We start from the raw sequence: 144,179 nt of genomic DNA on the forward strand, positions 1-144,179 counted from the left end.
GGTTGGGTGTGGGCTGTAGGTAGACAGTGATAATGGGTCCATAGGCACAGAGGATAGCAATGAGGTGAGCACTGCAGGTGGAGAAGGCACGGCGGCGACCCTCAGTTGTATGAATACTCAAGATGGAGACCGTGATTCTAGTGTAGGATACAAGGATTAAGAGAAAGCAGATGAGAGACACTAGGCCAACGTTGGTGAAGCTTACCCTCTGTGCTAAGGAAGTATCAGCACAGGCCAAGGGCAAGAGTGCTGGGATATCACAGAAGAAGTGATCCACTTCATTGGGACCACAGTATGGCAAGGTGAAGGTGAGGGAAGTCAAGATGCTGGAATGAATGCACCCTAAAAGCCATGTGCCCACAGCCAGGACCACACAGATTCTGGAGCTCATGATTACTGTGTACTGAAGAGGATAACATATGGCAGCGAAACGGTCATAGGCCATCACAGTATACAAAAAACACTCAATGCTTCCAAGGAAGTGGAAGAAGAAGAGCTGGGAGACACAGTCTTGGTAGGAGATGACCCGGCTCAGTCCCATAAGGTAGAACAGCATTTTGGGGCAGGTCACAGAAGAGAAACCCATGTCAAACACAGACAAGTTCCCCAAGAAGAAGTACATGGGTGTGTGAAGGCGAGTGGAAGAGATGACAACCACCAGGATAGACATATTTCCCAGCAGGGTGCATACATAGAAGGGCAAGAAGAGGACAAAAAGTATAGTCTCCAGCCCTTCCGTGTGTGGGATTCCCAACAGGATGAATTCTGTCACCACAGAGCTGTTCTTCATATCCATGAGAGTCAGGCCTGGGAAGGAAGAAGAAACAGAGGACATGGAAGTATGACCTTGCTCACTCTCTAGGAGTGACCTTACTAGGGAAATGAAATTTAAATGAGTGTTCAGGTTGTAAGTTATGGAGAGACTGCTTGTGCCCCAAGATTCAGGGCATTATATATTAGACTGGAGCTGCCACAGCCAACTTAAGAGTTTCTGAAGCAAGTAGTTTTGTTGTACTGATTCACAATAGAGATGTCTTTTATTACAACAACTTTTTTTTTTAAATGTAAAAGCAAGTTGGGCACAGAAGTGGGTGCCCGTAATCCCAGCAACTTGGGAGGTTGAGGGGAGGTTGGGGATCACAAGTTAGAAGTCAGCCTCAGTAACTTCATGAGGCTGTAAGCAACTTAGCAAGATCCTGTCTCAAAATAAAAAAATAATATTTATAAAAGAAGTGCTGAGATGTGGCTCAGTGGTTAAGTGCTCCGGGTTTAATCCCCAGTGCCAAAAATAAATATATAAATAAACAAATAAACAAATAAATAAATAAATAAAAAGAAGGAAAGAAAACTCTAACAGCAAAAGTGTTTAAAGGGAACATCAGGATCCACACAATAAATGTTGCTTCTCCCTCATGGACGAGGGAAATTAATATATTTGTCAATCACTATTACTGACAGCATTATGTTTGTTCCTTTTTAAAGTGAGTCATAAAGAAAGATTGAACAATTACTACTTTATAGTTCAAAACACATGCATGATCTCTGTTTACTCATGGTGACCCTCTACTGTGGATCTGTAGAAAAGAAAACATTTGCACAAGAGAAAGGCTAAATAGTTCTCCTAAATTAAGGCAGTTAGTGAATGGAAAAACTAGAAACTAAATTCAAATGCTTTTTATTTTTATTTATTGAAAGAGATCAGTCTTTCCATTGCACTGCATCTGTGATATATTGTAGGCATTATTGACCTTGCTGAACTTTGCCTGGATATCATTCATCTGTCTCTCTTCTTTATTAAGCAATGAAAATGAACCTGTGTTTACAGCTAACACACACACACACACACACACACACACACACACGTCTAGGAGAGTAAATAATTTTTCATGTTTAAATTATGTCATCAGTGCAAACAACAGTGGTTGGCATAAAATAGGCGAGTAGGTCCTTCATAAACAGTGAATTAAAGAATGAAATAACTCACACAATGTCTGGCATGACTTGGATTTAACTCATTTGTGTTGTACAATAACTTGTGTCATACAATCAATTAATAATATTCCCCAGTCTCCCCAAACAACCATGTAAAACAGCTTGATCATCTATCTTTTCCCAATTTACTCCATTCCACTGAGTACTTAAAAGTTTTCTATCTACCTCCAGGTGACAAGATACAAATCACATACTACACAAAATCTGTACCATCTCCAAAAATGTTTTGGCCATTACACACCACAGAAAAAAAAGAGCTGAAGTTATCTGGGCATAGGATCATTAAGAATTTTCACTTTAAAAAATCATTTTTAATCCAGTACAAATTCTTGGTTATCAGGGGGAACAATCAGAATGGGGTTTGTGAACTGATGGATCAGATTCAAATGATTTTTTTTTAATGAAAACTCCTTCAAACCAAGAAAATCATAACATATTCTTATGCCCACTAGTTATATATTCTTCTTCATCAAAAAATCTGAGAATATTTGTAAACCAAAGTTTCCAATGTCTCCTCTTTTCTGAGTATATGAGGCATGAAAGAGGGGTCAACAAAAGAGAAAAGAAAAGTGATAAAGATGGCTCTTAGGGGACTTACAAGAAGGAAGTTTAGTCCTTTTACCATCTGCCCATCTAGGATCTAAAGTCCAAAATTTCTTTTGATATTACAATATAAACCAAGGTCAGGCATTTCCTCCCATAATCTGTAAAGCTCTTTCTTTTTAGGCAGATGAATCCAGATAAATGACAAAGTTGGCCTTGTGTTTCTCTTCTGGAAAGATGTTTTCTAAGACACTAATAGCTACATTCTTTCCACATAGGTGGAAACTTAAATGTCTTTGGAGCCTTGGGATTCCATGCCTGAATGAATACTATTCAAGCAGGTTGTGTAGCAAAGGGACTAATTAATTAAAAATGGTAAATAGGCCAAAATACAATATGATAATACTTCCCCTTGAGGTGTTATTGTGATATAAACAGGATGGAGCCATATCTACGCTTTTTATTTTCTTTTTTGGTACTGAAGTGAAACTCAGGACTTTATCACCAAGCTATATCCCCAGTCTTTTTCTGCAATTTTTTTTTTTTGTTGTTGTTTTGAGACAGGGTCTTGCTAAGTTTCCAAGGGTGGCTGAAACTTGTATAACTCCTGCCTCAACCTCCTGAGTCACTCAGATCACAGGCATGTGCCACTGTGCCTGGCTTATATCAACACTTGCTGGCTTAGAGAAAAGGTGAGGGATATGGTTCAATTTTAGGACCTATGTAGAAACCATTCCACCAATTGGAAAATATATTATTATTAGAAGAAATAACACCTATCTCTCTCAGGCTTTTAAAAACTCACATAATTTCAAACACTTCAATCTCAGTTTCTCAACTGTTCTTACTATGGACTGAACTGTGCTCACCTTGCCCACAATTTCATATGTCAAAACCATAACCTCCTCTGCATTTGAATATATTGGAGCTAGGGCCTCAAAACAGTCCTACTGTATTTATTAGACTGTATGAATCTATGACAACCTTAGCAGAGTAGAATAGTTCTACTTTTCAGACTATGTTTTCTATTATTTTTATTTGTATATGTAGTTTCTATTGCCAGATTTCTCAACAAACAGGGTTGTCATTTGGTAAATTGACTACCATAAACTGGGAATTTTTCTTCATATGAGTTTCATATATATATATATTAAGATATTATTCAAAATTATTAATTAAGGATCTATACAACCATGAGCAAGAAAAGTTGCCTAGTCTGGAGTTTCTCTTCTGTGGAGGTTCTCCTTGATTTTGCAGATGTTAGTAATCTAAGATTTGTTCATCTTCCATATAACAAGGTTCATCATTATCAAAGAACTATGTGTATTTGAGAAACCAGCCTCTACCTCAGAGCAAAGCCTGTCCAAGGAAAAGGGCGTGACCCTTGTCCTTTGAAAGACTCACAGAGCACTCCTAGGCACATACCCACCCTTCTGAGTTGTTTATCTACAAATAACAGGAGAGATCTGCTGCGCCAGGTGTCCCTGACTCAGTCAGGCTAGGTGAGGACCCATAGCAACCCCCTAGCAACCACCAATCAGCATGAGACACTGCCCATGTGAGACACGGGAGGGAGGATGAAATCTAAATTGTCATTAGACATATTAGAAGATGTTCAACTTTAGTTGTTATCAGGGATTGAATTTTAAAATGGAATGGAAAATTCTAACACTAACAATTTGAAAAATATTAAGAAAGGTGTCAATATAAAGTGCTTACAGGAATGTTTTAGGATTTTCATCATTCAGGGTACAAATGCATTTTTTTTAAAGAGAGAGAGAATTATTTTTTAATATTTATTTTTTTTTAGTTTTCAGTGGACACAACATCTTTATTTTATGCTGAGAGCCATAGCCAAGTAGGAATGACGCATGGCAATTTCTTTGTCAGCCTACCCAATGTTGCTTAGAGGGAGGACTCTCCATTGTGGAAATGGGCTTGCCTTGGACCCAGGTCATTTGCAGTGACATTGCATGAATGTTTGAGAAAGGTGACCCTGCTCAAGGACCAGGGTGGATCCGGGTTTAGGGTGGATCCTGCTGGGAATAGGGCAGTTCCAGGTTTAAGGTGGATCCTGCTGGGAATAGGGCATATCCTGCTGCCTCAGGCGCCCGCTCCTTGAGTTCCTGTTGAGTTCTCCCGGGGTTCTGAGAGTATTTGGTATGCGGAGCCTGGTGGAGTGTGTGGATTTTCCCAGAACGTGCGTGTAGAGTGCCGGTGACAGTTCGAGAATAAAGAGTTGCTGTTTGAATCTACAAGGTGTGTGGTGGCTCGGTTATTTGGTGCCCAGCCAGACTGCGCCAATTTTATTTGTATGTGGTGCTGAGGATCAAACCCAGAGCCCTGCGCATGCCAGGCAAGCGTGCTACCGCTTGAGCCACATCCCCAGACCACAAATGCATTTTTAATAATCACTTCATTCTCAAAAACTGTTTGTCTTTCCACTCCTAAAAGTATCTTTTGGAGGAACTCTTGAACTTGAGCCCAGAGATATGCAGAAGAATGTTCATAACAATAAGAAGAAATCACCCATATGTCTGACAGGAAGTATGAATAAACAAATACAAAAACATGTTGTAAAATTACAGGTATATGTTTTAATATTAATAAATCTTAAAAACAAATTTAAAGGGAACAAAAACAATCATGGCTCTGTTCATTTAAACAAATTTCAAAACTAGAAAAATATCTCAATATTATTTTTCATCGTGTTCAAGTTCTTCGTGTTCTTCGTGTGCAAGTTGTAAAATTGTCTGAGGATCATCAAGTTTTTATAAAACTAAATGATAATATCTCTTACAGGTGTTTATTTGAATTTCAAATGAGATACTGTGTGCTTTTCTGAAACATAAATCTCTGCAAATATGAAGAACTGATACTTATTTTTATAAGCACTATAAATAGGTTGATATAATGTCATGAAGAGACATTATTGGTAATTTAATAACAATTTTATTAAGATATAATTCACATACTGTAAATTCATCTTTTTAAAGCATAGAGTTGAATGATTTTTATTGAATTTGCAGAGTTTTGGAATAATATTGTAACACAATTTTAGAATGTTTTTATCACTTCAAAAGAATTTCTGCCAGTATGGTGGGGCACACCTGTAATCCCAGAGGCTCAGAGGCTGAGACAGGAGGATCGTGAGTTCAAAGCCAGCTTCAGCAATAGTGAGATACTAAACAACTCAGTGAGATCTTGTCTCTAAATAAAACGTAGGAAAAAAAGGACTGGGGATGTGGGTCAGTGTTTGAGTATCCTTGAATTTAATCTCCAGTACCAAAAATTAAATAAGAATCCCTCATTCCCATAGCCTTTGCAATGCACTTTTATGCACTATGTATGGATTTGTATTTTTATGATAGTTTATATAAACAGATAAAATGTGGCTTTTTGTGTCTGGTTTCTTTCTATTTGCTTAATGTTCTCAAGATTCATCCACTTTGTAGTATCTCTCAATTCTTTGTTCCTTTTTATGATTGAGTGATATTCCATGAATAGATATACTACATTTTGTTTATCACTTATTAGGTTATGAATGTATAGGTTATTCCATTTTTGGCTATTAATAATGTCATTATAAAAATTTGTGTACATGTCTTTGTATGTGTGTACATGTGTCTTCAGTTTTCTTGGGTATATACCCAGAGGTAAAATGCTAGATTTAAACTATTGACATTTCAAATTGAAATGTAGATTTTCTTAAATGTTATCTCAAGCACAAAGTTTGATATAAACCCTTGCTTTTAACCTTTCTACAATAATAAAAAAATGAACTAATAAAAAGCAAGTATAGAACCAATAAAACTCTAGTATTTACCATTAATTTGATCTACTTATATTTGCTTTTTAGAACCAACTAATTGATACTGAATTTAATAAAAAGAAATTTCCATTTGTTACTAGTGAGCTTGATTTTATAGTTCAGGGTACCATCACTGAAGCCATTCTTATCTTTGTTGTAATCTCACTTTTAAAAGCATGACTTTTGAAACTAATTGTATCATTTTACTAGCTGAATAATTAAATTTAAAAGGAAATACATTAAATTTTGAAGGGAAACCATGAACACATATGAGGTTTTGATGAGGGGATTCTCCGAGGGAAAATGGTATTAAGGAAATTGGTTCTCCTGCAGATGTGGAGATGGAATTGGGTGACCTTTTGCCATCACAAAATATACAGTGTACTGTGAGTCTCCAAGAGGTACAGCAGTGACATTAGTTTTACCATCATATACACCAGGGTGTGAATGGAGGATCTGATAGTGGGATTCTAGATGTAGGGCTATGTGCGGAAGATAATAAACCTCATTACATTTAATAGAACTTGAAATTTATTTGAGCAGTGTGTTATTTAATAGTATCTATCCCACTGACCTTTAAATTAAAATTTACACTTTGTCTCACAGGGCTCCATGTATTAGCTTTGGACTGTTGTTGACTCATAAGTCCTCTATAGAAAGGTCTCCGTAAAAAACAAATGCAGAGATAAAGGGAGCTAAAAGAGAGATAATCTAACAATTAATTTTAAGCCTGCTGCTTTTTTTCTTTAGTTTCTGACAATAGAACCAAAGTTTTTAGCATGGACTATACTAAGTGCGTATAAATCTATTCCTTAATACCCTATTGTAGATAATGTAAATGCTATAAAATACTATCCTATAAAAATAGTCTGAAATCAAAATAATGCACAGTCATGCATCACTTAACCATGTCGAGATGTCATAAGAAATGCATCACTAAACAGTTTTATTATTGTGCTAGGATCCTGGAGTGCATTTAGACGAATCTAGATTGTGTAAGTCAATAACCAAATGTGGCTGCTTAATGTAGTCAAAAATACACGTGAACATGGGATGAATCAGGCAACAACCTAACATGGCATTCAGCTTTACACTAAACATTTTTTTAATAAGCAAAAGAAGTATTATCTAAAATAAGGATAAAACACACAATGTAGTAAATGCATAAACCAGTAGCATAGTTGGTCCTTTTAGTTACCAAATATTATGTACAGCATGTTATTATATGTGCTGTAATTTTACAGGGCTGGTATTACACTAGGTTTCTTTCTGCCAGCACCAAAACAAACACTTGAATAACATGTTGTATTTGATGTTAAGATAGCTACAAAGTCACCAGGCTATAGGAATTTTTCAGCTCCACTAAAATCTTATGAGTGTCCTGTGATTGAAACATTATGTTGTGCATGACCATATATGGTATAATATTTAATCACAAAATGTTTAACCATATGTAATACAATAGTATTTTACATCACTGATTTTTTTACACTGAAGAAAAGAAAAAAATATCACTTTTTCTCATTTCCTTGCCATTTCTAGTCCTAACCTCTGAATTTTTCAATGTACAATTTTTTCCTACTTCTAAATTTTTCCAAATTTCAAATTCTATCAGCCAATAAAATCCAATTTATATGTTACTTCTTTCTTCAGACCTACGCAGATATTTCCAGATCAAACTAACTTTTTTATACCAGTATTTTAACTGCACCCTTCCTTTTTTTAAAGAAGAATGAACCCAGAGCCTTGCATATTCTAGGCAATCAGTCTGTCAGTCAGGGCTAGACTTCCAGGCTTAACTGTATTTTTCTGCTGATTGGTAATATACACATTTCTAATAGTCAGTTTCATAAAGATTTATGTCTGTTTTATCTTTTATTCTCCATGGCTCCTTGCTAAGTGGCCTAGTAAATCCTCAATGAATGTTTCTAAATTAGTTCTCAGTTAATTAAAATGGTCCAGGTTCCTTGATGGAATGCAGAGCTCTCAATTTGGTGCACTCATTCCTCCACACTCATTTCACAATGTAGGACTTTTTCCTCATTTATAAAAAAAATTGTCCTTACACTGATAATCTCTAAGTTTCCTTCTAGTTCAAAGTTTCTCTTTAATAATCAAGAATTAAAAATAAGACATAGTTATGGGGCCTACTCTAGAGGTTTCTCTTCAATTCTGCTCACCATTGACTTCCAAGTGGTTAGGTTTTGCTTTGTACATAATGAAACTGGAGAGGACCAAGGGCCATCTACATGGGGATGTCATTTACAAGGACATATTCAACTCAACAGCACTAGTAGTTAGAATCTCAGTTATGCTCCAGCTCTTGTGCTGACCACTGTAGGTGAAATGCAGATGGAATTAGAAGCAAAAAGATATACATGGAGACACAGAGTGCCTATTCTTGGAGAAATTTCAATTTGTGCAGAAGACAGGTATAAAGGCAATTACAAAATTTATTTGAAAACAGACAAGATTAATTGGAGATTTAAATACTAAATTAGATTTTAGTACCTAACTTTGTTGACATTTGTTCTGTTATTTTCTTTATGTTGTTTGACCTCTCTGTCCTGTTGTTTCATTGTATACAAAATAATTGCTTTACATGACATTTAAGGTTCCATCAATTTGTACCCACTTACATCTAAGGAGATATAAGCATTTATTGATCTTTTTTGACATGGATAATTATTGTGGATCCTGAAGGATTTTAATGATATTTTATTTAAAACAATAGATTCTATTCCATTTTTTATAAACTTTATTTGTTGCAAATTATTGTTACTCCTATTAATTATACTGTGTGTGCATAAAAGTGCATATGTGCATGCTTTTTTATGTATTTAAAATAAATATTCCCTAGTGCCATGAAAATAACTATGAATGTAAAATACATCTATCTTTGGGGTTTCTGAATGTGGGGAAGGGCTGATATGAGGTATGATATATCTTATCATGTACTGATGAGAAGAATCAGCAACTATCTGGTTAAATGAAACCATGAAGTCAGGTGAGGTGTTGCATGTCTGTGATCCCAGCAACTCAGGAGGCTGAGTCAGGAGGATCAAAAGTACCAGGGTAGCTTCTGCAACTTAGCAAGACCTTCAGAAATTTAGTGAGATCGTGTCTCAAAAATATAAAAAAAATCAACAGGATTTTGGGTATTGCTCAGTATTAAAGGAAAGTGGTTTCAATCCCTAGTAACAAAAAAATAAAAATAAGAAAAGACACACACACACACACACACACATGCACACACGCACACACACACACACACATGAAAATAAAATCATGAGAACTGTCACAAGCCCTTGTATTCCTTCATGAAATTCATTCTTCTTTTCACCACATGCTGGGTGAACCTAAATCTGACCACTGAAATATGACTGACAAATTCTACACTTGCTTCTTGGAGGTGAGAGAAGGGTGTACTCAAAATAAGTATTCATTTGGAGCCTACGCATGAATAACTCCATATTTCCATTGTTAAAATTCTAGTCAAAGATTTAATTACAGTGTGAGTGGCAAGTGTCACTTTTATCATTAACTTCCTTTAGAGGGGCAATGTTAAAAGAATGTGCTTAATGCAGTGGGTTAGGAAACACAGCCTCATCATGGGCACACTGAAGAAACTGAGGTGGATGACACTGTCCATGAGTATGTGTGTGGTGGGGAGGAAGCTGTGTATACACATGTGTGTGTCTCATTCATGACTGGCTTTTCCTGAGAACAAGAATTACCGAGAGAATCCAAGACATAAACCTTTTAACAAGCTCCCTTCCCCTGCCTAAATATATCCCAGTCCTATTAATCCACTTTTCCTCATGACATAGCTCACAGATGGGGACCAAAAGCTACGGGGAAAGAATAAAAGTCTTAATGAGCATGAGAAGCATCTCATAGGAATGATTCCTTTGAGGTTAATTAATTTTAAAAGTTCTCTTTTTGATGATTTCCTTTGAGAGATCGTACAGCTTGATGTGAGAGTAAGAGAATATTTTGAAAATATGTTTCTTATTGGTAGTTTTCCATTATTTAATTTAAGGAATAAGGACTATTTTCTGAGTTTCAACAAATGATGTTAATGGGAATGACCAGGGAAAGCACATGCTGGTAGCAATGGTTCACATCATGGATTGTACATGAGAGTCATGAGGGCAGAAGCATGTGTAAGAGTGAGACAAACTCAGAGCTGAATGCTTTGATATACTTTGAGCAAGTTGCCCAAGTTGTCAGTCTCATTTTCCTAAATGAGAGATAATAGAGATAATCAGTACTTACCTCATGGAAAAACCATGAGAATTAAATGAGACAAGAATGTAAAAGACCAGGCAGAGTACTCACATTAAACGTTCTCCAAATCCTGGCTAATCTATTAAATGCCTTATAAATCTTGGCTAATCACAACCATTTCCTGGTAATAGCTTTATTTTGTTCTTTTCCACCTATAGTTATATTTTTAATAAGTTTCTCAGCTTGCTCATGTAATCCAAATACTATTCAATCTAATATAACTTTTCATCTCATGTTTTTGCTTCGGTTAAATTACTTTGAGAAAATCCTAATTCATAGTGGTTACAAACAGGTGCACTGACATTTATAATGTTTCCTGAGAGTTTGGAGCAATTTGGGCAAAGGGTCTTCTTCTCTACTTTATTCCCCTTACCAAGTCTTTGTTATATCAGCATATAAATTGTTAGTTGCTGCTAACAGATTAAAATAAACAATACAGATTGAAATGACATACACTGTGTAATTCCAATATTACTTTCAATGTCTACTATTTTTGTAATCGTAAACAGTAGGGCAATATAATAAAGGATTCAGCATTTAAGTAACCTTAAATAAAGAAAAACTGTGTGAATTAAAATGGGAAACAGCCCATTTTTTTTTTGCTTTAATTCAACATATTGTTAAGTATAAATTAATTTTGTAAAGTATTTTATAAAAAACTAAGTTAAAATACTTTATTATACACAAAATACTTTATTATACACAATAATAGATGTAATAGTTAACATTAAGAATCAGCTTGATTGAACCACAGTTTCCAGACACTTGGCCAGATATTTTTCTGAGTGCATCTGTGAAAATGTTTTCAATGAGACTAGCATTTCAATCAATAGACTAAATAAAAGGCATTGCCTCCTTAATGTGGGTGGTCCTTATTCAATTAATTTGAAGTCTTCAATAGAATGAGGATGGTAAGAAAATAGAAATTTGGAGGCCCTATTGATTGAGCACTTGGTTCTTCTCCTGCCCTTCTCCCGAAATTTACACCACTGTCTCTCCTGGTTCTCAAGTCTTCAGAGTTACATTGAGTTATACCACAGGCTCTCCTGGGTATCCAGTTGCCTACTGCAGACTTGGGATTTCTCAGCCTTTATAGTTGGAGCCAATTCCTTAAAACACACACACACACACAAATACACACATACACAAACACAATCCTTGATTTTTGATTTGACTTATGGTTGTTTTAGTTTATAATTGTGCAAAAACAATACATAGTCGTAAAAACTGTACTTTCAATCTTGAGTTTTGATCTTTTCCTGGACTATCAATATGTGATACAATAGTCTCTCACGATGCTGTGTGGTGACAGTATCTTCAGCTCCCAATCAGCCATGGGATCACAGGGGTGAACTGCCAACATTCTACAGTGTGCTGTGTTTCTAAGCTGATGTTCAGGAGTCTAGGTATGTTAAATGCACATTAAGTTGACAATATTTCAATTTATAATAGGTTTATTAGGATATGACCCTATTATAAGTTCAGGGTTATGACCCTTCTTCCTATAGGCTGTGGTTTTCTGGAATACCAGACTAGTATGACTCATACATACAGCTATCATTTGTTAATTTCTTACTATACACTAAGCCTCAGCTGAGATCCTGTTGTGGATAACATCACTTAATTTTCACATCAATCCTGTGAGTAAGGTGCTTTCATCCTGATAATAAATTTGATTAGACTGTACTCAGAACTTATCGAATGGTACACCAATGGGAAGTGGCTGATTGGGAATTTAAACGCATGTCTGTCTGACTTTAAAGCCCAGCACATACTGTTTATAAACACTGTTCTTTGTCACCAATATGTCTGAAGAGTTGTTTCCAAAGAAAATTTTTGTCACTTGAACACTGCTTTTGTCTTCCTTTTTAAAATTTTTTCTTTACTTAAAGAATATTTTTGAAAAATAGAAAAGAGGGAAGATAATGAATTTATCAAATCCTTTTTACCTTCAAAATGTAATTTTAGGAAAATTAAAGAACTAGGTCAGTCTTTACAGTTCAACAAAGTACATTCATATATTTCTATTTTATCAAAATGTAACAATTTAAGTCAGCTGGGTGACTTGTTAACAGTTGTAATATTCGTACATGTTCAGATCAAAATTAATCATGACCATCTGATTCTGTCACCACTGTCAACATAGACCATCACTGTCCTTCTCAAATCAGAGCCCTGGTCCGTTACCGCCAGACACTTAATAACATGTGGCAAATGCATAAACTGAGGTCTTGACCATCAATGTAATGTTACCCAAAAGTCATGCTTCCGTTTATTCCACCAATAATAAAGGAAAAGAGAGTTGTGAACTGTGACAACTCATCTGTCCTTTTTCTTCACCTTCCTACACCTAGTTAATTCTTACTCTTTTTTTTTTTGGGGGGGGGGGTTGTACCAGAAATTGAACTCAGGGACAATTGATAACTGAGCCATATCCCCAGCCCTATTTTTTTATTTCATTTAGAGACAGGGTCTCACTGAATTGCTTAGTGCCTTGCTTTTGTTGAGGCTGGCTTTGAACTTATGATTCTCCTACCTCAGCCCCTCAAGCTGCTGGGATTACAGGTGTGCGCCACCATACTGCATGCTGAGGGATCCCATGTCCTCTGCCTGAGGGCAGTCTCTGGCCAAGGAAGATTTTTTTTTAGTCTGTGTATATGGAGCGGGCAAGAAGGGCTTGATCATTAATGTTCCAAAGAACATCCACTAACAAATTTGGGGCAATGGTTGATACAAAAATACCCCAGCTTCCTTTGGAATAATGGAGGAGGTTTCCTACTGTCTTTCAGAGGATTCCTAATGGGAATGAGCTCTAGTTCTCCATAGCTGTGAGCTATAAACACATACTTAATTGGCTGTCCTTTCTTATATCACTTACTCCCTTACTGTGCTTCTTGGGAGCATATTTCAAAATAAATTGCTTATATCCAACCTGTGTACTAGTGTATGTTGTTGAGCAAATCCAAACTAAATAGTTTTTCCTGTTTTCTCTTTTCCCTTATGGAAAGAAATCTTGAAGAGAGTTTGGTGATGGTATCTTTGTGTCATTTGTATACATGAGAGACATAAGAACTCAATAAAATATTATGGCTATGCAAAAGGAAGAGTTTCATGTTTATTTAATTAGTAATAAATATAAATGTTAATATATTCACGTAACGTGATACTACACAATGGCAAAGTAGATGTATTTATTTAATGGGCTGCTACACTCTGTAAATAGTGAATTAATTAATTTCAGGCATACAAATACATAAATATTAAAAGTTAATATTTCAACTTAAAAAAAGCAAATTTCAATAGAATTTTATTAATATAAGGTTCAAAACCTTGCAATATTGTGTTCAGGGACACAAACATATGAGACAAAACTCAAAGAAAACACCACATTCAGGAGAATGATGTTATCCAGGAGGAGGAAAGAGTATGGGATCAGGCCAGAACCTCTGGGGATTTCCACTAGCATCATTCTTTTCTTTAAAGTAGGTAGAGGAATATGTGCACTGATTGTATCATAGTTTTTTACACTTAGCCTATTTTCCATTAATATGATTTTCTAATTCTTTAATATTGGATAAAACATTTTTAAAAAATATCAATAGGACAATAACAGATAACTTTGTGATATTGTCATTATAGGATATCACTGAGATAAGAATTAAAATAATTGTCTGTATGCTGAAACATAAAACAAAGGAATGATAGAGAATAGGCTAGATCCTCACCAATCTAGCTTTCCAATAATGACAGGTACTGTTGCTCTTCAACCGCAGTCAACCAGTATACCACATAGCAATGCTTTTTTTTTTTTATCTTGAATGATTATTTTGCTAAAGGAAAAATTAGCATTTTTTTCACCAAGAACATTATGCAGATCAATTGACTGAAAACATTAATTTCTGATTTTTTAACTCATTAATTTCAGTCATTTTCATTGGGAACCAATCATCAGGGAGAGCAGGCAATGAACAGCTGCAGACCCCTGTGGATACTCCCTTGGAAGCCTCTCTCCACAGCCTCTCTCTGCCTTGTCAGTACCATGATCTGGACATCACTTTTCGTGTCTATGTCATAGCTTTCCATGGAGGCTCATAACACACATTTGTTCTCTAGGGGCTACAGAAAAGAAAAATTACACAAGTCAAAGTCAGAACAAGCTTTGCTTTTTTAAAGAATTTAGCAAGGAACAAAAAGTAAACATGAGTGGAGAGTGCTGTAGTATGTTGCAGAAATTGTTTGGGTAAATGGAGAATCCTTTAAAGAATCTAGAATATGGGGAGGGTGCTGGGTGTTGATTGGCCCCTGGGCCATGCTTAAAGCCAGTACCTCAGGAAATGCTTTCCTGCACCCCACCCTGCTCAAAACTATTCTCTGAATCTCTGCTCCAATACTCCTGTTCTTCTCCAGTCTCCCTGCCCTTAAACTTTGATCCTCTGTCTTTATCTGCCCCATAGATAAAATAGTCTGCAGGGTGCGCTACCTAATTTGAGGTTTCCTCCACTGATACTTTTTCTCAAATTCTTCTTATGGTGCCTCTTAAATGATAGAACCCATAAAAGTTTTATCCTACCATAAAAGTCAACCTAGTTCTCCATATACCAGGCTAGGCCTGATATTCTGGGCTTCTATTGAGATGGAGAGAATTTAGGCTGTACCTGGAACCACAAGACCTATAAGCATGTCTCAGAACTGCTATGACAAGCAGACAGGTTAGTTTGCTTTAGGCAATATGGATGGAGTTCTTTTCTCCAGGCCTCTCCTCCAAATCCAAGAACAACATATTGAGCTGGGGAAGAACCCTGAAATCAGAAGCTATACTGAATTTGAGCTTACTGCAAAGACATTCCTTCATAATGGCACGTTTAAGAGATATCAGCCTAAGTAATTCTCTCTCACCCTCCTCCCCAGATCCCTAAAAGAAAGATTGAGAAGTAGGCTGTTTCTTCCTGGATAATACTCCTCAGCTCTCCTTCCTCTGGATAAAGTAAGGTATCACACACATCTTGATCTTCAATACTTCTGTGAGGTCCTTCTCTATCCCAGAAAATGTACTCCTTTCTTCCTGCTTCGTATTCTACCCTGGTCTTAGTATGAACCCTGAGATGTTCTACTGAGTTGTACATCTGCTTCATGGATGTCAGAATAGACCCTGAGAATAATAAGTGTTTGCAATACAGGAAAAATAATTTGAGATATATTTCCAGCTTCCCCTTTAGACTCTTGCTTACTGAAAAACAAGAGAAAAACAGTACTGATAGAAGGTTTTTAGGCATCCAAGAGTAGTTACAGCCAGAAGTTTGCTTACCTTCTGGTTCTGTCAGCTCACCTTGGTGGCAGCAAAGACCCTTCACTGCTCATTGGGTGTGGCAGGTACTTCTGCTATGCTCTGATTCTGAGAAGGACAGACAAAAGAAATACACTTGCCTCTTCCTCTTCCTCCTCCTCTTCCATCATCTTCTTTCCAGTGTCCTGGTGTCTTTTCCTCTGTATATCATTATTTTTTAAAATAATTTCAATTTTATTTACAGATGTAACTACATATTAATTGTACAAACAGTTGGTTTTATTGTGACATATTCATATAGGCATACAGCATAATTTGCAAATTTAGACTCCAACAAATTTCACAACAAAAATAGTCCCCAAACATAAGACTTAACAAATTTGGACATGAAAATGATAGCTGTCCTGATTGAAATGGCACATTTTTTATTTGCAGGATATTTGAACCAGAAAACAAAATCAAGAAACACAGGAAATTAAACCAAAGTCAAACCTTTTCAGTAAACAAAAAAGCTTTCTACTCACATGCTGCATTTGCACACTCAAGGCCTGTTTTCAGGTCCAATCCCTAAAGTCAGGATTTGTAAGTGATACAGAATATTGGTGCCTCTGCTTCACCTCAGAGACCTGTCTCAAGTCCTAGCCAGAAGTCTTTCTCTTCATACAATTTCTTCAAGGCTCTTAAGTAACAGGATGTTATTTGAAACCATAGAGATGCTTCTCTCTCACTTCAACAACAACCTTTAGACTAATACAATGATAGCTTTTCCAATATAGATTTTTGAGAAGACAATCACTTTAGCCAAGATAAAACAGCATCAGAATGAGAAGAAAACAAGGTATAGAAATGAAAAAGCATGAAGACAATTAATATTGAGAAGCACAAGTTCCATTTTTTTTTTCAGCCTACTGGGAAAACTTCTCTTCCTCTTTATGAGCCCTCTGATGTCCACAAGAAAACATGGATCCCAGTGTCTGAAGACCAACCTGGAGTCTTCATTCTGCTACTTGTTCCTTACACATCCTGAGACAAGTCAATTTAACTCTCAGCATCTCAGTCCCCCATGCTATAAAATAGAGATAATAATAATACCTTATGCAAACCAAATAAAAGTATTTCATCAGCTCTGATGTGTGGCTGAAGTGTTAGCTACTGATCTCTCTTTACAATTATTCAGGAAGGAAGCCAAACAGGTGGAGGGCCTTCCTCAGGGATGATTTCACCTCCTTGTTTCTCAGACTATAGATCAAAGGGTTTAGCATGGGAGTGACCAAGTTATTCAGGACTTGTACAGTTGCATCCAGCCAGGGGCTTGGGGTTGGCCTTAGATAGATGAGGACCACTGGCATGTAGAAAAGCAGGATGGCCGTGAGGTGGGCACTGCAGGTGGAGAAGGCACGGCGGCGGCCCTCTGCAGAGCGGATCTGCAAGATGGAGCAGACAATGCAGCTGTAGGAGGTGAGGATGAGGAGGAAGCAGCTGAGGGGCATGAGACCAACACTGATGAACCCCACCATCTCCAGGGCTGAGGTGTCCGCACAAGCCAGCTTCAGCATCACTGGGATGTCACAGAAGTAGTAGTCCACCTCATTGGGACCACAGTAGGGAAGCTGGAAGGTGAGAGTAGTCAGAAAGGTGGCCTGAATGCAGCCAAAAAATGAGGTCCCTGCAGCCAAGATGGCGCACACTCTGTGGCTCATGATTATGGTGTAGCGTAGAGGGAAACATATGGCAACAAAGCGGTCATAGGCCATCACTGTGTACAGAAAACACTCAGTGCAGCCCAGAAAATGGTAGAAGAAGAGCTGGGACACGCAGCCCACATAGGAGATGGCTCTGCTGTTCCCTGAAAGGTAGAACAGCATCTTGGGAGAACTCACAGAAGGGAAAAATATGTCAAAAATAGATAGCTTGCACAGGAAGAAGTACATGGGGGTATGAAGCCGAGTAGAGGAAATAATTGCGAGCAAGATTAGCAGGTTCCCCATGAGGGTGAAAATGTAAAAGGACAAAAACAGGACAAAGAGCATGGTCTCCAGGCCCTCTGTGTTTGGGATGCCCAGCAGGACAAACTCAGTCACCACTGAGCGATTCCTCATAGTTGTAAGAAAGTCTGACCCTGAGTAGGGGTATGAAGCACCAAAATTTGAGCAACAGAGTCACATTATGAAGCTTTGACTATGTTTTTAAACAGAAGCAATCTGCCGTCATACGAAAGGCAAGAAAAAAATCTATGCAACAATTTCAGGTAATAAGAGATGGATATTTCAGAGTCAGTCCATCCAATTTTGGAAGGGATATTTTGTAAAGGCTGATAATTGCCCACCATGACAAGAGCAGAAATTTAGAGTTATACTCAAAACATCTTCAAGTGAGAAAACTTTTTTCCATGGATTTATTCTCTTTGAGCACATTTATATTTTGAAGGCTTGTGATATCTTTAAGGAACAAACTCCAACTATTTATTACACTCTGCAAATAACAGAAAATGATTGTATTAAGATGCAGGTCACTCTATATGAATCCTGGCTTAGCCTTTTATTAGCTGAAATAATAAAAATAACTGGCACAGTGTCTTCCATAGGCCTGGTTTCATCATCTGCTACATGGAAGCCAAAATTTTTACAACAATGTCTGCACAAAACATCCTGGTATCACAGTAAAGTTTATGAAATGTCAATGAAAATATCTGGCAAATCTCTATATCCTAAGTAAAAATTTCCCTTTGTTTTATGCATCTTAAAGATAATTATTTAAGTATTTTCTACTAATGCTGGTATTATGTAATTATTTTCCAATAAATGTTTTACTAAATAACACTGTTGAGTAGACTTAGATAACATTCTCTTCAGAATACATTCCTCTGGATTTTAGAGTGCTAAGTTCCACAGTTTTATCACATGACACTGCTCTTGTTCTGCCAGTACTTTAATTATTTTTTCTACATGGACTATGGCTACTTAGAAATATTAACCAAAACAAACAGTAGCAGCAAGAAAGCATCAAGTTCATGTTACTGTGACAAAGTGGAAAGTACAGTGTCTCATGTTGAACTAAAAGAAACAGAAGCACTAATTAGGAAGGTTATACAAGTGAAGAGTAGGATCTACTGACTGGAAGATACAGGTTCTCCTTCTCATTATTCACTTAACAATGATAATAATAATTGCACATATTATACACATACACACATACCACTTAATTAGTACTTACTATGTTCCAAGGACTGGATCCATGCTGTGAAACTGTGACTTATCTTTTAAATGTACCTATAAGAAGAATTTACTATTACTATTACTATTTGCAGATAAGAGATAGAAGCTCAGAAATATTAAGTAAGTTGCCCAAGAATGCAAAGCTAGTATATGGCAGAGCTGTTTTATTTCATTGTCTGCACCCTTAATCATTAGTCAAATCTGCCATCTCTTTGTCTCTGCTTTCTGAGACAGTCTGCTCCACTTATGGGCAATTATACCCTTCCAGATGTGTCCTCACAATTGCTTTACATGAAGGTGAGAAAAATCTTTGCATCTAAATTATTCCTGGTAGTTTGCAGTCTGCATTTTAGACCACACTTGGTTAAATTTTCTTTAGCTTTTAGAGATCATAAAATTGGGTTTTCCCATGCCTTTGATGCTACAGCATAGTACCAGCTGTAGTATAGTAGTATAGTGTCTAATACAGGAGCTTTCTCATTATAGAGCCACATTCAAGATAGAAATTCCAATCATATGCTGTGAAAAGTGCCTCTGAAAAACATTTCTGAAAATAAAGACCATGCCAGAATAAGTCAGCTATATCACTCTAGAATTGGGCAAAAATATAAACACTAAGATAAAAACACCAACATTTTAGAGGGTGGGAGTTAGATTCTACCACTTGTTACTAATTCTAGCCACACCTGAATAGTCTCTCTGAACAACTCAAATTCCTGTGAGCTCTTCACTCCCTCCCCTTGGTTATCTAAGGCTCACAGAAGTCCCTATTCCTTGCCTATAATCAGACACCATGATAATCCCTGATTATATGATGCTATTTGATTTTTAAGTCCATTTCAGGAAAAAAAGAAGCCCGAAGGACCAGAAAGGTCCCCATGTGTGATCTCGTTAATAAGTAGGAGGCAGAGATTGATGGTGAGACCCTGACAGAAGTTTAACCTTGCATTTACCGTTGCTGAGCAGAGCACAGTGTGCTCCAGCCATAGGAGCCGCCATTCCTTACTTAAAAAAAAAATAGAATCTCATGGGGTTTGTGCAATTGAGACCAGCATACACTCTTTCTCCCTGGGTTGCTTTCTTAGAAGTGCTTTTTACATCCTTTTAAGCCCTGATTGGAACTCAGTGATAGCTCTGAGGAAGCAATTAGTTTGTCAACCTCATTCATCATCTAATCATGAGATAATGGTAATGATATCATCATAAAGAGGTGCTCTGAGATTGATGGCATGGGAAGATAGGCTGCCTACTAAATATTAGATCACCTGCTATGCTATGCCCACATTTGGTAACCCTTCACACCTTCAAGCCTTTGCTTGTGATACTATTTGTCTCATCACTTTTAAAAATATCTGTGTATCAATGTAACTATGTATTTGTTTCTAGTAAATATCACTGTTTAAGACAGGACTATAATTAGATAGTAACTCTTATGCATCTACTAACAGTATGTATCCTCAGGTACGTATTTCAAAAGAGAAATATGGGGGAGCCATTCATAACAGAATGACCAAAATAAATATATAAACCGTCTCAAAAACAAATTATCAAAACAGTTATTATTTAGTTAATAATTAATTCTAAGCACTTACAACATAATAAAAGCTGTGATAAAAATTTTCATTTATTATTACATTTAATCTCTAAAAGAAATTTCATAAAGTAGGTGGTATTGTTTGACATAATTTTTTACAAAACAAAGAGTAAGTAACTTAAATATTAAATAATTAGGAGGAAACTAAGCTGAGACTCTAATTTCAAAGTACTGATAATGAATTCCAGAGATTTGAGTTTTGTACTCAAAGAATAAAAAGAGAGAAAAATGTGGTCTTCAGATGTTTGCAGAACTTGTGGATAGTCGTGATATGAGTTGTTTGATAAACTGACTCATGAATCATGCACAGACATAATAGGAAGATTTATTTTAAAAGTAAGAAGTAATTATTATAATATATACATTAATAAAATAAGCAACCTTATAATACCACCTTTTCTCTATCACTGTAAGTATTTAAGAAGATATAAGGAGAACAGTCTTAAGTGTACTATTGAGGATATTCTCATTGTGAATGAATAACTGAAGATAGTGCATGTTCTTTCTGATTTTAAAATTATTTTATTTATTTTATTATTGTACCTCCATCCAAATTCATGCTGTAGACCTGAGTCACTAACTCAGTTGCTGAATTAGGAGATACTAAGAAAGCTGCTGAAATGTGAAGCTATTGTTATGGTTGGCAGCTCTGGTACTAACATACAGTTTATACTAGCAAATACAGATACCCATTGTCCTGCTTTTTGCCACATATGACTTGGTTTCAACATCCAATTCTCAAGTGCATCTGACTGACAGAACCTCAATCACATCAAAACCTCAAATGCAAGAAGGTCTGGGAAACAATGTTTTATATTTTCTAAACTCTGCCCACTAGGAGTTAATGTGCTGATCTACCTACCACAGTGTCTATTCTTCTTTCTCTTTCATTTCAGTGACAATAATTTCTTCTTCTTTTTTTAATTTTAAAAAAACATATTGTTGGGGTATAATCAACATATGAAAACATTTATGTATTTAATGTGTGCAAATGAGTTCAAAGATAAGTATATACCATGAAGCCATCATCACAAACCTGTGCATACAATGAACCTACACACTGCCTCCAAAAATTTCTTTCACCTTTAAACAAATGTTTAGGTATGAAATGCAGTTTATCATCTATAAGCCCTATGCAGTACAGTAAATCTCTAAGACTTCTTCGTCAGTATAACTGAAAATTTGTGCCCTTTGACTAATATCTCCCTGTCTTCCTCTTCTTCAACACCCTGGCCACCACCATTCCATTCTCTGCTTCTGTGAGTTTATGGCATTGTTGTGACTGTAAGTTTTTTGTGATTATTTTAAATTTTGTTATGCAACTGGTATAATGTAGGAAGATTTTCCTTTTTTCCAAGGCTAATTTACTCCTTTTTAAAATATTGAGTACGAAAAATATCTTAAAACAGATATTAGCTGGAGTCAAGATTAAACCAATTAAATAAGTCCATAGAAGCAGTATCATGTATCTGATAAGTGACTTGCATCTTATCTTTAAGAGTTCTTAACAGTAAGAACATAATCTCCTACATGAACAATTAGGATGTTAAGAACTTCCCTATTTTGGTACAATACTGAAACTAAATCAATCACTTGATATTGTATTTTTTAAAAGTATTTAAAGTATCTTCTATGGAAACAAAATTAGCAGAGTATGATCTTAGTTCTTGAGTTTGGAAAACAGCTAGTCAAAATATCTCTAGTTTTGAAACTGAGGATCTTAAAAAGGTGAAATCAGGATGGTATTTCCAATATGATTGATTTTTCTGCTTTGAACATTGAATGCCATTGTCATATCACTGGGTATTGTAGTTACACCTCTTGAGTGATCCACACATAGCCGCAGACATGAAGGTTGTCCATATAGTGTTGTTGTGAAATTTCTGATGTGTAATAAAGTCATAAATATGCAGCTTGTAGGACTTGGGGAGAGAGCAGTTTTGTTTTTAGTGAAAGTAGAATTCAGATCTTGGCTACAAGTATATAAAGAAAACACAAAACACTTAATAGAATTTGATAAAAGGTATGATATGGTATACTCACACAAACCTAGATGTATGCCTACTACACACCAGGATATATATTGTAGCCTATTTCTCCTAGACTCCAAACCTGTAAAATGTTACTGTACTAAATACTATAGGCAATTATAACAACAGTAAGTATCTGTGTACTTAAACATACCTAAACAAAGAAATTTACAGTATAAAGGAAAATAATACAGGTCAGAAATTCAGATCCACATTAAGAAAGGAAGAGTAAAGAGAAGGAATAAATCAAGATAAAATAAATCTATACTTTTTATTCATAATTGATCTATAAGCTAATTTTTAAGGTAATAGTAATAATTCTTTGAGGAGGTAGGTGAATAAGTGAAACGCATGCATAGGAGCAATTCCATAATGGATGGGAAAAAAGAATTTAGGAACACTGTTACAATGCATAAAATGGTACAATGTTACTTGAATGTGGTCCTAGATTAATTTTAAATGTATATTACAAATTATAAGGCAACAGCTAAAACATTTTTTAAAAAATATAACTAATATGTTTAGGGTAGAGACAAAATAAAATCACATAAAAGTGATTAATTAAAATTAGAACAGGCAAAAACAAGATGGAAAGATCAAAGAACAAATGAAACATAGAAAATAGTAACAAAAAAACAAATAATCCAATCAACAAATGGGCCAAAGATCTAAAACAGACACATTACAGAGGAGGATATACAATCAATAAACAAGTACACAAAAAAAATGCTCACCATCTCTAGCAATCAGAGAAATGCAAAGTAAAACCACTCTAAGATACCATCTCACTCCAGTAAGAAAGGCAGCCATTATGAAGTCAAAAAATAACAAGTGCTGGCGAGGATGTGGGGGACAAGGTACACTTGTACATTGCTGGTGGGACTGCAAACTGGTGCAGTCAATTTGGAGGGCAGTATGGAGATTCCTTGGAAAGCTGGGAATGGAACCACCATTTGACCCAGCTATTCCCCTTCTTGGACTATACCCAAAAGACCTAAAAAGAGCATACTACAGGGACACAGCTACATCAATGTTCATAGCAGCACAATTCACAATAGCTAGACTGTGGAACCAACACAGATGCCCTTCAACAGATGAATGGATTTTAAAAATGTGGCATTTATATACAATGGAATATTACTCAGCATTAAAAAATAACAAAATCATGGCATTTGCAGGGAAATGGATGGGACTAGAGCAAATTATGCTAACCAAAGTTAGCCAATCCCTAAAAAACAAATGCCAAATGTCTTCTCTGATATAAGGGAGGTGACTCAAAACAGTGTAGGAAGGAAGAGCATGAGAAGAAGATTACCACGAAACAAGGAAAAGAGGAGGGAGGGAAAGGGAGGGAGAAGGGGAATTGCAAAGAAGACAGAAGGAGACCCTCATGGATTCACAAAATACATATACGATGGTGTGAGGGGGAAGGGAATAAAAAAGAGAGAGAGAAAGAGATAATTGTCACAGTAGAATGGCTAGAGAATAGTGATGGGAGGGGAGGGAAGGGGAGGGGGGATCGGGAGGGCAGCAGAATACAACCGACACTAGGATTGCTGTATATATACACATGGATGTATAACCAATGTGATCCTGCAATCTGTACACGTGTAAAAATGAGAATTCATACCCTATTTGAATCAAATGCATGATATGTCAAGATCATTGTATTGTCTTGAGCAACTAATAAAAAAAGAATAGTAACAAAAACAGTAGATATCATCCAAATAATATCAATAATTACTTTAAATATAAATGATCTAAATACACTGTTTAAAACACAGAGATTGCCAGAGTAGATTATTTAAACAAGCAAAAAAATAAATAACACCATGTTTTCTGTAAGAAACTTTCTTTAAATTAAAACAATTTTATAGGTTGAAGTTATGGAGAAAAATGTATTAGGCTAACACTAATCACTAGAAATCTGGAGTAGAAATGCTAATTTTAGATAAAGCCAAATTCAGAAAAAGAAAAATCATCAGCAATAAAGGTATGCGTTACCTAATGATAGAAGAGTCAATTCTCCAAGAAGGTTATAATAATCCTAAATGGTGACACACTTAACAAAAGAACTTCAAAATATATAAGGCAAAACTTCAGAACTGAGAGGAGAAACAGAATCCATGTGATGGTTCATTGCATGGGGGTTTTCATCTGAAAGAAGATGGACTGATTTTAAAGAAACAAGGACTGAACTGGGAGAGGAATATCAGATAATCAATCCCCAGGATGACTGTGCTGGATTGGGGTGAATCGGCAGGGCATTTCAGTAAGTCTCCTCACTCTATTGGAGCTCCTCTGTTTGAGTAAGAACATCTTGGGGCAAGGTTATCCATCATCTATCTGTGGCCAAGTTCTTGGCAGGCAGGAAACAAGTGCAGAGTGCAGGAAACCACAAGGATATGAGAACAGCATTTCTCTTGGGTTCCTAAGCACAGGCGGCCTCAAATCCTAGTCTGGTCTGAAAGCTGAAAAGTGAGAAAAGGAGGCTGAACGTTAAGTGTAGTGACCAGTTCTATGCATAAAACACATCAGTGACATATTTTTATGTGCAGAGGGTAGTTCCAGAAGTTTCATGGTCCTAGGAAAACTTTCTTTTACAATAATACGCATGTGATAGATAAAGATGATCTAGATTGCAGAGTGGGATTCAGCCACCTGACAATACTGGGCCCCCAGGTCTCAAACTCCAATGTGCATACAAGTTAACCAAGGAACTTTGCTAAAATGCTGACTTCAGTAAAGTAATCTTTGGTGTTGTCCCAAAATTCTGCATTTCTAACAAGCATCCAGGTGATCCTGCAGTCCTGTTCCACTGATCACAGCCATAGCAAACTCAGAGGAACATTCAGATTGGAATCCATACTGCAGTCACACGAGTTTTCCTAAAGTCAGTTTTCACATAGATGATCCAATAACAGAGAAAACTACTGAGGTCCTGCTCCAAATTCTAGAAAATTCAACATGAAAGTATTAATAGACTGTAGGTTAGCGCCTCAGTTCTGCAAATGGAAAAATTACCCCTGAGGGGGTAAGCCATTTGCCTTAGTCTTCACGTACCTAGCTACATATGTGTTCAAGATTTTAGTGATGGTTTTCTGAAAACTGCCCTTTGCTTGCTTCATGCAAGACAGTAAATCAGTCTACAGGAGAAGATGTGGGGACAGAATTCATTGTGAACAGTGGAAATGTCAGCAAATTTGACACAGAAAATAAAGGTAATAAAACCAATGAAGATTCAATGAGTGAATCTATGAAAGACCAGAAAACAAAGTATGTATACAAATAGGCATTCTAATACTGACAATACAGCAAATAGGACCACTTCATTCTGATAAGGTATGAGAGACATAAGAGTCAGAAGCCATCATCTGGACTTCCACTGTTCTTTATGTGGTGAGCAACCCAGGTTCAGGTCTACCATCAATCCTATTCTTTCTCTATTGCACTAGATCAGAACCTAATATGCAGTCCTCATGGGATCAGGCTAGCGCTAAGGTTATAATCCTATTACAAGGTGTTCAGGATTTAAGAGAACATCTGTCTCCAACAATTAGACCAACCCATGTCATTTAGGCATAGATTGAAAGCAAAAGCATGTGGTATAGGCTCACAAACGCAAGAAGAATTCACTGAGAAGGATTCCAACAGGGCTAGTGCTCACAGTGTACCCTTCATGTACTTCTCTTTGTAATCTTGAGGTCACATCAACACTGATGTTGGCTTTTAATTGCCCTCCAACTCTTCCTTCAAAGATAGAAGACTTCTTGTATAGTTCTGGTAAATATATAAGAGCAAAAATGGGTGACAAAAATTGTACAGAGAATTCTATAATTTAGGCAATCTCTGGCATCGAATATTGAAATTGTTAGTCTGGTGCCCATGTCACCTGTTTTTCTTGTTATCACTCTGGAAAGCCTGGAAGGAATATTAAGTATTGCATATGGATGCTTTGAACTTCTCTGGGAAAGGTATAGGTTCTGGGACCACCATTACTTGTCTGAGGGTCATGCTGGGGAAAGAAGATTACATTCAAAGGGATGTGCTTAGAGAGGCAAGGTGGTGTGAACATCCTTTACTTTTATTTCAAGAGAGATATAGGTGAGATTTAAAACACAAAACATTACAGTAGAAGAAATGGTGAAGGTGTGCTGATAGCCAAGGAGAAACCTCTCCCCCCACCCCACCTTTTTCTTTTTTCTGGAAGACATCCTTAGGGAGCAAAGACAGCAAGGTCTACAGATGACTTCAGGAGAGTATTTGCAGCCTTCACAAGCATGGGCACAGTGGAGCCTGTGAAGAAGGTTAAGAATCATCAGGGATGGGGGACAGCAGATGAGATAGCTGTTCTCCCAGTGACCCCCCAAACCCTGAGTTCTGCTTTATCTTTCCTCAATACTCTTTATTTTTCTTTACTTCATGCCTACATTCTCCTTTACTTTTCTCTGGATCTCAGAATCACTCAGCAGCTGTGAGATAATAAACCTCCAAGGAGGAGGTTTTCCAAGTCCAGCTGGGTACTTATTCAGCTCAGTACTGAGAGAGAGAGAGGAGAGTAAGCATACTTTATGTCCTTGTAGAAATTCACACTCCCCATCCATGTTCCCTTACATCTTTACTCAACTCTCCCCCTCCTACCTCAAATCAAAGATTTTACCCTCCTCCTGCCAAGGAAAGGACTCTTGAGAGACCAGAAATAGTCTGGACCAAGACAGTGAGGTAAGTGACTATGAAGACTCTTGGGGTCACCCTCTGCCAGGGCTGGAGGTGCACAGCTGGGAACTGTCTTCCTGGGAGGGAAGGAAAGGCCCTGGGAGTGGGTTCTTACCTGCTTGGGTGTGAATGCAGGCCACAGCTTTCCTTTCTAGAAGCTCCCACTCCATCTTCTGGTCTTTACCATGGGTGTGCAGCCAGACCACAGCCAGGACAGTGGCCCAGACTGAGAGGTCCACATCCTGTATAATAGACAGAGACTTCTCTGAAGACTCTAGGCTGGGGCAGGAAGCCCCTTAAGGACATGCAAAGAGTGCCATGCCCTCCTTACTGGCAAGTCCCAAATTGCTGCTAGATGGTATTATTTGGTCTCCCTCTAACTCTGTAACTTGCAAGGCACAATGATAGGCCATGTACCCCAAGGCAACAGTCTACTGAGTCTTAGAGTAGAAAGGTCATAAGCTTTAAATCCAGAGCTGTGTAGAGACCCCTAACACCCATGCAAGGATTACCCAGTTGTGTAAGAGAAACACATGCTTGGCAATCTTATAAAGTGTCTTCATGTTTTTTTTGTCATTCCCACATTTTTATTGGTGTATTATAGTTGTACATAATGGTGGGATTTCTTGTTACATATTTGTACATGCACATAATATAACGATATAAGTTGGCCAACATCATTCCCCATGTTTTAAAATTTTAATCCTCATTCTTAACTCTCCACTAAACAAAGGCATGAGGAATTATCAATAACCAAATTTTTTTGGGGGGGGTACCAGGGATTGAACTCAGGGGCACTCAGCCACTGAACCACATCCCTAACCCTATTTTGTATTTTATTAGAGACAGGGTCTCACTAAGTTGCTTAGCGCCTAGCTAAATTGCTGAGGCTGGCTTTGAACTCACAATCCTCCAGCCTCTGCCTCCAGAGCCGCTGGGATTACAGGCATGCACCACCATACCCAGTCCCACATTTTTAAAGACAAAAAAATGCTTCATACAGAAGTGAAATGAAGTGCCCAAAGTTAGTATTCCAGCAAATAATTGAGGTGTGACTGATTCTGAATAGTCTAATTGTAATCATACTCCTTAAAAGATAATCTCATCCATAGATCAGAAGACTGCCACCCATGAGTTTCACCAACTGTTCATGAAAACTTCAGGTTATAGAGTCAGTGGATAAAGGGAAATTTCCCATATATATCATGAGCTTTAAAATTTGTAAAAAGCTACCATGTCCTCTTCGAATAGTCTCAATTCTATCAAAATTTTAGTTCCTTCAATTCTTCCTGAAAAGGAAGGTCATGTAAAAGCAGCAGGAACTCCCATGCTGTTTTCATGGTTTAAAAACAAAGGTCACAATTATTTTTGAAAAACAACTGGAGGAGAACATTCTTATGAATTCTCTGACCTCAGTTCAACAGTACTGTGGCAGTTCAGGAAATCTTCTTGCCTCCCCTCTTCCTGTTTCCAATATGCTGATGTTGTTTGTAACCAAACCAAACCTCTGATTTTCATATGCAATGACTTTTGAGGCAGATTGCTCCCCCTTTCAACTGTGGCATTGAGAATTTAAAACCAAAAGCTATTCTTTAGTTGTATTATTACTATATTTTCTGTTTGCAGTAGTGGTGGTCGCATTGTTTCATGAAAAAATTGCAATTCCTTGTTTAGCAGACTTTAGGAATCCCAAAACTCTTGACTAACACTTTAGTTCTCTTTTCTGTCATCCTAAGACTTTAGTTCTCTTTTCTGTCATCCATGAATAGGAAAATCTGATCTATATCCTCATCAAAATCTTCACAGAAGATATATAAAAATTCAGTTTCATGGTTTAAAAATATATTCCATTTTAAAATCAATTCATAATTAACTGTTCTGAATGTTCAACTCCTTCACTCTTGGTCCAGATATTCATCATTACAAAACATTCAAATTCCCTCCTGAAATAAATATCTACCAGGTCTCTGACTCACTTGATTTGTTGGCTTTGTTGCCATGTCAAAAAGGAAACGTCAACCTGACATGTCTTGTGCTCCTTGAACTTCATCATCCCTGCTCCAACTTCTGAGTATTTAAAAATCATTCTTGTATTTTAGAAATAAAGTCCAGACACAGAATGAATTTTAAATTGTCCAGTAGCTATACCTTAAAAAGTAAAATGCAAATAGGCAGAATTTTATTATTATTTTACTTTATTTTGTTTTTGGTGCCAGGGATTGAATCCAGGACCTCAATATGCTAAGCATGTGTTCTACTGGTGAGCTCTGAATTCAGCTAGTATCTATGTAAGCCAATACACTATAAAAATGATTATTTTAACTTGAAATCAATATAAAATAATTTTGATAGTACATTGTACATTGTTTATTTTTTACCTGAAGTCAGTATATATTTCAGAACATAGAACACCTCCATTCAATTAAAATTTTTATTTTAACCTTAGCCACAATTCCAAGGCTCGATAGCCACAGGTGACTCATGGATGTTGCATGTTCAGATCATAGAATATCTGAAGGTTAGTTCATTGTTTTATTAAGTTTGAAAGTTTGAAATGGGATTTGTCTTTTATGTTTTTGACAGCCATCATATTTTATCAATTTCTCTAGGAGTAGAAGTTTTAGCAAGTTACCTTAACTGAATGTACATTCTGAATTTATTTTATCTATGTCAGTATATTTCAATAATTAAAATAACTAGGTGGCTCCAATTTGTACTCACTTATCCTGACTTTGATGAACATTTTTATGTATGAACCACATTCTTTACTATTAATAGTGGGGTTATCATTAGTGGTTCTGAGGACAGATAGTCCTATCATTAAATGCAGCTTTGCCACTCACTGGCTCAGACACATATTTATACTTCTGTAAGCTTCAGCTTCTTTATCTACAAACAACAACATGAATAGGACCCACCTTATTTAATTGAAGTGAGGAGTAAATGTGGTCATGAATGTTAAGTTAGCACAATTCCTGGTACAGAAGACAAACTGAGTTTTAACTTTACATTTAAGATGTCTGGAAGGGAATATTATTTTAAATCCAAAGGATTGTTACTTTCTCCTTGTATTCCATCAACCTTCACATGAACTCCTACTAGCTGGCCCATAAATTCCTTGTTATTTCTATTCAAAATAACCAGAAAAACTTTCAACCTTGACTTATTAGAAGTTAACTATGTCTGTGGATCCCTCTGTGTTCTGCTTTCTCAGGTGGATCCTGATCTACCCTTTTATGGTTTGGATCTGTAATGTACCCCAAAGATGTCAAAACTTGTTCTTCAATGCAACAATGCACTGATGGAGCTTTTAGGACATGATTAGATAATGAGGGCTCTGACCTCATCAGTATATTAATTCATTTGGTAGATTAATGATTTGAGTGGATTATTAGGAGAAGGCAGGGCATTTTTGGAAGAAGTGGGACATTAAGGACATGCTCTGAATGCTATATCTTGTCCCTTGCCACCCCACTTCCTCTGCTCTTTCTCTGTTTCCATGCTGCCATGAACTGAGCAACTTTACTCCACCAAGCACTTCCTCCATGCTATTCTGCCTCACCTCACACCTAAAGCAATGGAGCCAGCTGACCATGGACTAAAAACTCTGAGCCAAATCTTTCCTCCTTTAAGTTGCTTTTGTCAGGTATTTTGGTTATAGTGATGAAACAATGACCAATACACACCCCCACTCCTCATTACAAACTTTACTTCCTTAAAAGTATACCTACTCCATTGTTTTCTTTGAATCTTACCTGGGCAGGGTGTGCAGCAAGAAGGTCTTCCAAACTCACACCTAGGATCTTAGTCAGATCTTCATTCAGATCCCAGGAACCATTTGCTTTTTGGAGGTCAATCAGCTGCATAAGTTTAGTGCCTCCAATCACTTTGAGGGAAAAATAGAAAAAAGGAACGAGAGGAAACCACTGAGCCCCTGAACTCTGAGCACACCTGAGATAAGCTGCAGGATTCAGAGACAGGCTGCCACAAGTCTGCTCCAGAGAGAATGGTCAGACAGTACCCAGGTCTATCTTCAAACCCAAATTGTAAAAGGATGACTAGGGAAATGGGGGCCCAAACAGGGTGAAAGCAGAGTTCTGCTGTTTCCACACAGAACTCTGTTGCCTGCAGACAACATATGCAGGTAGAGAGGGGGGGGAAAGGCTGTGTTTATTTAGAAATCATCCCATTAGTCGACATTATAGACTAGAAAGTCTACATGGTAGATTAGAGAAGTGAAATAAGGCCACCTCACCTTTATGATAACTTTTTGACTTGGTCCTACTGTTGTTGGAAGAACATGGGTTTCCCATCATAGAGACAGAACCGCTGAGATATGAGCATGTATTCCCCAAGCTCTGAGTATATAATACAGGTGCGCTTGATCCTATGTGTAACAAAGAGTGGTGAGAAAATGTCCCTGGAAAGATGCTCACTTACACTGTGGACCACGGTGATTTATAGGCCTATGGGGATGTTAACCATTCTCCTGATATGTCATGGTAGCAACGAAAGCTGAATCCCATGTAACCACAGATAAAAACAATCATTATAGCCTGAGTTCTGTTGAAAATCTGAAAAATACCGATGTACACAATGAGTTGCCCTTGCTGTCGGCAGCAGGCCAAAATAATATAAAGTCTAAGGATTATTTGAGACACACACTTTCCCATCCATATCAGTCAGCTTCAGTTTCTACCCTAACTGTGCTTCTCCCATGAGCTCACCACTGAACACAACACACCCTTACACTCTCAGATCTCTATTTTCTATTATTCCCTCTCTAACCCCTGACACAGGCTAAACAATCTTACCTACCTCTTTACTTTCTTTTCAAGAGGCTCCTTCCAACTAAGTCTTAAATGAAGACTCATGAATCCTCGCAAAACATTCTTTTCCCTCCATCTCTCTCACTTGGCTGTTGTTCAATGTACTGCAGTCCAACCATCCAGGTTTGGCAACCTATCCAGTCCAGATCAATATTCCTCCACCCTCACACGGTACCTCCCAAATGTCCTTATTACTATCAGCTCCCAAAATCTTGGTCATCTCCCATCATACCCTAAGGAAACTGAAAACCAGACCATAGACTTCACTCTATTCCTAGGTCGGCCATCCTCTTGAGAGATTTCAGCTCCCATGGAGACAGCCAGGTTTTTAGCCTTCTCAACTTAATTACTTGGGTTCTATTCTTCTTCAGTCTCACTCTCCAAAGTCATGATGGTTTTGTTATCACAAAGAATTGTTTCACTTATAAAAAATAAATTGAAAAAAAATCTTACTTTTAAATATACTATCCAAGTTTTCCTGTTTTATCTGAATTTTCACTCCCTCTAGATCACTTAAGTCTTTAATCTTTAATCACTTAAGTCTTTAATATATCTTTTGGTATATTGCTTTCCTATATATCAACCTCCTTCCATCTTCATTGTGTACTCAATCTACATCTCAATTTTAATTTTTGCCAACTGCTTATCAACATCTACAAATCCACATTGGTAATTTCCTTTCATTACACCCAATCTAGCAAAACCCCAAAACTGAAATGAGCCCAACTGTTCAGCTGCTTCATTTTTATACCAAAGTTGCTGAAAAGATAAACATAAGCTAAGGTTTTTTTTTGGCGGTGTGGTCCCACAAAATAAGTCAAGGTGCCAAACTTAACTGGACCCTCAACCCTCCTTCACAGATGTTTCTATTTCTCTCTGGACAATCCATTTTCCAACTATTCCCAGTGACTCCTTTAAATATTTGCCTTTTCTTTGAGTCCTGACTTCCACCACTTCCAGTCCCACATCATCCCAAATGTCAGCCATTTGGATAATCATTAGCTACCTCATTATCAAGAACATAAATCAGCTTCATATTTAAACTATTTGTTAAATGATTATGTGCACCTTGTACATGTTACTATCCTTTTCATATTAAATCTCTCTGCCAATAGGTCATATTCTACTTCACTAAGACAAAAAAGTTTAACACTAGGCAGAAATCCTAGAGGTGGAGGGCAGGCTGGGTTTGTGGCTCAGTGGTAGATTGCTTGCCTGGCATGTGTGAGACACTGGGTTCAGTCCCCAGCACCACATAAGAACAAACAAATAAAATAAAGTTATTGTGTCTATCTACTACTAAATGTGTATATAATTTTTTTGAAAAAAAAGAAAACAATGTTTTTAAAAATATTTCACAGCAATTTCCTTAAAATAGTGTGTGCAGCTATTCATGAGACTTATGCATGGAATAGAACTCACCACATAAAATCCTTGAGTTCACAAAGGCTTTGTATAGAACTGGCCTTGGAATCTGCCTGTAAGCCTGGGGCCCCTGAACTGGCTGCTTGAGTTCCTTGTTTATGGCAATGAATGCTGTGAAGGAGCTGATGACTCCAGATTCAATGCTGATCTTCAACACGTCTTTTTTGTCCATTGCTGGGGTCTGTGTGAGGCCAAGGTCTTTGGTTTGGATGAAGGATTTGGCAGCAAGACGGTGAATAGTGAGGCTGAAAGAAAAAAAAAGAAATTTCCAGAGAGGTGGGGAAAAACACCCACATTCTAGCTAATAGGTGCTCTTAAAATTTAGAGATAGCAGAGGAAAGAAAAATTAGAGAAGGAAAGAATAGAAACAGAGTGGCACACAAAGGAAGAATGAATACAAGGACACATTTTAAGCCACAGTCCAAAGAAGGAATCTAAGCAGTAAGAAAGGAGAAAAAAGAAGAAGGAAAAAGAAGAATGAAAGGAACAAGATGAAAAGGCAAGGAAGTGAAGTGGAGCAAAGGGTCAGAAAAACAAGAAAGAGAAGGGAAAACAATTCTCACTCAGCATCTGGCTTGGGTTGGAGAGAAAATGTCAGTTTATCCTCAAATCTTTTGCCCTGGAGCGTGTACTTGAGGCCTACTTCTCCTGTAGCCTCTGCTGCCTACAAATTGGAGAAGAACAAAAGTGATTAAAAGAAAAGGTCACAGAGAAAGTGATCAGAACTGGGGCAACTCCCCAGCTCAGCACATTATCATTTCTTAGTAGTGATTAGGTATCCCAGGAAACCAGAGACCTGAAATGATGGGGGAGATAGAGAGCTGATTCTACCTGGCATTTACAACCTCTTACTAAAATCCTAATACACCAACCAGCTTCAATGAAACTGTCAGGGCAGTAGCTACTCTGAACAGAGAAACAAATAAGAACTGGGACTCACCGGCATTTTTCCAGTGAGTCGGGCATAGAGGATCAACCTCTGACCCCTAAAGATGACCGTTGGCTCTGGAGAAAGCAAGTTAGCAGACACACCAGGAGGCAAATTCCAGCTCAAGGAGATGTCTTCTACTGCAGGCTGAAGAGAGTGCTTCAGAGACCTAAGAACCTGATGGATGAAAGGAAATACAATAAGCATAAATAAAAAAGGATGAAGATAATTATAATTAACTCAATATTTATCATGTATCAGTTGCTATATGGTACAATACAAGTTATGTCTGATCCTTAACCCTATCTTGGGGATATGGGTATTATTTATCTTGCTTTACATACAGGAAGCTAAGGTTGAGAGATTTAATAGCATAAATGTGAATTAAGGATATGCTAGGGCAAGTTGATCCATGGAGAATGGAACTAGAGAAGGCATGGCAGTAACTGGGAAAGAGGAACTTAGAAACAGAACCAGAGATATCTTTTCCTTGTGCACACTGATAATGGAATATCAATTTGCCACTAAAAGAGGTCCTGAAGCACAGGCCTGGAGTCTCAAACACGATAGCCAAAGCTCTTAGTTTCTGTTTGGGCACTTAAATACAAGACCTAAAGTTCTTTCATGGAGGTTTTTTTTTTTTTTTTCCTTTTCTTTTTGGTGGTGTTGGGATCAAACCCAGGGCTTCATGCATGCCAGGCAAACATTCTACCACTGAGCAATATCCCCAGCCCAAGCTCTTTCAGAATCTTATCTCTGGACTTCCAGCTATTAGGGTCAGATGCCATTCTCCAAAGTAAAAACATTTGCTGTAAGACCCAATCAGCCCCTCTGAAAATATAATTTATACCTTGGGTATTTGGAAAAATGCATGTTAGAGGCAAGCTAGGCTCTTGCCCTTGCAGCAGTGTCCCCCACCCTGCTGCATACTTGGTCTGGATTGACCACCTCTGGACACATGGCTTGCCCCTCACCTTGGGCTGCATCCTGTCCTTGCCTGTGATAAACTCAGAAGTTCCCCCTGACACCCGGGCAATGCTTTTTATTAAGCTGGTGGAGGCACCTTCTCCAATGCCAAATGAGAAACATCTGTAATTGTAAATGAATGGAGGTTAGACACAGGAACTTATAAAATTTATACATAATGGTGAAAACTACATGATGAGATAGTCTACTTCATTGAGAAAAGTTGTAATAGCCGTTTATTGAGAATATTGTATATTTTGGAACCTTAATAAATTCCTGAAATTAATAGTATGATTGAATCATCCTGAGTTTCCTAAGAGGCAAGGTTGTGTTTCATTTCATACATAAAGAACAAGGACCCTAAGAATTTAAGAAATCTGTGCAAGATCACATCTTTTTTAAATGGTAGACATGACACTAGAACACTGCTATGACTAACTACAAGAGTCCCCTAGAAAACCAAGGAAAAGCTAGAAACTGTCATCAGTTCCTGACTGATACTGCTGCATCATGATGTTGCTCCTGCAAGGTTTAGGGCATGGAAATGTGTCTCCTACTCTTAAGGTAAAAGTTCTCATCCTGTTGTGGCCCATGTGCACTGATGGAGATTTTTAACCTCAATTTGGATTCCAAAATAAAATTGTACATAAACAGACAATGCCTTAGTAATACTATGATAAGCCTTAAAATGGCAGAAATGAAAGTTTTCATCATAAATTCATACACTAGAATGCAGGCTTATGTGTCTATTTTGACATGTGTTTGTGTGACTCATCACCCTCAAGTGACATCAGTATTAGGATTAATGCTCTTAACTTGTGAGGATAAGGACCAGATATGTAATTGCAGTGATTTAACTGGGTTCATTCTCCCAAAAGATCACATCCTGCTAGTCTCTTTATGATCTCATCTTTAAATTTCCATTATGATTTTTAAACTCTAGTCCATATTATACAATGCATATATGTATAATTTTAAATGTTTTTTATTTATAAAAACTAAACTGAAAAATGCCTAGAACTCACTAACATGATTCATGTCAATGATAATAAAAATAATAACGGCAATAAAAACAAAAATGTATATAGTACATATTTTGTGTCAAGGACAATTCCTAGATGTTTTACATAGTTTTATTCTTTTAAGCCTCACAATAAACCTACAAGGTAAGTTCTACTATAAGTATCACCATTTCAGGTAAAGAAACCATTGCTTAGAGATTAATTGATTTTTCCAAACATCTAGCAAGAAGAAAAACTAGAACTTAAACATATGACTTCTTTTTATGACTTCATAGCAATTGAATGTGTGAATCAAAACTTCCCCTGTCCTGATCTCAGCAATGCTGGACTAAGTTGTTTCTGGCGAGGGAGAAGCTGTGCACAATATTTTTAATAATTTATTTGAAAGCAGTAAAGACAATAAGACAATTGAATCAATTGTATACAAAGTCTTTAAGAAGCTAAGTGCCAAATCCTGAAAGAGGAAGGAAGCCAAGAGCTTCGAGCCTGGTACCAGATGTCCATTTACCCTTTGAGGAAAGTGTCAAGTACAAAACGAATGGCCAAAGTGAGAAGAAAAAGCAGCAACTGAGATCTCCAACAGGCTAGTGTCTCTGAAAACCTCTCAGCTGTTTGGACAGAACCCTAGGGTACTACACTCAAGACATAGAGGAGAATTAGAAATAGGCCATCACCATGGCTGAAGTTAATTAGATCCTAATCATATCAAGATTGTCTGATTCTAGTGTACACATCCATCAGAGCAGAGTAAGACCTGCAGGAGGCAGGATATAATTTAGAGGCCTAAAGAATTTCTATGAACATTCATATAAAATATCTGATATCTAAACGAATATAGAAAATCTGAGAAAATTAAGCAATGTGCTTGTGAATAACACAGCTTAAAAAGAAAATCATCATATTAATTAGGAAATATGCTCAAAAACTTGCAAATGAAAAATGACAAGTCCAAATTCAGAATTTAACTACAGATATACTTACATTTATAGTTTTAAAAACTTGACTTAGAAACAAACAAGAAACCTCATAATTAAGTATCTAAACATCTATCTCAAGATACTAGAAAAGGAACAACTATTAAACCAAATATTTTAAATGAAAGAAAATGATGGAAACAGGAACAAATGAAAATAAAACAAAAATTTGTACAAATAGAGAGGATGAACAAAACAAAAAATAGTGGTCTTTGGAAGATCATGAAAATTGAGAAACTTCTATGTGAAGAAAATAGAAGGTACAAGTGACTAATATCAGAATTGAAAAGGTAGTAGTATCACTACAGACATCATGACATTAAGTGACACTTTAAGGTGATATCTGTAGAATGTTACTGCAAAGAAATTTTTTTTAAAAATATTCAATTTTTTATAAAAATAACAACATACAAAAACATAAATTGTTTAAAAAATAATTTCCCATACTTTTCCAGTTCCAGAGAGTCCACTATAACTTCTAGCAAATACTTAAGAAGAAATCTTCCACAGAATAGGGAAAAAGGCAATTTTTGCACTACAAATCTACAGTACACCATTTGAATTAATATCTCAATGAGGCACAGTCATTATACAAAAGTTAATGTAAGAAAAATTAATTTCTTTAGTGAAATTAAATATCTATTCAATAAAAATATGAAAAAATACTACTTAAAACAATATCAAACACCTAAAGAAAATGAACTAATGAAAAATACATGAAGGTCTCTATTCAGAGAATTATAAAATATTACAGAGAGATTTTGAATGTGTTGTTAGATTAAGGAAATAAATAAATTCACTGATTTTGTGGAAAATTAAGTTTCTCACCTGAATGAAAGAAGATATCAACATAGAATTTGAGATAAAGAGAAAGAATGCTATGTTATTGCATTGGAAATTTGGACATCAGTAAAATTTAAGATTTTTTAAAAAATATTTGCTAGTTCTGTCCCCTGAAATACCTAGAATCAGTATCGGCCAATAGTCAGAAGCATAGGTAGCACTCAATGCCAGTTTCTACCTATGATTCCAACTAAATGGAACAGGGCTTCTTGGGAAATGCTTGAGTGCAGGCCGGGGAAGGGCACATTCTGGGTTGAAAACAAGAAAATATTCAAACACCCAAGAGACACATGGAAAAGATATGGGGACACATAAAAGGGGCTCCCATTGATCAGATCTGGAAATATTGAGAATCTAAAGAGATGATGATAGTTATGCCACCTAATACATTAAAAAATAGAGGAAGAATTAAAGAATACATATTGATAGAACAAAAGAAGGAAGGGAAGAGAGGAAAGAGAGAAAAGGCTCTTCTTTACAGAAGGATGGCCGCTAGTGAATGTGGAAAACTTGATACTTTAAAAGTCACCATTGTGGGCTGAGGATGTAGCTGTGTGGCAGAGCAAGTGCTTTGCACGTGTAGGGCTCTGGATTCAATCTAATCACTGCTTTGAAAAAAAAAAAATCAAACCAAAAAAAGAATAGCATTGCACTACCAGGGATAGTAATAACATAATTTTTAAAGTAACAAATTTGAGTAATGTTGTGGAAAGCAACATGTTTACCAAATTTAAAATTTATCTGTCACAAAGCACCCTGTATGTAACTAAGTTGTCAAAGGTAATATCACCAGGCCCAATGTTACACTTTTGCAATATTTCTACCCCAAATGCTTAGTATTAATTTAAACATGAATTAAAACAGTCAAACAAATACAAACCGAGATTCTACTAAATATCTGTCTAGTTCTCTTTGAACTATCAATCCTATAAAAGTAATGAAAAACTGAATTATTCCAGTAAAAAAGACAAAACAGTCAAAAAAACTAAATAAAATATTTCTTCTTGGATTTGTTTCTACAACAGGAACAAAACTAAAAATCAAATTATTAGAAAACTGACAAATATGGCCTATATGGAATATGATATTATCTCAATACTACATGTTCTAAATTAAATAGTTCGATAGTGACCATTTAGCAGAATGTCCTTTTTGGGGGGAAGGTAAGTGCATAAACATACAGTTTTCCTCCTGTGTCTATAGATTTTCTGTCTACAGATTTAATCAATAGAAGATTAAAAATAAATTTTAATTTTGTCTATACTGAACAGGTATAGACCACTTTTTCTGTTATTTCCTAAATAGTAAAGTATAGCAACAATTTACCTAGCATTTGCATTGTAGTAGGTATTATGAGTAATCTAGAGATGGTTAAAAGTATATGGGAGACTGTAAGTATGTTATATACAACTACTATGCCAAGTATGTCAGAGGTGAACATCTTCTGATTTTGGTAGTTTAGGGTTGTTATGGAACCAATGCTGCACAGAGACTGAGGGACAAATGTACCTTGTAAATAGATGGAAAACTCAGCATAGTAAATACTAAATCCTCCAAAAATTGATTTTAGGGGGCAGGCAAGAGGTGGAATGAGATGGACATGATTACCCTAGGTACATGTATGAGTGCACATATTATGTGATGTTGAATTGTGTACAACCAGAAAAATGTACAGTTGTGCTGCAATTATGTACAATGGATCAAAATGCATTATGATGTCATATGTGCCTAATTAAAATAAACTAATTAATTAAAAACTTGATTTTAAAAAGTCAGTATAATTCTAATCAATATCCTACTAGACATTTTTTGGTTAAAAACTGACAAGGTAATACTACAGTTACAATATAAATACAGGGTCCTAAATATAACTAAATGAAATAAACAGACCAATCGAGGGGTGCAGGAAATCTAGAATCAAGCCACACAGGTACAGGCACATACTTGTGAAAACAGGGCATGCCCATCAGTGAGGGAAATGCAAAATTTTCCATAAATGAGAAAAAAATTGATGTTTACATGATAAAAATAAAACATGATCTGCTACTACACATGTTACACAAACATAATTTACAAATATGTTCTATATCTAAATAGAAAAGACAAAATGACAAAATATAAAAACAACAAAAGAAAATACCTTCATTATGTTGGATAAGAAAGTACTTCAAATAAAACATACACACACACACACACACACACACAAATACATCTAAAAAACACTAATCATAAAGAAAAAGAACAAAAATTGAATTATAATAAGAATAACCATTACTCAAAAGATAAAATTTTGAGGGTAAAAAGGCAAGCTATATAGTGAGAAAACATATTTTTGGAACATACAGTCAGCAATGTGCTTGCATTCAGATTATAAAGTGAACTATAGATAAATGATATAATATAAAATTTTAAAAAAATAGGAAAGCAAATTGAATCTCTGTCACAAAAGGAGACAACTGAATGGCCAATACAGATGAAATTATGTATGATGTTGAGCCACTGAGAAACTATAAGTTAAAACTATAATGAGATATCACTTTAGATATACAATAAATTTTGGATAGAAAATGAAGCAACTAAAAACCTTCTGTAAAGACATTGTGAATTAAATGACTATAGCCACTTGAAAAACTGTCTGGCATTTCCCTCAAATTCTGCAACTCTGTCTACTGAAAGAAATATATATGTATATAAATGTCAATACCCACTCCTCCCTCCACATCCATGGGGGATTGGTTCCAAAATCCCATGTGGAAACAACTTCCAGATCTGATACTCAAGTCCCTTGTGTAAAGTGGTATAATATTTTCATATGACCTACACATATCTTCCTGTATAATTTAAATCATCTTTAGATTACTTATAATACCTAATACAATATAAATATTACATAAAAATTTGAATCCACAGATATGGAACTTGTAGATGTGGAGGGTTAACTATAAAGATGTGGGTGAACAAAAGGTAAATACAAGGATGAAAGAATGTTCATAGCAGCATTATTTTTAACAACAAACCAAAGTCCATCAGCATTTGAATCAAGAGAAACTACATTATGGTTATTCCATGGAATAATATTCACTAATCAAAATTTACCATGGCTACATGCAACATATGTTTGCATCTCAACACACTGTAGAAAACAAGAAGAAAAACTATATATATATATATATATATATATATATATATATATATNTCACTTATTTTAAACTGAAAACAAGGACAGACAACCCATTGAGTTATAAGTCAGGAGAACAAGTGGATTGGGAGTGAGAACAGGATATGAGTGAAGGGTAAAGAGGAAGAAGTTTGATAACATTCTAGCTCTAGACCTGTGTGGGGTCACTCTGTGCTCATTGTGATAGTTCATCAAGCTAAATCACAGTAATTCATGTAGTTTCCTGTTTAACTTTGTCAAAGACGTTTGTAATAAAGAAAAACACACTAATCAAACCTCTCTTCTATTGTGGCTTAGAAAAATAAAGGACAGAGTTTTCTGTGTTGTTGGTGTTATTTGGAAAACTACCATTTGTTTCTGTAAAGAAAAATACATTTTCAACTGGTAAGAATAAAATTTTAGAATGGGTCATTCTTCTGCAAGCATTGTCAACAGTGGTATCATGAGGCTGTAGGTTTTATGTGGCCCTACTGCAGTATGGTCACCCCAGCAGAAATCACTTTCAGTTCGTACCTGTGTTTATTGCTGTTAGACTGAACTTCTTTAATTACACTAAATGTGTCAGTAACTTCTCCATCTGTGAAGACAAAAAGCTGTACAAAGAAAGAAAATACACATCAATCCTCAATCTCATTGCAAGGTATCAGGATTTGCCCTTGAAAACCCCAATTGTTTCATTCCAGAGACTCCAAGGGCTCTTCAAACAGGCGTGCACTCTTCCATGTTCCACTGTCACTGGGATCCTGTCCTCGCAGGATTGCTGGAAACACTGGGGATTTGGGGCTCCTCCACACACTGACTTTGCCAGAGGCTTTGGGGCATTCCACAGAGGCAGTTCCACTGTCCATCCAATTGAGTGAATGGATAAGAAAAATACCACTTCTCTTTATTATAAAATAGAGTCTTCAAAATACACACCATATTTTAAAATTCCTGCAGTAAAGCTCAAGGACATTAATTCTTTCATTTTCTCTGTGTCCTTCTGTTAAGTCTGTTCCATTTCCTACCTGTAGGGGGTGACCAGGGATGGAGGGCTTCCTGTAAATGTTCTGAAGTGGTGCCAAGATTTCAGTGCCCCCTAGATCTGCTCTCATGAGCTTAACTCTGTTCACTGCCTCTTCCATTGTTTGCTGAGTGTACTTCACACTCTCCCTGAGAGAAACAAAAGCATCCAGTTGCATGGTGGCAGCTTCATATTGCCTGCTGCTGAGAAACCCCATCAAACAGCAATCCTTCCCAGCCTCTCAGGAGGCTGAGACAGGATTGTGAGTTCAAAGCCAGCCTCAGCAAAAAGTGAGGCACTGAACAACTCAGTGAGACCCCGTCTCTAAATAAAATACAAAAAATAGGGCTGGGGATGTGACTCAGTGGTCTAGTGCCCCTGCTGAGTTCAATCCCTGGTAACCCCCCTACCAAAAAAAAAAAGAGCAATCCCACCCCAAATCCCCCAAACTCAGGTCGACCCTTCAGTAATCCTACAGTGGTACACCTCATGCTTTGAATATAGACTTTGCTGCTCTGCCACTGAAGCTTATTTTAAAATGGACATGTTTTCTTTTCCTCTCCTCCCTCTCCCATTCCCTAACCTAGGGGTGGGGGATGGGCTATCTTTTTCCAGTCTTAGGCTGATAGTTATCACACCTGCTTTAGGAACCAAGTAACTCAGACTTCAGGAGGGGCTCCAGAGATCTAAGAAATGGCTATCTCCCAAATTAACAAGTGAATCACAACCTCCCACAGGCAACACCAAAACTGTTCTTACAAAACACCTAGAACTGTTCTTACAAAACCTTCAGTTCTCCCTGATGGGCAGAATCACACCTTGTGGAACAGGAGTCCCTTAGCTTCCCCTTTGCCAGAAAAGGAATAAGCTTTTTCCTTTTCTCAAAACAATGTCCTCATTATCAAATTGGCATCAGACACAAGAAATGAGCTTTTGGTAACAGTAATCCCTTTACAATAGAGTTCCTCCCTTTAAAGTATTTATTTTCTGGCCTTTTCAGAGACTTACAGAAAAAATTCCTTATAGGAGGATCCAAATTGATAGATGTTGAAATAACAGCCTATAGGCAAACTCTTCAGCAGCAGAATCAGTGTTTCCTGAAGGGGAGAGAGGATGAGGAGAGAGTGAGAGGATCTTCTCTAGACCTTGTGGAGCCAACTCTTGGGGCTGTAGCCTGTCACCTTGGTTCCATGCCACTTTACCTTCCAAGGCCTCCGAGTGGTCATACCAGCTGCTGCTCAGGTGGAGAACAGACCTACACTTCCAAATGCACCCCACTTTAACGCCTCAGATTCACCCTCACTTGTCTACCTGACTCAGAAGAAGAAACTGGATTTACCTGGGCTGCCTCTATGCGTGACTGAGACTGGTTCTGGTTATTCATGGGACACTGCATACTTCCTGAGCAGTCCATAAGGAAGACAAATTCTCCACAGGTCACAGATGCCTCATCTTCAGGAATGTCTGGATAGAAACTCACCATGACAGAAGGATCTCCCATTAAACTATCTATAAAAAAATAAGATAAAGATCCTGGGGGCTAGGGGAAACAAGAGCCCAAGAATCTTAAAATTCCCAGGAAGTAATTGTAGTGTACACAATAGGGGACAGGAAAAACTGAAATATAAACAACACTGTGCTTGATCCTTATTCACAATCTTCTTACAAAGGGCTTGAGGTGAGTTATAAACATATAAAACATATAGAAATAGATCACATATCAAAGAGAAGAGAGAGGGTAGAGGTTAGTAGGCACAAACAATAATTATAATAGTGTATTAGTGTGAAGTACTCATTCATGCTCCCCACAAGAAAAGGAAGCTCTGGGATTAGAAAAATCTTTGGTAAACTAAAATAGCTTCATACAAATAATGGTGTGAGGAGACAAGGGGAGACCACCCTTTATGGATAAAATGTCAAAGCCATTGCTGAGATTTCATTTTGAGATGTGAATGAAAATTGATACTGGAGTTGAAACATCAGTTACCGAGATGGAAATGAAATGAGAATGGCTGGGTTATATTGACTCCATTTTTAAAGTTCAGAGAGTATAAGAGGCTATGGAATTATATACCATTATCCTATTTTTGTAAACTGATTCCAGAATGGTAGAATTAAAATCTTAGTAGCCCTGAGATTCAGTATGACCATGAGACCTATTTCAGTTTAATCTTTTATCCATGGGATAGTCTACTAATCAAACAGGCTACTTAATATAGTAGATGTCACCCAAAAAACTTTTGATAGAAGAGGAGTTGAAAAAATGATGTTTACATAACCTGGACATCTGGATATATAATGCAGCACTGTTTTGATAGGTGAAGGTAGATTCCTTTCTGAAATGAGAGACACCTGGGTCTTATGGGGTTGTCACTGCCCTGAGAAGTCAGAAAGGTTGAATGAGAATGTTGGGAGTTAGTACATATGAACTGTTCAGAACACCACCAAATACATGGTGAGCACTGCGTGTGTATATTGTCTACTATAATTCTTTCAGCCTCCTACAAATTATCTTTAGCTTCACCAATGCTACTTACTTGATTTCAAACAAGGTATTTCAAACCTTAGTTCTATCACTTGTTATCTCCAATTTCCTCATCTGAAAATCATGGTAATAAGACCTATTTTATGATTGTTTTATTGGTTAAGTGATACAATACTTTTAAGGAACTTTCTTGATGGCCACATTAACCTCTTAGTAATATTTATATAAAATTAGTTTTAAATATTTCAGTCATTTGTTAAATATAAATTTTAATTTTAAAATTGCATTCTTAATATAGTTAACAAACCCATTCTAAATTTAAAAAAAAACAAACAAACAATAATGTAGTGTGTTTTCCTCTCATACTGATATGCTTCATGTGGCATAAGTTCTAAAAGTTTTTACTGAGCCAGGCTGCCATTCAAGGTTTTCCTTTTCATTATTGTGTATATATAACATCCAATCAACTAAACCAATATATGATCAAGAAGCAGCACCTGCTGCAAGGAATTCATAAGACTGATAAAAACTGCCCCTCATATTATTCTATGACCTGCAGAGTTAGTCATGAGGAGCAGCTGAGAAAATCTGCATGGGAACAACAACCTTGAGGGGAAAGAGACAGAAATCTCAATCCTTATCTTTAAGATAAGGTTTAAATAATACTCAGTAAAGGCCAGGTTCATGCTAGGATATTTCAAGAAGGAGCTCACCAATAGGAAAAGAAACACCAGGTAACTAACTGATAGAATGTGCAGCTTCGTGGGAGGGAAACTAGTTATAGCAAATATTTTTGAGGTTAGGAGGCCCTGAGTGACTTCAGCATGAAAAGCTAGAAGAAAAGTTGGACAAGTGAGGTCCCACCAAGAGTGCCAATTTGTAAGCTCAAACATGAAGCAACCATGGCCACACATCAGCACTGAAAGCCTGGGAAAGCTTATGGAAGCAATTCCAGGGAACAGTCCTCATAGAAGTTGTAGTTACAGAGACAAAGGCCTAGCCCCAACCATGTCATTGTGAATGTGACTGTCCCCAAGAATGCCTCCATTCCATCCATGTGGAAAAGGTTGCTGAGTGGCAGTATCTCTTCTGTCATGAAAATGGAAGCAGCATAGAAGGCCAAAGAAAGAGACTGACTCAGGTTATTTCACTTTTAGTTATGAAAAAAAAAAAGGACATATATATTTAGGAAGACTTAGAAAAAAAGGAGCAAAAAAAAAACCTCAGTAAGAAACTCTGCTTACTAATTTACAAACCTGAGTCTTAAAAATTAAGAAACCAAGGCATATTAAAAGTAATTTGAAGAGGAACAGTGTTGATTATTGTAAAAGGTAAATAAATTAAAGCCATAGATCTATCCACTTAAAATGGCTAAAATGTTAAAATTTTATTTATATTTATCAAAATTAAAAAATAAATAATTGCAGTGATAATATATGTAGCTGTGATCAATTAACCAATAAAGTATTTGTTTAATTTAAAAAGAAATTTAAAAATTCAATTTTGTGTTAATCTAATCACAAACACCACTTGTATATTTCTTGATTTTTAAAATGTTTTTTCCTAATACGTATGGTATAATATACTGGCAATCTATTGGTAGGGCTTACTTTCATTATACTTCCAATTCCTTAGAAGTTTTTTTTCAAAATTATTTCAATGTGTCAACATACATTATTTTAGTAGCTGCATAATAACTTATCAAGTTGTTGAAAGTTTGGTATATTTAGTCCAAGTGAGTCATTGTGATTTTTTTACTGATATTTGATATTATTAACATTATTAATAATATTAACACATACCTAGTGCATATTTTTACTTATATTTATATTTGCTTCCTTAGGTAATATTCCCCAAACAGGAATTACCACAAAGATCATATATTTTCACCTGTGATGTGGTTTGGATGTGATATGTTCCCCCAAAGCAAGGACGTTTAAAGGAGAAAGGACTAGGTCATGGGAGCCTTAACCCAAATAGTGAATTGGGTGTGCATTGGGGGTTGTGCTTTTGGAGTATAAATTTTATATTTGTCAAGTGGAGTCACTCTCTGCTTTCTGATCATCATGTGAGCTGCTTTTCTCTGCCACACTCTTCTGTCATGATGTTCAGCCTTACCTTGAACCCAGAGAAGTTTGTGGACTGAGACCTCTGAAACCACCAGCCCCCAAATGAACTTTTCCTTTTCTAAAATTGTTCTTGTCAGGTCTTTTAATCACAACAGCAAACAAGCTGACTATACTAAACCTATATGCCAAATTTATCTCAAAGAGATTAAAAACCAATTATTTTTCAACAATCTATATCACTCCTTTTGAAAAAATAGGCATGACTGGATTTGGAAATCTTTTAGGTTTGAATGGGGAAAATGTCACATATTTGTATTTGCATCTCTTAAAATTGATGATTGTCACAGGTATATAACTGGCTGTTTTCTGTTGTGAATTTATCTGTTTATGCCCTTTCCCCAATTCTCTACTAATCTACTTAAACTTGCCTACAAGACAATACCACAGGATACTCCCAAACCTGACCACTGTGCATGCTGTAGACTCTTTCAGTATTTCAAATTGACGTGTTCACCTGCTACTGGGAAGAGGAAATGGAAGTGAGAATATTTGACAGTGATTCCAAGATAGACAAACACCTCCTAGGAGGTGAGGACAAATGAAGAAAGAATATACCTGGCTTCTTCTCAAGCATCCCTCTCTCCACAGATACTCGGGGGCTGTGTACCTCCCTGTAGTAAATCAGGAGTTCCACGTCCCTGTCAAACTTGTGTCCTTCAGCCAAGGAAACCTGAGTTAGGGACCAGCAAGGGAGTCAGGTTAGAACATCACTCTTTGCTGCCTGGAGCTGAGGTCAGAGTTGAGGACCACACAGGCTTTCTCCACCAGTGAGCATGAGCAGGGGCAAAGGGGAGAATCAGAAGAAGACTCAGTACATTAAACCTGGGAGAGGAGGGAGTACAATGCATCCCCCTCTGGGTTAATAGGGAAAAGTAAGGACCACCTGGGAAGGGCTAGACAAAGTCAGGACCCAAGGAACAGCATCCTGGCAACAACAGTCCTCTCTTACTGATTACCTGAGCAGAAGTCTTATCATCTGCAAGGAACTCAACAGCACTCAAGGGGCAGTTGGAGTGGACTCTCTGGATGCCATGCTGGGAGCTGATGGTGGCAACCATGCTGAGTGTGTATGGCAGTTCCTCCAAGGGGACTAGAGGAGCTTTTATATCAAGGCAACTGTCCTCAAGCCGTCCTATAAAAAGTGAACTTCATTCTGTTTCCCTTAATTTTTAGCACCCCCATAAATATAAAGGGAATTCTCCTATTATGCCACCACTATTACTCAAAGGGGAGAGGTACTTACCTGAAAGATGGTATCTAGGATTTAGGATGGCTGGGAGCACATAGCGCAGGGCCCCATCAGCGTCCAAGGGCAGCTCCTGCACATACCTCAGGGTAAGCTCCACCTTTGACCCAGGCTGGAGGTTCCCCACATTGCAACAGAAGACATCTCTGGAGTCTGAGTCCTCCTCCAATAAGTAGGCCTCCTGACCCTGGGATAAGGCATCCTCATATTTGTGTTGGGCCTAAGGAAAATAGAAGGGATGGGAAAGAAAGGTAACAACAAATGAAAAGACAGGACTGAAGAAAATGAAGACTGTTAGAGAAATTAATGGGTCTTGTCAATTTCATAGCTGTAGATTGAATGCCTCTAATTGATTTATCCCTAAATGATCTCAGGAAATCAGAATTTAGAAGTGCATAGATAGAAAAGCATCCAACTCCAGCATTTTTTGTGAAGGTGCATTTGAATGAGATCTTAAAGAGTGCACATTAATCATTAAGGTAAAAGGAAGGGAGAAGACAAAGGACTCATCTCTTGTACCTCCATCTTGTCCTGTAATTCTGCCACAATTTTCTTCCCATCTACCAAGGCCTCGAAGCTATAGACAGCAGAGTCTTCATCCATGGGGAACACAAAGGAGGCCTCCAAAGGGACTTTCTCCTCATTTTCATAGTTTAAGGTTGCAGACACACAAGCCACAAACTCATGGATGGACAAGGTCACAGAGATGCTTTTCAGTGCCACTGGGAATAGATCAGGATTCAAGGGTTCAACACACTACAATAAAAGGCCTCCTGTAAGCCAAGAATTGAGCTAGGTATCAAAGACACACTGGTACACAAGAGTTAGAAATCAGGCTTACCTGGCTTCTTTTGGAGAGTGATTAGGCCACAGGAGCCCTCCATGCTGACACCGTGTCCTGAGGAAAAGATACATCATGAGCAGAATGACATGTTGGGAGATATGCATCCAAACATTAATACATTATGAGCCTCCTTCTTGCATAAGAATACATTCAGGAGGTCACATTTTGTGCTAGGAAGAAACATGGAGGAGATAAGGGGACAAAAAATCCTATAGCTAGGCTCCTTTTAAATGCCATCCCCAGGTGGGGAGACTGTAAGATGCAATAAGTGCCATCTAAGAAGAAATTCCTAAAAAAGCTAGAGGGTGCTTCAAATACCAATACTAAGTATTCAAAAGTGGGTTTAATACTCCTTTCTTAAACATACTGAATAGGTGTTGTAACCTTAATCCTCCTTGGTATTCTCTTTCTAAAATGAGAACAATTGTACCTTCAAATCACATATGAATTTTCTACACTAGGATTGGCTCATAGATGGCTTTTTATTTTATTCACATTGCCATATACTATTTTCATTGGTACTTTATAATTATACATATTGTGGGATTCATTATGTATATTTGTATATAAATATAATTTGATAACTCTCATTTCCTATTATTACCTTTCCTTCTTTCCCCTCCTCCCTCCTCCTGATCCATTTTCTCTACTAATTTGTTATAATAATATTATTTTGTGTATTATATATATGCACACATATATTTGATTCATGGTAGTATGTTGATATGTGGCCATAATATAATTTGATAGATTTCATACCTCAGGACTTCCCCATGCGTCCCCTCCTCCCTCCCTCTTGACCCCCTTCCTCAACTTTATTAGTCTTTCTAGTATTGTTGTATGGCTTGTTATTTTTTAGTTCATTTTTCCTTCTCTCTAGCTTCCACATTTTTAAATTTACTTTATTTGTTCTTTGAGTTATACATGAAGCAGAGTTTATTGTGATGTATTTATACAAACATGGATTACATCTTATTCTAGTTAGGTTCCCAGTCTTGTATATGTGCACGGTGTGGAGATTTGCTGCAGTATGTTCATGTACGTACATAGGAAAGTCATGTTAGATTCATTCTTATGTCTTTCCTATTCCTATTTCCTCTCCCTTCCCTTCATTCTCCTTTGTCCAATGTACTGAAATTTTCTTCTACCCCTCTCCTCCACCTTGTTGTGTGATAGCATGCACATATCAGAGAGAACATTCAACCTTTAGTATTTGGGGATTGGCTTATTTCACTTAACATAATAGTTTCCTAATCCATCCATTTACCAGAAAATGTCATAAAGCCATTCTTTTTTATGGCTGAGGAATACTCCATTGTGTATATATACCACATTTTCTTTATCTATTCATCTGTTGAAGGTCACCTATGTTGGTTCCATAGCTTAGCTATTGTGAATTTTGCTGCAATAAACATTGATGTGGCTGGGTCACTGTAGCATGCTGATTTTAAGTCCTTTGAAAAAGTATACCTAGTAGTGGTGTAACCAGATCAAATAGTATTTCCCTTCCTAGTTTTTTGATGAATCTCCATACTGCTTTCCAGAGTGGTTGCAATTTGTAGTCCCACCAGCAATGTATGAGTATACCATTTTTCCCCACATCCTCACCAACATTTGTTGTTGCTTGTATTCTTTATAGTTGCCATTCTGACTCGAATGAGATGAAATCAGTGCAGTTTTAATGTGCATTCCTCTAATTGCTAGAGATGTTGAACATTTGCTGGGGTCGGGAGGTGGGGTGGGTACCATGGATTAAACTCAGGGGGCACTCGACCACTGAGCCACATCCCCAGCCCTATTTTGTATTTTATTTAGAGACAGGATCTCACTGAGTTACTTACTGCCTTGCTTTTGCTGAGGCTGGCTTTGAACTCATGATTCTCCTGCCTCAGCTTCCCAAGCCGCTGGGATTATAGGCATGTGCCATTGCACCTGGCATTTTTCATATATTTGTTGGCCATTTATATTTCTTCTTCTTTTTAGTTCTTTTGCCAATTTATTAATTGGATTATTTGAGTGGTTTTTTTGAAGGGTGTTAATTTTAAGTTCATACATATACTGGAGATTAATGCTCTGAGGTACAGGTGTCAAAGATTTTCTCTTACTCTGTAGGCTCTCTCTTTATACTCTTAATTATTTCCTTTACTATGAAGAAGCCTATTAATTTGGTACCAACCCATTTATTGATTCTTGATTTTATTTATTACACTTCAGGAGTCTTATTGAGGAAGCTGGTTCATAAGCCAACATGATGGAGTGTTGGCCCTACATTTTATTCTAGTATATGCAGGGTTTCTAGTCTAATTCCTGGGTATTTGATCCACATTTAGTTAAGTTTTATGCAAGGTGAGTAGCTTCCACATTGAAAGAGAACATTCAACTCTTGACTTTCTGAGTCAGGCTTATTTCACTTAACATGATGCTCTCCCATTCCATCAATTTACCAGCAATGATATAATGATATAATTTTGTTCTTCTCCTTTATAGCTGAATGAAACTCCATTGTGTATGTATACCCCATCTTCTTTAACTTTCATTTGTTGATGGCAGTTTCCATAATTTTGCTTTGTGAGTTGCACTGTTAAAATATTGGTATTCATATATCACTATAAAAAGCTGATTTTAGTCTTTTTGGCTAAATACCAAGGATCGAGATAGCAGGGTCATATGGTGGTTCTATTCCAAGTGTTTTGAGGAATGTCTAAACTGCTTTCCAAAATGAATGTACCAATTTGCAGTCCCAATGAACATGTATACCTTTTTATCCACATCTAACCAGTAAAGATTATTATTTGTATTCTAATTATAGTGAGATGAAATATCAGGGTAGTTTTAATTTGCATTCCTTGACAGCTAAGGATGTTGAACACTTTTTTTCATATATTTGTTGAGAATGTATTTTTCTTCTTTTGAGAAATATCTGTTTAGATCTGTTTTCCATTTATTGATTAGGATATTTGGTTTGGTTTTGTTGTTAAGCTTTTTTGAATCCTTCACATATTCTGGACATTAGTTCTCTGTTAGAAGAGCATGTGGTAAAGATTTTGTCCCGCTCTGAAGGCTCTCTTTCATACTATTATATGATACTGTACTTGAAAGACTTCCAAAATTCCACCAGATAACTTTTAGCTGATAAATTCAGCAAAGTAGCAGGACAGAGAGTAACATACAAAAACCAATAATTTTCCTATAATCTAGTAATTAATATGCTGAGAAAGAAATCAGGAATAATTCCATTTATGACAGTCTCAAAAAAAAGATAAACTACTTAATAAACTAGGTAAATCTAATCAAATAGGTAAAAATATCTCCACAGTTAAAATTATAGAATAGTGAAGAAAGGAATTTATTCCTGTAAAAACAGAATTGATATTATTAAAATGGCCATATTAACAAAAGTGACCTACAGTTGGACTAAAATCCCCATCAAAATAAAAATTTCACAAACCTAGAAAAAAAAAACAGTCCAAAAATCATGTGGAAGAATAAAAACAGAATAGCCAAAGCAATGCATAGGAGCAAGACTGCAGGCATCACAATATCCAATCTCAAATTATACTACAGACATATAGTAACAAAAAAACATCATAGTATTGGCATAAAAAACAGACATGAAGGCCAACAGAATAGAAATCCACATAGATCATACAGTCATCTGATTCTTGACAAAGTTGTCAAAAACACACAATGAAGAAAAGACAAACTTTTAAGTAAAAAGTACTGGGAAAACGGCGTATCTATATGTAGAAGAATGAAACTATGAACCTATTTCTGACCCTGTATAAAAGTCAATTCAAAGTAGATCAAAGACCCAGGAATGAAAACAGAAACACTACAACTGCTAAAAGAGACCATAGGGTCTATACTCTGATATATTGGTGCAAGCTCTGATGCCTTTATTAAGACTGCTAAAGCTCAAAAAATAAAACCAAGAATAAGTCGGTGGCATAGATAACTTTTAAGCAATGGAGACAGATACCAGCATTGTTCTTGTTGTCATCATTTCTATTGTTCAATGTCTCTGCTATTTTAAATTTTAGTTTTATTGTTATACATAGTAGTTGGGTTCATCCTGGCAAACTCATACACTTTGGATCATGCTATTCAGAGTCCTGCACCTTTTTATACCATGTGCCTTCTGATTTTCCTCATGAGGCTCAGAATTGAACCAAACTACTGTTTGTTATCTATGTTCAAATTATTATGCATACATATATTAATAATTTCATATATATGCATATATACACATTTTTCTCTATTTTTTAAATTAGGCTGTCTGATACATATTTTTCAAACTAATAATATATAATCAAATATTAAATGTGATATTATAATAAACAGAGATTTTATGTATGCAGGTTATGATTTATTTTTTAAAGTAATTTTATTTATTATGTGATCCTAAGGATTGAACCCAGTGCCCCATATGTGCTAGACAATTGCTCTACCACTGAGCCATATTCCCAGCCCAACATGATGATTCTTTCATCCAGGGAATCCAGAGGTGGGTTTGATCCTAGTTCTGGACCCTTGGGCCACTGGAAATCTCTTGGTTCATTATGCATTGGATCATGAACTTTCTCTGTTCTGAAACAGGGTGCCCTGGGCTAAAATTTCTAAGACCAGGAATGGTTTTCCCCAAAAATAGGCTTTAAGGAGTTAAAATGGCACTACCTGGAGCACAGACCATGCTGAAAAACAAAGATACACAAGTGCTCATCCAGAACCTCAGAAGCAGATGAGTGCACAGAACCCCAACCTTCCCTGGGGGACCTGAAATCCAGAAAACAAATGTTCTCGAGAAGGACAGATTCCCTTCTGGAACAATCCTACACTAATAATTCTGAAACATTTGGAAATACTATTTATAGGCCCATGATGTCCATCCAAATCACCATTTAAAACACACCTTAAGGATATCTCTCAGCAGAAGAGCTCTTATCTAACTTGTGCAAGACCCTGGGTAAGATCCAAAGCACAATAAATCAATCAGAGAGAGAGAGAGAGAGAGAGAGAGAGAGAGAGAGAATATGAATCTCCAAAACCAATGCAACAACCATGCTGATCATCCATGTTATATCTCTTGTGTTTCCTATGCACCTACCTCCCACACCCCCACATACAAATGCATAGCAATAAGCCAGGCTCATCATTCCATATCTGTTATTTTACACAATTGGATAAAAACTATACATTGCAAAACAGCTCACATTTTGACAGCAACACAGAGGACAGTTTAGGTGAGAACACAGGAGAACACACTGAGGAAAAGGGCTTCTAGGATGACCCCCAGAGTGGGACACACAGAAGAGGCTGGGTTGGGACAGGAAAGAACATCTAACAACACCTTCAGAAAGCTTAAGGCAGTAGATTCACACAGGAGCAATAAGCTCAAAGACTGTGTGAGAAAACCCAAGCTCTCAGATGCCCAGTTTTCACCCCAGTGAATGGGAGAAGTTAGGTGGACTGGGGTTCCCTACAAAGAAACAGCCTTCACTGAGGCAAAGGTGCTATGCTCATACTCTCCCCACCCTTCCCAATACAATCAAATTTAGTTTGGTTCAGAATTTTGTTCTAACTCTCAGGATGGCACTTCAGAAAAGTGCCTAGCAATTCCTAGGGCAAAGATTTGATCACAGCAAATGACCAAGGTCAAAGTCTTGGATCTGAAGCAGCTGGGAGGAGAGGGAGCTTCTCTCTCAGCCTGGGACCTCTGTCTGGAGAGGACATCAGAGATGCAAGAGTCTGACAGAAGCAGTCACAGGCAGGCAGGGAGGGGAGGAACAGGAGAGTCCAGTGAACCACACCCTAACAGCCTGTTATGAGAAGTGGAAACCCTGGGCCAGCCAGGAATTGATTTGGGCTGCAGAGTGGGGCTTTCCCAGAAACAGAGAGTGGTTCAATCTTTAAATTTTTAGTCCTAGATTCTCATTGCCCAGGTATTTACAAAAAGGAACAACAGCAATCTCAGTTTCGACATAAATGGGCTTAGCAACTGCAATGATTGAGTTGGGTGGAGAATTTAAAGCCACATTTTGACAGCAAAAATTAAACAAAACTGAGAAAACATCTCCTTTTTCCCAGAGAAAAAAACAGGAGGAAGGAGAAGTAGAGGTATGGAGAGAGAGAAAAGTAAATGATAGTAGAAAGGGAAATGTGGAGATTATCAGATAATGGCTAAATTCCCCCTCCAGGGCCTTTCCCCAAGATTCCTGTAAACAGCCAAACTTGCATAAATCCTTCCGGGCACACATGGGTACTAAATTCCACACCCTGGGAGCTTGTGGCTAGAACAGGCACCAACAGATGTAAAGACAGGGGAAAGGGAGGCGGAATGGGAGGCTCTCAGGCTTCAGGTGCAGGGGTGGGATTCTGTCCCAGTGCAGGCAGCAGGGTTGCCTACCTCCTCCTGAAGTCCCCAGAGCTCTGAGCTGCTGCAAAGTGAAAGCAACTGCAGTTAAATTACCCTAGAAGTCCCGCCCCCCTTCTAGGGACCAGTTATAAAGTAGCAACTATATCACTAAGGGACCTACTGATAATTCTTAAACAAATATTTGCACTTCTGCTTTTCTCGAGATCATGTAAAAGTCTCTAACGTGAGAACATTTGCTTTTTTCATCTGCCTGGTGTCTACAAAGGAACTGTTAGAGGGATACACAGGGAAGGGGTTTGTTTTTCAGGTGAAAGTGCTGCAACAGTAACATTAGCAATGATATAAAATACACTAAATTTTATGATCTGAGCATAATCAATATAGATTATTGATTATAAATTGTAGGTTATAGGTTATGAAATATTAATAAGTAGGATAATAGGATTATGTGATAAGTGTTATAGAATAGATAATGTTAAGCTGCTGTAGTTATAAGTTAGAATAAGTAATATCATAGGACAACATAATCATCTAACTGTGAGACATAAGATTTAAGTTGTTAGAAATAAGATATAGAACAGTGTAAGTTGATAAATATAAGCCCATAGGTTAACATAGTTACAGATAAGTATAGGTCAATGGAACAATAGTTAAGTACAATGTATAGCAATAGGTAAGTATAAGTACCCATCATGACTTCATTTTTATGACTCCCATATGAAACTGTTATAAAAGCTGTCTCTAAGATGTTAAAAAATTATTTTTCTGTACTTCATATGCAGACAAATTGCTCAAACCCAGGATGTAGTTGTTTGTTTGTGCTCTGCTAACTGCTTTCTCAGCCCTTGTATTCTGCTTGCTTGACAGTACCTACATTTTCGAGTATGTGGTTTTTCATCTTATAAATCCCATAGAACTCAAACCTGACACTGTTCCTGGCAGAGACAATTTGGTTCCTGCAGGGACCAGTCTCCAGCTGACTGAATAAAAAACTCTCATTTGGACAAAATTCAGACTGAGAGTGTTTTCTGAGTGATCAGCCCACTACAGTAAATATCTCTTTAACAGACCTTACCAAGGGCTTCCTGCTTCTGACCCTGCTAATAGGAACATTGTGGGTATATGTCATTTATTCCCCATCTCTAATTTGAATTCTCTGTCTCTACATTTTACCCAGAGCAATGGGGAGAAACACACTTTTTCTTTCTTGGGAGCCATCCATTTTCTAAGAACTGCCTCTTCCGGGCCTGGTGACTCATGGGTGTTTCATCAGGATGGTGTAGCAATGCAAATAGCTGAGAGAATCTGTACTCATTTTCCTGGCTAAAGTACACAAGAAGGGATAAATTTCCTTGTATCCTCTGTATTGAAAAATGCCTACTTAATCTGGGACATAAAGAAAGTCATGTCAATGTAGGAATCTGTGTTTAGTATATATCATGAGTATGGATGGCTTGCTTTGATTTTGGTCTCTCTGATGCACTTGTTGTGGAACTTTTATTTCTGCCTAAGTATTCATTCTTGCATCTGTACGATGAAGATAGTGACATAGCTAACTCCCTGGGTTGTTTTTAGATCTAATGGATCTTAATGGATGTGAAAGTAAATACACATACGTATCCCTGCACAAAGGTAAAAAGCACTATATAAGAACAAATTATATTTTATCAGTACTAAATTTTAGTACTAATTCTTATTAGTACTACATATGCCAAGCTAACTGTGAGAAAGGATGATCCATTTACCTGGGAAAGATATATATATATATATATATATATATATATGTGTGTGTGTGTGTGTGTGTGTGTGTGTGTGTGTGATTTTTTTCTCTCAGCTGTAATTTCACTCTATTGGCAGAAGATTCTGGAAAGCAACAGAGAGAAGCTGGAACTGAATCAAGAAACACATTATGTTGATGGTCATCAAAAAGATAAATATATGAAAAGCCCCTAAACCTAGCACAATAAACAAGTAAACAAGCCTTTATATTTATTGAAGTATGGGTATGTTATATTTTGTGTTTATTTATATTTTTGTTTAATCATATTTTTCTAAACACAGTGGATAATTCCACTTTTTTCACATAAATTGTTTTTTTTAAAAAGAGAGAGAGAGAGAGAGAGAATTTTAATATTTATTTTTTTAGTTTTCGGCGGACACAACATCTTTGTTTGTATGTGGTGCTGAGGATTGAACCCAGGCCGCACGCATGCCAGGCGAGTGCGCTACCGCTTGAGCTACATCCCCAGCCCCAAATAAATTGAGTCCAGTGATCAACCTTTGGAAAGAGAAATGCATAATTCATTTTTAAGTCAACACATATTTACTGGGGTTTATTGTATAGTAAATACATAGCCAGTACTTATTCATCTATAATCACTCTCAAGTACTGCATAGCATCCATAATTGTATGTGCTGTACAGGTATATTGATGGCAGTGCAGTAGGCTTGTTTCAAACAGAATCACCCCCGAAATATGATTTACTGTGCTATGAAGTTATGATGGTTGGGACATTCATTTCATTAGGAAATGGGAATATTATTAGCTCTATGATACTTTAATGGACAACATCGTAGATGTGGTTTGGCCACTTTTGGAGGTAAACATCATCATGCAATAACATGAGTGTAGTACAACACAGAACAAACACAGGCTACTTCACTGAGGTATCTCCTCACAAGTCTGTGCTTGTACTTTGGGTATACCCCAATATTGGTCATCATGTTCTTTTATATTAGTAAGTAAGCCAAGTGGAGCCAAGTCCATGGCTATTCAAATTCATTTCCCAGAATCCCTTAAAACTGGTGTCACCTTGCAATTAAGTTTGGTCCCATGGAACACAAGAAACCACAAGAGACAGAAAATAGGGAGAAATCAGAAAAATGATAGAATAGGCAGCCAGATTCCCAAGGTCTATAGAGAACAAAGATTTGATGAGATATCTGCCAACAACAGAGAAATGGGTGGTCAGGTGGGATTTACAAGTTCTTTTAATTCCCAATTCCTTGAAGATTATCTTTATTACCATGTACTAATTTGTAACTATAAACCTATTTCAACATTCAGCATTTAATTGCTTCCTATGCTCACAGGGCTCCTTATTCCTCAGTTTTGGGGCATGCCACAGAGGGGAAGTCATTTAACATCCCAGAGATGTAGGAGATAATTTTGCTTCTGGTAGCTTGCAGGGAATTGCCCTGTCACCTAGCATGTAGAGAATCCACTTTGTTGATTTTGAATGAAGAAGATAATTTGAAGAAGATCATCTGTAGCTAGAGAAGAAAGTCAATTCCATGGCATCTAGGGAAGAGAGACATTTGGGATGAAGCTATCCATAACCCTGAAGAAGAAAAGGAAGATAAAAAGAAGGAAAAATTGTTTTCCTTCTGTCTTGAGACAGCATGATATTCTTGACAATGTAAGTACTCAAAAGTTCCCACCATCTTTCTCAATTTGGCTTTTTAACCTCATTCTAAAGACTTGAGATGCAGAATTCCTCATTTCAGGCATAGTTTTTCTCTGATGTGATGGCCAAGGTCCATTCCACATTCCTTCTTTTGCACACATAGCATGAAGAAATGCATTATTTTATTTACGTATTTTTTTTGTTTTTTACTAACTAATGCAACATCTATCATGTTTCAAGTATCACAAAAATTATGAGGACTAAAAATTATTTGGATATGCTCTCTGGCATAGAGAAAATAAAAAATTCATGAGAGAAAGAATTTGAAAAAATATTCTCCTGATCCACTTCTTAATTCTCTGAGGAATGAACATATTTCTTATTAAATGCTTCCTTTTTCATCTCCTTTTCCTAAAATATAATGTTTCCCAAGGTTTGGCCTCCAGTCATAGTTTGCACTGGTCTTATCCTGTCTCCTTTAGTGATGTCACTGGGCTTTAAGACATCAACACTCCTCTCAATTCAGGCACCTTCCCAAATCCATCAATATGGGACTTCCATAATAAATGTAATGATTTCAACCATTTTATGTCATATGTTATGTTATCAAAATATATTAAAAACATGATGATATTCAATCTTTATGGTGAGGTAAATATTATACTAGTTTTGGAAAAATGAACATTTAATGAGTGCCCACTGTGTACAAAGTATGGTTGTAAGAACATCCCACATGCTCACACAACACTGTTATCGTGGTGGATGTCAAAGTACTGACTTGTGAGGCACACACAAGGATCCAATAAAAAAAGTACATAAAGTGGTTTGACCTGAACTTCCCTGTTTTACCCTTATCATTCTGTTTAAGTTATTAATTCATTTTACTCTGAAAAGTGTCCTGGTTGGAATGATTAATTTTAACTGAGTAGTTAAGGGTGAGGCTACCTGTGCCAGGAAAGTTCTGCTTCTTTACAGGGAAAAGTTGAATTGGGAGTTGACAAACTACTAGCCCAAAAGTCATACCATAAAAAAAAAAAAGATTTTGAATGTGGACTTTTAAACATCTAATTTCTCTCTCTCTCTCTCTCTCTCTCTCTCTCTCTCTCTCTCTCATTTATTTCTAGATAAATGTTACAGTTTGAGTTCAACCTATTATGGAAGCTGCCTCCATTTTTATTATGGATGGTCCATAAATTACTATTTAAATTATCATATTCAGTTCCATGTGTCTTTGATGTCTATGAAATTATCTGATTGTGAGTCTAGAAATAGTGAGATTGATTATTTAGTGATTTAATTATAATATCTGAAGTTATAAAGACAAACATTTTTAATTGTGGTCATTGAAATTTAAGTTTGCAATAGTCTAATTTTCATCAGAAATTTCTTGTAGGCTTTCTTTATTTTGAGTCTATATCTAAAGGAAATCATGGATTTTTCTTTAGACTCAACAATATTACTCATCTCTCCTTTTGTACATCATCATATGTTCCAGCATAATTCATATTTCACTGTTTTGAATGAATTGGAGACAGATTCGCATGTGGGCTGTGAGGGAGGTAGTAGACTCTTAATAAATGGTTCCCAGTCTTCTCCATCACATATGTATATATTTTGGGGAGAGGAGGGTGGGTACTGGGGATTGAACTCACATGCACTTGGACACTGAGCCACATCCCCAGCCCTATTTTATATTTTTTATTTAGAAACAGGGTCTCATTGAGTTGCTTAATGCCTCATTCTTGCTGAGGCTGGCTTTGACACAATCCTCCTGCCTCAACCTCCTGAGCCACTGGGATTATAGGCGTGTGCCACTGCGCCTGGCTACATATAAATATTTTTTAACCCCAGAAAAATTCAGCAATCTCCATGAGGGACTAAAGAGTATTTTTATATTTTATTGGTACATTTTGGTTGTACATAATGGTAGGATCCATTTTGATATAATTACACTAACATGGAATATCTTTTTCTATTTAGGACCCCAGTCTTTTGGATGTACACAATGAGATTCACTGTGATGTATCCATATATTTACATATGAGAGTTATGTTGGATTTATTCCACTGTCCTTCCTTTCCCTATCCATACTCCCTTTCCTTCATTCCCAATTGTCTAATCCACTTAAATCATATCCTTCCTCCAGTTTTGGGTTAGCTTTCACATATCAAAGAAAATATTTGACCTTTGTATATTTGGGATTAACTTATTTCACTTAGCACGAATGGTCTCCAGATCCAACCATTTACCAGTAAATGTCATAAAGCCATTCTTCTTTATGGCAGTTGTATATATACTACAATTTCTTTATCTGTTCATATGTTGAAGCACATCTAGATTGGTTCCATAGCTTAGCTATTGTGAATTGTGTTGCTATAAACATTAATGTGGCTGTGTCACTGTAGTATGCTGACTTAAAGTCCTTTAGATATATACTGAGGAGTGGGATAACTGGGTCAAAATGCGGTTCCATTCTTAGTTTTTTGAGGAAGCTCCATATTGCTTTCCAGAGTGATTGTATTTCATTCCCACCAATAATGTATAAGTGTACCTAAAGGGTATTTTTTAAAACTTCCCCAAACTCTGCTATGCTTATGTTCATATTAAACCAAAACAGCACAAATGTGTCTTTCCCTTGCATAGAATGAAAGAGCAAAGAATGAAAGAGCAAATAACAATTTTGGGACACCAGCAAAACATTAAACATTTTATTAGAAGCCTCATAGGAACTTACCTTGTTTAATCTACTGAACAACATTTAAAATGTAATATAACCCCTATTTTAGATATAAAAAAACTGAAGACAAATAAAAGTCACAAAATTAATAAGCAAGATTCAGCGTAAATTTACAATCAAATCTGCCCACCTTAAAATCTCATCTTTTCTAATCACCATTCAACCTTATCTCCTATCCTCCAGACAGCAGTAAAGTTCACTATACTTTCCAAGGTGTATCATGAATATCATCATAATTTAAACTTTATTACAATTCTTGGCAGGAAAGTTATCTGAGTTAATCAATAACACGTATTTATTGAGCACCCACTATGTGATAAGCACCATTAAAGGGACATCCCAAATTTTCAATGGCATTTTTCCATTTACTGTATGGTGATTCCCAGCACCTGCCTACATTTCTACTTATCCCCTGCATTTTCACAGTTTAAGCATCACATATTATTAAAAATTTTCTCTACCTTGTTGTTAAACATCTTTTCATAGAAATGTGTTAGAACACCTACATGGCAGTTAATTGGTTCCCCCTCTCTATTAATTGAGCCTGAATGAAATTGTTCAGAGACTTCCAATTATGTCTGTGTAGAGATGGCTACCCAAGAGAATAGGAGCCACCTAGTGGCCACACTCTCTCTTCAATTCTGCACAAATACAAACTTGCTTCAAGTCCAGATGGTGCTCAACAGGAAATAGTCTAGGAAAAAAAAATGTAAAGAATGCCAGCGTTCTCCCCCCATCAAAAAAAAATAAATAAATAAACCAAGACTCAAAGAACCCCATAAAGTAAAATTACCTCCATAAACTTGATGCCATGACAGCAGTAAAGTAAATCCATTGCGTTAACATATTGTGATAACATTCTTTAATTTATTATCACATGAACTAAGATGCATGATCAAATGCATCTTAAACAGCCTTAGGCTGTGCAAGTAACTTTGTTCTATTTGGGGTACTTTTATATTAATTACTTTTCACATCCTCTCCTTCATGTCACAAAACTTTACTCATGACTCTGGTGTTCCCTCTACTTGGGGAAGTTCATTATCTTCCCTTGACTCCCCATCTACCTATCACATTTTTTGACTCCTTCAATAGAGCAGTTGCCAGTAATTATGAGGATGTTCAATTCTCATCCTATGAATCCTAGATGAGGAATTCTATAACACTGAATTTTAGTGAATTGCTTTCATTAGTCATGGAATCTGGACCACAAAGCAGATTCATCCTAATGATTGATTTTGGAGATTATTAGAAAAGGCTTAAATTTATCTTAGGACAAAAACAATCACTTTACAACATTTGAAAATTTGACTCCAATAATAAACAATAGTAGATATGGTGTGCTACAGATACTGTGATGAACAAGTTCTACTATATTTAACAATACTATACAGTGTATTTTCAAATCTGTAAAGAAGGTTAATTATGTTTAATATTCTTACCATGACTATTCTTTTTAAATGCAAAGTTACACAAAAAATGGTAGTGCTGAAAGCTTTTCTTTTTGACTCTAAGTTTTCAAAAATGCACTCTTAACAATGTTCAAATATCTCATATTTGAATCTAATCTCCAAGTTATTTGAGTCCCCATAAAATATTTTAACTTTCTACTACTTGTTTATCTTCAAGTAAATGACCATTTTCAATAAGAAAATGTTCATACTAGGAACATATTTAATCAGAATGTTATTCATACAACCCAAATCCTAGTGCTCCTTGCCCTGTATGGCAATCCGTTGTTCTAGTCAGACATGTGGGTACCCATGAATACTTAGGCTATCAGGGGACATCTTTTAATAATGTAAGATCAACCTTTTAGGTCAGGTAATTATAGGACATTCATATTATATAATGTACTAAGGATATTAATTAAATTGTGTTCCTGTTTGGTATTAAAATTTTTGGTCTCTTAATCCACCCTTTATTTCACCTTGTTAGTGTTTCATTTTTGCTTTGTATTCATAGGTGTGAAGGAGAATGCCTTCAGTTGTGAAGTGGTAGGTAGACTTTGCTAGCACCTAAATCTCTTTGGACTAAAACTCCAAATTCTCATTTTCATCATTAACTTTATGTTTACACAAAATTTGTTGACAATATGTGCAGTAGTATTGTGTCTGTCATAATCAGCCTGCACATTCATGTCTTCATGTTCTTTGTGAAAACCCAGAACAGCCTTCCAGCAAGATGGGAAATCACAGCTTGCTGAATGAGTTCATCCTCCTGGGAATCCCTCAGTCGGAGGGACTGGAGACTGTGCTCTTGGTCATCTTCTCTTCCATCTACCTCTTCACCCTGCTTGGGAATTTACTCATCTTTACAGCAATCATTTCATCCTCCACTCTTCACACCCCCATGTATTTCTTCTTGGGACTTCTGTCTGTTTTTGACATGTTGTTCCCTTCTGTAACCTGTCCCAAGATACTCTTTTATCTCTCTGGTCTGAGCCGAGCCATCTCTTACAAGGGCTGTGCTGCACAGCTCTTCTTCTATCACTTGCTGGGCTCTATGGAAGGATGCCTCTATTCTGTGATGGCTTATGATCGCTATGTTGCCATCTGTCACCCACTAAGGTACATGGTCATCATGAAACCTGCAGTCTGTGTCAGCTTGGTCACGGTAGCCTTGTTGGTGGGGTGTCTCCAGGCCACCACACTGACCTCCTTTACCTTTCAGTTAACCTACTGTGGCCCCAATCAGGTGGACCACTTCTTCTGTGACATCCCTGCAGTTTTACCCTTGGCTTGTACTGACAGCTCTCTGGCCCAGAGAGTGGGCTCCATTAATGTTGGCCTCCTGGCTTTAACACTCTTATTCAGTGTTTGTGTCTCCTACACTCACATTGGGATTGCCATTCTGAGAATTCGTTCAGCAGAGGGCAGGCAGAAGGCTATCTCCACCTGCAGTGCCCACCTCACTGCCATCCTCTGTGCCTACGGACCTGTCATCATCATCTACCTGCAGCGCACACCCAACCCTCTGCTTGGGGCCGTGGTGCAGATACTAAACAACATTGTCTCCCCCATGCTGAACTCCTTGATCTACTCCTTAAGGAACAAAGAAGTGAAAAGGTCCCTGAAAATAGTGTTCCAAATTGCAATATTTTGTGTTCAAGAATGAATTACAGAGTTTATAATGGATTTTTAAAGTTAAGTGTTTCTGAGAAACAACTTCCTATGGTCTTCTAAAAAATAAGCACATAATTAGAGCTATTTCTCTGTAAACCATGTATTTTATTGACCTAAGAAATTTTTTTTATCCTGCTGTGTTCTTTTAGTTGGTAGGATCTCATAATTAACTCTAATATTATTCTTCATGCCTCAATATTGTGTAAGGAGTCTGAGAGGCAAAGCAGAGAGGTACAGACATATTTCTTATCCCTATAATGGGCACTCAATTTTGCCTCATTGAATATTCAAGTAGGGATAGTCTCAGAAATATTCTCTCATAGCCTTTCTTTGTGCTAATTGAACCATACTATTTTACTCTTGCTATACTTACAATGTAATTTGTCTCCTTTTTCAATCAGCAAACATTTCATTATCTCTATTTTGCAAAGAAAAATATTACGTAACATTGACAGAATCTGACCTGTGTCCTAGGCACTGTGATAAAATTTTCCTATCACTTTATTTAGTTTTCACATCACCAACATAAAGCAGACTATATTTTCTTGAAAAGACTTGAAGATTCAAGATAAACATACCCAATATAGGGCATTAATCAGAAAATCAGACCTCACACTCATACCCAGTTGACACCCAAGCCTCTGTATGGCTGTCCTGAATGAGCTGTTTACCAGTTTAAACTCCTCATTACCTGTTGAAAGTGCTCACATTAAAAATAAGTTACTCAGTGATTGATTGGTAAAGTAAGCACTGACATAGGTCACCTTTATATACTGGATAAGGTCTTTACTCCTTTTATTCTGTCCAACCCATTGTCAGAGAGCAGTAAGTGTCTTGCCTTCTCTGACACATGCAATTATGGGAAATCCAGGCCTCAGCCCAAGCCCTCGATGGTGTCATGGTTTACTTCTGTACCACGCTTCCAATATTTTGCATTACTTTTGCAGTGAAAAGCCATGGGAAGGCCTTCCCAGCCAGTGTGAGGCCTAAGTAAGTATTTGTTCAGGTGAAGTGCTCATTTGTTCTCCCACAAAGTTACATTTTCTAACCTGGTTTCAAATAAGGCTGAATTTGAAAATTAAATCTCAATTTTATCAGAATTCAAGGATAAAGAGAGGAAACTATTTTCTGAGGATTATACTGATATTCCAGCTCTTCATTATTCATGACATTTTAGACATTTTTATTTTTTATATTCCATTTACTCTCTAAGTTCCCATCCTAATTTAAACCATTAAACCAAAAAAAGTTAATAAATTGAAAATCTCAAATAAAACCTACAGCTTCTCTTGTCAAAAATATGAATGAGGCAAAGAGGATAAAATACAGTGCACTCAAGCATTAGCATTATTTATTTATAAACAAATAATGTGAAAAGCAGTAAGAGGATTCCAGAACCCCTCCTGACTTGATTGGCAAAAATCCATGATCACAGTGAGGCTTTTCCCCACACTTTGGGGATGTCTGTTCTAGGGGAAGTGCTGGATCCAAACTATTCCAGTATGAGTTTGCTGTTCTAATGGTGAATATTGGTGGAAGAATCCACCTGCCTTGACACGTGGCAAAGTCTGGATAGTGTTGATGGACAGGTTCAGACCACAAGCATGTTTGCTTCTTTAAGAGATTTCTTTTCTAGACAATGAATATGTCCATAAGAATGTTTCGGGGGTTTTTTTTCAGTGTTGTATCCAAAGTACATAGTCCAATGATGACCTAATAAGTTTCCAATGTAGGTTTATTGAAAAAAATGTGTGGATGGATAACACTTAAACATTCAAATGATAATAGGAAAGAATACTTATATTCAATGAAATAGAAATATCAGTTAAATTATTAGGATACAGAATACCAGCATTGGCCAATCCTATCATCTATCCACCTTTACATAAGATTGAGGAAAAATGAAAGTCAAACTGAAGGGCCACTCTTTTCGTCCCTCCTGAATCAATGCTGCATTGACATTCATTGAGAAAAGCAATTTGTTTAGAACACCTTAAATTTTTCCTATATTTAAAAGTGTTAGGTAGTAGCTAGCAATGAGCAGTGAAATGAATGGCAAGGTCACAAGCATTCTTTAAATTATTTTAGTCTTCTTTAAACTACATTCAAAGTAGATGAGAGAGAAAAAGGTGGCAGTTAATTTGTAGAAAAGAAACCGAATCTAAGGAGTTAATTGGAAAATACGTCAAAAAGTGATTAATGGGACTAACTCTTGACAGAGTCCGCTAAGGTTGGTGTAAAGCTAGGAATTATAGCTATAGATCTCTCCACTTGTCTGGAAGGAAGTGTGAAGGTGCACTGAGGTAACTTCTAACTTCAGTGCCCGGTTTAACATGGGATTGACTTGTAGATGAAGCCCTCCCATCCCCAATATGATGGCCACCATGACAGTTCTGGAGAGGATCAACAAAGGTTGAAAATTCCACCACCCAACATGAAGGAGAAATTAAACACCTGATGATGAAGATTGCTGAAGGAGAACCCCAGTTCTGGTAAACACCAAACAGTAATAAATTTGGAGACAGCATTGTCTCCCTTGCCCTTCTCTGCTGTGAGAAGGCCCACTCTCTCTCTTTCTTGAGAATGCTTTCTGATTAATCCTCTGCTTAATCTTTCTGCTGTGTTTTTTTTTTTTTTAACTTTTGTCTCACTTTCACTTATGATGAAGTTCTCTTACATGGCTTTTGGTCTGACCTAAAATGTTCTTCCATAGGAACACAGAATTCAGATTTGGAGTTTCAACTCCCTGCTTTCCTGTGACAAAAAAAAAAAATTAACACAAGGTTGTATTAAAACACTCAGTCAAGGGAGATCATTAGAGTAGAAGCAGGGGACAAAGAGAAAGGGAGGAGAAAAAGAGGAAGAATTGGGAAATGAAGTTGACCAAATTATGTCATGTATATGCATGTATGAATATATCACAATATATTAGAATTCTATACATAACTATAATGCACCAATTTTAAAAATAAATAGAAGAAAGACAAATAGAGTAGAGGACTGGGAGTAGAAGGGGAAGAGGGAGCATAGGGGGTTGTAATAAAGTAAAATGTGTTATATGCATTTATGAATATGTCAAAATGAATCCCACTATATGTGTAACTATAATGCACTAATAAATATTAAAAATTAAAAAAAAATCACTCAGACACATATGCACATACCATTACTTAACATTCTCCCCAACACTAATACCAATGACAAAAACATTTTATAGAAAAATAAACAAAGGCCAACATATTTATAGCAGACAGAAGCTGTAAAAGTATTTTGAATACTTACAATCATTTTTATGTCCATATAAATTGCCCATGTACAAATGGATGATGGAGACAATGTCTACCTAAATATTAAAATATATAATCTTATTTGTGGTGATTTTCATAACTTTTTTCTGTGTTACTTTGATTATCTGGCAATGAGTTTGTGATTTTTTCTTTTGAAAGTTATTTTTTAAAAAATATTTATTTTTTAGTTATAGGTGGACACAAAGTCTTTATTTTACTTTATGTGGTGCTGAGGATCAAACCCAGTGCATCACTCATGCTAGGCGAGCATTCTTCCTCTAGAGCCACAACCCCAGCCCGAAAGCTATTTTTAAAAGACAAGAATGGATACTTTGGGCTGGGATTAAATGAGGCTGATTAACTGAGCTAAAAAGTTGAAGTGGAAAAAAATTCCAGAGTAATTACTCAGTGGAAAGAAACAGAGAGGGACTGATAACCTTCATGGTGTAGTAGTTGTTTTGTTGTTTCTACATTTTATTGAAACTCCTTTGCAATAAAAACTTCTAATTCCACAGAGTGGGGTTCTGTTGTTCTCATTGTCACTTGTTGCTATCCTCTGTTGGTTCTTACCCTCTAGGTGTTCCCAGATGGGATTGTGGGGCCCAGACAGGTAATGAGATTTGAAGCCTGGTTCACAGTGTACTTTCAGACATAGAAACTTAGAAACATAGAAACACAAATTTGAAGGTTTGTTCTGATTAGTCTAAAGCAAAGCCTCAATCCACATGTGATGCCAATAGTATTTTTTTTCCTATTCACAATCTTTTCTCCTATTTTCCTGACCAAGTATCCCAAAATTCTGTAGTCCATTGATCTTACTTGTGTCATGGTATACACTTGCTCCTCCAAATCACTCTGCCCGCTGTAGCTAAAATTAACCCCTTATATTCTCCTTGAATAATCTAAAACACAATGCTGCTTTAAAAAGTACTACATTTTGCTAAAACTCTTCCTGCAGAGATCATGACTTTAAAGTGGCCAAGGGGGCCCTGAGAAATCTTTCCTTTTCTGTCTCTCAAATTTAATCTCACTTAGGGATCTTTTACTCTCTTTCCTCTTCCAGCACAGTCTTTGTGCAGGCCACTGCACTCCTTAGACTGTTCTCCCCTGCCCTGCAGGCTGATGCCCTTTTCATATCTCAGCTAGGACAGAGTTTTCTCTTAGAAAACCTAGCCATGCAGACACTGTGGGCATGTACAGCTGCTGACAGGAGACCAGTGAGCTGGGATACAAGTCCCTCCTGTTACAACTTCTCCTTCCACTGACTTTTCTTCCTAGCACAGACCACACTAAGTAGTGAGTGTTCATATGTGATGATTTGATTAGTGCCTTCCTCTTCCTACTGCACCACATTCTCTTTTGTGGGAGACACCATGGTTAATTCCACTTCTCCAGAACATTGAAGTTTGGCACACATGGGCTGCTGCTGATCTATTTTTTTAAGTGAATAAGTGACATTCCTGGGTCCTCTAATGAATTCACATGACTTTTTCTCTTGCTCTCAACCACTTTACTTCAGGCACCTACATTTTTTAGCAGGGGCAGTACTAGGGATTGAACTCAGGGGCACTCAACCATTTAGCCACATCCCCCGACCTACTTTGTATTTTATTTAGAGACAGGGTCTCACTGAGTTGATGAGCACCTCGCCATTGCTGTGGTTGGGCAATCCTTCTGTCTTAGCCTCCTGAGCAGTTGGGATTACAGGCGTGCACCACCATGTCTAGCTTCAGGCACCTTCTTGACCACCATTACAATTAGTTATAACTTAATCTTCCCCCCATTTTGTCTTCCTGCCATTCTTCAGGGAGCTCATGTGCCTGCCCCATTCCTACACCCTTCCTGGAAACCTTTACAGAGAAAACAAATAAAATTTTTTAGGATTCTCACACAGAGAGTCAGGTCAACAAAACTTTCTGCAGGAAGCAGCCTTTATTTGCGCCGGCACTGGCCCAGCAGATTCATATCCAAAGGCTGAACCCCAAGTGCAGTAGGACACTGCCTTGTAGACCCTCTGTTAGTGCCCCTTTAACACATTAGCCTACTTGTCTCCCCTAAATGGTAACAATAATTCTGATTGGGTTTTCTGTACTATAGAGTTACAAAAGAGTTATGACAGAGTTGCACATGCACACATCAACACTGACTATGCCTTTGTTCAGGGAGAGCACTTTTTTTCTGGGAGGGCTCTTACTACAAAACAAACCCAAGATCTTAACAATACTGTCAATTCATATGCCTTCATCCATGTGTTTGCCAACAATTCTACTCTTTTCTCTAGTGGATTCCTCCTATCTCCAGTGAGATGGCCACAAACATGGAATTGGGGACTATGACTTCTACTCACCTGCTAGGTTATAAGTCACAAAGAATGAAAACAGGAAGCACCCATAAATGTAAGATAAAAAGATTAACAGTTTATCCATATTCTCCATCAAAAGATTGTTTGGGAGTTGATCTGAAAAGGTGGCTTAAACTGAGTCCAAGTGAGGATACTTCTTTGTTGGCTGAAGAGGATATACCAGATCTATAGCATGGGACTTGCCTATGTTGTCCATGGCATTTCAGGGGGCAATTGATACAAGGGGAGAGAGGAAGAATGACTTGCTTCCCAAATTAGTGCTCTGTGGTTTCCTCTATCCCACATTGAGTTCAAGTGCACCATTCTATCTTATTCTCAAGATTTGAAAAATTTTTTATTTCCCTGAATCTCACAACCCTCTCCAAATAAATGATTCTTAAATTTTGTCTTAGTTTTGTTTCAGAGTTTATGTATAATCTAGTCATTGTTTCTTATTGATTTTTTAATTTTGTCTGAATGTTCAAGGCCAGCCACTTTTTCTTTCAGCTCTGAGGTTCTGTATTCAGTATGGTATACTCTGTTAGCAAGACTTTCAACTGATCATTTTATTTATGTTTTTCTATTTCTAAGATTTCTGTTTTCTTCTTTTTTTAATGTTTCTATTAACTCATTGAATTTCTCCTTTGCACTTTCATCCTTATTCATTCAGTTTTTGTTTGTTTGCTTTTATTTCTTTTTTTTATTGGTTGTTCAAAACATTACAAAGCTCTTGACATATCATATTTCATACATTTGATTCAGGTGGGTTTTGAACTCCCAATTTTACCCCAAATACAGATTGCAGAATCACGTCTACAACAGTTACTAATAGGGCATTATGTAAAAATGTTTGTTTGCTTTTTGTGTGTTCTTTTTTATTCTTTATCTGGTATTTAATCTACTTCTAGATTTTGGAGTCAGTTGCTGGTACACTATAAAATTTAGGAGACATCATTATGTTAACTTATTTTTTAATTTTTATATTATCCTTGTTTGTTGTGTTTTATGCATCTGTTGGGAAAGATTTTTTCCTGCTCTTTTTGTGTGAGCCTTTTTAGGGTACAGTCCTTTCTTGCCAAAGTGTTTTAGAGTGATCAAGATTGACAGTTCTCATAGGTGTGGTGTTCATAGACTTTGTGTTAATTCGTTATTTTTTTCTGTAGCAGTCAATGTCCATGAGTGGAAACTGAGTATCCCTTGGCAATTTGGTGAGGGTTCTCTTTTCTTCTCTTTAAATATAAGGTCCTGGTCTGGGGATATAGATCATTGAAGAAGTGCTTGCCACGCATGAATGAGGTGGAAGCAACACCAACTCTGGATGATGATGATGATAGAAATAATAATAATAACAACATCAACTGGTTATCTACATAGTTTACTATTTCATCTTATTTTATTATTATATGTGCACATGGTTTAACTGATGACAACAGGTAATGCAAAACATGAAGCGTGTTCTGGAAACTTACATTTATGGCAATTCTATTGCTGGTGCTCAACTTGGATCTTAATCAACCATGGGAAAGAAAAAATTGAATACTTTAGAACCCTCCTTACAAATACAGGTCTGAATTTTGCCTTTAAATTAATGTGTTTACGACTGCTAACATCTTATTTCATTCATAAATTATCTTAGAAATAAAAGAAATGAGGTCTTTCCCTAAGAAAAAGAGGTTTCTGCACATATTATAGTAAGTAGAGGTAACAAAAAGGCAGAGGAAAATATTCTGAAAACAAATTTTACTGTGTATTTCAACTGGGCCAAATGACTAAACCATTTCAAAGACATTTAACCTTTCTGAAGTCATTCATTCCACTGGTTACCTACTTTTGTCCAGGCATAATTAGTACATTAATGCTAATTCTACAAAGGCATTGAAATCATTAATTCTACAAAGACAAGTTAGACAGGGTCTTTGACCATGGAGTTCACCCATCAAAGGAATAATTAGACACACATGAATTCATTCATAACAAAATTTGGTAATAACAATAGCAGACACTTATATACTGATTCTATGCCAGACATAAGTTGGAACACTTTTATCTATTAACTCATGCAATTTTCCTAGCTTAGTAGATGGTAGGTGTTTATATTATCCTTATTTTATATATGAGTAAACTGAGATATGGAAAGGCTACGTAACTTCTTAAATATTACATAGTAGGAAAATGCAAAATCAGGATCTCAGATGAGAGAGTTCCACTTCAAGGAATTTTCCTTAATCATTTCACTATAAAATCCATAACTGTGACATTAGTACAGATGCCATAACAGCACAGAGCAGTGAGTCATTTGTTCTGCTTAGAGAGCACTGGCAAGGTTTTGCAGAAAAAGTCGTGTATGAGAATCATGCCTTTAATAACAAGCAAAACTTTTAATGAAACAGAAGAAATGAAAGGATGCACAAATGCAGGCAAAGATGTGAGAAGGAGTACTTATACAAAACCACCTGCATCTGGTCATCAGTAACTGGAAGACAGGAGGTATTGGTGGAAGGAGCCCTAAACAGAAAAGTTGAATTTCACAAGTAAATGACTCTATGTAAAGCTAAGAAAGATTAACCACAAAGTGTTAAAACAGAGAAACAGCAGGTGAAATTAGTTCACAGTGATAATGTCAGACCAGGCATGACACTTGCATTTGTTGAAAATATTGAGCTAGCACTGCCTTCACATTTTATATCTACTGAGCTTCATATCTGAGCCTAGGCAGATTGTCTTCAAGAGCTTCCCCTGACCTATTTACCTTCTGGATTATTTCTCTCCAATTTATTGGGTTCATTCAGCAAACATAAGATAAAGCTGGAACAAAATCAATGTCTGGTTTATTTGTTCTAATTCATTCTACTACATCACTATTCTTTCTCTCCGAATTGGAAATTTGCTCTATTTTGTTTTATGTTGCCACATTAACTGATGATTCTCAAAGTTATTTTCTTTTCTAAGGTTATACTATAGATGTACAGGACCATAGTCATGCTAATCTACATAGAAAAAGGAAAGTTATGGGGGAAATATATAAGTTTTGGAAACAGAGAGCATCTTTCATAAAAGGTTTCTGAATCCAAGTTAAGTATAGACATAAAATAATCCCATCCTGAAAGAACAGATTAAGAGATATTGTTCTTATTGAAAGGAAAACCTCATACTAAACAGGATGTGACTGATGATCATGCACGCAAACCACATGACCCCAGGATTTATGAGAAGTAAAACCCTGAAAATATCAATGACCTCTGATCACACACAAATGAATATCAGCACTGAACTTACTTGAACTACCAGATTTATGTAGCAATAACTTATTTCCTGCCTCATGCTAATCTTAGTAGATCATTCTTTGAACCATCTTCCAAGATGCAAATACAGATGCATAGGTAGGGGTTTTACTCTTGATCAGACTCCATGATAGAAGCTTTTGTAAGTTGTCCTTCACTTCTTTGCTCAAAAGTTCTTGTCTTTGCCTGATTTGTCCTCCAAAATGCCTGTGTATGACTCTTTAACCATTCTCTCAAGGGTATTGTTTTCTGGTCTTATTTAAAGAAGCCTAAAAAATTAAGTTGGGATGAGGTATGTACACTGCCAATTAATAGGGCAAAAAAAGCATACTTAGAGACTATTACAAAAAATATACTGTGCTCACTTCCCCAATTTTGGTTTTCTAAATGACACTTTTTACCCTGAATAAAAATTATCTGACCTACAGTTACCCATTATCCTGATTTACTGATATCTGCATTACTTTCAGGCTTAGGCTTTTTAAAAATAGTATTCACTTATTTATGCTGACCAGGTGATAATTATTATTAGAATTTCTCCCCTACATCTTTCAGTATTTGTCTAAGTTTACACATACATTTACATTCTATTCAAGTCCATTTTCCAATCACACTATGCCACTTAATACATAGTGGAATCACTTTATAATAGTACAATAATCTTAATTGTTTTATTGCTTATACTCTTTTTCATTATAATTAATTATAAATGACAGCATAATGCATTTTGGTTCATTGTACACAAATGAAGCACAGATTTTCATTTCTCTCGTAGTATACAATATAGAGTTGTATCATATGTGCAGTCATTCATGTATCTACAGTAATGATGTTCATCTCATTCCACCATCTTTCCTACCTTCATGTCTCCTCTTCTCTCCTCCCTCCTCTTTGCCCAATGAAAGTTCCTCCATTCTTCCCATGACCCCTCATTATGGGTCAGCATCCACTTATCAGGGAGAACATTTGGCTTTTTTTTTTAGGATTGGCTTATTTAGCATGATATTCTCCAACTCCATTCATTTACCTTCTAATGTCATAATTTTATTCTCTTTTAAGGCTGAGTAATATTCCATTATGTATATATGCCAGTTTCTTCATCTATTCATCTATTAAAGGGCATCTAGGTTTGTTGGTTCCACAGTTTAGCTATTGTGAATTGAGCTGCTATGAATATTGATATGGCTGTGTCACTATAGTATGGTGATATTAATTAAGTCCTTTGGATATATACTGAGGAGAGGGATATCTGGGTCAAATGATGGTTCCATTCCAAGTTTTTTAAGGAATCTCCATACTGCTTTCCAGATTGGTTGTACCAATTTGCATTCCACCAATAATGAAATTGCAACAAATCTTTCCCCCACATCCTTGCCAACACTTATTGTTGCTTGTATTCTTGATAATTGCCATTCTGACTGGAGTGTGATGAAATCTTAGAGTTGTTTTGATTTGCATTTCTCTAGTTACTAGTGAATTTGAACTTTTTAAAATATATTTGTTGATAGATTGTATCTCTTTTTCTGTGAAGTGCCTGTTCATTTCCTTAGCCCATTTATTGATTGGGTTATTTATTCTTTTGGTGTTGAATTTTTTTAGTTCTTTATATATCCTGAAGATTAATGCTCTATCTGATGTGTGTGTAGTAAAGATGTTCTCCAACTCTGTGGGCTCTCTCTTCACATTGCTGATTGTTTCTTTTGCTAAGAAGAATGTTTTTAGTTTGAATTCATCCCAATTATTAATTCTTGATTTTATTTCTTGCACTTTAGGAGTCTTGCTAAGAAAGTCAGGACCCAATCCCACATGATGATTTGGTCCTACTTTCTCTTCTATTAGGCGTAAGGTCTCTGGCCTAATTTGTCAGTCCTTGATCCACTTTGAGTTGAATTTTGTGCAAGGTGAGAGAAAGTGGTTTAATTTCAATTTGCAGCATATGGATTTCCAGTTTTCCCAGCACCATTTGTTGAAGAGGTTATCTTTTCACCATTGTATGTTTTTGGTACCTTTGTCAAGTATGAGATAACTGTATTTATGTGGGTTTGTATCTGTGTTTTCTATTCTGTACCATTGGTCTACATGTCTATTTTGATGCCAATACCAGGGCATTTTTTGTTACTATAGCTCTATAGTATATAGTTTAAGGTCTGGTATTGTGATGCCTCCTCTTCACACTACTTACTAAGGATTGCTTTGTCTATTCTGGGTCTGCTATTTTTCCAAATGAATTTCATGATTGTTTTTTTTCTATTTCTACAAGGAATGACATTAGAATTTTAATTGGAATCACATTGAACTATATAAGTCTTTTGGTAGTATGACCATTTTGACAATATTAATTTTGCCTATTCAAGAACATGGGATATCTTTCCATCTCAATTTCTTTCTTTAGTGTTCTGTAATTTTCATTGTATAGGTCTTTCATCTATTTAGTTAAATTGATCCCTGGAAAAGATGATTAACTTCTGACCCCTAAAAATGACAGTTGGCTCTGGAGAAAGCATATTGATGCATTCTCCAGGAGGCAAATTCTAGCTCAGAGAGATATTCTCTACTGCAGACTGTAGAGAGTGCTTCAGGGACTTCAGAGCCTGATGAACCAAATAGAAAAAAATGATTATAAATATATAAGGACAAGAAGAATATCTACAATTAATAGAATGTTTGTTATACATCAGATGCTATGTGACACATGTATGTTATGCCCTATCCTGGAATATGGAAAACATTTCTCTTGCTTTACACAAAAGGAAGCTAAGGCTGAGATATTTAACCACATAAATGTGAATAAAGAAAGTTGTCTGAAATAGAGACCATTAAGGAAGGAAATTAAAAAAGAGATGACACCAACTGTAAAGGGGAGCTTAGAAATGGAACTAGAGACTTCTCCTTTCATCTACTGATAACAGAATATCAGTTTGCCATTGCTCCTATCCACTAGACATATGGCTTATTTCTTCTCAGTTGCCTAATGTCTTTTTCGTGGATAGCAGGTAATAGTACTGAAAGAGAACCTGCAACACACTCCTAGAGTATTAAACAAGGCATCCAAACTTCTTAGTTTCTTACTATATCCTCTTAAATACTACAAATACAACAAGGATTATTCAGGATCTCATCTCTGGGATTCCAGTTCCAGGTGCCAGCTGCAATTCTTCAGATACTACAGTGGACATGATTTCTATTAAGCCCAAAGCAATCTAACTACAGATACACACAAACCTTGAGGGATTGGGAAAATGCATGCTGGAGGTAAGCTGATCTCCTGCCATTGCAGCAGTGTCACACACCCCATCACATATTTGTCTGGATTGCACACCTCTGTATGTACAGCCTGTACCTCACCTTGAACTATGTCATGTCTTTCCCTGTGATAAATTCTAAAGTGCCCCCACCTGTGCAATGGTTTTTACTAAGATTTTGGAGGCATGTTCTCTAATACTAAATGAGAACCATCTGAAATTGTATAAAGATGAAATTTAGGAATTAATCTGTCCAAGTAAAGTTTCTGTTCCTTACAAGTGGAATTATAAAATTTACACAGAATGGCCAAACATACATAATGAGATAGTGTACTTTCTCAACCAAAAGTGTAATAGCAACTATTTTGCAGATTACCTATTTTGAGAGCCATTGTGAACAACTGAAATTAATGATATAAATTAATAATCATAACTCTTCTCCGAGGAAGGATTCTTTTTAATTTTGCATACAAGGAAGTTGGACCTACGGAATTTAAGAAATCTGTCCAAGATCACATCCCTACTAAATTGTAGAGATGTTATTGGGGCAGTGGGTGGATGACAAGATTCACTTGGTTTATTATTGAGGATAGAAACCACTGCTAGCACCCACCTGACAATTTTGGCAAGGTCATTCCTAGGGTATAGAAGTATGCCTCTTGATCTTCAGCTAGGAAGACCTCATCTTGACCTAGTCCATGTGCACCAAATAGATTCATAACAACAACTTGTTTTCCAAAAATAGAATTACTTATAGACAGAGAATACCTTAGTAATACTACCATAAGCAATTTTAGAAGTCAGAAAAGAAATGGTTTTCATTATAAATTAATACACTGTAATTTAGTCTTATATATCAAGCTCATTAGATTTGGGCTAGTATAAGTTATAATCTTCAAGACTAATGACATCAATATTATTATTCATACTTCTAACCTGGGAGAATAAAGACAAACAGCCTAATTGTGGTCATTCTCCCTAAAGACCACAGACTGTCCTATTTTGATCCACCACATTTAAATTTCTCACATGATCTTTAAACTGCAGCCTGTGCAATAAAATGTATATATGAATAGTTTTTAAGGGTTTATGTATAAACCTAAATGAAATGCTTTTATTAATGGCTAAGTATCTGCCTAGAACACACGATAAAGAGTTTCATGTGGATGATTATACAATAATAATTACAATAATAGCAAAAATTTATGTAGTACTTATGTTAAGTCAAATACAATTCCTGATGCTTTGCTTAGATTTATGCTACTAACTCAATAAACCTACCATTAAGAACCATTAGTGTCACCATTTTCAAGAACAGAAACTTTACTTGGACAGGTTAATTCCTAGCTCCAAAGATGTCCAAGCAGAAGAACTAGCATTGAAATTAAGACTTCAGTATATTGTTAGTATTATAGCACTTAAATATAAGCCTTCAAAAAACACTTTATGTGAGTTCTGCTCACTGCAATGCCAGAATGAGTTGTTCCAAGCTAGTAGAGAACTATAGAAGCTATACACTATGTTTTTGATATTTTTTTTTAAATCCATGAGGCAATTGAATCAACTGTCTTTAAAGATAGTAAGAAGTTGTGAGTCAAGTCCAGAAAGAGAAGGGAAGCCAAGAACAATGAGCTTGATATCTTGTATCCATTTATCCTTTGAAGGAATTGTAAGGTACACAATGAAAGACTTAAACCTGAGCTCCTTCATGGAGGTAAAAAGAAAAACTGCAAATGGGGCTGTGAAGGGGAAATGTCCTGCATCTGAGGTTTTAGATAAATCCCTGTTGGACTACACTGAGAAGAAGAAGAGAGTGACCATGACTGAAGTTTATTAGAACTTAATTGGATCAAGAATGTCTGCTCCAAGTGTAGTTACCCATCATAAGCAGAATAAAACATCTCAGAGGGGAGACATCAGGAAGAAGCCCCAAGAACATCTGTAACGTTTCATATAAAATCATTGAAAACTAAAAACTAACAAAAAGCCCTCAAATACTCAAACACTATGCAATACTTGTACTTGTGAATAGCATAAGCTTAAAGAAAAAAATCATCATAATTAAGAAATATTGTTAGGTAGATAGATGCATGCCAACTAAGTCCAAATTTAGAATTCAGATATAAATATGCTTAAATTTATGACTCTAAAAATGCATGTAAGGAATAAAAATTAGACTAAAAATAAGCATCCTAAGCATCTATCTCATTTGGGTAGAAAAAGATAGCTAATAAATCCAAGGACTTTAATAAAGAAGATGATATGATAGGAGAGATGTTAATGGAATTTTTTTTTAAAAAGTATACAACAGAGGATGAAAAATTTAAAAGAGAATTTTTTAATATTGATTAAAATTGATAAATTTCTAGGTTAAAGAAAGAAATAGAGAAGACACAAATAAACAACATCAAGACTAAAACTATAAAATCTCTAAATATTCTAAAATATTTAATTACATTATGTAATTTCTTCAAGAATTTAATGAAAATAAATTTCAGAATTTCATGAATAACTCAAATTTCTATAAAATAAAATAAATAAAAATATGCATATCTAAAAAGCAGAAAATTATTCCCAAATTTTGGGGTCCACTGATTTCTCTATTTTTCTCTTTGTGGTAACCAGTTTTGTACATGCCATAGTTTGTAGCAGACATTTATTCTAAGGCTGTATGTTGATCACTACTATTGTTGCTGTTGTCTATTCCCTTTTTTCACTGAAATTATCTGGGAAGCAACTTGTACACTAAAAATCCACAGGGTAGAAACTATGAGACTGATCTATACTCACAAATGCAACAAAGTAACAGAGAAACTTCTTCTACACACAAGCTAACCTCACTCAAGCTACAATTCTTTAGAACATAGAATATGTTAGGCAAAAATTTCAAACCAATGAATAGGCCCCAAGTAGAAATGCCTAGAGGACATTCACTCATATACTTGGACATCTACTCCCACAACAATAACAGAGAAAGATTCCATAATGATAGCTCAAGAACAGCTAGTGTTATAGCAGCTCTACAAGAGTCAATTAAATCAGCAGTTCTTCAGTGAAAAACTGAAATTAGAGATATCAGGCAGCAAGACTTCTCCCCAAAGTTACAGTCCTCAATAAAGGGGAAAAAAAGATGTGGAAAGGAAAGAAATTTCAGAGAAAAACTTTAAGAAATTGATCATTAAAATGATTTAAGAGCTAAAAACAAGAATTGAGAAATTAGAGGGCAAATAAAGGAGATGAAGAAACTAATCAATAAAGACAGAAATTCTGAAAATAAACCAATCAAAATACCTGGAAATGAAAGATATCATAAATCAAATAAAGAATTCAATTGACTAGATTACGTAGAAAAGAAAACCAGGCCTAGAAAACAGAATATTTTAGCTGGAATATTCAGCAGACAGTAAAGAGAAAAAAGAAAAAAGACCATGATCAGAATATGCAAGAACTCAAGAGAACATTAAGAAACCAAACTTCAGAGTCATCATGATAAAGAGGACATAGAAATACATCCTAATGACATTAAGAAGCTTTTCAGTGAAACCATAGCAGATAATTTTCCAAATATTAGATATGAGTTGCATAGCCACATGCAAGATAGTATGGAGAACACCAAATAGACAAGATGGAAACAAAACAACTTTCCAGTACATATCATAACCAAAATTACTAACATGGAGAATATGACTAGAGTATTAAAAGCTGTATGAGAAATACACAAGATCACATTTTGAGATCCATTTAGACTCAATTAAAACTTGTTATTTCAAACTCAGAGTCAGGAAGGCTTGAAATGAGATAAACCAAGCTCCATAATAAAACAATTGCTAGCCAAGGTTACTATATTCAGCAAAGTTTTCATTCAACATCAAAGAAGACATAAAAATTTGTCATATAAGAATAAACTAAAAGATTTCATGACAACTAAACCTACATTACAGATAATATGTAAAGATACACTACACAAACAAGAACTCAAAAATAAACTCCTGAGCTCTCTAATAGATGAAGTTCCCCAAAAGGCAATTAAGCAAATGAAAAATAAGAAATTATATTTATGGAATAAACCAAAATGAATGGAAGTCATAAATATCTCTCCATTAAAAACTGTGAATAAAAATGGTTTCAACTCTCCAATTCAAAGACTGGAAGACTGTATTAAAAAGCAATATTCTAACCATGGGTGGTTTGCAAGATACTCATCTTGAAGACAAAGATATCCACTGAGTGAAAGTAAAAGAATGGAAAAAGATATCCCAAACATATGGAAATTAAACAGATGTGGCTTATTCTCTTTTCTAACAAAGCATAATTCAAGAAAAATTAATCAGAAGTGACAAAGAACACCACTACAAATTGTTATAGGAAACGTTCAACAAGAAGATATAATGATAGTAAATATTTATGCCACAAATATCAGTATCCCTAATTACATAAAGCAAGCACTACTTTAAGTCCCAGACAGACCCAAATACAATAAAAATTGATGATTTCAACACAACCTTCTCAACAAGAGACAAAAATCAGAAATAAAATGAACATAACACTTTTGGCTTAAACAATGCTACAAATCAAATGGACCTCACAGATATCTATAGAATATTTAACATAAACTACAATACTGGCATGTTTGGACATATTGCACAAGTTCTGCTGAATCACAGGTCCTGAATTTGGTGGCTCTCTCACATACGTCCTGCCAATGGTGACTTTGAGTGTTGGTCTTCTTACTCCTACTGCTCTGCATATTCATTTCATTCATATCTATAAATCCAAATAATCCTACTTTCAGAACATAATCTGAACACTATTTCTTTATAAAAGCCTTCCATGATGCTCCAAGCTGAGAGTTGACTTTCTCCTTTGTAATCTTCTTTTCTCTGTAAGAAACCCTCAGTGCATTTTCTTGAAACTGAACATCAGCAGTACTGTTATAAATTCATTTTGATTTTATTATTTTATATAAATAATAGATCTGAAATGCTGTTTAATTCAGTAATCCTCAACAATAGATTGCTTCAGTTGGGAATCTTCTCAGTGTCTGTATTTTGCAAGCTGTGCTCCACTGCTCCTAGGAGGATGGAGAAACATCTCCAATCTTAACACATGAAATGCATAATTCTCACTGTCTTTAGGCATCATTGCACTGTGTGTATTTGGAGCATCCAGAATAGGAGGGAAAATTTGTATTACTAGCTTCTTGGTAATTTGGAAGAGATAACAATCTCTACAAAAAGTTTATGCACAAAGATGTTTCCTATATATTCCTTAAAAGATTTGAAAAAAATGAAAACAATTAAAATATTGAACAATAATTATACATACCTTAAATAATGGAGATGGAGACATAATGTGTATATTCTAAATTATTAAAAATTATAAATAGTCTATTGGATTTTCTCTTTTATTTCTTTGCTCTACTCTTACTTATGTTGATTGCACACAATCTTGCCTATGTAAGACCAGTTTCATAGAACTCAATCCACTTTATTATTGTATAGGCAAACCTTTTATGAATAGTCTGTTACTGGGCAAATTTAGCTGAGGGTTGTAATAATCCAATGAGCTGGCAACACCCTTATGAATGGTAACCAATGCGCTAAAAGGTAAGGTGGCAAAAAGCAGAAGAATAAGGAACATGCTGTGTACCTGAGGGTGGCCAGGTTACCATGGTGATGTGGCTAGTCGTGGTTGGTGTTCCAAACTACAAATATCCGAACCCACTGTTCTACTTATTAATTACATGTGTTTTCTCACTATCATCTACTCCCTCTCCCAAAATGCACCACCTGATTTCAGAGTGAGATGATACCTCTTAAGTGAATCCCAGAAACTGCTCTAGTCTGTCCAGATTTTTGTCCACACTGATTCATATTAACTTCTTAGAATACCATTTCAATACATTGCTCACTAACAGAGCTTCACAGCATTTTGCACAACAAATTATCATACTTCAAAGTATGTTGTACAAATGTCACAGAAAGATAGGGTATATTGTATGAGGACTTTTTAGACACATGCCTATGTGTAGAAATGACTTGAGATTTCCTGAACACATGGTGCCACATATCCAAGTGTGTTTAATAAACATCTCATTTTTCTATATCTATTGAGATAATCATATAGTTCTTATATTTAAGTATATTGATATGATGAACTATATTTATTGATTTCTGTATATTGAACCAACCTTGCATCCCTGGAATGAACCCCACTTGATCATGGTGCACTATCTTTTTGAAATATTTTATATTTGATTTGCCAGAATTTTATTGAGAATTTTTGCATCTATGTTCATTGGAGATATTGGTCTGAAGTTTCTCTTTCTTTGATGTGTCTTTGCCTGTTTTGGAATCAGGATTAGGGTTAGGGTTAGGGTTGCCACTTCTTAATTCTAGACCTATTTCACAGCTATTTATTGGGGTTTTTTTTGGCGGGAGGGCAATTGCTAACCCCACATTTGCTGTTTTTGTGGTAGTGTTATACACATCATAGCAGTCACTGGGTTTTGCTTTTAATGCTGATGTTGTTTGCCTCTCTTATTTTTGTTGGTTGCTTCTCCCTTCTCTGTGAGGTTCTGGGAAGTTACTGGAACACTATAATTTCACAGGGTAGAGACTCTGCTGCTGAGCTAAACCCAGCCAAAAGATAGCACATGTTGCTCCATACACAAATTAACTGTGCTCAAACTGCAGTGACATTTTAATACAAGTATTATAAGAGACAAAATCTCCAAACTAATGCTCAGTCTCAAAGTAAGAATGATTAGGGAAGTGGGGGATCAGATTCCAATCATGAACATCAACTATTATAGAAAACAGAAAATAGTAGCTAAAACAATTAGAAACTAGTTGAAATTCTACATTAGAATTAAATCATAATGACAAAGTTTGTGGACACCACACTTACAAGGGGTCTCCATATAGCTCACTCTAGAACATTTTGAAAATAGAAGGCTGTTCTCTAAAGAACCACACATATAAAAATGGAAGAGACATATATCCCAACTTAGGCATAAAACCCAATGCAGGAATAAAGAAATAAGAACAGCAAGGTAACAGAACACCTCCTGAAATTCATAATTCACCAGAAACTGACTCAAAATATAATGAAGTGGATGAAATACCAAATACAGAATTCAAGGAATAATTATAAAATGATCAATGAATTCAAGAGAACACAGAAAAACAATTAAATGGATTAGGAAAGACAGTACAAGATATGAATCAGAAATTAGATAAGGACAGAGATTTTCAAAAGATCCAAACTGAAAACTTGGAAATAAAAGACAAAAAAATTAAATAAAATTTTCAGGGGAAAATATTTCTAGTAATATATAACATGCTGAAGACAGAATTTCAGAACTGGAAGACAAAGTGGCCAAACTTGAACATTCAGACAGTAATAAAAATAGAAAATAAGTAACTATTATGAGAATGCTTAACATACAAAATAAGGATAGGATTTTAAAAGCCCCAGGGGGAAAACCTTAGATCACATTCAGAGGCAAGCCAATCAGAATTACTTCTGATTTCTTAGCATAAACTCTAAAATTCAAAAGGGCTTGAAATAATGTGTTCCAAGTCTGAAATAAAAGAACTGTCAACCATGATTTCTTTAACCAGCAAAGCACATCTTCAGAATCAAAGCAGAAATAAAAACTTTCCAAGATAAGCAGAAATTCAAAGAATTTGCGACTTCTAAGCCAACAGTACAGAAAGTACTCAAAGAAATACTATAAATAAGATAAATACAAAGAGAAGGCTGTTCTCTACAGAACCACACATATAAAAGTGGAAGGGATATATATCCCAACTTATGCATAAAACCCAATACAGGAATAAAGAAATAAGAACAGCAAGATAACATAACACCTCCTGAAACCCCAGAGCTCATGTTTGAATCTCATTTGAATAGTAGCTAAAATAATTAGAAACTAGTCAAAATTAAACATTAGAAGTAAATCATAATGATAAAAATTAATAAAATGCTCTCTGTAACAACACTGAATGTAAAAGATCTCAACTCTCCAATTAAAACACATAGGTTGGCAGAATAGATGTAAAAATAAGACCCAATGATATATTACTTGTATGCGATTCATCTTACAGAAAAAGACAGCCACAGACTGAAAGTGAAGGGATTGAAATTGATATTGCATACAACTGGAACCTGAAAACAAAGCAGAAATAGCTACTCTCATACTCAATGAAGCTGACTTACATTCAAAATTTTTCAGAAGAGAAAATAAGGTCACTTTATACTGATAAAGGGAACAATCCAACAAGAATATTTAATAATAGTAAATATATATATATATATATATATATATATATATATATATATATCCCCAGTGTTGATCTACCTAATTAAATAAACACTACTCAAAATAAAGACTCAGATAGACTCAAGCCAATTATACTGGGTGATATCAACACACCTCTCTAATAGATAGGTCATTCAGACATAAACTCAGCAAAGAGTCTTTAGGCATATAAAATAAAGTTCAAATGGACTTAACAAATATCTATAGAAAAGTTTATCTAACCCTAGCCAAACATACTTTCATCTCAGCTCCTTATACACACTTCTCCAAAATAGACCATGTTTTAAGCTACAGAGCAACTCTTAGCAAATACAAAAAAAGTAACTGATATAATTCCTTGCCACTAACCAGCGTATAATAAAATAAAATTAGAAAACAATATCCCAAAAACCTACAGAAACAATATATATACACTTGGAGATTTGAAAATTTATGTTTGTATGGTAAATGGGTAATAGAAGAAAACAGTGCAGAAATTTTAAAAATTCTTAGAATCAAACTAGTATAGTGATACCAGAACCTCTGGGACACTATGAAACTGGTTCTAAGAGAAAAGTTTAAATTATGAGTGCCTCCACAAGAAAACCAGAAACATTCCTAATAAAAAACAACATAATGATATATACCCCAAAGGCCTTGAAAGACAAAAACAAACACACTTCAAAACCAGCAATAGGAAGAAAATAATAAAGATCAGAGTCAAAATCAATGAAATAGAAAATAAAGAAAACCAAAGGATTGATGAAATGAAGAGTTATTTCTTTGGAAAAAAAATAAAGCCCCAAATTGAAAAAAATTGAAGATGAAAAAGAAAAATCATGACAAACGTCATAGAAATCCTGAGGATCATTAAGGACTATTTTGTAAACTAAAAAAAGATACATTTAGCGTCTAGGATTGTGGCTCAGTGGTAGAGTGCTTGTCTAGCACATGCAAATCCCTGGGTTCAATCCTCAGCACCACATAAAAATAAATAAATAAAATAAAGGTATTGTGTCCAACTATAATCGAAAAATAAACATTTTAAAAAAGATACATTTATAGATACATAAGACCTGTCAAACATGAATCAAGAAGACATAAAAACCTAAACAGAACAATAACTACCAATTATATAGAAGTAGCATTAAAAACCTATCCAAAAAGGAAAAAACCCAGAACCAGATAGATTCTCAGCTGAACTCTACCTGTACTTTAAGGAAGAACTTGTGCCAATGTTTCTCAAATTGTTTCATACAATAGAAAGGGATGAAATACTTTGAATTCTCTTCTATAACACCCATACTCCCCATACTTGAGTCTTTTAAAAGTTAGGGATGGCAGAAGGAAGAAAAGGTCAGTGAACCACAAAAACAAAACTTGAATGTTTTAGAAAGGAAAAGCAAAAGTAGGGAGACAATTGAGACCACAATCAAGAGAAGGATGGCAAAACAAAGAATGGAATGGAATGGAACAGAAAGGAAAGAAAAGGGAAACAACACTGTGCTCTCACCTGACATCTGGCTTGGGTTGCAGAGAAAATGTCAGATTATGCCTAAACCTCTTGCCCTGGAGGATGTACTTGAGGCATACTTGTCCTGTACACCCAACTGTCTATAATTGGAGAAGACCAGAAATGATGGAAGGCAGAGATCACCAGGAAAAGGGTCAGGACAGGAGAAACTTCCCAGCTCAGTTTATTATAATTTCTTATTAATAATCAGGTAGCTGAGGAAAACAGAAACCTAAAATGATGGGGGAAATGTGGGCTGGTTCTACAATCTCTACAGTCTACAATCTCTTGCTGAAATCCTACTATACCAACCAGCTTCATTGAAACTGTCAGGGCTATAGTTACTTGACCAGGGGAACAAACAACATTAGGACTCACCCATATCAAAAGTTGGGCATAAACGCTGAACCTATGACCCCCAGAGATGACAGTAATTTCTTGGATAAGCATGTTAGTAGCCACACCAGGATGCAAATTCCAGTTCAGTGAGGCATTATCTACTATAGACTGTAGAGAGTGTTTCTGGGAATTAAAAGCCTAGTGGAGGAAAGGGAATATAATAAGGATAAGAAAGCGACAATTGGGCTGGGGATATGGCTTAAGCGGTAGTGCGCTCACCTGGCATGCGTGCGGCCCGGGTTCGATCCTCAGCACCACATACAAACAAAGATGTTGTGTCCACCGAAAACTAAAAAATGAATGTTAAAATTCTCTCTCTCTCTCTCTCTCTCTCTCTCTCTCTCAAAAAAAAAAAAAAAAAAAAAAAAAAAAAAAAAGAAAGAAAGAAAGCTACAATTACCTGAGTGTTAATTATGTATCAAGTGCTATGTGACCTAGGACATGCTATGTCTAAATCTTAATTCTATCCTGGAATATAGAAATTATTTCTCTTTCCTTACATATGAGGAAGCTAAGGGCAAGTGCTTTCACAACATAAATGTTAATGAAGAAAATTTTAGGGAAATGAGTCCTGGCCCCTGAAGAAGGGAATTAGAATAGTAATGATACCAACTGGAAAAGAGGAGCTTAGAAATAGAGCAAGAGACATCTTCTCCTTTTGCATACTGATAATGAAATACCAATTTGCCAGTGTTCCTATATATTAGACATCTTCTCCTTTGCTCTGTATCCTTGGCATAGAAGGTAGGCTATAGTATTAAAACAGGTCCTGGAGCACAGATCTGGAGTCTCAAATATGAGAGCCAAAGCTCTTAATTTTCTCTGTCTGCTGTCAATACAAAAGCTTCACCCTCTATCATGATCTCATCTCTGGGCTTCCAGTTACTAGGAACAAGTAGGGCCTGGAATCATTGTGATCACATTTGTCAAAAGGCACAAAGCAGCCTCATTAACGACATAACCCAAGCTTTGGGAATTTGGAAAAATGTATACTAGAGGCAAGCTATGCTCCTGTCCTGTTAGCAGTGTTCCCTAACCTTTTGCATACTTGGTTTGAATTGCCCACCTCTGGACACATGGCTTGCCCCTCACCTTGAACTGCATCCTGTCCTTGCATGTTTTGAACTCTGAGGTGCCCCCTGTCACCTGGGCAATGTTTTGTATTAAGCTGTGGAGGCACCTTCTCCAGTGCCAAATGAGAAACATCTGCAATTGTAAAAGAATGGAGGTTAGACACAGGCATTCAAGAGTGGACTTATAAAATTAACACAGATGCTCAAAAACATACTACTTTTTTGACCAAATGTATAATATTCTATAATCTAGAGGCCACATTAAATCCTTTAAATTAATGATACAATTTAATCATTATATTTTTTATAGGCTAGCTGCTGTTTCTTTTCATGGATAAGGTAATGAACCCCAAGTTATTTACTAAATCTGTCCAAGACACCACATCCCTATTAAATAGAAGAGAAGGCACTGGAGTTCTGGGCTGACCACAAGATTCCCACGAAGATCAAGAAATAAATAGAAACCATCACCATTTCTAGCCTAAGGCACTGTATCTGTCTGACATGGCCATTCCTGGGACATGAAAGTTTGCCTCCTGTTCCCCTTACTAGAAAATTATCTCATCCTGTCCTAGTCCACAATTTTGTTTCCAATACAGAACTGTCTATAAACAGAGAATACAATACTTGCATTTTTAGAACATGTGAAAGAAATATTTTTCACTATAAATTAATATGCTCTAAATTTGGCTTTGGTATCAATTTCTTTTGTTTGGGGTTAATGAATAATTATCCCCAAATAGAGTGAACTTACACTTAGGAACAATGCTCTTCACTTGTGAGGACCAGGCATAACTGGGGTCCTTCTCAGGAAAGTTTAAAGCTTGCTAGCATCTTGATCATGTCACTTTCACATTAACAACACAATCTTTGAACTGAAGTCTGGGTTATAGAATGTTTATAGTTTTAAGTGTTTTTTTTTTTATATATAAATCAAAATTGAAGAGTTTTTGTTGATGGCTGTCTTGCTATAACTCACTAAAGTGTTTCAAATGGATGATAATAAAAATAACAGAATATCAGAAAAATTTAAATACTACCATATTTTGTGGCAAAGACAATTCCTGACATTTTGCATAGTTTTATTCATTTAACTCTCATGATAAACATATAAGTACTATTAGCATCACCATTTTCAGGGAAAGAACATTAAGTCTTACAGAGGTTAGAAGATTTTCCCAAACATATAGAAACTAGACAAAGTACAAATAACATGTTTAATTCCTTAATACATTATACTTTATAATAGTCAAATATGACTCAAATAAATTGTCCTGTGTGACTTCTGGTCACAGGGATGCTAAAATGTGATATTCCAATCCAGTTGAGAAATAGGGAAGCCATAACCAACACATTTAATAATTTGTTTGAAAATATCAAATACAGTGAGACAATTAAATCAAATGTCTCCAAATATAATGAAAAACTAAAGAGACTGGGAAGAGAGGGAGACCCAGTGCAATGAGCCTGGCCTTTGGTGTCCATCTACACTTTGAGGCAAGTGGCAAGTGACAAATGGATGGCTGAAACCTGAGCTGCTTCACAGAAGTGAGAGAAACATCAGGGACTGAGACTTTCAAAGCAGAAGCATCCTAACCTCAGGTTTTTGAAAATAACCCTGCTGGAGGGGAAGGGAGGGGACATGGGGTAACAGTGTGGTTTTCTACAGGAGAATTCTGGCATGTTAAAAATGAGTTTGACAGGAGCTTGATGGACGTTCTCTTTCTCTTTACACCTTTTTGTCTTCACACATGAAGAAGTTACTGATATCTTGAGGGCAATTAAAAAGCTAAGGGTAATAGCAAGAAACACAGGTATGAAAGGAATGTGATTTGTGTTGTGGTTACAGTGCCATGTGAATTGCAGTGCCCCCTGAGACCACTGCTGACACTGCCTGCAGAGAAAAGCCTGACTCAAGAATTTTAGTTACCAACTAACAATATTTTTTTCTCTACAAAATTTAAAAGCAGATTTTTATAAAATATCAATAAAAAACTCATTTTTGCTTTTTATTAATGTTTTAATAAAATTTACGAATTAAATAGTAATTAATTAGCAAATTATTAATTTTTATAAATATTTTTAACAAAGTTGACATTTAGAGAATGACACAAATTTTAGAGAACTATTGTCATTGTGATGGCCAGTCTATTTCTAATATTCCTATACCTCTCAGGTATAATCCTGTAGGGTTCTTTTTTAAAAACCTTAGGATGCTTCTGCCTTGAAAATCTCAGTCCCTGATATTTCTCATGGGATAATTAATGATGGTGAAATGTGATGATCATTACTATCCAAAGTACATGTATGAAGACACAAATTAGTGTGAATATACTATGTATACAACCAGAAATATGAAAAATTGTGCTCTATATGTGTAAAAAGAATTGTGATGCATTCTGCTGTCATATATAAATAAAAAAATTATATAAAAAATTTAAAAAAGAAATAAGAAAAAATCCATTTTATCTGTAATAAATAAGGCCCTATGAAAATATAAGTATTGCTGAAATTCCCATAAACCAAAGAGGTTAAAAAAGCAAAACAGCTATAGGGGGTGGGAAGTGGGGGAATAAATAAACAACAAGGATGAAAGGAATGAAAGTCAAGTGTCAATAAAGTGTTCTTTTTTTAACAACAACAACAAAAAAGAAAGAAATAAAGAAAAAAGAAAACCACACTGTTTCATTCCAGAGGCTGTGATGCCTCTTTGAACAGGTCCAAGCTACCTAGTGCTCCACTGTCATTCTCATGGTGTCCTCACAGGGTCTGTTCAGAACACTGGGGATTTGTAGTTCCTCCCCTTTAAGCTTAATCGAAGACCTGTGTTTCACTCCATGAAAGCAGATCCATCACATGGAGTTAATGACAAAGAAAAATGCTTCTGTCTTATCTCTTAACTATATGATAGAAGACTGCATTCATTATGCACCATATTTCAATAACACTGCAGTGAAGCTCTGGGGCACAGATTCTTGAACAGTTTTCAGTCTCTGCCCTTCTGTTAGCTCTGCTCCAATTCCTACATGTTGAGGGATGGGGGAGACCTGGGATAGAAGGTCTCCTGTGAATTTTATTGATTGGTTTCAGGATTTCCAGGTCTGTACACATAAGCTAACTCTCTCCACTGCCTTCTCCACGGTCTACTGATTGTACTTCAGTACCTGGTGGCATAATACCAGCTCCATATAGTCCACTGCTGAGAAACCCCATCAGATAAAAATCCTACGGACAGTCCCAAAGTCCAAGTCAATTACACATTATCTTTTTTCCCAGTCTAGTTTCTTCCTAATAATTTTTGGTTTTTTGGACTTTATAGCCTTTCCAGAAAATTCTGAAAGTATGTCTGATAGGAAGATCCAAATCCATAGATGTTAAAATAGCAGCCATAGGAAAACTCTTCAGCAGTAGAAATAGTGCTTTCTGAAGGTGAGAGAGGATGGGGAGACTGAGTGCCAGGATGTGGAGGCACACAGACCCTGCCAAGCTAACTCTTGAGAGTCTAGAACGTCACCCTGATTTATGCCACTTTACATTCCATATCCTCAGAGTGGTTGTGCCAGCTGTTTCTCAAGCAGACCAATAGCTCCAAATGAATCCTAATTTACCCCTTTGGATTCATTCTCGCTTGAATATGTGACTCAGAGAAAAACTGATTTTACCTTAGCTCTCTCATATGTGGCTGAGACCCATCCTCCCCATTCATTGGAAACCACATTTTCTATGATCAGTCAATGAGAAACATAAATTCTCCATGAGGCATTGATGCCTCAACTTCTGGGATATTCAGAGAGAAATTCACCATTACACTTGAACCACCCATCAAATTATCTATATAGAATACATGAAGACACTCTAAGAAAAAAAAAAAAGTTAAGTACAGAATCAAGTGTAGTGAACTCAAAGGGAGCTAGAAATCTCAAATCTAAACTCCTGTGTTTGGTCCTTAGGCACTCTTCTTGTAAAAGGCTTGAATTGATTTATAAATATATAAAAGAGTCAGAAGTAGAACATATATGAAAAGGAAGAAAGAGACTAAAAGTAGAAGGCAAAAGCAAGAGTTACAAGTGTCACTGGAAGTTAATTTTCTGGCAGCTCAGCAAATTGGTAAGACACATAACATTAACTTTTTCCAGCCTTTGCTAAGAGAACCACACAAGTTCATCTGCAGACATAAACCTTCTTTTTAACTCAAGTAAATGCAAATTTTATCACATGGGCTATAGTTTCATCTTTAGTTGCAGCTTTAAAGAACGATGCTCATGTGCATAATTCTTAAGCTAACAAATTACAAGAGCATTGATAAGCAATATACACCCCAGTTTAATTCCATATATTAGGGCATAAAGCACTCACCTGTGATTTGCAGAAGAAAGGGAAGCCCTGAATTCATGCTGAACCTTAATAGCCTCATTCAAGCAATGATGTGAGCAAGACCAGGAAAGACCACCATGAGTGGATAAGTTGTTACAGTCATGGATGTGATTTTACTAGAGGAGCAAGCAAAATTGATGCAAGAAATAAAACACTAGTTTTTAGATGTAAATGAAATGACCATGGCTGGGTTAAGTCAGCTCTAGTTTTACAGCTCAGAGAGGATACAAAGTTAAATCTCAGTGTCCTGTTTTCACAAAGAAATGACTTCAGGATGATTGTTTTAAATTCTTTAGTCACCTTGGCATTCACCATGAGTACATAATCAGGCTCAGTTTAATCTTTTATCCATTGGATACTCCGATAATCAAGCAGGCTACTTAAAAAGTGGGAAAGTGTATATTTCCCAGAATATATTTGACAGGACACTCTTTGATAAGTAATGTTTACACAATCCACATCTCTGGATATATAATGTGAGACTGTTTTTGTTTGCTTGTTTGATTTTTAAGGTGTGAGATAGAATCCTTTCCATGCTGACAGACAGCAGTTGGTCTTGCAGAATGCTAATTCAGGAAGGTTTCAATGAGAATGAAAGGAGTTAATAGATCTAGACTGTTTAGAACATCTCCACAGACATAGCAAGCATCATATGTACATTGTATGCTATGACTCTTTAAGTGTAATTCAAATAATATTCCCCTCCCCTCCACAAGTCTCTCAAGTCTCTATTTCTCTCTCTATTAAGTCTCTCTCTCTCTCTCTCTCTCTCTCTCTCTCTCTCTCTCTCTCTCTTTGGTAGTGGTGGTGGTAGGGAATTCTAGGATTGAACCTAGAGGCACTTAACTGCTGAGCCATATCCCTAGCACATTTTATTTTTTAGTTTGAGGTGGGGTCTTGCTAAGTTGCTTAGGTCCTCATTAAGGACCTAAGGCTGGCATTGAACTTTTAAGTCTACTGCCTCAGCCTCCCAAAATGCTAGGATTACAGGCATGCAGGCCTTGTGCATGGCACAATTCTCACGTTTTTTGTTTGTCTTTTTAAACTTTTGCTCCTTTACTTGCTAGGTTCATTTCCTTATCTGAGAGATCAAGATAGTAATACCTACCTCAATATCATTTTAGGACTGAAGTGATAAAAGAAACAGGAAATTCAGTCTAGAACTCAGATTAAACTGTTAATTATAATTTTAAAAAATTCCTAAATTTTTGTGCAATTATTTTATTAAAATATAAATTCAAAGTTAAAAAGGCATCATGTTCTGAACACACAGTAAGCAAATCCATTCTATATTTAAAAAATAATATTATGTTTTGCTTTCCCCTGTACTGGCAAGCTACATGGGATATAACATTAACATTTTTTTACTGAGCCAAGCTGTTACTCAATGTTGTCATGTGCTTCTTTGTAGGAGAACAGCAAGTCAACTAGATTAAATATATGACCTAGGGAGCTGCCACTGAGTGTCTTGCTGGAAGGGAAAATACCATGCTTGGCCACCTTTCATACTGAAGTGAAGCTCTTTCAGCATTTCACATTGATGTGTTCTACTGCAGCTATAAAGAGGAAATGAAAGTAAGGATATTTGAGGGAAATTCCAAGACAGAGAGTCACTTCCCAGGAAGTAACCACAAAGAGAGAAAGAAAACACCGGGATTCTTCTAGGGTATGCCTATGTCCATAGCTATTCATAGTAGCAGAGTGGAGGCTGTGAACCTTATTGTAGTAAATCGGGAGTTCTACATCCCTGTCAAACTTGTATCCTTCAATCATGGAAACCTGAGTTTGGGACCAGCAAGGGAGCCAGATTGGAACCATCACTCTTTTCTTCCTGGAGCTGAGGTCAGAGCTGAGGGCCACAGGCTTCCTCCACCAGTGAGCATGACCAGGAGCAGAAGGGAGAATCAAGAGACAACTCAGCACATTAAACCTGGGTGAGGAGGGAGCACAGTGCATCCCCTCTGGGTTAATAGGGAAAAGTAAGGACCACCTGGGAAGGGCTGGACAAAGTCAAGACCCAACACCCAAGAAATAGGGTCCTGGCAACAACACTCCTCTGATTTACTAGAGCAGAAGTCTTATCATCTGCAAGGAACTGAATGGACTCCAAGGGAAGTTGGAGCGAACCCTCTGGATACCGTGCTGGGAGCTGATGGTGGCAACCAGGCTGAGTGTGTAGAACAGTTCCTTCAAAAGGACAACAGGAGTTTGTATATCATCGCACTGTCCCCAAAGCTTGCAAATAGTTATCTTGCCAGCACTTTTGGCACCCCCATAACTGTAAGAGAAGTTTCCCAATTATGCCACCACTATTATTCAAGGAGGACAGGTACTTATCAGAAAGATAGTATCTAGGATTCAAAATGGCTAGGAGCAGGTAGCACATGGCCCCATGTGCTTCCTGGTGCAACTTGTGCACATACCTCAGGGTGAGCTTCACCTTCAACCCAGGCTAGAGGTTCCCTAGATTCTAACAGAAGACATCCCCAGAGTACCTGTCTTCATCCAATATGTAGGCATGGAGATCCAGGACATTGCTTCCTCACAGTTCTTTTGGGCCTAAAGATAATATGATGAGCAATGAAAAAAAGAAACTTAATATGAAGAGACTAGGAGCACAGAAAAAAAGACTGTTGGAATGGCAGTACTATGGACTTTGGCATGTTCCCAGCTACAGTTAGAATGCCTCCAATTGATTTTTCCCAAAAATTACTTTAGAAACCAGCAGTTAGAAGCAAGAAACAGCATTCAAAACCAGCGTGTTTTGTGAAGGTGCCACTTGTAGCAATTGTAAAGATTGTGCAGAAAGGAAAAAAAAAGAAGAGAGGAAATACAGTACTCATCCTTGTACCTCCAATTTGTCCTGTAATTCTGCCACAATATTCTTCCCATCTATCAAGGAATCGAAGCTATAGACAGCAGAGTCTTCATCCATGGGGAACACAAAGGAGGCCTCCAAAGGCATTTTCTCCTCATTGTCATAGTTTAAGATTGCAGACAGGACAGTCACAAACTCATAGATAGACAAGGTCACAGAGATGCCCTTCAGTGCCATTGGGAATACATCAGTATCAAAAAGTTCAAAAAGCTTTAGTAGAAGGCCTCCTGTAGGCCAAGAATTGGGCTATGTTCTTGGCTCCTTTTGAAGACTGATTAGATCATAGGGTGGCAATATGCTGACACAACATGGCTGTGGAAAACAGTTGGCCACAGAAGTATGGCATGCTTCTCTCTAGGGGGTGGAGAGAGGGAATCAGAGGGTTAGTGTTGCAGCTAGGAGGTAGGTAGGTGGAGAGAAAGGCAGGATGATATGAATACTGAAGCTCCTTCTGAATGCTAACCACAGGTGGGGAGGCTGTAAGATTCACCAGTGCCCACTAAAAGGAAATCCCTGAAATACCCTGATGCTGCTTTAAATAGCAGTGCCCTATATTCAGAAGTATGTTCCATACTCCACTCCTTAGGAATATAGCATAAGTGTTATAAACTTAACCCTCCTGAACCTTAGTACTCTCTTTCTAAAATGAAAATAATAGAATTTTCATATAACATATGAATTACATGTGACCTTTTTATACTACAGCAGGTGTGTGTTCAGAAAGGTGTGTTGCAATAGCGTAAAGAGTGGCCACAATGGCTGATCAAGGTCAAAGCCTTGAATGTTAGGCAGCTGGGAAGAGAGAGGGCTTCCTCTGAGCCAGGTAGCTTTGTCCGTGTTGGACACTAGACATACAAGAGTCTGGCTTAACAGGTCAGAAGCAGGCAGGGAAGGGGAGCAGCAGGGAGGGGCACTGGGAACTTCAGGAGGAGGTAGGTGACCCTGCTGCCTGCACTAGGGGAATCCCAAACCTAAACCTCAGGACTGACAGCCTCCCATTCTGCTCCTCCCAGGGGAGGAGCCCAGTGGACCACCTGTTGCAGGCAGAAGTGGAGAACCTGGGCTTCAGCCAGGAGGAGATGTGGGCTGCACAGTGGGGCCTGCACAGAAACAGAGAGTGATTTATCTTTAATTTTTCAGTCCTATATTTTTAGTGTTCAGACATTTACAAAATAGGCAGCAGCAGTCTCTTCAATTTCTACATAGATGGGCTTAGAGGCTGCAATGATTCAGTTGCATGGAAGCTTAAAGCCACATTTCCAAAACACAAACTTACATAAAATTGAGAAAACATCACTTATCCCAGAGAAAGAGAGAGGGAAAGAAGTAAAAAGCGATGGAGAGAAACAGAAAGGAGGTAAGGAAAGGGAAAGGGAGCCATGGGGATTACCAGAAGATGGCGACATGCCCCCTCCAGGCATCCCCCCAAGGTTCCCCTAAACAGCCAAACCTGCAGAAATCCCTGGGGACACACACCAGGGCTAAGTCCCACACCTCTGGCACTTGCGACTACGGTAGGCACCAACAGATCAGGGGCAGGGGAAAGGAAGGCAGAATGGGAGGCCCTCAGGCTTGAGGTGCAGGGCTGGGAGTCCCCCAGGGCAGGCAGCAGGGTCAGCTACCTCCTCCTGAGGTTCCCAGGGCTCTGAAAAGTGAAAGCAACTGTGGCTAAATTTCCCTGGAAGCCTTGCCCCCTTCTAGGGACCAGTTATCAAGTGGGGACCATATCACTAAGGGATCAGTGGGAAATTCTTAAAGGTTTGAACTTCTTTCCTGTGGATCCAGAGGAAAGTCCGAGAATTGAGAATGTTGACTTACCTCTGCCTGATCTCTCCAAAGGAACTGTTAAGAGGACAGGCACCGGGAAGGGGCTTGTTTTTTAGGTGAAAATGCTGCAACAGTACATCAGTAATAACAAACAAACAACAAAAACAAGAAGAAATATATACATGTAAATATTTATATATACATACCTGTAAACAGACTTTACCAAGGGTTTGGTTATGCTGGCCCTGCTAATGTAACAGAGTTCGGAAATTGGGTTCTTTGTCTCATGAATTTGAGGAGTGAAATCCACAAACACAAGGGTGACAGCAAAGTAATAGGATTTATCAGAGTAATAGAAAGAAAGCAGAGTTCCTGAAGGGGAGGGGCCCTAAGAGAAGGATGCTAATGGGTGACTGTTGTCTAGGGGTTTTTTAAAGGCATATCTGATGGCCCAGCAAAGGTGATTGGTGGGGTAAGGGTTACTAACAGGGACCAAACTCTTCAAGCTCTGTGCTTAATATACCACTCAGAAGTGCATAATTTCAATGCCTTATTTACATAATTAAAAGGACAGGTCTCATGTGGTGTTTTTTGACACCTCAATTAAGAAGTGGAAGCAGTTCAGATAGGGGTATGCTTGTGGTCAGTCATTGCTAGGGGTGAGGGCAAGGAGTGCTGTGGTTGAAGCTTTAACAAACAGAAACAGGGGTTCTAACCCAGAAGTCACTGTAGTAAACACAGGGTAGCAAGTCATGGAATGTCTTTCATAACCGATGTCTTCTTTTGGTTTGATGATGTCCCCCTCCCCAACTGCCCTTCTTCAAGGCCCTTATTTTGGCTGCCTATGGGGGATCTATCTTCCTGTACCACTTCTAGGAATATTAGGGGCTTTTTATCATTGATTACTCATCTTTAATGTGAATTCTGTGTTCCTACATTCTACCTAGAGGTAGAGCCAACAACATACTTTGTTGAGATAGCATCCATTTTCTAGGGACCCTGCCTTCCAGGAATGGTGACTTGTTTGTCTCATCAGGAGGGTAAATAAAGTGTTTGATATAATAATTTAAGTAGAATAAGAATATCTTCTTAATTCAAGAATATCAGTGCTCATTTTCTTGGTGTGGGGTGGTTATAAGATGGCTAGAGTTAGGCTACCTTGCTGGTACTTCCAGCCAGCTCTGTTTTGTATGTAGTCAAGGTCATAAGCACCCTGATGCAGCATATGTACTCAAGGTCAAAAATATCTGCTGGTGAGTGTGCACTTATGAAGGTATTTATGTAACCTGTTGGCACTGGGCCTCCTTTGTTTGGCCTGAATATAGAAAAGGTCTATGGAAAGATGCAGGAGTCTGCTGCCACCTTCAAATAAAGCATGTCCACAATTCCATCACCTCACATCTTCTCTCACCTGAGGATCCTGAATATAGTCCCCAGGTCTGAGCCCTGCAGTACACCTGGATGAAGGACAGTATACTTGATCAAATTCCTTGTATCCTCTGTATTTCAAAAGAGCCCATTTAATCTGAAACTTAAAGAAAGTCATATAAATGTAGAGAATCTGTGTTAAGTATATACCATGTGTGTGGATGGCCAGCTTTGATTTGGGTCTCTGTCATGTATTTGTTGTGGAATTTTTTTTTCTCCAAGTATTCATTATTGCATCTGTGACATGAAGATAGTGGTATAGTTAACTTCCTGGGTGGTTTTTACAATCTAATGGATCTTAATGGATAGGAAAGTAAATACACACACACACACACACACACACACACACCCATATACATATATAGAAAGCACTATATAAGAACAAATTTTATTTCATAGCTTCTAAATTCTGGTGCAGATATTTATTAGTACTACATATGCCAAATTAATTTGTGAGAAGAGATGATTTACTTATCTGGGTAAAGAGCATAATTTTTCTTTCTCTTAGCTAAAGATTCTGGAAAGCAACAGAGAGAAGCTAGAAAAGTGAGAAGAGTTCATCATCTGATCTTGCTGGGATAAAAGCACAGAACTAAAATTTTACCACAGACCAGACATGACAATCTGGTTGGAAATAACGGAATCAGGAAACACTCTTATGAAGCTGGTTATGAGAAAGAAAATATTTTAAAAAGTCTCTACACCTGGCACAATGAATAAGTAAACAGAACTTTAATAAAGTTCTGTTTGCATTCTATTTTGTTTTTGTTTATTTACTTTGTGTTTATTCATATTTATTTAAACACACTGGACAATTTTATTTTTTTCAGATAAAATATTTAATGAGTCCTATGATCAAATTTCTGGAAGAAAAACACATAATTCAATCTTTGAGTCCCATGTTTTTACCAGGCTTCTATACACAAGGCACTGTTCTGCACATTGACATTATGGCCAACAACAGGACAGACAGAAATCCTCTCTCAACTGGAGTTCACACTGTAAAGGGGAGGGGATAAAATTCAATAAATAAGCAAATAAACAAAGAAGAAAATATCCAGTAATAAAGCACTTAAAACAAAATATCATGTGTGTTTAAACATGAGATATGCTCTGAGAAATGTGTCATTATGAGACCACAGACTGTACTCACACAGACCTAGATGGTCTGTGTTAATCACCAGACATGGCCCCTTGATGAAACCAAGATATTCATTGAACAGACAAGATATTAGACTAGAGCTAGCATAACACAGAACATTGTTTTATTTAAGGGTCTTTTAAAACAAATAGTGGGGATATCCTCTGAGAAGAAACAAAAATAATATAGTATAGTAAATATATAGCCAATCTAATTCATCTGTAGTTACTATCAACTACTGTGTACCCTCCATTGACGCAGTCTGGCTGGGCACAAAATCACGAGCCACTCAAGCAGGAACAAACTTTATTTCCAAAACTCCTGCGAATGCCACGCACGCGGCCTTCTCCCTGGACACACTACACCAACAGGAACTCCCTCCTCCGGAATTCCCTCCTACTGCACTTCCCCAACCAATGGAAACTCTCCAGAGTCCCGGGAGAGCTCCAAAGTAGCAGGCCTAGGCGGACAGCAGGGGTCTAATCTCCAATTGAATGCACATCTTAACATAATCTTTATCATCTCAATGGCTTGCTGGTGTCACCTTTCAACCAAAAATGCCATGCATCATTCCTACTTGGCTATGGCTCTCAGCACTCCATAATTGTATGTGCTGTGCAGTGCATGACTGGCAGTGCATGACTGGCAGTGCATGCAGTAGTAGGCTTGTTTCTACCAGAATCACCCTTCCTGAGTTAGACATTGATACATTGTGCTATGATGCTATGATGGTTTGAACATCTTTTCACTGAGAAATGGGAATTTTCATCTCCATGAGTCTCTTAGGTGACACCATCAGAGATGTGATTTGTCCAGTTGTGGAGGGAAACATCATTATGCAATTACATGAGTTTAGTTCAACCCAAAACAAAGAGAGGCTACTTTAGTGAAGTATCTACACACAAAAGTATGATCTTATGCTTTGGCCTTGCTGGATATACTTTAATATTGATGATCAATTTTTTATAGATTAGTAACCATACCAAGTAGAGCCAATTCCACAGCTGTTCAGAATAAAGGCATTTCCCACCAGCCTTAAAGCAGGTGTCACCTTGCAATTGAGTACTGGCCCATGGGAAATGAGAAACCACAAGAGACAAGGAATAGGGGAAAATAGGAAAAATGGAAGAATAGACAGCCAAATTCCCCCAGGCTTATAGAGAACAAAGCTTCAATGAGATATCTGCCCAAAACAGAGAAATGAGTGGTCAGGTGAGATTCACAAGCTATTGGTTCCTAATTCCTTGGAAGATTATCTTGATTACTGTGTATTAACTTGTAGCTCTAGAACTATTTCATCATTCAGCACTTAATTGCTCCCTATGCTCACAGAGCTCTTGCTTATGGAGTCTTGGGATATGTCACAGCAGAGGCATCAGAGGGACCATGAAACCATTTAAAATCCCTAAGATGTACAAAATAATTTTGTTTCCACTAACTTGGAGGAAATCACTCTTTAACCTAGCACATAGAGAATTCACTTTCTGTTTGCAAATGAAAAGGACCACTTGAGGTCATCAGCTAGAAAATTCAAGCTCAATTCCATGACTTCTAGGAAAGAGACACATTCAGAATGGACATCCCCACTGTCCTATCAAAAAAAAGTAAGATAAAAGGAGGGGAAATTTTGTTTCTATTTGTTGAGCCAGTATGACCTTCTTGATCATGTAAGTACTCAGAAATTCTCATGTTTCTCAACCTCATTCTGAATACTTGGGGTGCAGGATTCATGACTCAGCGCATCGGTTTCTGATGTGATGGCAAGGGTCTATTCCCCAATCCCTCTCTCCAGCAAATAGCACGTGGGAATACAATTGTTTATTAGTTTTTTGCTCTCTCCTAATCAATTCAACAGCTGTCACATTCCAAGCACCACAAAATTGCTGAGGATTAAGTATTAGTTGAATAAGTTCCCTGATGTGGTGCAAATAGTAACTTAATGAAACAAAGATATTAAAAAACTTTTCCTACATAGTCAGGTAGGGAGGGGGAGCTTGGTTGGAATAGACAAACTCTAGATAGGGCAGAGGGGTGGGGGATTAGAAATGATGGTGGGATATAATGGACATTATTATCCAAAGTACACATATGAAAACATGAATTGATGTGAATATACTTTGTATAAAACCAGAGATATGAAAAATGTGCTCTATATGTGTAATATGAATAGTAATGTACTCCACTGTCATATATAAAAAAATTAAAAACTTGCTTTTTTATTTTCTGAGGAATGAATACATTTCTTTTTAAATTCCTCCATTTTCATTTTATTTTCCTGAAATGTAGTGTGTTTCCCAAGGTTTGGCCTCCAGTCTTAGTTTGAGCTGGCCTTATCCTGTCTCCTCTAGTGATGCCACTGAGCTTAAGACATAACTCTCCTCTCAATGTAGATACTTTCCAAATCCATCAGCATGGGACTTCCATAATAAATGTAGTGATATGAACCATTTTATTTCATATCTTATGTATCAAAATGTTTTAAGAACATCTTCATATTTGCACTCCGTGGGGAGGTAAATATTATCTTATTTTTTGAAAAACAAACATTTAGCCAGGCGCTGTGGCGCACGCCTGTAATCCCAGCAGCTTGGGAGGCTGAGGCAGGAGGATTATTAGTTCAAAGCCAGTCTCAGCAACTTAGCAAGGTACTTAGCAACTCAGCCAGAACCTGTCTCTAAATAAAATATAGAAAAGGGCTGGGGATGTAGCTCAGTGGTCGAGTGTCCCTGGGTTCAACCTCAGTACCAAAAGAAAAAAAATAAAAAGGGCTGGGGATGTCGCTTAGTGTTTGTGCACCCCTGAGTTCAAATCTTAGTACCAAAAAAAAAAAAAAAAAGAAAAACAAACACTTAATGGGTGTCTACTGTGTGCAGAGTACAATTTTAGGAATATCCCACATGCTCAGGGAACAGCATTATGGTGGTGAATGTCAAAGTACTGACTTGTAGGACACAAATGAGAAGCCAATAAAGAAAACGTATTCAGTGGTTGGCCTGAACTTCCCCATTTTACCCTTATCATTCTGTTTAAGTTATTAATTTTATCTCCTCTTACTCTCAAAATATCCTGGATGGAATGATAAATTTTGACTGAGTAGTTAAGGGTGAGACTACCTGTGCAGGGAAAGCTTTCTGCTTCATTACAGGGAGAAGCAGAATCGTAGAGATGATGAACTACTAGTCTAAAGTCACACCATCTAAAAAAGGATTTGAACTTGGGCCTTTAAACCTTTAATTCAAATTCTTTTGGCTATGCCATGTTGTACATCTCATAGAAAAATGATAGAGTTTGAGTTCAATCTTCTATGAAAGTGGTCTTTTTATTATGGGTGTCCCGTAAATTACTATTTACATTATTATACTTGATTCCATGTGTCTCTGAGGCCTATGAAACTCTCTAGTTGTGAGTGCAGAAATAGTAAGATGGAATATTTAGTGATTTAAAAATAACATTTGAAGTTATAAATATAAACATTGTTTTAATTTAAATTTCAGGTTGCAATAGTGTTATTTTCATGAGAAATTTCATGTAGGCTTTCTTTACTCTGAGTCTATAACTTAAAGAAATCATGTGAATTTTGCTTGAGCCTCAACAATATGACTCTTCTCTCCCCTTGTGCATCAGGATATAATTTTCCAACATAATTCATATTTCACTGTTTTAAATGAATTGGAGCAGGACTTGCATGTGGACTGTGGGGGACACAATAGGCACTTAAGCAGTGGTTCCCAGTCTTCTCCACCATATACATATTTTTGAGCCCCAGAAAATTAAGTAATCTCCATGGGAAGCAAAGTGTATTTTTAAAAATTTCCCCAAATTGTGCTATCAATGCCAGTTTTGCTCATACCCATATTAACCCAGAGCAGCAAGAGTGTCTTTCCCTTGCTCAGAATGAAGGAGTAAATAGAACTCTCTGGGATAGCACTAAATAGCACCTGCAAAATGCCAAACATTTTATTAAGTGCCTCACAAAACCTTACTGTGTTTAATACACTGAACAATCGTATTGATCCCTATTTTTGATATAAGCAAAATTAAGGGAAATCAATGTCACAAACTAATAAGAAAAATCTATTCTAGATTTACAAACAAATGTTCCCTCCAACCTTAAAAATCTTATCTTTTCTAATCACCATTTCCTATTACTCCTCTCCTCCAGACAGCAGTAAAATTCTTTATCATTTCCAAAGTGTATTATGAATATCACCATATTTAATCTTTATAGCAATTCTTGGAGGAAAAGTTATCTGGGTTAATCAATAACAAGTATTTATGCACCATTCATCAAGCACCATTATAGGAATGTCCCAGACTTTCAACACTATTTTCCCATTCACTTAACCTATCATAATTTCAGGCACCTGCCTACGTCTCTACTTATCCCCTGCATTTTCGCAGCTGAAATATCACATATTATTTTGAAAATTTCTCTCTCTTGTTAAACATCTTTTCAAAGGAATACGTTAAAACCTCTGCGTGACAGGTATCCTGTTCCTCCTTTCTATTAATTGAGCCTAACTCAATTGTTCAGAGACCTCCAACTAGGCCTGTGTAGAGATGGCTACTTCAGATCATGGGCGCCACCTAGTGGCCACACTCTCTCTTTGGTTTTGCACAAATGTAAACTGGTTTCAAGTTCAGATGATCCTCCACAGGGAAAAGACAACACTAGTCTGGGGCAGACCGGGTGGGGGATTGGGGGGGGGAGTTTAAAGAATGCCAACTTTTTTCCAACAAGAAACACAAAAAGGTCCTAAGACTCAAAGATTCCACCAATACAATACTTGTAGTCCCTAGAGACTCAATGCCATGACAGCAGGAAAGTAAATACGTCGCATTAACATATTGTGACAATATTCTGTAATTTATTATCTCATGAACCAACATGCATGATCAAATGTATCTTAAACAGGCTATGGTGTGTGAATAGTTTTGTCCTATTTTAGGTATTTTTACATTCATTGCTTTTCATATTCTCTTATTTGTGTCATAGAACTTTATTCTTGACTCTCCGATGTTCCCTGTACTTGGGAAAGTTCATTATCTTCCCTTGACCTCTACCTCCATCTATCTTTTACATTTTTTCACTCCAGCAATAGACAATGAATGAGCGGTTGCCATTAATCATGAGGATGGTACTTCTCATTCTATTTATCCTAGATGAGGAATTAGAAAACACTGCACTTTAGTGAAAATCTGAATTCCTTTCATTGCGCATGGAATTTAGATAGAAATGCAGATTCACTGCAATGATTGCATTCTGGAATTATTAGAAAAGGCTGATAATTGTCTTAGGACAAAATATTCATTTTAGAGCATTTGAAAGTTTGATTCCAATAACACGTGATACTAATATGGTATTCCAGAGATACAATGATGAACATGTTCTGCTATATTTGACAGTACTGTACAGTGTATTTACAAATCTGTTGAAGAAGGTTAATTAATGCTAAATATTCTTACCATAATTATTATTTTTAAATACAAATTTCTACATATAAATCCCCAAAAGTTGTAGTAATTAAATATTTTAGTTTTATGACTCTAAGTTTTCAAAAATTACACTATTAACAATGTTTAAATATCTCCTATTTAAATTTAAATTCTAAACAATTTAAGTCCCAAGGAAATATTTGAATATTCTACTAGTAGATTATTTTCAGTAAAATAACATGGAATAACAAGGCAGAGAGTGGATATCTTGTCTTGTTTAATTATATTTAAGGTAAAGTCTTTCAGTAATTTGCCATTATGAGCAATATAGACTGAGGAGATTCATATAGGTGCTTTTTCTTTTTTTGTTACCTTATTAGTTACTTTATTAGTTATAAGAACAGTTCTGTGGGAGATTAAAGACTGGGTACTATTAACAACAAATCATAAGGCATAGAACAAAAATATAAATAGTTCTATTTGATAATTATTTAAAATGAATTATTTAAAATACACATTACTGGTATCTCAAAATCTTTGATGAGATAGATGAAGTACTGGTAGAAAACAAGAGACATGACTGAAAAGGCTTAAACTGTTTCAAAATTCACTATGAAATGGATTGATAATGTTTAATTACCAGAAAAAAAATCTTCTCTATTTAGAATTCCCAGAAGAAAATGGCAGAAGAAAATCATTCCATAGTGACTGAGTTCATCCTGGCTGGATTAACAGACAAACCAGAGCTCCAGCTGCCCCTCTTCATTCTCTTCCTAGGAGTCTATGTGTTCACAGTGGTAGGGAACCTGGGCATGATCACACTGATTGGGCTCAGCTCTCACCTGCACACTCCCATGTACTATCTCCTCAGTAGTCTCTCCTTTATTGACCTCTGCCATTCTACTGTAATCACACCCAAAATGCTGGTGAACTTTGTGATGGAGAAAAACACCATCTCCTATGCTGAATGCATGACTCAGCTCTACTTCTTTGCAACTTTTGCAATTGCAGAGTGTCACATGTTGGCTGCAATGGCATATGACCGCTATGTTGCTATCTGTAACCCCTTGCTTTACAAGGTAACCATGTCTATTCAAGTCTGTTGTTGGATGGTAGTTGGGGTGTATACTGTGGGCTTGATTGATGCCACAGCTCACATAGTCTGCATGCTAAGAGTGCTTTTCTGTGAAGCTATAATAAACCATTATGCCTGTGATCTTTATCCACTATTGGAGCTCTCCTGTTCCAGTACTTTTATAAATGAGATAGTAGGTTTGTGCATCAGTGCATTTAATATCTTTGTTCCAACCATGACAATCCTTAGCTCCTACATCTTCATCATAGCCAGCATCCTGCGCATTCGCTCCACTGAGGGCAGAGCCAAAGCCTTCAGCACCTGCAGCTCCCACATCTCTGCTGTTTGTCTCTTCTTTGGATCTGCTGCATTCATGTATCTTCAGCCATCATCAGTCAGCTCCATGGACCAAGGGAAAATATCATCTGTGTTTTACACCATTATTGTGCCCATGCTGAATCCTCTGATCTACAGCCTGAGGAATAAAGATGTCAAAGTGGCCCTAAGTAAGCTCCTTGGAAAAAGAAATTTTCTATAAAGAAAGAGTATTTTGTTTTAGAAAAAATTTACAATTTCTGGATGTTTGGTAATAAAATAGTCCAAAGAGCGCAATGAATATTCACAAGAAATAAAACTACTGATAGTTCTCTATTGTTTGGAAGAGCAGCACCAAAGTTAAATTAGGTTCCCAGGAGTAGACTCATGCAGCACAATGCCCTTCCTGGAAACTCCAGATTCCATCTACTCCAAATAACCCGTATCACCTCTAAATATTTGTCAAAATTTCTTCAAATTCCTCCAGAGGATTAATAATGGTTGTTTATGTTTGTAACATATATCTTTTCAGATAATACTCATTTAGCTTCACTCATCGAATATATATATTTGGTCATATTCTTTAATATTATCAATAGTTTCTGTATTTTGCTTTTTACCTAAGTATATTGGCAAACATTTCTGAAAGTTTCAAATCTAAAATAAATAATTTATTCTATTTGGAATATAAAAGTATAATCCCTAATTCTGACAAGCATGTAGAAGTGTATTAGGTATCTGAGTCAAATGATGGGTGATGAGAACTCCTGATCCAGAAGGAGATGGCTATGTCATGGAAGAGATAGCCAATGATAAACAAGACTGAATATAGTGTTTGTATATATACATATTTATTTATTTATTTTACAAAATTCCTTGCTGGAGTAGAGATCATGCCTTTTTTCTCCATCTGTGTTTTAGAATTTCTCATTTAGAAGTGTCATTGTTTTACTATTGCATTCATATGGGCTATTTGTTCATATAGGAAAGTTAAAATTGTACAATTTGCATTCTGACTAATGAAAAGTACTCTTCCTAACCTCCAAATCAGTACCCATTCTTGAAAAATAAATTGTGTGAGGGAGCCAAAAATGTGACTTAGTGTCAAAAAATTCCTTTATTCTCTCATGCCCAAGTAACTTCCTACTGGTGCTCTTGAAAACAGCAGACAGAAAACTAGTTCTCCTGAGAGGTAATTGTCCCCATTTGTCAGCCTCGGTAGTCTTAACGGCATCCATCAGCTGCTCAGCATCCCTGCCTTCTCCTGATGGTGGTAGTAGCACAAAGATGTTTTCTCCTACGGTCTCCCTAAAACAGTCTCAAAGATTCATGGAGACCAGATATATCTATTTTATGTAAGAGCCACTTCTAAATGAAATGTCAGGGTTATGTTCTCTCTTACACCTCTAAGCTTCAAAGCCTTGAAAAATATGTTGCATGAAGGAGACAAGCCTGATGCCTCCAAGTAACATCATGAGCCTCTCTCTTGCTCTCTGTTATGCTATGCTATGCCCACAGGCAGAGCACTTGCCACTGCTTCTTTACCCAATATGAGCATTTCAAGTCAGTTACGTTTGTTTCATTTTTAGAATCATTTGTCTTATCTAATGGGCATAAAACATTGTTTGCGTTTTGCGCGCGCGGGCGCACACACACACACACACAGAGAATGTTGCCTTAAACCAGAAGGTGAATCAGGAGAGGTTCTGTTGCTTATCACAGATATTGTTTCCTTTAAATTGTTGCTCTACTACACTACATGTTGCTTCCATCAGGTAATGTCTCCAGATGCTTCCTTCAGTTCCACCACCTGGTCATCAGGCAGATATCATATGGAAAGAGAAGGGAATGTCCCCTGAATTTAAGAATAGTGACTGGAAAAAATGGACCTCCCCTCTACCTATATCGCTTTGATAAGGACTTAATCACACACACAGACTTGGTAGCTGAAATAGGGCTGAGAAATGCTGTGGGTATCTGGCAACGTGACAAACTAAGACTCAGGGTGTTATTCTTTCAGGAACAAAGAAAGAATGACTATCAGGAATGAACCATTATTCAATGTTTGTATTAAATCAGAGATGACTCAATTTGGTTCTCTCTAGAGTTTTAAATTTTGTATTAGCATTTCTTCTACAAGGAATATTAAATACTAACATAAAAATATACGATTTCACATCTTTTAATATCTACTAGTAAGGTGCAAGCCATATCAAGCAACAAAGTCCCTATAATGCCTCAAAAACTCTGCTCATTTCTAAGAACTTGGCTTCATTCTCACAGCTTTCCTACCCTGTCATAGCTTCCTGATTTCATTTTGTCTTTGGATATTTTTATACCTTTCAAACATAAACACAAGTATTTAATGCTCAGGCATTTCTCACCACCCCAGGCAATAAATGGACATATCTCTGGTTCATTCACACATTAAATAATGATGTCTCCACTGGTTTGACTTACCATTAATGATTGCTTGTTGGTTCTACTCATAAAAATGTCTAATCTTGTGAAAAACTTGTGTACATATAAAAATTAATTTTAAATTAATACATTTGTATCAGAGAAATGAAAGACAAACTGTATTTGAGAATATAACACAAGCTTATCATATTATCTTGTGAAAGAATATTCTGTTGTGTTATCTTCAATTATTAAAACTTTTGGTTACATATACATCCTGTTTCTGGTCCTAAGGTTTGATCATTATTGATGAACAACATATTTTATTGGACTATAAATTATTTTACTAAATGTTTGCCCTTAAAAACTTAAATGATAGACTTTAACAATTCCTGAAATACCTTTGAACACCAAATTAAAGGTCCATATCTGGAAAAATATAATGAATTTCAGAGTAAATTTAATTATAAAAATAGTTCAACTTGCTGTTTCAAAATTACGTAACATTTCATGAACATTGGATAAAAATATTAAATAAATTTTACTCCATAAAAGTTTACAAGAAAGTAATTTCTATAACCCATTTTTATTATTCCTCAAAATTTCTTTTATTTCTCATGAGGAAAAAGTTAGGGCATTTTTTCATTCTAGTCTTGTTAGGCACTTCTTGCAGGTATGTATCAATATACAGAATTTTAGCAGAGAATTAAATGGAAGCTGTTTTTATTTCATGTGTAAGAAATACTGGTTTTGGGATCTATGACATTAATTGAATACAATTAGTACAGATGAATGAAAATAGAAACAGATCTTAGAAAGTTTGCTTATATGTTGTACTTTTATATTTTTATTTCAAAAAAATAACTTTAGAGAATTCATTCAGTGTTTCAAAATACTCCTGAAATTTTTAATTTTTAAATAACATCATAAAATTCACTAGAACTCCAACAATACCTTTCATATATTTTTTAAAATCCAGAGTCAAATAAGAATATTGAAAATACTAAATGCTTGAGAACCAAAATGAGAAAAGAAAATCCTAATTGTTGATTATCCTCAGAGTAGGCACTTGTGGGATGAGAGTCCAGTGGGAGGTCATTATCATTGTTTGTTCCTAATCAGACTCTGATTATCTCTACACAGTACATAAAATCATCACATCAGCCAACTTTTGCCAAGTGGCAAGTGGCTTTGGGCAGGAACTTCAGCAGAGATCAGGATTAGTGATGCAATGGATACCTTTGGTCTGATACTTCCTCAGATCATCAAAATCCTTTTCCTCCAGATCAACTGAGAAGAAAAATACACAACACTGGACACTCTGGGAAGAAGGAGGGGTATGTCTGAATCCCAGACCTTGACTATTAGAATCTTCTGTTGCGATTTCTGTCTCAGGAGATGGGGACATGGTTGTTTATGTCTTTTACTATTTTCATTGTAAGACTACATATCTGGTGACCACATATTCCCATATTACCTTCCTGTCCTGTGCAGTGTGAAATCACGGCAAACCCTTTTTTGTTTAACTGTTTCAAATCAGGCAGGGTGAGGGCTTTGTTCATTCATTTTGAATCTGTATTAACTCGAGTCTGTGCTTCTTACAATAAATTTATTGCTCAATTTTTATTGAGACTTGTGATATGCAAGGCACTGTGCCAGCACTGTAATGAATTTACAATTAAGTATGGAAGAAAGGCTGTTAAATAAATCAGTGAATCCAGAATTACCACATGCTACAGAGAATCAAAATAACATCTTATGGACACACAGAATTTGATCTTATTAACTGTGGTGTCACTATTAAAGATCTTAACCAAAGGGCCTTAACTATTAAGTAGGATTTCACAGGATAACCTGAAAGAAGAGAAACAGAAGAAATAATGAGTTAAAACTAAGGGCTTACTAAAAGGTCCTTGCATGTAATAGTCACTCCATGGAATACTTGTCGGAACACAGAAGAAGAAAACCAAACATTTTCTTTGTTTACTACTTTCGCTGACTCTCATTCTGGCCTACAACCATAATAGCTTTGTCCTGTAGCATCTGCCCATTCAAGGTAGTCCCCGCAGTGTCTAGTCAGTCTCTCTGACCTCTTCTAGCACCCAACATTCTGAGAGCAGATACTCTCTACTAATCTCTTTATGCTGCACACCCACAACAAATATTTTGTTTATCACTATTTAATTTGCTTTAGTCCTCAGCCTAATAGTAATCTTGAATTATTAACTCCATATAATTTCATTATTATTTTCTGTATCTTTTAAATTATTCCCTTTGTGGCATCATCCAAGTTATTGATATTTAAAACTATATTCTCCCTATCTTTCATATGTATGTGTATAGATAGATAGATAGATAGAGATAGATAAATAGATTTCTTCTGATTTTCAAAGCAATCTAAACATAATATTTCTGAATTTATAACTTAAGATATCTTACCTTATGATTATTGTTCCCCATTTTCACCTAACTATGATATGTTGCTCTCTATGTTCATCTACACCACATCCAAAATTTGTGTCCAGAAGACTACTACAAAGAATTTATAAGAAAGTTTACAAAACTCAGGATAACTCAGGATTATCCCATATTTTCACTCTATTAATACAGTAAATGTCCAAAGAAACAAAATCTGCATATACTTTGTGTTTACAATGGTCAAAGTGAGAAGCAGAAAATAAAATAACAGGAAGCAGGCAGGAGTGTAAGGTAGAATAGGAAATATAGGGAGTATGTTCAATGGGAATAAACATTTACTTATGCTAGATGAACAAGTTCTAAAGATGTTCTATTGAGTATGCTACCTATGGTTAACAAGATGATATTGTGCATTTCCATACTTTAAGAAGACAGATCTCATATTACATATTCTTAACAAATAAAAAACATAATCAAAACCAACAAAAATCACAAAAGTACATATGGGAACTTTAGAAGGAGGAAATATATCAATTATTTTGAACATGATAGTATTATGGGACTTAGATCCAAATTGAACAAATGGTATCCAATAAATATGTACAGTTACTTGTATATTAATTCTTCCTAAAGAAAAGTGTTAGGAAACAAAAACAATCTTTTTGCCCATACACTGTTTTGTTATTTTGCGTTTGGTCCAAGCTCTCCAAGAAGGATCTGACAAATAAAGCCAAAACCACTTATGACGAATAGGTTATTTGGTAATTCCCTCTGGAGTCTAAGACATTCACACACCCAGGTGTTTGTGTGTGTACATGCACACACACACACTTTTGTAGAGCAGAACAGGAAGTGATAGGAATTAAGATCATGCATCAGAATCACACTGATGCATTGGGGGGATCTCAATCCATGGAATGGGTCAGAGCACAAAACAGCTGTCAAAATTGAAACAATCAGGCCAGAGATAATGTAGCTTATTTGTTGGGGACCAATATTAGTAGGACAGCCTTTTGAGATGCCAGAACACAGAAAAAGCAGTCGAGAACAAAATGTAAAGAATCAGAAATATGGAGGGGAGATTTCTTAGTCTGTTTTGTGCTGTAATAGTAGCATACCACAGACTGGCCAGGCATGGTGGCATACATCTGTTTTCCCAAAGGCTAGGAAGGCTGAGGCAGGAGGATTGCAATTCAAGATTAGCCTCAGCAACTTAGAGAGGCCCTAAGCAACTTAGTGAGATCCTGTCTCAAAATAAAACAAAAAAAGGCATAGGGATATTGCCCAGTGGTTAAACACCACTGAGTTTCAACCCTAGAACAAAAATCAATAAATAATTACCACAGATGAGGTAAAGTAGAATAGTCAGAAATACATATGGCTCAAAGTTCAGAAGACCGGAAAATCCAAGGTCAAAAGATCACATCTGGCAAGGGTCTCTTGCCACAAAATCACATAGTGGAATTCAAGAACTGGAGAGAGAGAGAGAGAGAGAGAGAGAGAGAGAGAGAGAGAGAGAAGGAAGTAGCTCATCTTTTCCTTAAATTAGGAACCCACAACTATGATAACTAACCCACTCTCAAAACACCATTAATCCACTCATCTCATGACAAAATCTCTTCTTTAAAGTCCTAATTCTCAACACAATTGACATTGGGCATCAAGTTTACAATACATGGAATTTTGAGGACATTCAAATTACCCTAGTATGGGAGCTCCACTTTGTTATTACAGGTATAATCAGAAAATGTAGTAAAATAAAAAAGTAAGTTTTAAGAAAGATAACAAGAAAACTGTCAGCCTTGGGTTAACAAAATTAGCCACGTTTTATCTCCATCATGAAATAACAATTTACTATTGTAGACATACTTCAGCTTTTCTAGTGAGGAATAGAATTGGCCCAGAATTAGAGAAAATTGTGATCTGAAGGAGATGACCAAATGGAAACTCAGAGAGTTGATATCCTGAAGAATATTCATAGTACTTCACTTAAATCTGTTGTGTATTTCTGACAATTTTACAATTCTATTGTGATTCAATCTTGCTTAAGATCTATTTTTAGCTTTTTTGATTTTTCTCTGATAAAGACATAGAAATAATATTTTTAATTGTGTTTCTACTTTGTGTCTGCAATTTCTTAATAGACAATAACTAGAAAATGCTACAATTTTCATGTTTTGAGACTACATAGCATAATTTGTGTATAACATGAGAGATTTGTACATTGTTTGGAGGGACACAGTTGAAAAAATACAGAGGTGAATATCAAGGTTTACAGAACAGTAAAAAGTGAGTGATGAGTGATTTATAATGAAATACTGTTTGTGTTCAGCATGATGTAATTATTATTTTGTATTCATTTTAATTTGTATAAAACATTTATTGAAATTAGTTGATGTTTACCTTTTTCAACTGTTCAATTCAGTGATTCTTGTATGTTCATGTAGTTACCCACACATCATTATTTTTTAATTGTAGGACACCTTCATCACACCCCAAACAAAAACCTATACCCATCAGCAGTCCCATTCAGCCCCTCAGTGCCCACAATCCCTGGAAGCCACTAAGCTACTCTCTGTCCCTGTGAATTTTTCCATTGTGGATACTTTGCATCAATGGAATCATCATATGCTCATTTCTATATGCATTGTTTCACTTAAAGTGTTTCAGGTGTATTCATGATGTTCCATCTCTCAGTGACTTTTTATTGAAGAATAAAGATCTATTATAAGAATATGCTACATTTTGTTTGTCTATTCATTCCTAAATGAGCATTTGAGTGGCTTTCACTTGTTGGTTCTCATAGGCAGAGCTGCTCTGGACACTCACATATAACTTTTTGTTATGGATGTATGTTTTCATTTCTTGTGAGTACTTTACACAGCAGTGAAATTTCTGGGTCAGGAGGTAACTCTACATTTCAGAATTTGAAGAACTGCCACAACTGTTTTCCTTACAGTTTGTTCCATTTTGCAGTCCCACCAGTAATGGATAAAATGGATAAAGGTTCACAATTCTTCTCATTCTTGCCAACACCTGTGTTTAATCTCTAGTTTTGATCATTGCTTTCCTGATGGATGTGTGTTATGATTTAGATACTAGGTAACTTGCAAAACCTTATTTGTGAGACAATGCAAAAAGTTTAGAGGTTAAACATTTATGTTATAAGTGCCTTAATCTAATAAGTGTATTAGTCCCCTGATAGAGATAATTGGGTGGTAACTGTAGACTGGTAGGTTATGACTTGAGGAGGCAGGTCATTGGAAGCATGATATTGGAGTATAAATTTTGACCCCACTAAATGGTCTCTCTCTCTCTCTCTCTCTCTCTCTCTCTCTCTCTCTCTCTCTCACTCTCATGAATTCCATGTCATGAGTCACTTCCCTCCATCATGCCTGTCTGCTCTGATGTTCTGCCTCACCTCAGGCCCAGAGCATTGGAGTCTGTAGACTGAGACCTCTGGAATCACGAGCCTCAAATAAACTTTTCCTTCTCTAAAATAATTCTTATAAGATCTTTTGGTCACAATAGTGAAAAGCTCATTAAAACAATATGAAATGTTTTATCACTGTGATTTCATTTGAATTTTCTTAACAATTAATGATAATGAACATATTTTAGGTATTTATTACTCATTCATGTATCTTTTTTAGATTTAATGTCTATTAAAATTCTCTGACTTTTAAAAATAGGTTCTTGACTTTTTCATTGTTAAATTGTTAAGTATTCATTATGGATCCTGACCACAAACTCTTCCTTGATATTAGTATTCAGGAAATTAAATATACATTGAAAATATATTACCAATTTTATATACTGTCATAAAATCTCTTTGTTCAAGTCATAACCTACCAGTCTACAGAACACCTACCTATCTTTAATCTGATATTATCATTTATCTTTATCATGATATTCACTTTATTTTTTCCTATGGTAGTCTCTGGTTTTGGTACTTATCTAAGAAATTACTATCAAGTCCAAAGCCACAATTATTTAGACTATTTTTTTCTAACATTTCTATCATGCCTTACATTTAGTCCTATGACCCATTTTGAGTTCATTTTTGTGGGTGATATGAGAAAGAGTTTCAAATTAATTCTGTTCATGAAGCTATTTTGTCCATAATAGTTGAGAAAAATACATTTTTTCCTGTTGCATCTTCATGAAACCCTTATAACAACTCTATTGAAAATTTAGCAATTTTGAGTACAATAACTTTCATTGTTTTTATTTAGTTAATTCCTTAGAATTTTATTCTTTTTATGGTATTATAAATAGAGTTGTTTTTGTTAATTGCAAATGTGTAAAATCAATTGAATTGCTATGCTGACTTTGTACCCTAAAACTAGGCTCAAGAATAAAAAATATTTCCAATAATTATTTTTTCTTATTCATATGTTCATTATGCTTTTCTGTAACAAGATTTTGACATTTAAACATAGAGATAGTGTCACATTTTCTTTTCCAATCAGGATGTTTTGTAATTTTATTGTCTTGCCTTATTTTCCTAACTAGATCTACTAGTACAAAGTTGAATAAAAGGGTAAGGAGTGGACATCTTATCCTATTCAACAATTTGAAATTTTCAATCTTTCTCCATCAACTGTAATATTTGGGTAAGTGCTTTTTATGCTGTTGCTATTTTAACAGTATGAAAAAAATACATTTTCTTGCCCAGAATTTGAGAGGATTATTAAAAAGCCATGGGAAATTTTGGAGCACTCAACGTAAGTCATCAGAAGAGTTCTTAGGGTGGTCAGAGACTGGGCATTACTAAAATTATCATTACAGCATAGAAAACAAATACAGATAGTTCTGTTTGACATTTATTTATAAGTCATAAATTATTGGAATCACAAAGTCTTTGACTGAAGAGAGGGAAGAACTTGCAGAAACATGGAGATAGAGGACTGAAAAGACTTGAACTCTGTTTCATATCCCATTGTAAGATGGATCAATAATATCTATTACAAAATATTTTCTCTCTTCCTACTTAGAATTTTCAGAAGAAAATGACAGAGGAAAATCATTCCACAGTGACTGAGTTCATCCTGGTTGGATTAACAGACAAATCAGAGCTCCAGCTGCCCCTCTTCCTCCTCTTCCTAGGAATCTATGTGTTCACAGTGGTGGGGAACCTGGGTATGATCATACTGATTGGACTCAGCTCTCAACTGCACACACCCATGTACTATCTCCTCAGCAGTCTCTCCTTTATTGACCTCTGTCAATCTACTGTGATCACACCCAAAATGCTGGTGAACTTTGTGATGGAGAAAAACACCATCTCCTTTGCTGAATGCATGACTCAGCTCTACTTCTTTGCAGCTTTTGCAATTGCAGAGTGTCACATGTTGGCTGCCATGGCATATGACCGCTATGTTGCCATCTGTAACCCCTTGCTTTACAATGTTACCATGTCTATTCAAGTCTGTTTCTGGTTGCTAATTGGGGTTTGTAGCATGGGATTGATGGGTGCCACAGCCCACACAACATGCATGCTAAGGGTGCTTTTCTGTAAGAATGATATAATAAACCATTACTTTTGTGATGTTCTTCCACTACTAGAGCTTTCTTGCTCTAGTACTTTTGTCAATGAGGTAGTAGTTCTGTGCTCCAGTGCATTCAATATCTTTGCCCCAGTCCTGTCCATCCTTAGCTCTTACATCTTCGTCATAGCCAGCATCCTGCGCATTCGCTCCACTGAGGGCAGGTACAAAGCCTTCAGCACCTGCAGCTCCCACATCTCAGCTGTTGGTCTCTTCTTTGGTTCTGTAACATTCATGTACCTCCAGCCATCATCAGTCAACTCTATGGACCAAGGGAAAGTATCATCCATATTTTACACCATCATTGTGCCCATGTTAAACCCTCTGATCTACAGCCTGAGGAATAAAGATGTCAAAGTTGCCCTAAATAATCTTGTCAAAAGAAGAAATTTCCTATGAAAAGTGTATTTTCCTTAGAAAAGTATAGAAATTATAGAACTCTGTTAAAGAAACAATTGAGAGAGCAATGTTTATCAATTAGTTATGAGATTATTGCTAGTACTTAATTGATTGGAAGAAAGGTGCTAAGAGCGGACTGAAATCACTGGTTCACTCATAGGAAAGGCACTGGGTGTTTCAGAATTCATCTACCTGGAGTAACCTATCTCCCAACTAAATATTTTCAAAAATGCTTTAAAATTCTCAACGTATTTTATTATGGCAAAAACACATGAAACATGACTCTTTCTAACATGACTTATTTATCATAATTTAGAGAATAAATACATTTGGTCATATCCTTTGATATTCTTGTATAAAATATTCCTTGCTATATATATTTTTGTAATTATGCTCTCATCTCTATATCCTGATAATTTCATACTGACTTTCCCATGTCCAAAAGAAATCATGCCTTTTCCCCAACACATATATTATTTTGTATTTAATAGTGTCATTTTCACTCTTGTATTATGATATTTATATATTAGTTGTTTGTCCTCCAGCCAAGAAAGATTAGGTTATGAAAGTCATAACTCAATCAGTGCATTAATAGAGTGATAGGGAATAACTATACCTTACCCCAATAGGTAAGGTAGGCAGATAGGTGTTTGGAAGAGGTGGATCCTTGGGGATGTATCTTTAGGGTCTATATTTTGTCTTTGGTGAACAGAGCTCTCAATCTCTTTCTGCTTCCTGGTACTATGTCTTGAATCACTTTCCTTTGCCACACTTTTCTGCCATGATGTTTTGCCTTACCTCGGGCCCCAAAGAATAGAGTCCATGGAGTAACAACTCTAAATCTGTGAGCCCTAAAATCAATTTGTTATCCTCTGATTGTTTTTCTCCAGTCTTTTGGTTTTAGTAGCAAAAAATTTGACTATAACATGAATTCATTTGGGATATTTATATACTTAGGAAACTTATAATTGCAAAATTATTTTCATGATAATGAGGAGTACCTCTCCTACCCCAAAACTCAATATCCGTTTTGAAGGAAAAATGATATCTTTGATGGTGCAAGGAAGGTAGCTTGCTACCAAAATAATTCCTCCTTTTTCCTTTGTTCTATTAAGTTCCCAAAGATGCCCTTAAAAATGGCAACCAGAAAGCTTGAGTAAGTACTCCTGAGAGGTAATTGTCCTGACCAATAAGTGCCAGAAGTTCTTTGTGGCATCTACTCACTGATTGCTCAACTCCCCTTCCTTCTATTCTGTTGATAGTTCTACTCAGATGATTTCCCCACTCTCAGTACAAGGGTTTCTCAGAGTTATGGAAACCAGATCAATTACCCTTATGTGAAAACCACTTTTATATGACAGGCCGTGGTTGTGTTCTATGTTACGTGTCTACATTTCATAGCTTTAAGTAAAGAAACATGGATAACTTCAAGTAATACCATGATCTTCACTGCTCCTCTGTTCTCCTGTTCCCAGAAGAAGAGCATCAGACTTTATTCCTTTTTGCCCAAAATGAGCATGTAGATGTATAAGTTTCACTTAAAAAATCATCTGTCTCATTTAACAGGCATAAAACAGCATTTGCTTTGTCATTATTTTGTCTTCAAATACATAGTAAACTTTCATTCCATTACAGTGTCTTGTTTTTCTCATGCCATAAAAGCAAAATTGTCATGAGATGCAGGAGGCTATTCCCCACTGCAAATTAGAAGAAACTTTCTTTCTGATTTTCTGTGTCCTAGCTATTTGTTTACTTATTTATTTTTAAAGAACAAGTGAATTTATTGTACAATTAACACAACAGGAGAAATGTATTTAATATAGAACTGAATATTACTTAATTACTATTATTAATCCTTACAGAAAACATATTTTAAATAAAGTCCTTAAAAGAATAATCTCATTTAAATTTAAAGCAGCATACTATTCTGATTCTAAATGTCTGCCAGTGCACACTATATCATCAATCAACACACACTGAAGTAACACAGCATGGTGGTCTTCAGCAAGAAACTTTGACTAGTGCTAACATTTTTATCTTCTTTTACTGAGCAAATCAAAAGTAGTGCTATAAGAATAAGCAAATTAAGTTTTAAGAAAAGCGCTACATTAATGCAATAAATAGATCAACAAAAATGAAGTTGTCAATAATATAAATTTGTTACTTTGTTATAAGGTATATAAAAAGGCAAAGAGACACAAAATTATTGGGCTGCAAAGATTTAAAATAATTAGTGAGTATTTCCATCTAAGCTGGTGACCTATGCTGGGTTCACAAAATCTGTAACTTAAAAAAATGGCAAAGAAAGCACGCAAAAAAAAAAAAAAGAGGTACCTTTTCAAAATCCAGGGCCAGCTCTGTGACCTTAGGGGTCTATGGAAAGAGAGCCACTAGAATTATTTATTCTTATATAGGGGACACACAAAGGGAGATTCCATGGAATGTTCTATCCCACAAAGGGAGAAGGGGTAGGATTACAAAGGAATAGGTGGGTCTAAATCAACCCCATTGGATGAAGCCCCCTCCTCGAGCCACACCTTCCTTCTCCAAGCAGAGGTAAAGCCCAATGTATTGTGGGGTGCAATAACTGTTCATTACCTCTTTACTCAGGTCTTAAAGTGTGCACATAGCTTCTGTCCAGAAAGGCCCCCAACAAGTGAGGTCTACATTTCACAATGATAAAAAAATCACCCAACTCTCTATCTCTATCAAAACAACACTTTATATAAGAAAGATTCCCTTTTAAATATTTTTTACACTGTATTTTTTTTATTTAATTGATTTCATTTTCTTAAATACACAACAGCAGTATGCATTACAATTCATTACATATATAGAGCACAATTTTTCATATCTTTATATATAAAGTATGTTCACGCTAATTCATGTCTTTATATATGTACTTTGGTATTTTTTGCATTACAATTCTTATTACACATATATAGCACAATTTTTTTATATCTCTGTTTGTATATAAAGTATGTTGACACCCAATTCGTGTCTTCATACATGTACTTTGGATAATGATGACCATCACATTCCACCATCATTACTAACCTCCTACCCCCTCCTTTTCCCTCCCACCCTTCTTCCCTATCTAGAATTTATCTATTCCTCCCAAGCTCCCCCACCCTACCCCACTATGAGTCAGCCTCCTTATATCAGAGAAAACATTGAGTATTTTTTTGGGGGGATTAGCTAACTTCACTTCACATTATTTTCTCCAACGCCATCCATTTATTGGCAAATGCCATTATTTTATTCTCTTTTATTGCTGAGTAAAATTCCATTGTGTGTGTGTGTGTGTGTGTGTGTGTGTGTGTATATATATATATATATATATATATATATATATATATATATGCCATATTTTTTTATCCAATCAGCCATTGGAGGGCATCAATGTTGGCTCCACAGCTTAGCTATTATGAATTGTGCTGCTATAAACATTGATGTGGCTGTGTCCGTAAGTATGCTGTTTTTAAGTCCTTTGGGTTTAGTCCAAGGAGAGGGATAGCTGAGTCAAACGGTGGTTCCATTTGCAGATTTCCAAGGGATCTCCATACTTCTTTCCATATTGGCTGCACAAATTTTCAGTCCCACCACCAATGTATGAGTGTGCCTTTTTTCCCACATCCTCACCAACACTTATTATTGTTTGTCTTCAAAATAACTGCCATTCTGACTGGAGTGAGATGATATCTTAGAGTAGTTTTGAATTGCATTTCTCTGATTTCTAGAGATGATGGGCATTTTTTGCATATATTTGTTGATTGATTGTGTATTCTCTTCTAAGAATGTCTGTTCAGGTCCTTGGTTCATTTGTTGATTGGGTTATTTGTTTGTTTGTTTGTTTGTTTGTTTGTTTGTTTGTTTTTGGTGCTTAGCTTTTTGAGTTCTTTATATACTCTAGAGATTACTTTTGCTCTCTCTGATGTGTGAGGGGTAAAAATTTGCTCCCAGGAAATTGATTCCATTCTATTTATTGATTCTTGGTTTTAATTATTCATTAGAGGAGTTTTATTAAGGAAGTTGGGGCCTAGTCCCACATGATGAAGATTAGGGCTTAATTTTTCTTCTATTAGACATAGAATCTCTGATTTTATTCCTAGGTCCTTGATCAATTTTAAGTTAAGTTTTGTGCATGGTGAGAGATAGAGGTTTAATTTCATTTTGTTGCATGTGGATTTCCAGTTTTCCCAGCACCATTTGTTGAAGATGCTATCTTTTCTCCTGTGCATGTTTTGGCACCTTTTGTCTAATATAAGTTAATTGTAATTTTGTGGGTTAATCTCTGTGTCCTCTATTCTGTACCATTGGTGTACATTGGTCTATCAGTCTGTTTTGGTGCCAATATCATACTGATTTTTTACTATTGCTCTGTAGTATAGTTTAATGTCTGGTATAGAGATGTCACATGCTTCACTCTTCCTGTTAAGGATTGCTTTAGCTATTCTGGGTCTCTTATTTTCCAGATGAATTTCATGATTGCCTTTTCTATTTCTATGAGTAATGCCATTGGGATTTTGATTGGAGTTGCATTGAATCTGTATAGTGCTTTTGGTAGTATGCTCATTTTGATAATATTAATTCTGCCTATCCAAGAACAAGGAAGATCTTTCCATCTTCTAAGGTCTTCTTTGATTTCTTTCTTTAGAGTTCTGTCATTTTCATTGTGTAGATCATTCACTTCTTTGGTTAAGTTGATTCCCAAGTGTCTTATTTTTTTTTTTAGGTTATTGTGAATGGGGTAGTTTTTCTCATTTCCTTCTCAGAGGCTTTGTCACTGATTTACAGAAATGCCTTTGATTTATGGGTGTTGTTTTATATCCTGCTACTTTGCTGAATTCATTTACTTGTTCCAGATGTTTTCTGGTGGAGTTTTTTGGGTCTTCTAGGTATAGAATCATATCACTAACAAATAGTGCTAATTTAAGTTCTTCTTTTCCTATACATATCCCTTTGATTTCTCTCATCTGTCTAACTGCTTTGGCCAGTGTTTCAAGAACTATGCTGAATAGAAGTGGTGAAAGAGGGCATTTCTGTCTTATTCCAGATTTTAGAGGGAATGCTTTCAATTTTTCTACATTTAGAATGATGTTGGCCTGAGGTTTAGCATAGATAGCCTTTATGATGTTGAGATATGTTCCTGTTATCCCTAGTTTTTCTAGTGTTTTGAACATAAAGCGGTGTTGTATTTTATCAAATGCTTTTTCTGCATCTATTGAGATGATTATATGATTCTTATCTTTAAGTCTATTGATGTGATGAATTACATTTATTGATTTCTGTATGTTTAACCAACCCTGCATCCCTGGTATGAATCCCACTTGATCATGGTGCATGATCTTTTTGATATGTTTTTGTATTTGATTTGCCAGAACTTTATTGAGAATGTTTGCATCTATGTTCATTGGAGATATTGGTCTGAAGTTTTCTTTCTTTGATGTGTCTTTGCCTGGTTTGGGAATCAGGGTGATACTGGCCTCATAGAATGACTTTGGAATTACTGCCTTTTTTTCTATTTCCTGAAATAAATTGAAGAGTATTGGTATTAGTTCTTCTTTAACAGTCTTGTAGAACTCAGCCGTGTATCCATCTGGTCCTGGGCTTTTCTTGGTAAGCTTCTGATAGCATCTTCTATTTCCTCACTTGATATTGGTCTGTTTAAATTGTGTATATCTTCCTGACTCGATCTGGGAAAATAGTATGATTTAAATATTTTGCTGTTACAACACTTCAATGTTTTCTATTTTTTTGGAGTATAAGATTTCAAATTAATTTCTAATTATTTTGTGTTTCTGTAATGTCTGTTGTGATATTACCTTTTTCATCGCATATGCTGGTAATTTGAGTTCTTTCTCTTCTTGTCTTTGTTAGTGTGGCTAAGGGTCTGTCAATTTTATTTATTTTTCAAAGAACCAACTTTTTGTTTCCTCAATTTTTTAAATTGTTTCTTTTGTTTTGATTTCCTGATTTCAGCTCTAATTTTAATTATTTCTTTCCTTCTACTGCTTTTGCTGCTGATTTGTTCTTCTTTTTCTAGGCTTTGAGATGTAGTGTGAAGTCATTTATTTGTTGACTTTTCCTTCTTTTAAGGAATAAACTTCATGCAATGAACTTTCCTCTTAGTACTGCTTTCATAGTGTCCTAGAGATTTCGATATGTTGTTTCTATATTCTCATTTACCTCTAAGGAATTTTAAATCTCCTCCTTGATGTTATTCAGTAACATATTGTTTAGTCTCCAGGTGATGGAGTAATTTCATCTATTATGATCTGATTAAATGCACGTTAGTATCTATACTTTTTTGTATTTGCTAAGAGTTGCTTTGTGGTATAGTATATGGTCTATTTTAGAGAAGGATCCATGTGCTGCTGAGAAGTCTATCTGCTTGGTGCAGGTTGAAATATTCTATACATGTCAGTTAAGTCTAAGTTATTGATTGAGTAACTGAGTTTTATACTTTCATTATTCAACTTTTGTTTGGAAGATCTATCCAGTGGTGACAGGGGTGTGTTAAAGTCACCCAAGTTTATTGTGTTGTGGTCAATTTGACTCTTGAACTTGAGAAGAAGAAAAAGAAAAAAAAGAATAAAAGGGCTTATGCAACTCTTCTATATTATTCAGGTGACTCAGTCCTCAAAGTCCTATTTCATGCATAGTTCTTAGTTTCACATATGTTGGGGATGTGAGGGCCAGAGGATGGAAAGGTAGAAGAGAAAGAAGAAGACAAAAAAAAAACACCCCAAAATTCTCTTAGAGATTCATCTTTCCTGCTTCTCTTATCATCCAATAGGTGGGGTTGACTGTTTTAAGCTTGTGTCTCTGCTCTCAGAATGGTGTAGGTAACCAGGGTGAGAAGACTGGACCTACTGTGGAGCATCTGGAAGCTGGGAGTGCTGCCCACCAGTCCCAGTAAGGAAATTGTACATCATGGGTCTCTTTTTGTGACCACTTGTCTGACTTGAGCCCCCAGTATCGTCTCCTCTTGCCTGGACATTTTCTGGATCCTGATCTCTCTGTTATACTCCAGACTTTATTCCCCTCCCCTCCCCTCTCATACTTATCAGATCCCAACTGCAGGACCTCTCACACCCAGGCTCACATCAGGTGGGTGGCGCCCAGGTTGCACTGCACACCTGCCCAACTGAGAGCCATTGTGAACATCTTCAAGGGTTCTGGATTTGCCATTTTATCAAAGTCTTGATATCCTCCAGAAATGTCTACCTCATCCTCAATAAGATGCTGCCTACAGGAGACTCATCTGTTAGGCAAAGACATACATAGGCTGAAGGTGAAAGGTCGAGAAAAATCATACCCCTCACAAGGATTACGGAAGCAATCAGGGGTTTCCATACTCATATCACATAAATCAGACTTCAAGCCAAAGCTAATCAAAAGGGATAAAGATGGAATTCACATACTGCTCAAGGGAACCAGACACCAACAAGACATAAAAATCATCAATAGATATGCCCCAAACAATGGTGCAGCTGTGTTCATAAAACAAACTCTTCTCAAGTTCAAGAGTCAAATTGACCACAACACAATAATCATGGGTGACCTTAACACACCTCTCTCACCACTGGATAGATCTTCCAAACAAAAGTTGAATAAAGAAACTATAGAGTGCAATAACACAATTAATAACTTGGACTTAACTGACATATATAGACTATTTCAACTGGCATCAAGCAGATACACTTTCTTCCCAGCAGCACACGGATCCTTCTCTAAAATAGAACATATACTATGCCACAAAGCAACTCTTAGGCAATACAAAAAAGTAGAGGTACTACCATGTATTTTATCAGATCATAATGGAATGAAATTGGAAATCAATGACAAAATAAAAAATAAAAATGTTTGCATCACATGGGGACTGAACAATATGCTACTGAATGAACAATGGATTACAGAAGTCATCAAGGAGGAGATTAAAAAATTCTCAGAGGTAAATGAGAACACAGACACAACATATCAAAATCTCTGGGACACTATGAAAGCAGTACTAAGAGGAAAACTCATTGCATGGAGTTCATTCCTTAAAAGAAGAAAAAGTCAACAAATCAATGCCCTCACACTACATCTCAAAGCCCTATAAACAGAAGAACAAATCAGCAGCAAAAGCATAGAAGGCAAGAAATAATTAAAATCAGAGCATAAATCAAGAAAGTTGAAATAAAAGAAACAATTGAAAAAAAATAGACAAAGCTAAAAGTTGGTTCTCTGAAAAAATAAATAAAATCGACAGACCCTTAGCCACAATAACAAAGAGAAGGAGAGAGCGAACTCAAATTACTGGCATACGTGATGAAAAAGGCAATTTATTTAATTATTTTATTTAAATAAATATATCTATGAGTTTTATTAACAGTATTATATGGTAATATGTATATAAATATTTAAAAGGGGACTTCAAGATGGTGGGCCAGAAAGAGGCAACATTCTGTATTGCTCTGTGACCCAGGTCTCACCTAGTCTGAATGCAACATCTCAGAGAGTGAGAGGACACCTATACAGCAGATTTTTGTAGAAATCACCAGTACTATGACCACCATGCAGAAATAAGAGCCTCTGCATTCTAGTAGGATTCAGGACTCCAGATCCAAAGCCCGCAGTTCTAGCTCATGCACGGCTTTCAAGCAGCTTAGCAGAATCACCTATCAGCACCTCTGCAGAACTCCAGATTGCACTCCACTCCCACACAGGTCACTCAGCTGCTACCGATTCACAGTACAAGGCCATCACCCAGCTCCTCCCACCTCACCAGACACCCTGGCACTGGAAGCAGACTGACTCCATCTTGGAAAACATTTCACACCATATTTGGTGGGCATGGCTATCATATCAGATCTCCATCTGAGCAGGTACCTGGTTTAAAGATTGTATAATATATTTTTTTTTTCTTTTTCTACAGTGGAAAGGGACTGAGTGGCCCATTTGCTGATTGTATTTGCCAATAGCCACATATGACAAAGCACAGAAAAACCTCAGAAAATAGTAATTTGTTCAGTCATAATTTGTGGTTATTTTTTGTCTGTTTGCTAAACTTAAATGGTTTTGAAATAATTGGATATCAAGCATTATTTTGGGAATAGTTAATTATTTTCCATGAATGTCAGTTTCCTTGTTTCTACAATAGTGACTTTTCAGCGTCCCTATGATGATTTAATGATTCATAAAAAATTTGGCAGAATCAGAATGGTCATATAATTGGTGGCTAAAATAAAAGACATTATTAGTGGGTGGTGTTATTATAATATTTTCTCATTTTGCTGAAAAATTAGAATTTAAAACATTTTATGTGTTATATTCTTATACAATTGTGCTATTTATTAATGAGAAATGTTTACAAATATTATGTATATTTCAATTTCTTAAATTATTAAACATTAAAAGTTCAGTATTCCTTTAGTTACATGTTCTCTACATTACACATTATTGTTGCATTACTAATCAGGATACTGACTTATTTTCTTACCTTTTTTTTTTTTTGCTTTTGTTTTTGGTACTAAATATTGAACCCAGGGGTACTTTGTCACCCCAAGCCCTTTTTATTTTTTATTCTGAGACAGGGTCTTGCTAAGTTGTTTAGGGCCTCACAAGTTGCTGAGGCTGGCCTTGAACTTGCAAGCCTCCTGTCTTGGCATGACAAGTTGGGGGGATTACAGATGTGCTCTGCTGCACCCACCAGGATATACTGACTTTTAAAGAAGAAGAAATTATTTTGTAAAATGTCTTGCCTTTTTAACGACCGAAATTAAAAGATTTCATATACTAGATTGGAATAGGGTGGGTTGAAAGGGGATGCTTGGAGAAGGAATAAAGTAGTGTTCTGTTGGCCAATTCATTGGATGAATTGAGCAAAATAATAGCCCACAAAATACTATTGGATTAGTTTCTGCAATATCTTAGCAAGGAATTATTCTTACACACTATCAAGAAGATACAGTCATCATTAACCCACACTTATCTTGAGTGCTTTCAGGTCTTTTGAACGATACATTTTTATGATAGATTCATTCAGATTATCAAACTATTAAAGTTTAATAATTTGAAGAACTAGTAGATTTTGTCTGTGCACATAATTTTTCTCAGCTAAGTTATAAAGAGATCTACTTAGCACATCAAAAATTCTAGAGATTAATAAAAGGTAAACTGCTCAGGAATCTATCACTTAATAAACGCATCACTTAGCTAGTACTTAATAGAGGAACTATTGCAACAACAAAAATTTTATTTTCTGGCCAGGAATATCAACAGGAATATAATCTAGTCATTTTTACATAAAATGATAACTAGGTAAGAATGACCCATTTAAAAACCATTTTTGTCCAATTCTCTCTATTTACAAATGAAAAGATTAAATGTCAAAGAGAATAAAATATTTACTTAAATTTACAACCTTTTTAACTTTTTGTTTTGCTATTGAGAATTGAACCCAGGGGTATTCTACAACTGAGTTTTATTCCAAGCCCTTTGCCCATTTTAGTGAGACAGAGTCTCACTAAATTGCTGAGGCTGGCCTGAACTTTTGATTCTCCTACCTCAGCTCCCAAACTGTTGGGATTATATGTGTGTGCCACACACCTGGCTACAATGTAATTAGTGGGACCCTAAAATGGAAACTGAACACGAATTTTGCTGTTTTGACACCCTTGACCACTCCTCATCTTTATATCTTTTTCTTTCACTTCAGTAGATTTCTCCCCTGGTTGGTCTGAACAGAGACTCTCATACAAATTTATTCTGTTCCTCAGAACCAAATTACCATCCTGAAAACTGAATTTTTATACCCCTACCCTACTGCTTAATCTCTAGTGACTCCCACTGCTCACTGAATATGAGTTACATATTTTATTTTATATATAATGCCCATGAAGTCTGGTTCTAATTCTCTTTCACCATGGGGTCCTTCCTCTCTCTCTTTCAATCTCTCTCTTTCTCTCTCTCTCTCTCTCTCTCTCTCTCTCTCTCTCTGTCTCTCTCTCTTATTATCTTAGGTAATGCGGGCCCTGAAGCTATGGTATCTCAGTTCTATAACACTAATGAGGTAGCTCAGAGGATTGTAAATAAATGGTATTGAACCATTTGCTCAAAAAATCCTATTTTATCTGAGTGACAAAATTCTAGTGTGATAAGGAAGGTGGAAGGAACCTTGGAAGGAAGTTTTCTGAGGTACTGAGGTATATGTCCTATAATTTCAGAAGTATCAATTCCTTTTGCAAAAGCTCATAAGGGTGGAATGATGGGATTTCTCACAACCATTAATTAGTTCACTAATGAGTTTTGAAGCAATAATTGCCTAGACCACTTGGTTCAAAGAAGTTACAAGAATATATTGTTTTGTTTAATTAGTTACACATAGAATTTTTATTCCATATGATTATAATGGAGCTAAAAATTCCTACTGCCTGGTGTTTGTACTGCTGTACCTCTTATGTTTAGATAGGTTTAGGTACTGACCATTGAGTTACAGTGGCATACAACATTCAGCACAGTAATGTTCTGTACAAGGTTGTAGCCTAGGAGCAAAGGCTACCCTATGTTATCCCAGCCTCTACCAGCTAGGTTTGCCCAAGTGTCTGCTGTGATGCCCATGCCATGCTTGAATCACCTAATGATGCGTTTCTCAGAATGTGCCTCACTAAATGACTCAGGTCTGTGTAAATGGAGTCACAAGCTGTGGTCTTGTGTAGATTGTTATCTTTCGTTTAGCACAATGTTTTCAAGGTTGATGCATGCCTTAGCTCATATTAGTACTTCATTCCTTTGAATTGACAAATAATATTTCTTTGTGAAGTGATGCATGTTTTGTTCCTCCGTTCATCATTTGATGGGCATTTGAGTTGTGTGTGACCTTGAGTATCACGAATAATGTCGTTTGTGTACATGCATTTTCACTTTTTGGTACACACCTGGAAGAATTGCTCGTTCACATAGTATCTCCACATTAGACATAAGAAACTGTCGAAAATAACCAAAGTGGTTATACCCATGAGTTCTTATTTTCCAAGGTTAGTATTAGTCTTTTATGAGTCTTTCTATCATCGGCTGCCCTGTTCTATTTTGCACTGGTGACCTTATATTTTACTTACAACCTCCTCTTTCTTGGCTTTGTGATGCTTATTAACATTCTGGACCCTTCCTCCTTTCTGTTTTCTATGACCCTTTCCCCCTCTCTGCATACAATTTTTGTTTTTTCTGCCTCAGCAATTTCATTTACCAGAATACATTTCACTTCTCAGCCTTGTGGAGACTGCTCTCAAATCAGGTTCCACCATGACTGAAAGGTTCTCCTGAGCTGCAGTCCCACAGATCTGATTGTCCTCTCAACTCCTATATGTAGTGGTCCAGTTGCAAATGTCTGGTTTTAAAAAGTACTTTCATGAGAGGGCTCACCATCTGCTCTGCAAAGGTGGTCTATTATCTCTCTCTCTCTCTCTACCTCTCTACCTCTGCTCTCCTCTCAATTCAGACTTGAAATTTCAGTCATGTTTTGATTTTTTCCTCTCCCTTGCTGCTTGTGCCCAGTTTTTAAAATACTATCTGTTTTATGTGTCTGTTGTCCTCATCAATCTTTCTTTTCTCTGCATCACCTTCCACCAGTCTAGATCACACTATTGCTCCTTTTATTTCAATATCTCTTCAGCTGGCCTACATGATCATCATATTTTCCTTTTCAATCAAGGGTACATTTTGCACCTACACTTTTCTTAAGGGTTCTAGCACATTCCTGCCACTCCTCTCTTAACAGTCTCCAGAGGTTCCACAACTTCCTATAAATAAATGGCAGATTCTGTGGCTGTGTATTCAAGTTTTCAGTGTGGTTTCCTAGTCTTGCCTCCTGCTGGGCTCCTAAGCACATGAAGGAGGGATGGCTATTCTCTTTGCTTATCAATCAAGCTTTGCATTTCCTGGCTTTGCCACTGAGTCTACATAAGCCAATTCCTCAGGGACTTAATAGAATGTGTCCTCCAAAATGATGCCCAAGAATGTATCACTCTTTTCAACTCTTACCATGTAATTTTGCATTATGTATAAGAGTCACTCAGTGCCCATCTAATCAACCCTCCTCAATCTGTCGTTTCTGAGGGCAGAAGCCATGATACATTTGTCACAATTAGAGCAGCTACCATTTACTGAATGTCTGCTTTGATTTAGGCATGGAGCCAAGTGTTTTATATACAAAACTCGCTTTAATTATCAAAACTTCTGGAATAGGCTTTATTTGTAATTCTTATTTTATAGATGAGGCAGTTAATGCTTCGAGAGGATCAGTAACTTTACCAAGGCTAAAGAGCTCCTAAATGACAAAGCAAGGATTTTAGACTAGACCATCTGGCTCTAAAGCCCATGCAATTAACTAGGACTATATCACTTTCTCCACAACACCTAACTTAATAAGTGCCAGTTAAATTAATAAAAATGGTTAGTGTTGCTGCCTAGAGGAAGTGGAAGGCTAAGAGCTAGACTTCAGTTCTAAGTGGAGCTCTAACACTTTCTTGGACTGAATTATTTATCATATCTGAGCTGTTTACTCATTCATAAGGTGGAGGAAAGAGATAATGATCCCTATCTCACAAGGATGTTGTGAGGATTTAAAATGAAACATTGTTCATGACGGCATCTACCAGTAGACTCTTGGTAAATATTAGTTGATTATAATAGAAATAAAATTCCATTTTTACCATTCCTCCTTGCTGATAGCCAGATTAATGTCTTATATCTGTCTGACATCTATCATCTATCTATGTATTTAATTATAATATCATTGAAATTACCAATAACCCTGTCCCTGGGTTTCTAGGAGAGATGTGGGCATCATTTAGTCTTTATCAGGATATTGACCTTGACTGGACTTCAACTCTATTATTGCTATATCCATCAAATGACTTCAAACATTCAAGCAAACTATGGTCCTCTTGCTTCTCATTCTGTTTTTCTATGTCAGTTCTTCTTTACCTTTCTAACCTTGGTGATTCACCATGGCATTTCAAATATTTGCAAACATTGGTGTCCACAAGAAAGTGTCCTGTCTAGTAAGACATTTTATCAAACGAAAATTTTAAGACATTATAGTATGTGGACATTCACACTTTCACTGAATTGCCCTACTCTTTATTGTTATTCTTATTTTCATAAAACAAATGTCATTTGACATTCTATAATATCCTATCACTAATCCTGAATCTTACATTAACTTCTTATATACAGTGGATGCTATTCTTACTACCTTTTTCTTAATAAAAACAAAGTCAAAAACTTGTTTAGAGACTTGAATGAAGACAGACAGCTCTTAAGCAGGGGTTGAAGAGAAGGGAATAATTGTGACATGGATACAAAAAGAGTTAATTTTCTGCTTGCTCCAGACCATCCAAATATGAATAAGGTACATTAAGATGCTATAATAAAAGTGAATTTTATCAATATGTTCCCAAATCCATGGTTGGGGAATTGTAGATGGAGTATTTTTAATCCAACTCCCATTCTGTTAACATTCGGGAAAAGAGTTGAACATCTATCTTTATAAATCACTTTGGGGGATTAAATTCTTTTGTGCCATCTTGATTTATTTGTTTGGGGTTTTATGTATTCTAATGGGAAGTCCAAAATTCAATCTTCTTGTTCTGGAGGAATATCATAAATTCAGGGTGCAATTTAGAAAATTAAATAATTTTTTAAAAGCTTTGTGCTCTAAGTGCCTTAGACAAAAATCTACAGTAAACATTCTAATTCCCAATTATGGCTATTTCTATACTGGTAGCTAAAGCATGTAAAAATTAGACCTCATTTAATATAAAATGAAGAAAGTCTTGCCACCACAAAGGACCCTTTTCTGTTTTTATGATTGCCTGTAGAAACATACTTCACTGACCTGGGAGAAGAACTTTCTGTAAGCATGAGCCATGTGAGTTGCTTACTAGGCCTTCCTTGTCTTTGTGAGGAACCGGTGGAATGTCCTCTGTGCTGATCATGGTGGGAAAGGATTAACAGGGATCACTAGCAGTGCTGCAGTTCCAGGGTCTTTTAACTTCTTAACTTCCTGCAGACACCCTCGAAGGAAATGGTCAGCTCCAAGGTCACTCACCAAAATGACATAACCTAGGCAGGGACTCAGGAGAACTCCATGTCCCATGACTGAATGTCACTGAAGTCAACCATTGTAAAGTTTCTGTCTCATCCAATGTCTGTTCATGCAGAATAATTTCTCTCTATGTCATGGATTGATAAAATTCTGTGAAAAGTTCATGAATGTGGGAACTTCTTCTAAGGTTTGAGATGAAACAAGTTTCATTTGCATTTATTTTTATTTTCCTTTGAAATAATGAAATGAAGTCTGATATTGATGTTAGAATGAGAGATGCCATGCATGGGAATAAAATATGGCTTAATAACAATAACTAGGACTAAACCAATATTTAGCAGCTGACTCAGCACTTTTATAAGCACTGCTCAGTTGATTTGCACTCTTGCCAGGAAGTCGACTGAGCAGCCATTATCCATGTTTTTTTTTTTTATGTTATAAAAGAAAAAAGAAAAAAGGAAAGGTTTATACACATTCATTTATTAGGATCTGAAAGCAAATTTTCTGATCAGAGATCTTTTTTTTTTTTTTTTAAATACCCTATTCTGCAGCAGGGAGAGACGTAGCTTTCATGGACAGACATAGCAGGCTGAAGAAAGAGAATTTCTGCCTTCTGGTAGGCAGCATTTTTGCATAGGAGCACAGTTCCAATGGTTTGTCCCCTCTAGGGCTACTAGATAGGGCCACAAAGAGGGGGTTCCACCTAATAAAAGTAGAATAAAGAAGATTCTACAAAATTAATTTCAAGAAAAACTTGAGTTTCACTAAAAATAACTTTATATTTAGGTTGTTGTGACTCTATTAAACATTTGAATTATTGACTTAATAAATAATTGAATAAAAGCAATGAACATCTTTTGTTTTCTTTTTCTTTCTTTTCTTTTTTTGGGCAGAGGATTGAACCCAGGGGCTCTTAACACTGAGCTACATCCCTATGCCTTTTTATTTTTTATTTTGAGACAGAGTCTTCCTAAGTTGCTTAGAGCCTCCCTAAGTTCTGAGGCTGGCTTTGAACTCGGGATCCTCCTGCCTCATCCTCCAGAGCTGTTGGGATTATAATTGTGTGCCACTGTGCCCAGCTGGACATGTCTACTATGTGATGCTTCTGTTGGTATAAAACTTGGTAGGCTGTGTTAATCATAATTTGCTTGTGGTAATGGGAAGTAAATATATCAGAAATATTTGTTAGCTATATACTAATTTTAGATACTTAAGATGCTGAAATGAATGAAATTGTGATTTCCCTTAAGAGGCTCAATCTTAGAGGGACAGAGGTGTATGATTTATAAGTTATTGTGTGATTTAAATGTCATGATAAGGCAGCAATAGTTGGAGGAAGGAGATAGTAACAGTATGTTACTGTGTCATGGATGGCTTTCCAAAAGAAATAACATCTCACTGGATTTTAAAGAAAAAAATCTGACATTTGCCAGAAGGCCATGGTCTTCCCAGCCAAGGAATAATGGGGCATGGGACATGTTGTTAGTCTTCCTAGAGCTTCATATTGTAGCTCTTTTAAACTTTGCATGATGTAGTTGAAAGATGGCCAGGCTAGGCATGGTACATGTGATTTAGTACAAACTGCTCTTGACTTTAAGTCAATGGAAAAATACTTCCATGTGTCTGGGCCTAAGTGTGGACCAGATTAATCTGAAGTTTTCCTCTATCTATCTAATGCTGTAAACTTTACTGAATAAATCCTGGCATTGAAGAACAAGAGGCTCTAGAGTCAAGCTGGGTCTGTGTGGGAAACCAGTTTGAGCATTTTCTTGCCACTTTAACTTGGGGAGCTTCCTTAATCTGTCTGAGTTCTATTACTCATCAATAAAAAGAAGATAATAGTAACTTTGGAGAGTAATCCTGAGGATTATGTAAGATGACATGTGTAAAGTGAAGCGAGAAAGACCCTGATTATTATTTATTAGAGCCATGAAACTTTCAACTATAACATTTAGGGGAGAACTGAATATACTGGGAGCAGTCAATGAACAATTAAATATAGAATACTGGAATAAATTTGTGTTTCATCAGATAGGTGCTATTCCAAGGCACAGATAGCTTTAGTGTACCCATGAGGCTTGTTGGCACTTGTCCCTTGGGCATTCCTGGAAGGTGAGCTCCCTCAACCCATGGAACAGGTAAGGCCAAGGTTGGGGGTTTGACCCCTCCTGGGGAACACGAACTCATGACGTTATAAGTGTTGGGCCATTGGCTTCTGGGGCTGCTGGCTCTCTGGGTGGTGAAGGTAACTATCAATTCCTATCTGTGGCAAATTCCAAATACCTCCTTCCTTCAGGTCTTCAGCTGCCCAAGTCAGATCTTCTGGCCACGCTACCTTTTTTGTCAGCTTTTTCACAGTTTTGACTGAAAAACCTAGACAGAATGACTTTAGAAGAGGAAAAGTTTATTTGAGGGCCCACAGTTTCAGAGGTCTCAATCCATTGACAGCTGGCTTTATTCCTCAGGTCTCCAGATAAGGCAGAACAACATGGCGGAAGAATGTGGTGAAGGGAAGCAGATCACATGATGATTAGGAAGCAGAGGAGAGAGAGACTTTACTTGCCAGATGCAAGATATATACCCTAAAGCCACACCCCCAATGCCTCACCTCCTCTAGCCACACCCCACCTCCCTTCAGTTACCACTCAGTTAATCCCATTGGGGGATTAGTTCACTGATTAGCTTAAGGCTCTGGTAACCCAATCATTTTTTCTCTGCAACTTCATTGTTTCATACATGAGCTTTTGGGGGACACCTCACATCCAAACTATAACACTACCTAAACTTTGACTCCCTTTGCGTGTTCCTTTCTTGCTTTTTGATTTCTTAGCACTTACTACTTTCTTTCTATTATAAAGCTTATTGAGTTGTCACTTTTAGTTTTTTTCCACCAGAATGCAAGCTCCCTGTACACAGGAGTTTTATCCGTTTACTTACTAATATATTCCATGTTTGATTAGTCACTGACACACCCTAGACATGTTAAATGAGGTAAGTCCCATGAAAATGAATGTGAATCTAAGAGCTGCCTGAACACTCATCAAGGAGCAGATAGGAGGTTATTTTATAACAGAAAACAAAGCTCACAAAAGTAAATAGAAGCAATCTGCTAGGTGTGAATTTTTTTTTCAAAGTTGACAAGGTCTATAACATTCAGTCAGACAACGTATCTTTATGAAGGCATATTTGCAGAGAATATCAGCAAGATGTAAAAGCAAGAGAATCATTGGAGAAAAAAGCAATAGCAAAATTCATGACTCTGAATTCCATTCATTTGCATGAATCTGTGAAAACTGCTAACATTGAACAAAAAAAGTAAACAACTTAAGTAGAATTGAAAAGATAGAAAATTACTGCACAATAAAGCCTATAATGAGAAAATTTATTGGTGGAAAACTGAAGTTTCCTCGCTCTATCATAGAGCACTGGACATCATAGATGTTACAAACATTTGTGTTTTTAACTGTCTGGATTCATGGGTTTCTGACACTGAGCATCAAGCCACCCTTGGAAGAATAGATTACAGCTCTGTCATTCAATTCCTGAATGACACAGAGTCTCAGGTTCTTCATTTGTAAAATGGAGAAGTAAAATTTCTATTTTACAAAGAGATTATAAGGACATAATGAGACAAAATATGTGAATTTGCCACTCACATTACTAACACTTATTAAATACTTAAAAATGTGAGTCATATAAAAGAATATGCATAAAAATTTCAAAAATTTCCTTCATTTTGGAAAAACACATAAAGGTAAGCTTTCCTAGGTTGATATTGACTTCAATGATACCACTGAAAGTGTTTGTTTATTTAACTGATTTAAAAAGTGGTTTTAAGTAAGAATCTCTTCCTGCATTTGGTGGCGGGGTACTATGATTCAAATGTGTGCCTCTGTCACTCCTTTTTTGCATTTTCCCTCCCATCAAGCACCTTGGCACATCACATTACCCTTCTGAAGATCCATTAAAATGAGTTGGATGTAGCTCTAAAAGATTTTAAGAAAACTGAATGAGTGAACAGAAGAGGAAAGATAATGATTCTCTAATCCCTTGCACACACAATGGAATTTCATACATGCCCAGCCCACACCAGCACACGTGAGAGTGGGGGATTCAGTATCAGAGAGATGGGTTTTGACTTACCTTCCATGAAAAGAAAATTTAAGTAATCCTGTGCATTGATGGAGTTATAAGCATTTGCTAATTCAGAGAGTGCATAAATGCCCCCATTTTAATTAAACTGGTGTAAATTTCACTAAACTATGTCAATGTATTCATGTATCTGGATAGCCCACAAAGTACAAATTGGGCATTTTTAATACTGATCATGCTCATGTTGCTGAAGGAAAATTCTCAGAAGAAACAAACATATAAAACTAATTTGACTTCTATTTTCTATTTGGGAATAACTTTTAAATGACTATGTATTATATTTCTCAGAATCTTTGATTGAATCAGAATTTTAAAATGTAAATCAGAGGCATTAAGAAATACAAGATATTATCTCTAGAAGTGGAAGAGGACCTACACAGGATAGGTCAAAATCAGTTGTAAAGCCCAGTTTTGGAGAATTGCAGTAGAGTGGTATTAGTCTTAATTCTGGAAGTAAGAGTTGTCTCCTGGCATGTCTGATGACCTGTGATAACGCAAAAAGAGTCTCAGTTAAGTAGAAACATGGTGTAATGTTTAAGAAAATTGTGTTATAATGAGTTCTAATAAGCTCTACTGCACATTGTTCATGTCCCCTAATTAAAAATCATTGATTCAGAGTCTTACATTTCAAATGAAATCTGTCCATGAGCCTCTGGTGGATGTCCCCCAATTTCTCACTAAAATACCCATGAGGGCAGAAAGATGTGACTCTTCAGAAGAATATCAACTCAAAACTGACAGCCTTCCAGAATCTGAATAGAAGAACAACACACGACCATAAACTCAATTCTCAAGACCAGATATATTAATGTGTGTTGTATTTGTTTGCAAAAACAATTGTGTGTATATATGTGTGTATGCTGAATCATTTCAGAGAAGTTGCAGACTTAACCACCTAGACATCTGCATGAATATTTTTAAAATAAAAGAATTTTGCACATCACCATGATATTACTATCTCCCTTTGAAAATAAAACAAATTACATTATAAATTACATAATATCATTCCATCTCTGTTCATATTCAAAACTCTCCAGTTGTCCCATAATAACAACTATAGTTACATTTTTCAAACCAAGTACAATTAAAATTTAGACATTGTAGGAGGCTTTCCTGACTCTGTACTTTGCCAGAGTTCCCTCTTTTCTAATTTAATAACATTTACTTTTGAAGTTTTGAGACTGTCTTGCAAAATGATTTACATTCTGTAAGTCTCTGATAGTTGAATCTTGTTTTTCTTTCTACCATATTAGTGGGTAATCTGAAATCTAGATCTACAGGATAGGTTAAAGTTCAACAATTTTTGCAAGATGTGTTTTGATTGACAATGGGATTCTGTCCTGATAAACCTACCAAAAGTTGAAAACATTCTTAAATTGAAAATGAACTTAGTAGGGCTGGTTCCTTTTGACAGATCTGAGGGGAAAAATCCCTCTGCTTGTCTTTCCCAGCTTCTGAAGGCCACACAGATTCAGAGACACATGACCCCTTTGTGTATTTTATTTTCTCTTTTCTTTTATCACATCTCCTGCTACTAATTCCGACCCTCCTGCCTCCCTCCTTCAAGGCCATGTGTGCTTGCATGGAGTCTGCCTGGATGACCAAGGAAATCTCATCTCACATCCTTAACTCACACATGGCAGATTTCGTTTTTGCTATGTACAGAAACCTATTTTAAAGTTCTGAGGATTAGGTTGACATCTTTGAGTGATGGTTGTACAGCCTTCCACACGTTCCCTGTTGGTTTTGTGTTTCTGATCTTTGATATTCAGAGAGGTTGAGGAGCATTCTTGTCTGATACTGTGCCCTAAGATGGACTGTTCTGGAGTTGCTTTCAGAATCTTGACTCAGATCTTAAATAGAAGGACTAGTAGACATGTATTTATATCACAATCTCTTGTCTTTTAGAGGGGGACAGGGGAATGAACTCAGGGGCACTCAGCCACTGAGCCCTATTTTATTTTCTTTTGTATTTTATTTAGAGACAGAGTCTCACTGAGTTGCTTAGCACCTTGACATTGCTGAGGCTGGCATTGAACTTGTGATTCTCCTGCCAACCTCCCGAGCTGCTGGGATTACAGGCTTGCACCACTGCGCCTGGCTGTATCACGATTTCTTTGATACCAGCTTTCTAAGAAAAGTGCCAAGGCACCTGATGTGCATGTATGGCATGGGGAATGCAGTTGGCATCCCACTCTGCTGAATCACTCTGCCACCAGAAGCCAGCTTTCAGGAGCTGAGTGTCTATCCTGTCCTGTCTCCACACAGGAGGCCTTAGCCAACTTCCTTCCTTGCCCTGTTATCAAAAAGCACTGTTCATGCCCCTTCAGGTGGTGAAGATTGTGATGGTGATGGTGATGATGGTGAGAATGATGTGACAATGACAACAGTGGCCATCATATATGCATGCACAATGATTAAAAGCTTTATGCAAATCGTTGCTGCTTTCCTTCCCACAAACCTATGAAGTAAGTATGGTTATCATCACTATTTGCATGTGAGGAAATGAAAGGCACAGAAAGAGTAACTGACAAGCCCGGGGTAAGATGGAGAGGAAGCAGTGGAGCTGAGGCCAGTCTGCTAGAGCAAACCTGACCTGAGGGCCTCTGGCACCATTGGTTCTGAATGTTCTGTTTTTTTTTTTAATTGATTTAAAAAAATAAATAAATGACATCGGAATGCATTACAATTCATATATATATGAATTGTAATTTTTCATATCTCTGTTTATAAAGTATTTTGACACCCAATTCGTGTCTTTATACATGTACTTTGGATAACGATGTCCATCACATTCCACCATACTTGCTAATCCCCTGCCCCTTCCCTTTCCCTCCCACCCCTCTGCCCTATCTAGGATTCATCTATTCCTCTCATGCTCCCCCCTCCCTACCCCACTATGAGTCAGCCTCCTTATATCAGCCTTATATCAGAGGAAACATTCAGCATTTTTTGCGGGGGGGGGGGGNTTTTACATATTGCCATACTAGTGTCTTTTTATCCATTCATCCACTGAAGGGCTCTAGTTTGGCTCCACAGCTGAATGTTGTGTTTTACATTGAAATTCTACTTTTGCCCTCACAAATTGGGATTTGTAAGCAGTGTTCTGCTGGTATATCTATGTTAGTACATTTGAAACTCTATTGCTTTGCTGAGAAGAACAGCTCTGAGTTGGTCCTTGATGTGTCTCTGCTCAATATACTCCTGTTGTAAGGGTAAAAGAAATTGAAGTTAAAGCGTAAAAGTTAAAGGGTAAAAGACCGGGTGTTGTAAAAGTTTCTAAGCTGCAAGGTCTGAGTTAAAATGTAAAGGAGGTATTGTTAGGTTTCTATGTTACCTGCAAAACCTGAAATTTCTGTAGCTGTTAAGACAATGCTTGGAACTGCCCAGTAAATATTTCCCCTGACTATTTGGATTGTTTAATAAGGGCTCTGTGTGGTCGCACATAGGCATTGCAGGGCCTGGACCAATCAGTTTAAATGTAACCCCCTCCTTAGGAATGACCTATCACTCCAGCCTGACCTGTTCCCGCCAATGAATGAACTAATCAGGTTTAGGAGTTGTTGTTCAATTTTCCCGCGCCTAATGATGATTTGTTCTGATGTATACAAAGCCCTCCGCCCTCCCCAAAAAGTGTACTTAAGCAGTGCTCAGCCCCTGCTCGGGGCTCTGGGCTGCTTTCCCTTCTTGAGTGGGCACAGAGCCCCAGCATGCTGGTTCAGTAAATCCCCTTTTGCCAATTGCATGAGTGGTCACTTGGTGGTCTCTTTCTCCGACGTTTCGCGGGACCCTTACACTGTTTGTACTGTATTTAGCAAAATGTGACTTCTTGTTTTATGGTATGTGGACAGTCTTATTTTCAGTTTTCAGTGCTGATACATATTTTCTCCCCACATTATTTATTAATCTGGTTACTCAAGTGCCTGAAATGTTCCTGTTCAAGATGCTATAATTTTAAGAAGTTCCTTTAATCTTTTTTTTCCACTAGTATTGCTTGAATATGTTTTGCAAATTTTATGTGTATATAATTGTAAAATAACACTCTGAGCATTAAACAAACCACCTCCAGCATTTTCTTTTTATTAATGGGTTATAGTTATTAAATGACTATTTATAAAATGATGGTTACATTTCCAGACCTTTTTTTATGCATTGAAATTGTTTTTAGAAAATCAGAAATATCTGTTCTGCTTCTAGTAATTCTGAGGACTATATATGCTAGGATATATGCTATTGAAATATTTGCATAGGTATCAGATAAATTCCTGTTCGGTTAAATACTAATTAGTGCCTACAAAAACTTGCAAAGAGGTAATGTCTCTGAAGAATGTGATGACAAAGGAGTTTGAGAGATGAAGACCACTTCTCTTATCTCCAGTCTTTAGGCGAGAATCTAAACAGAGTGACCCTGGTTGTGAAGTAAAGGAATGTACTCATAGAACATCTGTGGAGCTCTTCCTGCACAGTGGGCATGCAAAATATCATATATATTTCCTCTGCCTGCTTCATTTGTATCCTGACCTGCTGCCACCAAGGATTGAATGAGTAGTAAAATGTATAAAACTCTCTTTTGAGTCCTCTAAGTTCTGTCTTTGGGATTAGTAAACAGTAAACTTGGGGTATTTATTTATCTTGGGTTGACATTTTCCTGGGGTTCAAAATTTCCAGAATGGAAGAGAGCTCTACTAAAGAAATGAGCAATTGAGAACCTTGAAGAGTGAAACCTATTATAAAAGATGAAAAAGGAACAAATAGTAGATATTATTAAGTATAATTACCAAGGAACATATGCAATAAAAAGACTTAATAATTGAAAGGAGCATAGAGTATATAATATAGTATATTACTAGGTACTTGGAATAGATTCTTATGTAGTTTGTCTTCATTTATCTGACGTAAACATGCATTAATTTAAAAAATAGTTCCTGATTACTATTAACATTTTCATGGACCGTCAGAACAGACTTGAGGCAGAAAAAAAATTGTTAGCTATTCTCAGACAGATTAATATCCAGAATACTTACAAAGGTTAAAAAAGCACCAACCCCCTCCCCAATAACCCAATCAGTAAATAAACAAATGAACTAAATAGAAAATTCTCAAAAGAAAAAATACAAATGGAAAATAAATGTATGAAAAATGTTCAGTGTTCTCAGCTATCAGAGAAATGCAAATCAAAGCTAGAGATTTCATCTCACTGCAGTTAAAATGGAAGCCATCAAGAATATAGACAATAATAAATACTGAAAAGGATATGGGGAAAAAGGAACATTTTTCCATTATTGGCTGGATTATAAATTAGTAAATCTGGTATAAAAATCAGAATGGTTTTTCCTAAAACCATTCCTAAAATACTAGGAATGGAAGCATATGACCCAGCTATACCAGTCCTCAGTATTTATTCTAAAGACTTTAAGGCAGTTTACTATAGTAGTGATACACACATACCTATGTTTATAGCATCAGAATTTGCATTGGCCAAATTATGGAATTAGCCTAAGTGTTTATAAATGGATGCATGGATAAAGAGATGTAGTATATATGCACACTGGAGTTTTATTCTTCCATAAAGAAGAATGAAGTTATGTCATTTGCGGAAAAATGGAGCAACTTCAGAGCATTCTGTTAAACAATACAAGTCAAACTGAGAAAAATCAAGGATCATATATTTTATCTTATATGTGGAAACTAGAAAAAAAATTTCATGGTGGATTTCATGAAAATAGAACAGAGACCAGAAGAACATAATGGGGGTGGGGGTGAGGAAAGGGGAATCCTGGGAAATCATATTGACCAAATTATATTGTTGTATTGCATGTATGTATGACTATGTAACAATGAACCACTGTTATGCAGAATTACAATGTACAGATTAGAATATGGACAAAATGAAATGTGTAAAGCATACACAAATCATAAAATATTTTAACATCTATTAAAATCCACAAGAAAGGTGCATGCCTTGCTGGGCTGAGTAGTCTACATACTATCTCTACTATTCTGTGTCCATTCCTGTGGTCTTGTCTTCATTCTCACAGCTTCCTCACCCTGAATGGCCTCCTTTTAATATAAATCCTCATTTACAACCTAGCAGTATTTTCTTGAAGCGTTATCACCAATATAAGTCTTCATTACTATTAACTATGATTTTCAAAATATTTTCTGGCGTGGCATAATTCAAGTTTATCATAGAATGTGTTTTTCAAAACAAGACTGAATATAAAGCCCTGTGGGAGAAAACCTCAACATTTCTCACTTGTGATTAATCTTTAGATATAAGCTGAGTTCACATAACTATGAGGTATAGTTCTCAATTTTTACTTTACCACATAATTGACTAATGTCCATCCGACCATTCTAGAGTTTTATCTAATATTTTATTAAAATCAGGATAACCAAGGAGCATCCCATTCTTTTACTCTAACAATATAGCAAAAATATAATGAAACACAAACTTTTTAGGTATATTTTGTCAATCTTATGGTGTTCTGAGTTACACTGCTTTCTGTTATGAAATTCAAAACTATTTTCTCTTGAAAGGAAATCTTGCCATTTTATACAACATGGATGAACATGAAGAATGCTACCCTAAGTAAAATAAACCAGTCCAAAAAGACAAATACTCCCAATGCTCCTTTAAGTATATAAAAGAGTAAAGCTTATAGAAGCAAAGAATACAATAATGGCAACCAGTGTCAGAGCTTTAGGAGAAACATGGAGCAGTTATTCAATAGATTTTAATCATCAGTTATGTTAGATGAAGAAGTCCTAAAAATGTTCAATACAGTATGATTCCTAAGGTTAACAATATGGTGTTTTACTTCCAAGATGAGAGGAGATCTCATATTAAGTATTCTTACCATAAATAAAAACAAAGAACAAAGGGAAACAAAAAGTGAAAGATGGTAGATATATGTCAATTATCTTGAGTATGGTGGTAATATCACTAGTGTTTGCCTAGATCTAAACTAAATAAATTGTATACAATAAATACATACAAGTTTTGAATATCAATTCTGCCTTAATAAAACTGTTAAAAAATATATACCTTTTTTCTCTTAAATTGTTTTGCTTATGATTCATTGATCTCAAAGATGAATCAAATAAGTGCAGACTAACACTACTGCAGGGAAGGTTAGTGGAAATTATGCACAAAGACATTGAAGCACCCAGGTTGCATGAGCAAAGCAGCACAGGAAGCAGTCGCAATGAAGAGCACATATCAGAGTCAGACTTTAGCAGGGACTGGTCTCATAGAATGGGTCAGTGTACCATACCTGCTGTCAGAATTGCAATGACTGAGCAAGATATAATGGAGCTTCT

General features: G+C 36.4%; 6 protein-coding genes and 1 pseudogene across 13 annotated transcripts in view; 3 read left to right on the plus strand and 4 right to left on the minus strand.

Moving 5' to 3' along the window:
- The window catches only part of LOC107145954 (putative olfactory receptor 10D3), an 11,004-nt gene extending 10,208 nt beyond the window's left edge, over positions 1 to 796 (minus strand). For both annotated transcript variants that reach the window (XM_048795773.1, XM_015490008.1), the window contains exon 1: positions 1 to 796. This exon is cut by the window's left edge. In XM_048795773.1, coding sequence (XP_048651730.1) covers positions 1 to 796 — 796 coding nt within the window.
- Positions 797 to 13,812: 13,016 nt separating this feature from the next.
- Positions 13,813 to 19,123, minus strand: LOC107145745 (olfactory receptor 149). The gene has a single exon (XM_048795980.1). It carries the CDS (start codon positions 18,017 to 18,019, stop codon positions 17,090 to 17,092), a length of 930 nt encoding a protein of 309 aa, XP_048651937.1. The 5' UTR covers positions 18,020 to 19,123; the 3' UTR covers positions 13,813 to 17,089.
- A 7,699-nt stretch (positions 19,124 to 26,822) lies between these two features.
- Positions 26,823 to 55,829, minus strand: Vwa5a (von Willebrand factor A domain containing 5A). Of its 7 annotated transcripts, none has more exons than XR_007344608.1 (20): positions 49,345 to 49,401; positions 49,023 to 49,225; positions 48,501 to 48,723; positions 48,214 to 48,389; positions 47,813 to 47,927; positions 44,923 to 44,979; positions 43,983 to 44,152; positions 43,652 to 43,740; positions 42,648 to 42,792; positions 42,154 to 42,233; positions 35,632 to 35,746; positions 34,670 to 34,834; positions 34,293 to 34,393; positions 33,727 to 33,974; positions 31,731 to 31,862; positions 31,231 to 31,361; positions 30,394 to 30,450; positions 29,452 to 29,623; positions 27,591 to 27,717; positions 26,964 to 27,055 (listed from the first exon to the last, which is right to left on the minus strand). XR_007344608.1 is itself a non-coding variant. In XM_015489703.2 (19 exons), exons 2-19 carry the CDS (start codon positions 49,385 to 49,387, stop codon positions 26,976 to 26,978), a joined length of 2,400 nt encoding a protein of 799 aa, XP_015345189.1. In that variant the 5' UTR covers positions 49,388 to 49,401; positions 55,751 to 55,829; the 3' UTR covers positions 26,823 to 26,975. The 7 variants fall into 7 exon arrangements, 5 of the variants coding, with proteins under 5 accessions (XP_015345189.1, XP_015345191.1, XP_048651935.1 ...); XR_007344609.1 differs by having other exon boundaries at positions 30,394 to 30,495; XM_015489703.2 differs by lacking the exons at positions 29,452 to 29,623; positions 30,394 to 30,450 and adding an exon at positions 55,751 to 55,829 and having other exon boundaries at positions 26,823 to 27,055.
- An 8,219-nt stretch (positions 55,830 to 64,048) lies between these two features.
- Positions 64,049 to 64,981, plus strand: LOC107145638 (olfactory receptor 148-like). The gene has a single exon (XM_015489641.1). It carries the CDS (start codon positions 64,049 to 64,051, stop codon positions 64,979 to 64,981), a length of 933 nt encoding a protein of 310 aa, XP_015345127.1.
- Positions 64,982 to 94,305: 29,324 nt separating this feature from the next.
- Positions 94,306 to 95,881, minus strand: LOC107145639 (annotated as a pseudogene).
- A 10,247-nt stretch (positions 95,882 to 106,128) lies between these two features.
- On the plus strand, positions 106,129 to 107,067 carry LOC107145955 (olfactory receptor 150-like). The gene has a single exon (XM_015490009.2). The coding sequence runs from the start codon at positions 106,135 to 106,137 to the stop codon at positions 107,065 to 107,067; it is 933 nt and encodes a 310-aa protein (XP_015345495.1). The 5' UTR covers positions 106,129 to 106,134.
- A 9,607-nt stretch (positions 107,068 to 116,674) lies between these two features.
- On the plus strand, positions 116,675 to 117,610 carry LOC107145957 (olfactory receptor 150-like). Its single transcript, XM_015490010.2, has one exon. It carries the CDS (start codon positions 116,675 to 116,677, stop codon positions 117,608 to 117,610), a length of 936 nt encoding a protein of 311 aa, XP_015345496.1.
- Positions 117,611 to 144,179: the final 26,569 nt, after the last annotated feature.

Source organism: Marmota marmota, unplaced genomic scaffold (assembly GCF_001458135.2).
Source record: "Marmota marmota marmota unplaced genomic scaffold, marMar, whole genome shotgun sequence".
Classification (NCBI taxonomy): domain Eukaryota; kingdom Metazoa; phylum Chordata; class Mammalia; order Rodentia; family Sciuridae; genus Marmota; species Marmota marmota.

Bases quoted from the DNA above. Each gene is read 5' to 3' on its own strand.
- Vwa5a (XM_015489703.2), bottom strand. From the start codon at position 49,387: ATGGAGGGCTCCTGTGGCCTAATCACTCTCCAAAAGAAGCCAG. The intron at 42,793-43,651 runs GTAAGTCTCTGA...TGTTTCTCTCAG, and splicing joins TCCTATAAGGAATTTTTTCT to GGAGAGTGTGAAGTACACTC. The intron at 34,394-34,669 runs GTGAGTCCCAGT...TCCAATTTGTAG, and splicing joins GACTCACTGGAAAAATGCCG to GCAGCAGAGGCTACAGGAGA.
- LOC107145745 (XM_048795980.1), bottom strand. From the start codon at position 18,019: ATGAGGAATCGCTCAGTGGTGACTGAGTTTGTCCTGCTGGGCATCCCA.
- LOC107145638 (XM_015489641.1), top strand. From the start codon at position 64,049: ATGGGAAATCACAGCTTGCTGAATGAGTTCATCCTCCTGGGAATCCCT.
- LOC107145955 (XM_015490009.2), top strand. From the start codon at position 106,135: ATGGCAGAAGAAAATCATTCCATAGTGACTGAGTTCATCCTGGCTGGA.
- LOC107145957 (XM_015490010.2), top strand. From the start codon at position 116,675: ATGACAGAGGAAAATCATTCCACAGTGACTGAGTTCATCCTGGTTGGA.